We start from the raw sequence: 114,463 nt of genomic DNA, 5'->3' as shown, positions 1-114,463 counted from the left end.
AATCTTGCTAATCAAGTGATAGTAGCAGCTACCAGCGAGGGGTTCTACCATCAATGCAACGCTTGAAGGGATAATCATTACACAACGGCTCAAGTTGACAGGTTGGAAAACAAAGAAGCAAGCTTTTGCCCCCCTCTCGTACATACTAAGATCGAGGCTCGGGTGAGATGTTCCACACTCGCATGGTCGTTGGTGGAGGGTGTACCGGTAGCTCAGTCCGGTTAGACCAATAGGTCAGCTCATATCTGGGCCAGTGGTGAGCCTCGTCCGTATTTGCTGATGGTATCGGCTGGTAGGTATAATATATATCAAGACTTGCCCGGTCATCGCTCATTGGCGCCAATGATTGCTCAAGATCAATTTACCATATAGTAGGTTAGAGAGCTATGCTGAGATAGCGAGCATTGAGTACTATAGTACGACCAGTGAGCCGACTCCAATTCAGCGAGAGAAGTTGGAGCTGTGAACTAGAGTAACAAACTATCTAGTCAGCCAAGAATCTAGCTGTACCTACATAGCAGGCCGAGTCTATACTGCGTAAGATGGATAAGGCAGCTAAGGAAGTTCCAATGGCGAGCTAGAGACACACATTAAGACACACACGTAAGATTTATCCCTGTAGGATAGCATGTTCCTATTGGGATGTTGTCGATGTGATATTCTCTTTTGTCTTATCTTCATTGGAGGATCGTACCCCTGCTGCAGATAATCTGATGGTGGGTAGGACCGTGTTAGTGCAAGTCGACGATATTATGAGCTGTCGATGCTACTCACCAGTCAATAGAGAAGCTAGAATCGGAAGAGATCTAACTGGGCGGGGCAATGGAAAATACGAAGTGGTGAACGCTCAACGATGTATATAATAATCTAACCACAGCCCAAAGTCACTGTCCAAGTCCATACCCAGGTAGTTAATAACATAGCCCAGACTCTGTAGCTAGCCGGGGAAAAGGTGACGTTACAAACGGTATAGTCGCGATTCGTTATTGTCGAACGAATGGCCTCGTTGTCTTGCTCTAGCACTTCCTGTTACTCCCCAAGTACGTAGGTTGTGGGAGGGCAGTATGTTACTCATACGAGAGACACCCACAAGGGTTTTCCGGCGTTCTGGAACTATAGTAACAGTGCAATATGTAATAACCGGGAATGCTTCTCCAAGCTTGGCGAGATCCCGCTTTGCCCGACTAAGAGTTAGTGGAGGTGGTTGATAACTTGACCTCGAGAAGACTGAAGTGGAGAAAAAATTGGGAAGTTTTAGACGGGTTCAATGGTGCCATTCTTTTTTTTCTTTTTTCTTCCCCTCCGTCTCTTTTCTTTTTTGACTCAAACGCCTTGCTACTTCCTTATACATTTAGATATAGATCTATTATATAATTCATCTGTCCAATTAAGCCGCAAATTTGGACTTGACGTAGGACAATCCACCGATGTAAGCTGGAGCTAGCAAGGCCCATATAACCTTGATAAGTTAGCGTTGCTTACGGGTAACTTTGTGCTAAGACACTAAACCTTTTTGCGCGTCTATTTTTATTCCCCGTTGTCCCGCTATCCTGTTGCTCTCCACTCAATTAGCCCCCGCCATTTCCAGCCTTTTTTCGACGCTCTTTTCAACTTTTTGGGATCCTTCGAAGCTTCGACTCAATCCATAGAGCTTCCTTATCATGTAAGCTTACGGGAATCGTTTACAAATTACTCGGAATAATGGCGAAAAGTTATTTCATAAGGAAGAATACCGAGCTATTCGCCGGGAAAACACTAGGTGAACGAGCTCTGTTGGAGCTTCTCAGCCTTACAACGATATTGCCGATGATATCTGGCGTTCAGCTGCCATCTCCCTGTTTCGGTATTTCATCAGAACCCAACTTTACTCATCTCGATTAGGAAAGACTTAAGGTGCCTACCCCGCTTACAATGTACATGTATGTGGGTAGTCTGCTAAAGATTGTGGCGCCTCAACTCCATCAATACCTAGTTTCAATGGCTTCAATTCTTTGGAGTTTCTTATTCGTTTACTCTTCTCAACAACCCTGGAGATATCCCAAGACCAAAATGTCGTTACAAGCTTGTAAAGCTGGTAGTATCGGCACTTTCGTCAGCTAGCAGTTAACTTATCGCTGTTATATTATGGCGCTATCATGGCTCGTATCAACGAGAACAGGTCGGATTCTCGTGCTTGTTTACTCTAAAGCACCTATATGATCATCGCATAGTACCGACAAGAAACGGTGCCGAGGCCGGATAAGAACTTGCATCTGGCTTGCATCTTGAGAAAGGTAGAAACGAAATGTCTCTACTTCCCGGCGACTCAAGCACCAGTCTTCGATGCCGCCGATTTGTGTAACGCGTGGCACGACTATCGAATTTCTTAATCTGTGCGCAAAGGTGATGACATCGCTTCCTCATTGGCTGAATTCGAGCCCGGTTCTGCGAGTGTCCTTCTTCGTAAGCCTCTATTAGGCCTTGACAAGTGGCGATCCTACCTAAGAGGCACGAACGGTGGTACTAGGTTGCATGCAAGCTGTGCCGTTGCGTACTTCTGCAGCGCCCTTACGGCTTCTTCGTTGGGCGGTGCAGTTCAGGGACAGTGTGTTCTGGCTTTGGCCACTCACTTTTGGCCGACCCTGGCCCTACCGTTACGGAAGACCCTCCGAGTACACGTCCTTTCGGACTTGGCTACAGCTTTGATGGGAGGATGTAAGTGCTATTGTATAATGTACGTATGCACGATGGTATACACAACGTACCCCGCTATCGTATACGGGCCCATAACTTGACCAATCTTTCGATTTATTATCCTCTCCCGTCCGAACCCACCAGTTAGATGGGCTATACGGCTGTCTTCGTTGGGTGCCGAAGAGCCTCGTCGCTCATATGTCTTGCCAACCTGCATACCTAGGTACCTATCTGACTGACCGGGACTTTTATTTTACCTAATCCTGGCAGCAGCTTCGCTTATTGCGGTTCTAGTCAAGTGCTTACTTCAAGTTTTATTTGCTCATATGATGATTCATTTTTTTAACCTGGTTGGTATATTGTATCCTATGCGACATTGCAAATTTTCTTTTATTTTTTATCTCTGTTTATTCGCTAATCAACGCTTCGCCCCGTCTGTCGCGTTGGAAGGCTGAGCTCCTTTCATAATAACAGTGGATTCCGGACTTTCTCTTCCCGCCGTGAACGTGGGCGAAGGAGTAGAAGATGGCGGGCCGGAGCCGAAGCTGCGTGGTACAAACGCTCATGTAGTCATCTTCACCATGCATTCTCGCCCGGGATGCGATAGGCGGGCTGACAGATTCCTTCTTTGCAGGGATTATTGGTCGCACATGGCGCCGCGGAGACCTGACTAGAAGCAGAGCTGGATGTATTGTATACTTGATCTGCGATCATGCTTGGTACCTGTCGGCCCTAGGTAGGTCCCAATGGCTCGTGTTGACATTGCTGCGTTTGCCCACTCTTGTTCTCAGCCTTATTGACGGCGCTGTCCCTCTTTCCAAGCTATCTGGTAGCTTTCCTTTTCATGGAACCACGTTTCATTCAGCTCTCGTTCTCTGTAGGTTGGTCGCAGCTAGTCATCCGGACGGAAAATCATAATCCAGCTCAAATTTCTAGCTAGGAAGCTCTTCCTACCTATCTGTTGCCGGGCTGACGACTGCTCATTAAAGTTGCGTTATGAGGAAATCCTTCGACACATAGCTTGCTAGGTTCTCTGTCAGCCGGCTCACGAAGCCATCATCCCGTTGGATACTCGGAGTTTCTAGCTGAAGGAATCTCAGAGCCTCGCTTACCTAGCTAGCTTTCGTTTCGCCTACACATATAAGTCAAGCTAAGAGCTCTAAATTGTTTATATCGTCAGTCGCTTCTCGCATCAACTCATCGTTACACTCTTAGTATAAGAGTCGTTTGATATATACGGACGGTCGGATAGACGGACGCTCGCTACGAAGACATTCATTGGAAATTGGGGTTAATTTGACATCCTAAGTCATCGAAGAAGCTATCCTGAAGCTGTTAGATACACCATAATGGTTCTAATACAACGGTTTGGGGCTTTGTCCCTCGCGCTGGCTTCGATCGCGAGGGCTTCCTATTCCGAAGCCCATTGGTACCCTACCTCTACTCACAGCGAATGTGATACGGAGACGATTACCGAAACGAAGACAAAGACTAAGACCGAGGTCGAGACTTGTTACGAAACGACGACGAAGACTGAGACTGAGACTGAGGTTGAAACTTGCTACGAAACGACAACAGTCTAGTGAGTATGATAATGAACGAACCTGAAGCCATTGAGCTGACAATTGATGCAGCGGCACCACGACCGTCTTCGCTACTGTCAGTTATCCTTACACGATAACAAGCGAGGAGACTACCACTGCCTCGGTTACCTTTACAAAGGAAGAGACGACGACAGCCTCATTTACCTTGACAGAGGAAGAGACGACGACAGCCTCATTCACCTTGACAGAGCAAGAGACAACTACAGCCTCATTTACACTGACTAATGAAGAGACGACAACGCAAACTGCTACTTACACGTCGTTGGTCCCCACAATCACGACGGAGACCCTCACCTTCACAACCCAGATCCCGACTACAGTTATCTCCGACGAGACTCTGACTACAACGCAGTATACCACGTCTGTTTATACAAGTGTGTCGACATACTCGACAAGTATCTTGTCAACGCTTACCAGCGTTCTAACAACAACCGATGTGTCTGTCTCTGCTTCACCGACCACAGATTTTGCCACAATAACTGCAACTGAGGAGACTACTTCGTTTATCACTCTCGTGGAGACGACTACCTTCGTGACAGTTTCCGAGGTTATGCTTACCGATTCGGTAGTGAGCTCTACAACTTTTACTACAACACAGCTTATTACTAACGTGGTTCCAATTACTATCACTGCTCCTCCGGCCACGATAACACAAGCTCCAGAGACCGTAACTGTGTCGTCCGTCATTACTGCTGTAACTACCTGTACCGTCAGCCCTGACCCCGCGAATATCACAGTTCCGGCATATGATGTCACGTCCAATTTAACTTGGGGTTGTCTTCCTGGAACTATCTGCGCTCCTCCATTTACGGAAGAAGGATGCAATATCTGGGCAACTCCGCCGAACAAGTCATACGTCTGCGAGAGTCTGAGTTACTGTATAGAAGCTCCGGAGTATTACCCAGTTCGTTGGCCCATATTCCAGACAGGATACTATAGACCTACGTGGGGCTACTTTAATCTCGCGCCGCCTGCTTTCGGGTTGAGCTACGAGGTGTTCGCTGTCGAAAATGTTGTGACGACTACAACAGAATCGGATCAAACCTATGTCACTACTATCGAAACCGGCAATTGGGGCTCTCAGTCGAGCATTACGGCCTTTTCGACGGCTGTAGAGAAAAGATACGTCCCGTACAATCCTATCACCAAGCGTTCGCCTACAATGCCAGCGTCCTGCTTCGACACTTGCAACAACGCTTACTTAGAGGCTCAAAGAATTGGTAAGAGCAATGCCCTTTGCGAAATAGGCTCTCTATTCCGGACCTACTTTCAGTCCTGCCATAATTGCGCTGTGGAGCAGGTAAATTGGGAGGATGCAACTAAAGACTACGTGCTCCCTACGTTTTCGCAATATCTCGATTACTGCAATGCGACAAATCCTGTTCCTGTCCTAAACCTAACTGGCTCCGCCGCGAGTGACGTTACAACCACCTCCGGTGGTTCTACAGCCAGTGGGGCTGCGGCGTCCACCAACACGGGCATCGTTTCGCCTCTACCCACATCTAGTTCGGTATCAGCAACGTCTACTTCGGCATCAACAACCTCTAGCTCGGTGTCAACAACCTCGTCGGTCTCCCAAGTTTCCTCAACTTCTAGTTCGCTTACTTCTTCATCTACTTCGTCTGTCGTCGTCTCTTCATCCATCATATCTACTACGTCAATTTCGTCTACTTCTTCTGTCTCGTCAACAATTTCGAGCTCCTCGGAAGGTAGTTCGTCGGAGAGTAGCGCTTCGGCGTCTTCTGAGAGTAGCAGCTCTATACAGATCTCGAGCGAAAGTTCGAGCGCTAACAGCGCCAGCGCTAGTAGTAGTAGCGGCAGCACCCCTTCACCGATCAGCATCTCCTCGCCGATTAGCAGCAGCGGTTCACCTACGACGACAACGCCTGCTACAGTTCCGGGCAACACGACTGCCCCGGCTCCAGTCTCCACCGCTGGGGCGCCAGCCACCTTGAGAGTTGATGTCGTATCAAACTCCATCCTTGCCTTAATCTCACTCTTATTCTTCATCTGATACTATCAGATACAATTAATGTTCGAATTTAGCATACCATTAGAAAAAGCAGTATAAATATTCAGTTCACATCTATCCTTCAAGCCAATTGGAAGTTTCGGGGCTCAACGTTGTATTAATGGTGATCACTTGGTGGGCGGCTTGATAAGGCATCGGCTGGAGAGCGCGGACAGGTCACTCATTTTTACAGCCTCCGTGGCGGCACGGTAATGGTACCTTACCTAGGTAGTTGCATCATTGGGGCATAATATGGAATTGAACAAAAGGCATACTCATGATACCCTTGGGGTTGTTACGCTCCTTACACGAGAGACCTGTTATGGCTACACGCAATTAATGACGAAAGATGTTGCTGACAAGGAATTGGGAGTTTTCTTGAGGGATTTAATGGATTGGCTGAAGTACATTTGGCGGGGAGAAAGATGCAGACAAATGGACCTCACAGTCGATTATACATACACTTCGATGCACATAATTACAGGAGATATTGGAAGTGGCGAGTAGTCTACTCGGACGGCATTCCACGAGGAGAGGTTTACGGCAGGGGCTAGTGTATTGTTGTTCTAGCTTCTTCGTCAAATGTTCAGGTGCAATACAAACTTCAGTGAAACAACGTTTACCACGACCTGAATTATGACGTGTTATGAAGATGTTTTCAAAAGGGGCATAAGATCTAGCCTTCACATAGATGATGTAGAGACATGTCAAACATCATTGTAATTATGGTGTTTCGATGGGTTCCTGTTCCGAGGTGCAAGTTTGTTTCGCTATCCTATACCCCTATTATGCTATGTTCCACTAGATCACAACGTTTGACTTGGAATGGATCTTCGTTCTATACGTTAGAAGTGCGATAGAATAATCGCAGAGACAAATGTCAATTCAGCCAATCAACAGAGTACTACCTGTCCTCTTTCAGCAATTTAGGCCTAGCAGCAAATAGCATAGCAATGCATTTGAAGCAGGATGCAAAGGTGCAAATGACTTAAAACTGCGAACAATGCAAAGTTACGACCGATTGAAAGTGTTCATAAATGGCAAGAGGCGCGCAACATTACGTAACAAAGTCGATGAGAAGTTGCAATGATCCTGTTTTGGATATTGCTTTACCTTCGGAGCGCTGCCTAAGGTGAGAATAATGATGGTTTCTGGAGATATTACGCCTGTCAGTGCCTGCCTTTTATTCCCTTTTTCTGGTGATTTCGTCCAGGTATCCTGTCGTGCGGCCGTGAATTCCTCCTAATGAGAGGCCGCGGGGACGCACACTCTCTTTGTTTCATGGTATAAGGATGGTACGTATGTACGTGATTTAGGATACTGGATGTATGTATTACTGGACTGTTACTACTTAGGTAGTATTACACATGGAACTTAGAAGTTGCCAGGTACTTCAATAATGACTAACTCAACACAACTTGGAACGGCGATTCTTTTAAAAACTACTGAAGTACATAGTGTGCATCTTCCGATAGAATCGCGAAGAAGATTTAGAAATGCGCCACAATTATTGCGCCACACCTATGACTGATCCCCACCTGCAAATAAGCCACCGTTTGACCCCACCACAACTGAGACAGAAATGATTTGCTGAGAAATCAGCTGGCCAGAAACGTCAGTCAGGCACACCCCGCGGGCTAACGTTTAGCTGTACGTTGTTTTTAGAAACGTGCAAGAGCTTCCACATCTTAATCTTTTCAACCTCTCGTCAAACCGCAGCTTCTGTAGTCCGTCGAACTATCCCGAAAGAACCTCGTCAATCATCTACTGCCTTATTAGAAAGCTGGTCTTTTCTTCCTTTTATATCAACCAGTCCTCTTCCCTTTTTTGGACCAGCTATCCAACTACGTCATCTCGTATCGTATTTACCTGACTGATCGATCGGCTAGCCTCGTTCTAGGTAATCGGTGGTGGGGTTGTTAATTTGGGTACATCGTTCATCTTTCTTCCTACCGTCAGCGGATTATCACATCCTTACCTTCCCCCCATATTCACATTCCTTCTCTCGTCGCCTGCGTGTTCATATCTTCTAGTAGCAGCATAGAGGGCTCCACTAGAGCAAACATCGCCAAGCTGGGGAAGCGCAAACACGAGAACGGAGAGTTGCCTTTCTCCCCTAAGAGAACCATGACCGTAAGTATACCTGCCTATTGATTTACTCTCAACTATTGGCCCATTTCTATATCCATACACCGATGATAACATTTATCTGTCATATATAGGATACCAAAATGGCTTCGGGAATACCTGAGGTCGATCTGGTCACCCGCGTCCAGGTCGACAACTCCGTTGTAGGCCAGACCGAGATCGACGAATCCCTCTATAGCCGACAGCTTTATGTCCTTGGCCACGAGGCTATGAAGCGCATGGGCGCTTCGAACGTCCTTATAGTTGGTCTGAAGGGTCTTGGTGTTGAGATATCCAAGAATATCGCTCTTGCCGGTGTCAAGAGTTTAACCCTCCACGACCCGACGCCTGTTGCCATCGCCGATCTGTCCTCCCAGTTCTTCTTACGCCCAGACGATGTTGGAAAACCTCGGGATGTAGTTACGGCTCCTCGTGTGGCTGAGCTTAACGCCTATACTCCTGTCGGCATTCACGAATCGCATAGGTAAAGCGAAATATCTATGTTGTTAAGGATATCACATGCTAACATTTGGGTGAACAGCCTTGGCGAGAACTTCTCTCAGTTCGACAAGTATCAGGTCGTAGTCCTAACCAACACCCCCCTTAACCTTCAACTAGCCATCGGCGATTACTGCCACTCGAAGGGCATCTACTTCGTAGTCGCCGATACATTCGGACTTTTTGGCTCCATCTTCTGCGATTTTGGTCCCAAGTTTACATGTCTCGATGCGACCGGCGAAAACCCCATCAATGGGATTGTAGCCGACATCGACGAGGAGGGATTGGTTTCTGCCCTAGATGAGACGCGTCATGGCTTAGAGGATGGTGATTATGTTACTTTCTCCGAAGTCAAGGGAATGGAGGGCTTGAACAATGCCGAGCCGAAGAAGATTACTGTTAAAGGTCCTTACACCTTTTCTATTGGCGATGTGTCTGGATTGGGCCAATACAAGGGCGGCGGCTTGTTCCAGCAGGTCAAGATGCCCAAGTTTATCGAGTTCAAGACAATTTCTGCGGCCTTACGCGAGCCGGAGTTCGTCATCTCTGACTTCGCCAAATTCGACCGACCACACCAACTCCATGTTGGTTTTGAGGCATTGCATGCTTTTACCCAGTCGCAGGGCCGTCTACCCCGACCAATGAACGATGAAGATGCCGCCGTTGTTGTCGCATCCGTCAAGGCTTTTGTCCAGAAGGAGAAGTTAGATCTCGAGGTTGATGAGAAGCTTGTCAAGGAACTCAGCTACCAGGCTCAGGGCGACTTGAATCCCATGGCCGCCTTGTTTGGTGGTCTGACCGCCCAGGAGGTTCTCAAAGCTGTGTCGGGCAAATTCCATCCTATCAAGCAGTGGTTCTACTTCGACTCTCTGGAATCACTTCCCACTAGTGTTGCTCGAACTGAGGAGCTATGCAAACCGATCGGATCTCGATATGACGGTCAAATCGCTGTCTTCGGTAAAGAATACCAGGACAAAATCGCTAACGTCAGACAATTCCTCGTCGGTGCGGGTGCTATTGGATGCGAAATGCTCAAGAACTGGGCAATGATCGGGTTGGGCGTTGGACCCAAAGGCAAAATCACGGTTACTGATATGGACTCGATCGAGAAGAGCAACCTGAACCGCCAATTCTTATTTCGCCCTAAGGACGTTGGCCAAATGAAGAGTGATTGCGCAGCCAAGGCCGTTCAGGCCATGAATCCCGAGCTTGTGGGTCATATCGAGTGCTTGAAAGATCGAGTTAGCCCTGAGACTGAGCACATCTTCAACAAGGACTTTTGGGAGTCTTTGGATGGTGTCACTAATGCGCTTGACAATGTGGAGGCGAGAACATACGTCGACCGACGATGCGTTTTCTTCCGCAAGCCTTTACTCGAGAGCGGTACTCTCGGTACTAAGGGCAACACACAGGTTGTTCTCCCTATGTTGACCGAATCGTACTCGTCCTCGCAGGATCCTCCTGAGGTGTCATTCCCTATGTGCACATTACGAAGTTTCCCCAACAAGATCGAGCATACCATTGCATGGGCCCGCGAACTCTTCGAGACTTCCTTTGTTAAGTCTGCAGAGACCGTCAACCTCTACTTGTCTCAGCCTAACTATCTGGAGACAACACTGAAGCAGGGCGGTAACGAGACACCGACTCTTGAGACTATCCGCGACTATCTCGTAACGGATAAACCTCTAAGTTTCGAAGACTGCATCATCTGGGCAAGGATGCTATTCGAGAGACAGTATAACAACGCTATCCAACAGCTACTTTACAACTTCCCCAAGGACTCGACGTCTTCTAGCGGCACTCCCTTCTGGTCTGGCCCGAAGCGTGCTCCTGACCCATTGAAGTTTGACCCCAAGAATCCTACCCACTTCGGCTTCATCGTCGCAGCCGCTAACCTTCACGCATTCAACTACAATATTAACACTAAGGGAGTAAATGAAGGCCTTTACTTGAAGGTGCTGGACAACATGATCGTCCCAGACTTCTCGCCTGACCCAGGCGTCAAGATCCAGGCGAGCGACAACGATCCCGTAGGTTTACTCCGTTTGGTGAATCTGTGATAGATGATAATTAACCTTGCGTATAGGACCCCAACGCCGCGAACAACAAATCTGCGTTTGATGACAACAATGAGATACAGAAGATCGTCGACAGTCTCCCTGCTCCTAATGAGTTGGCTGGTTTTAAGTTAACGCCCGTGGAGTTTGAGAAGGATGATGACACGAATCACCACATAGATTTCATCACTGCCGCAAGTAATCTACGAGCAGACAATTACAAGATCGAGAAGGCCGACCGACACAAGACCAAGTTCATCGCCGGAAAGATTATTCCGGCTATCGCTACTACAACCGCATTGGTTACCGGTCTTGTCGTCTTAGAGCTGTACAAGATCATCGATGGGAAGAATGACATCGAGCAGTACAAGAACGGCTTTGTTAACCTTGCCTTGCCATTCTTCGGTTTCAGCGAGCCAATTTCTAGCCCAAAGGTTGAGTACAAGGGACCGGACGGCAAGGTGACCTTGGACAAGATTTGGGATCGATTTGAGGTGAACGATATAACATTGAGAGAACTTCTTGACGATTTCGAGAAACGAGGCCTGAACATTAGCATGCTGAGCTCTGGAGTGAGTCTTCTGTACGCCAGCTTCTTCGCGCCCGGAAAGTTGAAGGAGCGATATAACTTGAAGCTTAGCGAGCTGGTCGAGTCGGTGTCGAAGAAGCCGATCCCGGAGCACCAGACGGAGCTCATCTTCGAGATGGTGGCGGAGGACTTGGACGACCAGGATGTGGAGGTACCATACATCAAGGCTATCATCCGGTAGATGTTTGTTATTTCCTATCGATCTCTCAATCATGGAGGCGCCTGGTTCTTGGCAACGAAGGATGCCTAGTACTCCCCACTCGTACGGTTTATTGGGGCTTAGCTTCAGAGATCACGGCGTAGGTGTCCTGTCTTTTATGCTATGGTGTTAGCATGCGCCGTTTGCTCTTTTAGTTTGGCAGCAATGGGGTCTGTCACAAAGTGCTTAAGACAAATAGTAGTAAAATAGAGTTGATTTTGCTCATATTCTTAGCAAGTCTATGTTCGTGATTAGGTACCTATAGGCGCTCTTTTCGATTCTATATAAGGGATCTCCACATGATTTCTAACCCCGCCATGCTAGCTGATTAGTAACGATATACTAGTCCCTACTCGTCCAGGAGATTTACGTCACGATCCGTAATCGTAGTATAATGATGAATAAGGGGAGAACGCCTCGATAGTGACAAATCTTCTACAACTTGGTAGCGCACGCCATATTTGAAGCTCCTGATTCGAAGACTCCCTAAGAAGACAAGTCAGGAGAACTTCGAAAAGTAGGAGTATATAAATCGAGGTAGCACCTGAGTTAGAGAAATTGGGGATCCCCGCATTCATGAACATAGCTCGCTCTCCTGCGCTCTCTCGTGTCGCGTCATCGTTGTTATTATCAAGATCAATTACACCCTCGTCGTTTCCTGTATTGTTCCCGAGGGGAGGTGGCATAACCTGCGATTGGAGAGGCATCTCATCGCTTATAAAAAGCGAAGCACAACTTAGAAGGATTACCGTGAACCCGCCTCCGAAACTTGTGAAGAATAACCAGCAGATACGAATGGTGAGAGCGGAATTAAAGCACGGGTAGATGATTGCTAATAGGCCAAAATAGGCTTCGAAAATTACTGACTGGGTGAAGCCCGGCGATACCAGTGGCGAGTTCAAGCGTCAGGTCAGCTCGTTCCGTGATTGGATTTCTAAAGAGCCTGGCGCAAAATTCCCGCCCGAGAAGGGGAGGTATCATCTTTATGTCAGCTATGCTTGCCCCTGGGTATGTCATCTTCAATTTCAGACGGAGTCGGTTTGGGGTGTGAGATGGTTTTGTTAACGACATCAACCCGCAGGCTAATCGGACTTTGATCGTGAGGAAACTGAAGGGGCTCGAGGATTTTATTTCATTCTCTAGCGTCCATTGGCATATGGGGGATAAAGGTACGTTATGCTTTCCATCGGCTTACTGCGGAATTATGTATGCATAGACCGAAGAGCTAAGAATATCACAGGATGGCGCTTTCCCACTCCGGAAGACACGGACGCCGCAGGTGAGAACGTGATCCCGGACCCGGTTCCGGGTCACGAGAAGTATACCCACCTACGGGACCTCTACTTCGCGGCAGACCCCAACTACGGAGGGCGGTTCACCGTGCCGGTGCTATTCGACAAGAAGGCGAACACGATCGTGAATAACGAGAGCAGCGAGATCCTGCGCATGCTGAACCACGTGTTCGATGACCAGCTGCCGCCGGAGTACGCCAAGCTCGACTTCTACCCGGAGCCGCTCAGGGCGCGGATCGAGGAGGCGCACGGCTGGATCTACGACGGTATCAATAACGGCGTGTATAAGAGCGGCTTCGCGACGACGCAGGAGGCGTACGATCGGAATGTTACGGCGCTGTTCGATGCGCTGGATAGAGCGGAGAAACATCTTGCTGAGACGGGCGGGCCGTATTGGTTTGGGGATACGATTACGGAGGTAGACATTAGGCTGTGAGTGCTCCGCCCATCATCCTTTTTTATATCAAGCTGTCCGAGTCCCCATGGGAAGAATAGTGCCGACTAACTCGGGAAAATAGGTTCCCGACGCTCATCCGGTTCGACCCGGTATACGTCCAGCACTTCAAATGTAATCTGCGCGATATCCGGTCAGGGTACCCGCTTCTGCACAAGTACACCCGGAACCTGTACTGGAAGCACCCGGCCTTCAAGGATACGACGAATTTCTTGCATATTAAGAATCACTACACGCGCAGCCATGTCCAGATCAACCCACATTCTATCACCCCCTTAGGCCCTGTGCCGGATATCTTGCCCCTGGAGGAGGAGGTTACTGCTGTGAAGGCTGCTTTGGCGAAATAGGAAGGGAGTGGGAATTTGTGATGACTCTGGGTGAAGATAATAGGTTTACTAGGTAGGGTTGGCTTTACTGGTTTTTTTTTTTTTTTTTGGTCATCTGGATTAATATAGCTGCTCAGCCATCAGCATTGAACTATTTGATCGCACTTAAAACCCCTTTCTCCTGTTGTCCTTACGGATAAACTGGCTTGAGAAAACGAGTCTATATATTCTCAGCATTGAACTGAGTGATGAAGGTGTCGCATATGCTCGAATAATATACCGAGGTTGGTGGATCTTGGAGAGTAAGTACTTGTCCTCCTTCGTGGAAATAGGCAATTTTAATTCAATAATCATCATGTGCTCAGCAGCCGATGAGAAATCGGATAACTCTACTAGGGAGTCGTATTTGAAGTCCACGAATCGAAGGTTTTATAAAGGAAACATGGTCACATCAAGGCACGGAACGAACGAAGTCCTCAAGTCAGTGTTGATGCGTCTTCTCATTGGGGATGTGCATAGTTGCAGAACCGAAACTCCTTTGCCCATATTATACAGAATAACGATAACCCTCCCTTTGAATCCATGCGTCGGTGCCCAGTACCAGCTGCCAAACCCCGGGTATATCCTCCTCTGTCCCAATCCACAGATTTGCGGAATCAATCAAAACCCTAAATGCCCATATTAATATCCCTGAGAAGACGTTATTAGGTACTCGTGCCTTTACATGAGGCGTGTTCGAGTTGCCGAGTGTGGTAATAGCTCAATGTCGGCCAGGCAACACCGCGGACATAGAACGAACGAGCCCGCCGATCTTCTCTGACGTTTTCTCGGGCTTCTTGTCACGCTCGTCGCCCATGTCCAGCAGCTCGTCATGAGCCGCCTTCCAGTTCGTCGAGATGGGGCGCGGAGGGCGGAAGTCCGCAGTCGTCTTCGATCTGGGCAATCCGGCAGCGGGCTTGTCCTCGGTCTCGACTTTCGTCTCCTTGCCAACGAGGATGCCGCCGAAGCCGCCGCTGACGACGCGCTGCCAGGGGTGGTGGTGGTGGTGGTGGTGCGGGCCGGCGCCGGGCGACTTGCTGCGCTTGAACTTCTGCTTGAGCTTGGCCCAGAGGCCGGAGGCCTTGGCTTTCTTGCTCTTCGTCTCGACCGCGACGTGGTTGCCGAGGAGAAGCGCGGACTCGGATGAGTCCAGGTCTAGGCTGTCGCGGGGCGTGTCGAGATCGATGCCCATGGCGAATAGGCCGACGGGGCCGTCGCCGCTCCACATGTCGTCCGCGGCGATGATGGCCGGGTTCATCGACTGGACTACGGGCGGCACTTGCATGGTGGTGTGGGCGGAGCCGTAGATGTTGCTTCTGGAGATGACTACGCGGATGGAAGGGCGGCGACGGTGGGCGCTTTCGAGACCGAAGTTTTCCACGTTCTCCATGACCTGGAGTAAGGGTATGATTGATAGTAAGTAATGATGAGAGTGAGAGTAGGTAAATGATTTTTTGAAGTTGATGATTTTTTTTTCTTCGAAGACGCAAGAAAGTGAGGATTTTGCGGTTGCGTGAGGAAGAAATGGAAGAGAAGGAAAACGTGTTTTGGGAAATGCCTTTGTGCAAAACACGGAGAAGCGATGGAGATTCGTACCTAGGGCTCGAGGAAATCATTAGGTAGGTAAACAAAAGAGACGAAAATGGGAGTCAGTAGATGGGATATTGTGTGGTGTTGATCGAGTATAACGACGGCCAGTCGGTATCTCGGCGTGGATTCAGGGGGTTAGCCTTTGTCGTGAGATAGTCTGCCCCTGTGGTGTCTCATGAGGGTCAGCAAGGACTTACTTGGTCATGAATTTGGTGACAGGGCTTATAAATGCGTTTCCATGGCTAAGGATGTTATGGCTGCTGCATTAACACGTATCGTTGCGGATCTCGTTAAAGGGGGTTTACAGCTGGTAATAGGGGTAGGGGATAGACTAGCACTCCCTTTGGACGATCTTGATAAGAACGTCACTGCCGGCATATTCACTGGATATATAATAGATCGTTAAAATTGGTCCATAAGGGCCCTTTTCATACTATTGCCATAGGGACTAGTGAATTAAGCTGGATGTAAAGGAGTGAAAATTGTACATGTCAATATGAAGCGCACTCAATAAACTTGAGGGGAGTATTGCTCTTTGATACTGTAAGATAGGTAGGTACGTTAAAATATCACATTACCTGCGACATCACTTGTGTATGTACTTCAGGTGGAGAATGAAAGGCAGAGTAAGGAAAGGATGAATTGATATGAAATCAGGGGCTCTAAGCTTGACACTAATAGAAAAATTGAACATTCAGTTTATGTAAGATCTTTGACATTCATAAAAGTTTCCAAAAAACCTTGCTTGTAAAATCTTTATAATAGTCTGAATGATATCTGGAAAGACAAAAACGTTTATGCCTTATATCCATTCATCCATGAAGACTCTACTCAATCCAAACAACTAGTCTCTTCCCCGACACAGCCCCTGACTTCAACTTGCGGAGTCCTTCTATAATACTCTCAAAGCCGTGGCCCACCACCTCCGTCGGATGTGCTCTTACCTTTCCTTCATCGAGAAGCTTTTGAAAAGACCTAAAAACCTTCACAGCCATCTCATGTTTTGCCGGGCTTGCCGGCCGCCCATACTCTCCATCTAACTTGACCTCCCGTCCGAAAGCCTCATAGGCTAAGGCAAAATCCGGTTTGACAGCCTCCCGTGTCTTCCATTCCTTCGGGCTGGACTCGAGATAGGCGTAGCGGCCGCCGGGTCGGCCTAGGCTGGCGTAACAGCATGTCGTCGACGCCTGGTCGGCGATGCAGTCGAGGGCATGGCGTAGTCGCCCACCCGTGTGCGTCTTGATATTGCGGCCAAGGTCATTAGATGTGTAGTCAAAGACCGCGCTGGCGCCGTACGACTTGACCATGTCGAAATTACGGGATGAGCAGGTGGCGACTGGGTCATATCCTATGCTATTGCGGTTCAGTTAATTACCTATTCAACTAGTAGTCGTCAGGGGTAAAATTGGTGGTCATAGACGAATATTATAAGTGAAAAGATCAGATAATAGGAACTCACGTCTTCAAAAGCTGAATAGCCATCGTCCCACACGTCGTACTCCCGCCATACACCAACACAGGAGCGGGCTTCGCAAGCGGGCTCTCAGGCATCGCCGTAATCGCCAACGAACTCCACAACGCGACACAGCTAGTCAACAACGGCGTCCCCAGCGCCGCCGCCTGCTCCAGGGGAAACCCCTCCGGGACGCGGAGGACCAGGTCCGCCGGCGCCCGGACGTACTCCGCGAGGCTGCCGGTGGTCGGATCGCCGGGGTTGGAGCCGTGCACCACACCGCACACCATATCCCCGACGCGGAAGTCTGGGTCCGGCGTCTCTGCGCCCTCCGCGGGCTTCATGTCGACGATTTGGCCCGCGAAGTCCATGCCGATGACTGCGCCCGGGCACGGGAAGGCGGCGCCCATCTTGTTGTCGCTGGGGTTGAGCGCCACAGCGACCGTCTTGATCAGGAGGGTGCCCGGACGCAGGGTTGGTATGGGTATGTTTTCTGCTATTGTGGGCTGGCCTGCTGAACCTTGGACAATCGCCCGCTGGGTTGTCGGTACGGGGACTGGTGATGACTGCATGGTGCGGTTAGTGCTTATGGGATGGTTATCATACGTGTGTGATAATCGTTCTAGACCAGTTTATAGCTTCGCCCCCAACGGGTATAAGACGTGGGTTGGCAAATCTTGGTACATACTTAGCTTGTAGAAGGATAGGGGAGAAGCCCGGGGTCTTATGTTTTAGCTTAGGGGCTGCTCCCCCTTTTCGGGCGGCAGTGTAACGTGGGGGTCTAAGGATCTCGGAGCGCTAAGATGGGCTGTTCCAGGGAATGAGCCCCTGGAAATTACTGACTGGCCAAGTATTGATTCAGCCCTAAAGTGATCAGCGCTTGATAGGCCCCTATGCCTTTACGTAGTATAAAAATAGGTGTTGCCAGAGACCTCGTAAATGCAGCATATTACTTGCTAAGAAGTCTTTAAATCATGACCTCGGGGCATGTGTCCTTTTTAGTTTAGCGTTATATCCAGGTAGCTAACAGGAAGGTAGGCACAGCTACGCAATCATCGATTTTCTCAGCTTTTAAATCTCATGGTAACTTACATGCGACCTCATAGAATACTACCTAATATCCATAGCATAGCATGCCGGCCAATGCTTCATCCTAACTCCATCGCTAAAAGTTGCTAGACGTCTATCTAGTCTTTAAGTCATTATTATTGATACGTACTACTTCAGGATATGAATACATGTGAAATTGTTTATGTTGAGGATCGGTTACGGTTATTTTCAACGTCATTTCCCACGAGGGTTGTCTTTTCCGTCAACCCATACTCAGTCTCCAACTGTTGCCTCAAGGGAACATCCTTTTCTAACAAGAAGAGCCAAGTAGCTACTCCGCCAAAAGCTACCGCCACCAAGAATACCAACCTCAACGCTTCCCTGTAGACGGCGCGGATCTCAGCCACAACAGGGTCGGGAAACGAAGTGACAAAGGAGGCAGATGCGTGTGAATAGGCACCACCGCCAGCTAGCAATTGACGAGCTTGGGGGTCTGAAATAGTGTAGATTAGTTGATCAACTTTGTTGTTAAAGACTGTAGCGGGAATGGCGACACCCCAGACGCCGCCAACAGTTCGTATGAAAGCCCAAGTGGCAGTGGCAGCGGCCTGATCCTTCTCAGGAACCGGCGCTTGGAAAGCCGGTAGTAGGGTCTCCAGGACAACGCCACCTCCGAGCGCGCCTATACTTTGGTATGTGGCCCATTCGGCTGTAGTGCTTCCCTCCCACTGGAGCGCGAATAGTCCTAAACCTACCGCGAAGACCCCTTCGCCTATCAAGTGTAACATCTTGAACTTCCCCCAGCGCGAGACAAGTATAGCTGCTACGGCGCAACCTGGGATGGAAATAAGTGTCATGGGGAGCAACGACACGCCCGTGCGCTCAGCTGAGAATAGCAGCACGGCCTGGAAGTAGATAGGCAGAAAATACGTGCCCCAATAGACAAGCATCCAGTGGAGGAAGGTGTTGATAGCCGATATGATCGAAGTACGGTGGCGGAACAGCTTAGGAGGCATCACGGGCTCCGCTGACGGCCCATACACCTCCCATAAGGCGAAGAGGACGATGACGAACACGCCTATTAGGAGCGGAACCAGCGTCTGCCATGCCCCCCACGAGTACTTCACACCAGCGTAGGTGAGAGCGTATAACATGACGATCGTACCAGCCATCAGGAGACCGTTGCCGACCCAGTCGATGCGTCTCAGTTTCTGGCTCAATGTCATCTCCTTGTTATAATTGACGTGCAGGAAGAGATACAACAAAGCAAGGGAGACGCCGCCGATTGGAAGATTGATCCAGAAGACCTAGTGTTGGTTAGTAAATGAATTTCCATTGATCGTAGCATATGACTTACCCATCTCCAGGTGGTCGCATCAACGATCGCTCCTCCCACGATCGGGCCACAAGTCATTCCAACGGTATATAGAATCATGATGATTGCTAAGAAGTAGCCACGCTCGCGTAGAGGCACCAAGTCGGCGATGATGATACTGACAATCATCCCGATGCCTCCTGACCCTGCGCCCTGAACGCCACGCCCGGCTATCAGCATGGCGCCAGTTTTCGCACCACCACAGATGCCGCTGCCGAGGGTGAAGAGGACAATGGCAAATAACATAAGCCATCGCCGACCGAAGATATTGCATAATTGGCCAAATAGGGGTTGAACGGCCGCACTGCAGAAGAGTTAACTACCTATCCGTAGATATGATATCTTCCTAGTAAGATGCACGAAGATTTGAGATTTGGAGTTAACATACCAGCATAGAAAGAATGCATTCGTAAACCAGATAAACTCCTCGCCCATCTTCAGGTCATTGACGATGGCGGGTCCAGAGGTCACGATGACACTGTTTTCGAGCGAGGATTGGAAGTTCGCGATACATAATCCCACGATAATAGCCCAGAAGCGGAAATCCCGCTTAGCGGAAGTCGTCTTTTTCTCTCCGGCAGTTCGTTCAGCTGAATCGGTAGGATCATCCATCCCGCCGTTAGTCAACGGCATTTGTGCCGTCGAGTTTTCATTGTTCGTTGCGGCATCTGCGGTGGGGCCCGTAGAATCTAGGTCTCCCTTGCTCGAAGCGCTTGGAGTTCCGTTCATGATGGTTTAACCTCAACGGTTGAGATTATTGACAGAAGACAGAAAAGATTGACGCTGTCGGGCGAGATCTTCGCACCATTGTCAGAGTACCGCTCAAGGACTCTTCGCCAGGCGTCAAATTTCTCTCCTTTCATTGTTCACGTTACTTTAATGTTCGGCCCCCATATTGCTCACGCAGGTGGGCTGGTGCTGTCGGCTATGCTGCTTGTTGGCGCAGATCAATAGAGTGTGGCATGCATGAATCCCTCGTTTATCGGGTTCCGTGTTCCAGTCCTAGGTACCGTTTGTATGTACATATTTATTGTGGCAAATTAGTAATATTATATATCGAACATGTCGCATTGGTCGCACAATCACATATATAAATAGCATTGCCCCTCAAATGAGATGTCACGTTGAAAACGATGATCGTTGATTGAGCGCCTAGGAATAATACCAAGCAATGTTTTAATATACATTTACCTTGATATGGAATAAAAGCATGTTAGCTGATGGGCCTATATCCGATATTAACCTACATATGCAGCTAGTGAATTGTACCCCAAGACTTGACGAGTTGGCTTGCGACATCTGACAGAAGACAATGCCAACCATTTCACCTCGCACAAGGCGAACCGTGCCTCCCGGTCGCATACGAGCTTTGGAACCTAGGTACCTATGTTATGATGGGAAAAGATGTCTACGTTTCTTTGTGAGAGAAGAGGTATTCATAGCTGAACATAATCTCCATCTATTCAAACTTGCCTTAGATTGTGTAGATTTTTTAGGCTTGTAGTGGCATCGCTGAGCCGACCTAGCTTCTACCAGAATGGCATCGAACTTGGTATTCCAGTGTATCGTAGATACCCGCAACCACGACCGGGTCGTACTCATTTTATGTGCAGTGAGTTCAACGAGTCCTAGCATATTTCTTCGAAGTCTTACTGACGTCCTCGACGCCTAGATAATATTATATGCGTCATTCCGCTACATTTACAATGTGTATTTTCATCCTGCAGCCAGGTTTCCTGGCCCGAAGCTTGCGGCCTTCTCGAACTTGTGGTATGCTTACCACTGGTAAGTCATTCACTCCATAATCGAAATTCAAGCAAATATCTGATGAACCTAGGTCTACCGGGAAGTATCCATTTGCAGTCGCGGAAGCATTGAAGAAATATGGTCAGTGTCCGGACGCTCTCATATCAAGCAGAGATGGGTTGTTTTACTGAAATAAATTCAGGGGACGTTGTTCGTGTAGCTCCGAATGAGCTCGCTTTCATCACACCCGAGGCTTTTAATGGTATGGCGCATCTAAACTCTTTAGATTTCATCTAAGACTCAAGTCTGATACAGGAGGATAGATATATACGACTCGCATACAAGCGGTCTAGAACATTTCCCCAAGACGAACTTCATGGATCTTGGGCTGGGAGATAATGGTCTCTCGTGGGAGATGGACCCTGTAAAGCACCATGCAGATGCCAAAAAGGTTGCACCGGCATTCAGCATCAAGTCATTAAAAGCTAAAGAGCCGACCATGCATAAGTATACCGATGCCTTTGTTCAAAGAATGAGAGAGCTCGGAGGTAGAGAGGAAGGCATCGAGCTCAAGACAGTAAGCACTCTAACCAAGACTTGCCTACCCACGAGTATTCTGTCGCAATGCTGATCTGAAAACACTTAGTGGACAGACTGGGTAGCCATGGACGCTTCAGCCGATTTGGCATACAGCCGAGAGTTACATCACTTGCGAGACAGTGAGATAGCCGTGACTGTTTATTACCATAGCTCATTCTTACTGACTTCGGCGTTGCAGTGAAAAGCACGCGATTCCTTGACCAGATGTGGATCGTGAACTTCTTCGTTACCGCGAACCAGATCTTTAAGAAGTTCCCTCTTCTAAGCCCGATTAAGTTCCTTTTCGTTCCACCTTCCATAATTGCAAGTTACCACGAGGTTCAGAGTATGAACCAGAAGGCACTAGAGTCGCGGATTGAGCGCCGTGGAAACACGGAACACTTGGACCATTTCGAACAATTACTCCCAGCTGATGCCCCTGATCCCACTAAAGAGGAAAAGAAGCACATTGAGGTGATTACTGGGCATCTGGTTATCGCTGGTTACGAGCCGATCGCGAGTCAGATCCTTGGCACGATCATGTTCTCGTTGCTACGGCCAGAAAGCCTCAGGTTGCTAGTAGAAGAAATCAGGGGTGCGTTTAAGAGCTATGATGAGATCACCGCCGATGCGGTAGCACCTCTTAAGTTCCTGCATGCCTCCCTAATGGAGACGTTACGTATAACGGTCCTCTCGAGCAACGGCCAGCCACGTTTATGCCCTGGGGCTAAGGTTGATGGTAACTACATCGCTAAAGGGGTAAGTATCCGTGGTAGCTCTAACCCCTTTTCTACGATGCTGAACAAGTCCTCATATTCTAGGTCGAAGTGCAATATGCCGTTCTGGCATTCACTCGCAGCCCACGCTATTTTCACGACCCTAATAGCTATCGGCCGGAACGTTGGTTGCCAGAAGACCATCCTCACTGGGATCCAGCATTTAAGAACGATGCTAGGGAGGGGTACCACCCATTTAGCCTGGGGCCGAGGTCGTGCCCTGGCATGCCCCTTGCCTGGCGCCAAACGAGAATCTTCATCGCCAAGGTGCTCTGGGCTTTTGATGTTGAGATGTTGCCGAACCAAAATATTGTATTCGAGAAGGACTTTAGGATGTTTGGGATGTGGGAGAAGCCTAGCTTCTGGGTGCGATTCCATCCGGTTCAAAGGGATTCGTGAGCGGGAGAATAAGAAATGGGTTGATGGTATACCAGGTAGGCAATAGGGAATGGGAATACTTGCATGATCTATGAGAGGGTCATAAACGATTCTGTATGTCTAACTGCTTGAGTTGAATATTCGTGATGTAGGAGGACCAGACTGTTCACATCTCATCTCCTTCATACATGCCTACCCAACTACCTACCTACACATGTTCTTGCTTGCTTCCAACCAGATTCAAACTCATCAAGCCCTGGTGCATTGGTCATTATGTCAGCTTGCACTAAATAGAGAAACACCTAGGCATCATAGACTAATGTCATAGCTCTAGGATAGGCGTCAGTGTGCATATGTAGGTATGTATCGAGCTAATTTACAGATCTCGGTTAGTACATAAGGAGAAGCAGTACTTATCATACGCGTAACTGAATATCGATCATCATCGCCATAGTCCGCACCTCGTTCGGTTTAATGCGGCAGTCCCCACTGTGGGTTCCGATCTGTTCCTTGTACGATGGAAACACCCTTTATGCTTATCGCTCTTCGAGGCGCGGACCGCACAGGTACTAGGGATCAGAGATCCACCTACTCGAGAAGGTAGTAAGGCTGAATTGGTACCTATTTGGTGTAGGTGCACTATGATGGCACCGTTCCAAGGACCAGTGATCTGTAAATGCGCGCTGACGGCACGGGATAAGTCTATTTGGATTTTGGATAGTGGATATGGGTGGCAGGGTGGTGGCAGGGCGATGACACGGGCTTCCGTATTGCGAAAAGATCACCTATCCTGTTAGGTACCTACTTTCTAGGACGTCCACTGCAACCCCGAACCTGACTTTACCACGCGGCCACGCAAGGGAGCCCGTATATGTCTACAGATCCGTGGGAGGATCTGAACCCTGCAGAAACTTGACGCGGCATATCGTCTTCCCATCCTAAGCCCGTCTTACTCATCACCTCACATCCGAAGCTTCCCAACCCAGAACTGCTATGCCTGCCCTATCAAACTTCTTGGAAGACCCTTGGAAGATAAAGAGGGTGGAGGGGTGTCATGATGTAACCTTCGGCGGAGAAGGATGGGGTGGCTGGAAGCTAGCTGCGACAATTGGGCGACCAATATCATGGCGGTCTTTTTGTGTCAGCCCATAGACCTTATTTCGACATTGATGGGGATTGGCTGCGGGGAACCCCTCCGCTAATTTATATATATGAGATGGAAAAAGTGGTAGAAACACGTGGGATTCAGCTGGTGCAACAGTAACCGTAGCAGTAGCAGTAGAAAGTAACAGCTAAGACAGACTACCGTCTTGCGAGTTATTTTGCGAGGTAGGTAATTACTCGGTGCAATTATTACTCGGCCGAATCATGCGCTGCATTTTTGGCAAACCAATCCCCTCCTCTCCCCCACCATCAGCACAATCCGACTATGGCATGATGTCGCGGGTTTGCTAGGATGTTTTGTGCCTCATTCCTTCCAGCGCGGGGGTGGCTCGATGGGATTCAAATATGGGATTCAAATGGTTAGGTACGCATGAAGCTTGGATACTTTGTCAGCACCTTGATCGGTTCGTTCGCATAGCATGTGGTATCTATTCTACCTAGGTGAATCCTGCTCCAAACCCGGCCTTTCCACCCATCAAGGAGCAACTCCAATTCCAATTCCAGTTCCCAGTTTTGCAATCGCGTGCTAAATTCGCTCAAAACTCTGCTGGATGTGAACCGTCTTCACCGGATATCCCATATTGAGGCTATCCACCTCCATCCGATTCCTGCCTTCTATGTCAATCCAGCCATCGCGAGAGCTCTGCCCGCTCTTGGCCAAGGAAGGCTTCCGTAGTTTGATTTTGCTTCCGTAGCTGTAGATCCTGGATTTGATGTGCTTGAAGTTGCCGATCCGCGCGAGCAGCGGCATATACGTGATCGAGCAGCAGCAGAACACGCTGAAGGCCATTTGGACCGTAGCCCAGAGACCCTCCATCAATTGGTTGTCTGCAGATGAGATTAATTGATGCATATTTTGAGCACAAATGATGCCGAGGTAAGGTATTGAAGGATGACTTACAGATCGTCGAGTCGAAAGCTAGCCCGATTTTGACGAAGCCGATTACCCCTGCCATTCCCGCCAACGCGAAAACGATTGCGAGCTTCCACTTAGTTGACCGAGTTGTTTGAAGTCCGCGCAGCGCCCACACGGCAAAAATCGCCATGGCGAAGTCGATAAGGGAGTTTATTGTCTCCGTCGCTGAGAGCATCGCGCCGATATTAACGCAGTAGCCCTCGGTCACCCTGGGATCCCAGGCCTTCCGTATAGGCCGACATTGGAAGATGTTGCATATGAAGCTGGTAAAAGAGATGAGTATCTGGAGAACTCCTAGAATCTTGATCCAGATCGCGAACTTCCTGTCGACCGCGAAGATGCGGTGGTAGAGGAAGAGAATGCTAAGCTTGGCGCATAGCTGATTAGGCGGGTAGAAGAGACTTGCTACGTAGATATCCTATGAGTTTTTGTTAGTGATGCTTCTTATGTTTTTACTCGGAGTATGGATCAACCTTTAGAACCGCTATCGTATTCTCAATAGGGAGGGTTAGGATATCTTCTGTGCCATTGAGATTCGGCACGATGAGAATAAGACATATTACCCAAGCAAGGTAAAACAGTAATGATCCCAACGCCAGCCAGTCCTCTATACCGACTCTACGCAAGGTTATCCAAGAGGCGACGAAGCGCAGTACAGTGGCCAATATACATAAGGGGGTTAGTATAATGATGAGAATGAAGCCAGCGGCTTGTAAAGGGTCGTCAAGGACATTTAACGCCATTGTACTAATGGCGGACCACGACCCTCTCGATAGTGGTGGCTGAAGTCGAAGCGATTGGCCGCAACAGGAACTCGACAACTATTTTGGAAAGCCAACACGGAAAAGAGAATATCGGGTGTTCCGCATGCTAACCTAAGGTATTCCAGGACTTGATGATTATATTGCGGAGCGCGAGTCCAGAGTAAGCATGAGAGATAGTTGGATGGATAATAGAGTGTTGATACCCAGAGCCGACGTACATAACTGCTAGGAATCGGCTACCACACCATTGAATAACAAATTCCTTCCTTTGACTAAATGACGACGGAGATCGGCAACAGATGTAACCCAAGCTGGAGGTATGTGTCAATATGTCAATAGGCGATGTTCTTTTGGCCCCCTCATTGCGTCGTTGACAAAAGCATCCACGAGGCGCAGTGCCATATGCGGCATGTCACCGCAGCGCTACAGAATACTACTCGCCAAGATTCATGGAGTCCATGGAGGTATCCTAAATCAAGCCGTGATTGGGTGACTGGAACCCGGAAGCAATTCTTTCTAGATCAGCCTGTTTATTCTATTCGAAACTCGTAGGACTTCCGGCGATGCTTCTGTTGTACGGCCGAAGGTCAGCCACGAGATATCAGCGTTGCATCACATATGCGTCGTTTCCCGTCTCACAGCGTCGGGCACGGTGAGATTCGAGCAAGTGCTTACGTAGCAACATAGTGGTAAGACATGGGCTCGATGCTCGATTTCCGTCGCACCGGATCTTAATACGACCATTTATAAATTGTATGCTTCTTAACAAGCTTAATTTAGAGTATATGCTTGCCGCATCCTTGCTTCTGCAACTCATCGTGGCGATGGGTGGCGCCTCATTAGTAATTCAGATGACAGGCATAGTCTCACATTGCTTCGAATGCGACGGTTGCAGAGAGACTCGAAACAGCCTCATTTGCGCGAGCGCTGCGAAATATTATCAGACCGGTCCTCACTACACCATCGCTAGAGCGGCAGGAGGCGCAATATCTCGTAATGTGGGTTTTCGGATATGGACCAAGTTAGTCTAGATCGAGACTGCTGACATCGTCCCGTCGTTTGCGTTCATTCGTCGATCTTCTGGTGGGTAGCTACCATAGCGTGTGTGTACGCTGACACAGCGCCGATAATACGGAGAATATCAAGCGCGACCCATTTTCATCTCGAGATGTGCGAATTACGCTTACAGCTCTTTGTCGGTAGCTGTCGAATCGGAGAACCTACCTCATATTCGCGATACCGCTTACTTCTAGTACTAGCCGCGAAGCCGAGAACACGAAGCTGAGGCTTCTTAAGCGCCGTCGTAAAGGTTGCGTCCATTTCAGGAACCTTAGTCTAGGTCTATACCCGCTAAATTCTCCGAATACAAAACAAGGTTACCAGGAGACAGAGTCGTAGGGCAGGATGATATATACTACCTAGGGGATATTATAGGTCATACATCAAACACAAATAAGTCGAATCTTGGACCAACTTTGACTTGTATCCGGTATCAAGATGCTGCATACATGTACTTCGTACCTATCTGCGTATTATTAATTTAACGAAATTCCAGGCTTGGCAAGCCACTCGGCCGGAACAGTATTAATCCAGCAACCTAGCCCCTGGACCGGTTTACCGGCTCGGCAGCTTAGTAGTCTTATTCACACCCACTAATTTGCTTAGAAGATGTACTACCCATTACGATCCAGCTTTTCAACCTGCATCTAGGACTTCATTTGGTTGCTTTGCGTGCTCGCAAATAACTCCCGTGTTGGTATGTCCGCTTCTGGGCTCGTTGCGTTCGTCAGGACGAGATATTACCCTCACAGTTGGGCCTAAAGTCCAGCTACTCTCAAACAGCGAGGCTCGTTTAAGCCGTAACAGGTCTCCGTGAGCTGGCGGAGTTAGCTAGACCTATCTAGTAGGTGCCAGATAAGCTCATGAAGGGCTATAAGAGTTTGTTTTCGTTCACGATGCTAACCTTTCTAGAAGGACTAAGGCACCAATTTAAGAAGATGAAGAAGAATACGGCTCAAAATTGGAATTGGGGGCGCCGAACTGCAGCGAAACTACTGCACGAATATATTTTTAAAAAGCACCGCTGGCGATAATATCGCCCAATTATGCCCTTAAATGGCGGAAGACTTCAGATGTATCCACCAACGCTGGTCAACTGATTGGTTATGTAATATGTGTAAGCCAGGTACTCGATTAGAGATGCCTGGGGATTGTGCTGGGCTGACTGGGGTATTAACAAACTCTTATTGGTCATTGGATACATTTTTGAGGTCTTCTGCCATTTCAGGATATGACCCTTGGTAGTTACAGATTTACACGTTACTAGCGAGGCCCCATCCTCAGATTCGTTCCCTGTCCGCTATCCCGACAACAGGGGGATTATCACGGTTCGCGTTTGTGTTACCTGATCGTCGGTACTGGTGGGTGCAAATGTCGGCATTGGTTGCTTATCCGGTACTTCGACCCGTTTCCTGTCCTATGGCGTCTCTAAATCTAGCAACTCACTGATGTTACTGCGCCGCAGCAAGGCTCCGTAGATGAGTGCCCAGTTGATGTGTTCAACGTTGCTAATCGTTAAGGTTACCACCTGAGCCGAAATGGATATTGCCTCCGTGACACAAGGTCTTTCAGAGATCTTGGTCGACTTCTTATATCTATCTTAGCGGGGTCATATTAGTTGACTCTAGGTCCTCCATCGGTGACAATGGCAAAAGCGTGATATCACCGCTTGGTCCTGGTGGATCCGCAACTATCAAATTCTTGTCCAATTACAGTGCAAGAACCAACATCGCATCTTAAACGAGAAAGGATCGCCGACGATGGCTACTCAAGAGCCCATCGCCATCATTGGAAGTGGTTGCCGCTTTCCGGGAAACGCAAACACACCATCGGCGTTGTTTGACGTACTCCAGAATCCTCAAGATCTCCTCAGTTCTATCCCCGAAGAGAGGTTTAGCACGCGGGGCTATCATCACGAGAATGGACAGTATCATGGCCACACGAACGTCCGGCAGTCATATCTTCTATCCGAAGCGGGTGCACATCGGTGTTTCGATGCCCAATTCTTCGGGATCAGTCCGGCTGAAGCCAATGTCATCGATCCTCAGATGCGGCTCCTTCTGGAGACCGTCTATGAGGCTCTTGAGGATGCTGGTCAGACTATTAAGGGCCTTCAGGGCTCTAATACGGCCGTCTACGCTGGCTTGATGACTTCTGACTATGAACATATAATGAGTCGGGATGAGGACTCCATGGGCACATACCACGTGACGGGAACCGCCAAATCGCTCTTGTCGAACAGGATATCTTATTTCTTTGACTGGCACGGGCCGTCTATGACTATCGACACAGCTTGCAGTTCCAGTCTCTACGCTGTACATCATGCCGTGCAGCAACTCCGCTCCGGATCTTCACGGGTTGCTGTTGCTGCGGGATCCAACCTCCTTCTAGACCCTGTCGGGTATATCGGGGAAAGCAAGCTGCAGATGCTCAGCCCTGATAGCAGATCGCGGATGTGGGACGCGAATGCAAATGGTTATGCGCGAGGGGAAGGAGTTGCAGCTATTATTCTGAAGACATTAAGCGACGCTGAGAAGGATGGTGACAAAATCGATTGCATTATTCGCGAGACAGCTGTGAACCAGGATGGGCGAACAAAGGGTATAACTGTGTAAGTTCATTTTGAATGTCTCCCCCTTTTCCCCAAATATAAGCTTACGTAATATTGCGGCAGACCGAGCGCCGAGGCACAGGCGAACTTGATCCGCGATTGTTATAATCGCGCTGGCCTGGATATTTCTAGTCCCGCCGACCGGCCACAATTCTTCGAGGCCCATGGGACTGGAACGCCTAGCGGAGATCCAATTGAAGCTGAAGCTATTAGCAGCGTCTTTTTTGACCGCAACATATGCAGTAGCGCGAGTCTTGAACAATTATTGGTTGGATCGGTGTGTTACTCACTGACCCTGGCTATGGATTCCACAGCTAACCTGTCATATCGTAGATAAAAACAGTATTAGGACATACTGAAGCGGTAGCTGGTCTAGCGGGAATCCTCAAGGCTTCATTGGCGCTGCAAAATTCGGTCGTTCCGCCTAATCTGTTGTTCAACCGTCTCAACCCCAAAATTAAGCCCTTTTACGATAGATTACACATTCCCATCACGGCTACACCATGGCCAGATGTATCAGAAAACAGTCCTCGCAGAGCGAGTGTCAATAGCTTTGGATTTGGCGGTGCTAACGCCCACGCCATCTTGGAGAGCTATTCGGTGCCCTCGAGTAAAAATAGTAGCAGTGATGGCCCAGTATTCTGCCCATACATTTTCTCGGCAGCCTCTGAGGCTTCTTTAATCCGCTACCTAGAGACCTTTTCCCATTATCTCAGGACTAAAGGGGGAAACGTTAGTATGCGAGATTTGGCTTACACATTAAATTCTCGACGTTCACGGTTTCCTTTTGTGGCCATCTTCTCGGCTTCTACACCGGAACAGTTAGCATCGAAAATAGATCAATACGTTGGGAACCTGAAGCTGGATGCTGGAGATCTCCTGGGAGCTCAATCATCGGACAGCTCTAAGCCAAGAGCTTTGGCGATTTTTACCGGCCAAGGTGCTCAGTGGGCTCGCATGGGGGCCAGAATAGTCTCGGAGTCTGCTTCTTCTCGACTTGTACTCGATAAACTTCAAGCGAGATTAGCTCGTCTACCAGTCGAGGATCGCCCGCCATGGCTTCTTGTAGAAGAGCTTGAAAAGGAAGCTAGCTCTTCTCGCGTAAATGAAGCAGAGTTAGCACAAACGCTCTCGACTGCAATAGGAATCCTTCTCGTGGATATCCTCCGAGAGGCTCATGTCGGGCTGACGGCTGCTGTGGGTTTCTCATCCGGTGAGATAACCGCGGCCTATGCGGCTGGGATAATATCGGCTGAAGACGCCATATGCATCGCTTACTACCGCGGATTGCACGCTAGGTTAGCACAGGGACCTGAAGGCCAAGTTGGTGCGATGCTGGCTGTGGGAAGCTCGGCCGATGACATGGAGGAGCTCCTGCAAGAGCCTGAATTCGAAGGCCGTGCCTGTGTGGCCGCTGTCAACTCGTCAGCCAGCGTTACGCTTTCTGGAGACGCAGATGCCATCGAAGAACTGAGCATCGTTTTGAAAGACGAGAGAAAGTTCGCTAGACTTTTAAAGGTGGACAAGGCCTACCATTCCCATCACATGATCCCTTGCTCGACAGCGTACCTTCGTTCATTACGAGAACTTAACATTCAGACAAACGCTAATTCTAGCTGTACATGGTTCTCGAGTGTTTACGAAGACGAGGTTTCTAATCTAAGGAGCTCCCTCGAAGGCCCGTACTGGGACAGCAATATGCTAAATCCTGTGCTTTTCAAGCAAGCTGTAGAGCGCGCATGCCTTGAGGCGGGTCCATTTGATGTTGCTATCGAAATTGGACCACATCCAGCATTAAAAGGGCCTGCCATCCAAGTCATCCAGGATGTCACGGGCCGCACTATCCCGTACACCGGTCTCCTCCAGCGTGGTGTTGATGATCTAGAGGCACTTGCTAACGGTCTTGGTTATATCTCGAAACATATAGGAGATGGTTTCGTGGATTTTAACTCGTACGACTCCTTCATGTCCGACTCCGGCAATCCGCAGTTGGTTAAGATGCTTCCGCCATATTGTTGGAACCATAAGGAATACTGGCATGAGTCAAGGTATTCAAGGGCTGTACGCAGGCGATCAGACAATGTCCACCAGCTCCTTGGACATATAACTCCTGATTCTACCGAGCGAGAGATGAGATGGCAGCATCTACTTCGACCGAAGGAAATACCATGGTTAAAGGGCCATCAGCTCCAGAACCAGATGGTTTTCCCAGCTGCGGGCTATGTAGTGTCGGCCTTAGAGGCTTCCAAAGCTATACTTCAGGGAGCCCCCGCCTCAACTATCGAGGTGTCAAAGCTCGAGATTGGCCAGGCCCTCACATTCGACAATGCGGACTCGAGTATAGAAACCTTATTCTCCGTGACAAACATTATCAGAAGCAACAATAAGGAAATCACTGCCAAATTCACCTTTAATGCAGCAACTGGGAGAAAGGGAGATGTACTTGACGTACTTGCTAGTGGTGATATCCGCATATGCCTCGGCGATCCTTCGTCTGCGGCACTTCCTGCCAGGGGTGCGCGGCCCCCAAATCTCATCGCACTCAGAGCGGACGATTTCTACACTGCCTTGGCAAAGCTAGAATACCAATATTCCGACGACTTTGTTGCCTTGTCAGGCCTTGAGCGAAAGCTCGGCACTGCTACCGGGTTCATTCAAGACACTAAGGGGTCAGAGCTTCTCGTGCATCCAGCAATACTGGATGCATCGTTCCAATCTGTGCTACTCACCGCATCGGCCCCTGAGGATGGCGGTCTCTGGTCGATGCACGTCCCGAGGAGAATAGAGAGCATTATTATTAATCCTGATTTATGCGCGTCGGAGATGTCAAAAGGTAAACGGTTGGCTTTCGACGCTTTTCAACCGAACGGTACCTCAACGATCGCGGGCGACGTAGACATCTTTCCAGAAGGATCGCATCATGCTATGATTCAAATTGAAGGACTCGAGTGCGTTCCATTCTCGTCGGCTACTGAAAAAGATGATAAGATTTTGTTCTCCTCCACGATATGGGGTAACATCCTCCCGAATGTTGTGGATGTTGTGGATGATGGCCTCAAGAACCCCCAGCAGCGTGATATCGCCCGCGTACTTGAGCGTATGGCTTGCTTTTACTTGCGCGAACTCAGTGGTACTGTTCCACTTGGGCACAAGTCAAGGCGCGAGGGTCCATACGTATCGTTCTTCAAATTTGCCTCTTACGCGTTGTCTCGTGCGAAACAGCGTGGAAGTCCTTACTGGGAGCCAGAATGGGAGAACGACACTTTTGAAACCATATTGAAGGCATCTACCACCTATAGAGACATCATTGACGTGCGATTATTACACGCTATAGGCCATAAGCTTGTTGATATCGTTATGAACGATGCACCAGCCATCGAAGTCGGCATGAAAGACAACCTTTTAGGGAAGTATTACAAAGAAGCGATTGGGATGCAGGAATATACGCAGTATGTTGCGCGTACAATCAAACAACTTACTTTCCGATCTCCTCGTCTTCAATGCTTGGAGATTGGAGCGGGTACTGGGGGTGCTACTATCGAGATTCTAAAGGAGACGGGACGAACCTTCTCATCATACACATTTACCGACGTCTCATCTGGATTCTTCGACTCCGCGGAAACCGCATTTAGTAGCCTAACAGACTACATGCTTTTCAAAGTACTTGACATCACGAAGGACCCTTGCCTCCAGGGTTTCGAGAAGCATTCGTACGACTTAATCATAGCGTCTATGGTACTGCATGCCACACCGAATCTACGACAAACACTTAAGAACGTCAGACGCCTGCTACGACCTGGTGGTTATCTCGTCGTCCTAGAGGTGCAAAATGGCTCACCAGCCCGCACTGGTACTATATTTGGTGCATTTCCTGGCTGGTGGGTAGGCGCAGACGAGGGACGCGAGTTGTCACCTTGCGTTGACCTCGTGGATTGGGACGACTTGCTTCGCAAGTCTGGATTTTCCGGCTGTGATACCACTACGCCAGATGCGGACCCTTTCGTTCACTCAATGACGGTATTTTTGTCTCAAGCGATTGATGATAGGGTGACCTTCATCCGAGAGCCTCTTTCCAGTTCGTCTGCAACCTTCAACCCGGGTCCCCTCATTAAAGACCTCGTCCTTATCGGTGGATGCAGCCTCAAAACAGCCAAACTAAAGGCACAGCTGGCACCTCTCTTACGCCAATTCTGCGGTAGCATTAAGAGTTTTAGGACTCTAGCAGAAATAAAATCTCTTGAGATCTCCTCGAAGACTGTTGTGTTGAGTCTTGTAGACTTGGACCGACCAATCTTCAGCGACATAGACAGTATAACATGGGACCTGATGACTTCCACTTTTCAGGAGGCGGGTGCCGTGCTTTGGATCACAGAAGGTCGCCGAGCCGCCAATCCATACGCAAATATGATATGCGGGCTACTTCGGTCTGCGATAAATGAGATCCCCGGCCTTGAAGTCCAATTCCTGGACTTCGAAGATCCTAAGAGCTTGGATGCTAGGACTATCGGGGAAGCTCTTCTCCACTTCAAAGCAGTGGCTGACTGGAAACATGGTGATCACCATGCGTTTGAAGAAAATGCATTCGTTACTCTTGAGCGAGAGGTGATTGTTGAAAAAGGCGGTCGACTGCTTATTCCTCGCATGATGCCGAAAAAGGAGATGAATGAACGCTATAATTCGTCTCGACGTCCAATCTCTTGTCTGACTGATATTTCAGACCATGTAGTCAGTCTTGTGGCTACCGCCTCCGGTTACGCCCTCCAACGAGAGCCGGAAATAATATCAGGGTCAAAAATGGACTCCGCAACTGGACAGATTACACATTCACTCCTGGATCCTATTCGGGTAACTGGACATGGTCAACTCTTCCTAGCGCTCGGAATAGTACCGGAATCTCGGGCACAGTTTATCGCTTTTTCGACGAAGAACACGTCAGCACTCTCCCAGGATACCTTCCTCACAGTCCCTATTGAAGTGACACCAGGCTCAGAGGCATCGTTCCTGTACTTGACCAGCTTGCTTGTCTTAGCCTCTCAAATCTTCGAAGACGTTGATGGCAGCGGCAAGATCCTGGTCCATGAACCAACTCCTGACTTGATCGCAATCATTACAAATAAAGCCAAAGCCAGGGACATTGATGTCACATTCACTACCAGCCGCTACAATAGCTCCCCGGATTGTATACTGATTCATCCAAACTCCCCCAAGCGAGTCTTGCAAGTTCTTCACCTTGAATCAACAACTGCGTTCATAGATCTCTCCGATACAGATGAAAGCAGACGCAATGCCAATCGAATTCGCACGCACTTGCCTACATTTTGCAGATGCGAGACGGTATACGCTGAAATCCATGAAGGCGGTCGATTGCCTTCACCAGCTTATGCTAGCAAAGTGCGCGACCAGTTACATAAAATTGTCCTTGACGCTAGCAATGAGCTTCCGATGTTCTCAGGACTCAATCAGCAATGCAGAATGGTCCGACCTGGAGAGATATCTGAATACGACCATTCGCTTGTGTCACAGTCCATCGTTGACTGGAGTATAGAGGACAAGGTATTGACAAAAGTGTTACCTATCGACTCTCAGCCAATTTTCTCAGACTCTAAAACATACTGGCTTGCCGGCCTCAGCGGTAGCCTTGGTCTTTCTCTGTGCGAATGGATGGTCCGTCACGGAGCGCGATATATAGTTATTTCAAGTCGCGCACCTAAGATTGAGGACTCTTGGTTGGCGGAGATGGCAGCCCTTGGTGCGGTTATTAAAATCTGTATATGGTATGTTAGCCTTTCCTCTATCCCGTATTTCATATTGGCTGACCAAGATTAGCGATCTTACCAAAGAAGATGAAGTTGTGGCATTGTACAAGGAGATTTGTTCAACACTTCCTGCAATAGGAGGAGTTGCTCAAGGTGCCAGTAAGTCTCCCTGTAAATTTGAAAGCCTCTGTAGCTATAGTCATAGTCGCTGACAGCATTTAAGTGGTGTTACAAGATACTGCCTTCAGTGAAATGAGTCTCGAGACGTTTGAAAAAGTTATCCGGCCAAAGGTGGATGGAAGTATACACCTAAACAACCTATTCCAACAGGATACCTTGGATTTCTTCGTGTTCTTCTCGTCTATTTCTATAGCCATTGGTACTCCAGGTCAGTCACCGTACGTTGCTGCAAACATGTTCATGACCAGTCTTGCCGAGCAACGGAGACAACGTGGTCTAGCAGCATCTATCATTGATATTGGTCCTATCGTGGGTGCAGGCTACATAGCCCAGCAGCAAATCAGTATTGCGACCGTCAAAAAGCCATACGCGTACATGCAAATGTCGGAGCACGATTTTCATCAACTGTTTGCTGAAGGTGTCGCTGCTAGCCGTTCCAACTCGATTGAGATCGCAACAGGTGTCAGGAGAGTTCGAATAGACGAGGAACTTCAGCCAATCTGGGCTGAAAATCCGTTGATGAGCCATTACCTTCTAAACGGTGAAAGCGCGAACAACACCTCCACTGGTAGGAAGGTAAAGGAGCCCCTCAAGATGCAACTTCTTGGCGCGCAAAGTCATGATGCAGTTCGTCGCCTCATCAAGGAAGCTTTGCTAGAGAAGCTCGGGATACTACTCCAACTTGATGTGGATACGATGGACCAGACTAGGCTTGAAGCTATCCGCCTGGATGAGCTCGGTCTCGATTCGCTAATGGCCACTGAGATCCGCGCCTGGTTGTTGAAGAATCTTCAAGTCAATTATCCGGTCCTTAAAATACTAAGTGGCATTTCGATCTTCGAACTAATAGAAGCGGCAGTTGAAGGGATACCGCAAGCAATGATCCCGAGCGTGGAAACTTCGGCTCAATCTCTTCCCATTATAGTAACCCAGGCGTCTGATATCCAGTCGTCATCAGCCAGCGATTCAGCGCTCTCGGAGACTGCTAGCTCAAGTGACGATACCGCTTCCACGTCATCCTTGTCGGAGCTAGCAGTCGAACCACAAGTGCCATCAAGTCCGAAGCCCGTTGTACTCACTTCGATGAGCTTGTCCTCGGCTCAGAGCATGTTCTGGGTTGTCTCACAGTTATTTGAGGACAGAACTAGTCTCAACTTTGCCGGGGCATGCCGAATTGCTGGTCCTCTTAACCTCCCTGGTCTTGAACAAGCCATCAAGGCCGTTGGACAGCAACACGAGGCTCTTCGGACTCGTTTTACCTCCTCTAACGGACAAGCCCTGCAGGAAATCATGGAATCAAGCATCATACGACTTGAGCGTCGGGAAATTCTACATAATGAGGATATGACTATGGCGATTTCCCAGACATCGGAAGAGGTGCAAGGGCACCACTATGATCTTGAGGGAGGTGAAACTATTCGATTAATCCTTCTTTCTTCTTCGCCTACTCACCATTGCCTAATTATGGGGACTTCTCATCTCTGCATGGATGGCCTATCTATCCAGATCCTTTTGACCGACCTATTCCGACACTACAATAAAGAGTCGGGCAGTATGGGAACCTTCCAATATCGTGATTATGTCCAATCTCAGAGACGCACCTTGGATTCCGGAGGGTTTGAAAAGGAATTCAACTTCTGGAAAGCCCAATATCCCGATTTCCCAGCCCCACTTCCGATCCTACGCGTATCGCGTGCCAGAGCGCGACCAAGCTTGACAGCATTCGACGACGATAAGGTAGAAACGACAATCAGCTTTGACACCAAGTCGCGAATCCAAGCAGTTTGCCGGAAATGCAGAGTGACTCCATTCCACTTTTATCTCGCATGTTACCGCGCTCTTCTATCACGATTTACCGATGCGGGAGACGTCTCAATCGGTATTGGAGACGCCAACAGAACCGAAGACAATATGATGAGTGGAATAGGCGTCTTCAATAATGTGTTACCGCTGCGGTTCCGCAGCAGTGATACCAGCAAGTTCGAAGATGTACTGCAAGAAACCCGCACTATTGCTTATGCCGGCTTGGAGAACTCAAGGGTGCCATTCCAGGCTCTTTTAGAAAGGTAAGAAAGGAACTCTATGTATATTAAACATGTCCCAAGCAATGATCGCTTACCTTGAAATAGATTACAACCTCCAAGGTCGACCACGCATACCCCTATCTTCCAATGCTCTCTCAACTACAGGCAAGGACAACGTAAGAAAGAAGTCTGGGGCGATAACGAGCTTGAGTTGCTGTCAATTAATGTTTCTAAAACTGGCTACGATTTGGCCCTTGACATCAACGACAATCCGAAAGGAGACTGCTTGGTCGCGTTCATCTTCCGAAGCGACCTTTACCAGAAGTCGGAAGCAGAAGTCATTATTAAAAGCTACGAAAGACTTGTCGAGGCGTTCGCCGCGCAGCCAGATCAAATTTTGAGCCAGCCGAGCATGTACGAACATGTTGATACCATGGCAGCAATGGGCTTCAGTCGAGGTCAAGCTCGTGTCACTCAATGGCCCGAAACGGTCATTCACAGAATTGATCATGTATCGCAGACCACCCCAGACGCAGTAGCGATAGAAGACGACACAGGAAGATTTACTTATTTGGAACTATCAAAGCTGTCCTCATCAATCGCAACAGCTTTGACCGCATCCGGAGCGGCGGTCGGTTCAAGGGTAGCTACTCTTCAAGAGCCAACGGCCCGCTGGATCGCATCCGTCCTTGCTATTATGAGAATTGGGGCAATTTATGTACCGCTCGACCTCTCTATACCCTGGGCAAGGCTCGCCGCAATTGTGAAGGATTGCGAGCCTGATATTGTCCTTCTCGATGACAGCACGATACTTCACTTTGAAGAACTGCAAAGAACGGAGATGTTATCGATCAATGTATCGGAATTGGATTCTGGGCAAGAACCATCGCCAATTTCGGCATCTGCAGATGGCCATGCTATTATCCTTTATACAAGCGGCTCTTCAGGAACCCCTAAAGGTGTCCCGCTGAAACACGAAGGCATACGAAACTGGATAGAGCCAGCACAGGACATCTACGGTATTAACGCCGAGATTGTACTGCAGCAGAGCGCATGCACCTTCGACATGTCATTTGAACAGATGTTTTTCGCACTTTGCTTTGGTGGAAGCCTTTACCTCCTACCAAGAAGTCTCCGCGGCGATGCTTATGCCATCACTGACTTAATTGCTCAGAAGAACATCACCTTTACTGTTGCCACCCCGACTGAATATTCCAGCTGGCTCACTTATAGGCATACTAGTCTTCTCCCATCTTGCAAATGGCAGGTAGCTATAAGCGGTGGTGAAGCTGTTAGCAATGGTCTTCTAGCACAATTCCGAGATTTGCGCAAGACCAATCTCCGCTTCTTTAACTCTTATGGTCCTACGGAAACGACGGTGATAGCGACGGCTATGGAAGTGAAGTATGCGGATGAGGACACACACTGCAATGACATTCCAGCAGGATTCGTATTACCGAATTATTCCGTTTATGTAGTTTCTAATGATCTCAAGCCCGTTCCCTCTGAAGTCCAAGGAGAGATATACATCGGCGGACCCGGTGTTGCTTCTGGCTATCTCAATAATTCAACCCTAACCGCGGAAAAATTTGTCCCTGACGTATTTGCAACAGATGCGGCAAGGGCAAAGGGTTGGATCACCATGCATCGTACCGGAGACCTTGGCCGTTGGACGAAAGACGGAACTCTCCTCATCGAAGGCCGCATATCTGGGGACACCCAAATCAAACTACGCGGGATCCGGATGGACCTTCGGGAGATTGAAGATGCTATAATTAAGGCATCTGGTGGATCCCTGTCTGATGTAGTGGTGTCAGTTCGTCGCTCTACACCGGAATCGCCCGAATTCCTCGTTGCACATGTTGTGTTCGACACGCAGCACTCGAAAGAGGAACACGACAACCTTTTGCGATCTCTTCCCGGCTCATTACCTCTGCCAAAATACATGTGTCCCGCAACCATAATTCCCCTCCGCCAAATGCCAAGAACGAGTTCCGGCAAGCTTGGCCGAAAGGCCATCAGCGCATTGCCCCTGCAGGAAATGCCAACGCACACAGAAGAGCACCACGACGGTGAGCTTACCGAGACCGAACGACGACTAAGAGACATCTGGATCACGGTCATCCAGGAGCAATTCAAGAGCTCTCGGCCCATCATGCCAGACACGGATTTCTTCCACGTCGGGGGCACATCATTGCTTCTTCTCAGCCTAAGAGCAGCCATCCGCAAATCATTCAGCGTCAATTTGCCCGTGATCAACTTACTCGAGGCCAGCACACTGAGTACAATGGCACGTCTCATAAATAACGACGCAGTTCCCCCAGAGGTCGTCAACTGGGACGAAGAAACCAGACCGAGCCCAGCCATCTTAGAATTAGCAAAGTCAAATCCCCCAAAACCACCACAGGACTCGCGCGTAATCGTCCTCACAGGTGCAACCGGCTTCTTGGGCCGCGCCATCCTCTCCGCCCTCGTCGCCGACGACGCAGTTCAAGAGGTATACTGCGTCGCGATCCGCGACCTGGGCAACCGCAAAGACATCATCCCGCCACACCCCAAGCTGCGTCTGCACGAGGGCGACTTGACGCTGCCCCGCCTCGGCCTCAGCGAAGACGCCGCGCGCGAAATCTTCGGCGAAGCGGATCGTGTTATCCACGCCGGGGCGCAGATCTCTCACACGCAAGCGTACCGCTCCTTACGCGCGCCGAATGTGCTGGCTACGAAGGAGCTCGCGGAGCTGTGCCTGCCGCGCAGGGTGCCGTTGCACTACGTATCTACGGCGCAGGTCGGCGTGTATTACGCCGCGAGCACGGGCCGGAGCTCGTTCCCCGAGGTTTCGGCGGCGGCTCATCAGCCCCCGCAAACGGGGTTCGAGGGGTACGCGGCGAGTAAGTGGGCCAGCGAAGCCTTCCTAGAGCGGGTACGGGAGCAGGTCGGTGATTGGGAGGTGTTTGTGCATAGGCCGGCGATGATATCGCGTGCGGACGAGGACCCGGAGAGGGACGTCGTGGGGGCGATTCGCCGGTTCGCGGCGCGGATGCGGGCTGTGCCGAAGGTGCCTGGCTATCGCGGCTTTTTGGAGACGGTGGGGTTGCGGGATGTTGTGGATGGGATTGTGGGTGCGGTGAAGGGTGTTGATGAGGTTGATGCGGCTGGGGAGACTGAGGAGACAAGTCCGGGGGTAAGGTTCCACCATTATTGCGGTGGGGAGAGCGTCTCGTTGGATGATCCCGTGAGTGCGGTTTTCCTTGGTGTGGATGCAGATGAGGATAAGACGGACGGTCACGGTCCGGTTGGGGAGCTTCCGCCGCTGGAGTGGGCGAGGAGAGCGGGCGAGCTGGGCTTGCATCCGCATGTTGTGAAGTGGGTTGAGAGCGCCGCGGCGGGGAGGGAACAGGTGTTTCCTAAAGTTGTTAAGGGGGGTTTGGTTCAGTGAGTTCTTTTGTTTGATGGTTTGGGATGGAGGTTAGTGTTCAATGGAGGAGTTGGGATATGGATAACACATCTAGGGTAGGATATTGCTTGCGTTTGAGCCTTTTAGGTAGTCTTTCCTTGGCTCCTTTTATTAGGTATTACGGGATGGGATGCCTCGGTCGCAGTAGTTTCATACGTTTCATAGTAAGATTATCACGAATTTCTTTCAAGGCAACACAACAGGAAGTGGAAAATGCTGGATTTGATGGTGAAATTGCTTACGTCCGAAGGACATCCTCTGTCTACCTACTTTATACACATCATGCCGAGGCCGTCGGTACGTTTCTTTGGCGCATGAGACGCCTAGAGTACCTCCCCGAAGAGAGAGCAGATCCAGGGTTCCGCCTGACACAAGGAAAATGCTAGAGCTGACCGAATCGGAATGGGAATAGACAGTTGAGGCTCGGAAATCAGCAGCTAATTTTCTCAAACAAGGCTCCGAAGCTCGCAATCTACCTTATATAGAGACCTGCGTGGGAGATCCGCCCCCATCCTATCGGAATTGGCGATGCTGGTAGTACACAGATGAAAAAGGGGGCTGAGACGTGCAGGCTAGTATAACACCACCACATCAAAAGCACAATTTTCACGCAATAGAATTCCTTGACTCTGATGATTACTATTTTCGAACTCATTGAATGGAACGGTATACTACATCTCGGTTCTTCTTGCAAATCTACCTACCTATACACGTCTTAGATATAGATGGACTCAAGTGTGCCTCGAGGTGATTCATAGGGAAATATCAATGCCCCTATATTACTCGGAGGAATCCAAGTCTTTGGATTGTTTTATCTTCCAACAGATTCCGGTATGTGAAATATGTCTTCAGTATATATTGGCGACTTTGCTTCTCTATCCCCAGACGAGCAGGCTACAGTTCTTAATGGACCCGCTCTTCATCCACCTGCAGGCGTTACATCCAACTTTGATCATCCGCAACATGGCGCCGTTCCAAGTTATATCGCCCTCGCAATATTCTTAACTTTGATCATAGCTTCACTCTATGGGCGGATATACGTAAGATTCTTCACGAGATAACTATTCATAGAAGACTGTATGATCCATAAAACTTACCTTGACAGTTGTGTGGTACTTAGGCATTTCTAACGGGTGATAGATTTGCTGGTTATGATATACGTATGATATACCCTTCATGGCGCATTTGGCGTGTTTCCTAACTGATCCTTCTGGATATAGGCAGTCAATATGGTCACCTTTGCTTTTTCCTACCGCATGCTTAGCTCTCCGGGCGCATTCGTTCATCAATGGGATGTCCGCATGTCAGCACTCATCTCATTCCTTTGGGTAGGGAACAATGATATATCATACGTACCTATATTCGCAGACTTACGAAGAACAGAATGTCTGGTTCACATCCAACCCACAACTCTTCAGTCTCACGTTCGTCAAAATTGTAATCCTCCTGGAATGGATTCGTATCTTTGTTCCAAGAGGTACCCGCAACTTCGTTTTCTGGGCCAGCTACTCTCTGATATGGATTAACATCATGTTCTGCATAGCGATCTTTGTTGCTTACAACCTGGCCTGCACGCCACACCAGTATACCTGGAATATATTCATCAGCGGAAAATGCAGCCGCGCCAATACTGGTACGGAAAACTTGATGATATCAGTTGTCAGTTTATCAACAGATGTATTTGCCTTTCTCATCCCTCAAAAGGCTATCTGGAAATTGCAAACGTCGACCAACAGGAAGGCCACAATCTCGGCCATATTCGCCGCGGGTATCGTAGCTGTCGCTGCTGCATCTGCTCGCTTAGCCATGGCGCTTATTCTTGGTCACTGCCCTGATTTCACTTACCACAGCACTTCGGTGATACTATGTGGATTAGCAGAGATGACTTGCGCATTTCTAGTCATATGTATACCAGCACTACCCAAGGCTTTCACATACACGAAAACTTCTGAGGCGATATCATCATTATACTCTTGGGTGCGCATGCAAACATTGCGAAAATCGAGCAAAGGAGGCACCAGTCGTAAATGGCCACGCTCGAGACGTAGTCAGTCAGAGACCAATGGGCAAATAACAACAGAAATCGAAGAACACAGGCTCTACCCACGCGCGAGACTACACAGTGATAGCTCGATAAACCTATCGATGCACAAATACGTGGGATCAGGAATCCTTCGTACCACATATTTTGAGGCAAGGGAAGATTATTATCCCAACGTCACACGAGCCGAACATCCTCATGAATATGGGCTTGATGGGATCGTATTATAGGGTCGAGGTCGCTTTGGTGTAGTTTCTTTTTTGTGACGGATAGGATAGAATAATTGATGTCAGCATTATATCATCCAGCCAAACAGAGAGGAGATAATTCAGAACAACTACAGAGATACCACTTGGACTATGTAATTCTCCGTGAGGGTTTCCGTCGTATATTTTCATCATCGGACATCGGCCGACACGTAATTCCTAGTGTAGTTTTGACACGGACTCCGATATAATAGCCGGCCGCCAGTCTCAGGATATTTAATTCCCCTCGTCTGTATGGAACCGATAATGGATGTAGCTCCCACAGAGTCGGGACTATGAATATCCATGGAAATGACGTAACGCTGCGGACGTTCCGAGTTCGCGGTTGATATGGTGAAAGGGGCAAAAGCGAAAATGTATATCGACTCCATTTTACTACGTATATCCACCTGTTATGTTACTCATAGATAAACCAATCTTCCCCAGTATATCATTGATATGACCAAGCAAGGGGCGAGCACGTGTCGCGCGTGTCGCATGTGTCGTCTGAAGTTGAGCCACCGGTAGTGTGCATAGTTCAAGGCAGTGATATCATCCCATAATGGTAGGTAGTTCAATAATATTCAATCTTATGTATTTCGAATTTACTTCCGAGAAAAACTTTTCATCGAGACACGAAGACTCGCGTTTCCACGCAAGCATAGGACGGAGAAGCTGGAAGTGACAACAAGCTGCTAAGAAATATTTTTCATCTGAAGAAAAAAGCACAACCTAGGTGATTTTACTTCGACTGATCATTGCCTCTTTGGATGACTCTGTATTCGTAAGTCAGGTATCCATGATATCCTCCTCTTCGATCCATAGTCTGGGGTAGTCCCACTTATCCGCCCCCCCTTTTTAGAGCCTCCTTAGTCGGAATATCAAATTGCTCAGGATGTTACCTAGATACTACTATTACCAACTCGCAAGCAAATGTAATTGCGATTAAAATAATATACGTAAATGTGGGTTTAATTCGCGAGGTTTCCTTTAGAGATTCATGTCTAAAGCACTCACAGGATCTCATCAATATGCCCCGAGCCTCGGATGGTTGCTCCCTGAACTAGGAAGTATAATCACCCTACGATATATCGAAACAAAAATGTCTACCTACATAAAGAACCACACAATACCATGCATACCAACTACCGGAAGGCGAATGAAGGTATCAGTCCAAGTGGGTCTGATTCGTCAACCAGCACATTTCATTGTCTTGGCTAAGGCACCTACTTACTAGGTAGGAAACCGGGAAAGCTTGGCTCGTCGAATCGGCCGAATACTTTGAAAATGAGATCTTTCTCATTGGCCAACATGAGAATAGGGGATCTCTATTCCCTGTGAAGATCCGTCCTTCGAACAGAGCCCTCAGCCTTTCATATATGCGCAATCTTCCTCTGCGTAAGTGACGCGTAATGAATTCTCTATGGAGGCTAAGGCTAGCCTCGCCAGTCACGAGTCATGGATATCCATATGATATGTCAAGAAGATACCTTGGTTGATAGGGGTCCACGACGTATTACGAATTGGCATCCCCTTTATCGCGATTGGGCGCGCGGCCGGGCGGCCACAATAGCTAGTAGGAGCCTTCTAAGAGCCTCCCATGGTAAGTGATAGAAATCAGTTTAAAGGAAGTTCGTATCGCTGTTTCTCGATATGATCTTCACTTCAAGGCAACTTTTCCTCTCTTCAACGGTTACATCCTAGTCAGTTGCGTAGGCAGTCTTCGTTCATCATGGTCACTTTCACCAACTTCATCCTCGCGGCTCTCGCCGGTTATGTCGCCGCTCACCCTGGTGAGGAGCACGACGCGCACCAGATGAAGCGCGAGCTCGTAGCTCGTGACAATGCCGCCCAACTCGGAGCTCGATCCCTAGCTTCGTGCTCGAACTCTGCTTCAGCCCAAGCCCTGAAGTCACGATCGATCAAGCGCCGTGCCAATGCCGTCAAGAACATTAGACAGAAGCGTGGTATCCAAGCTCCCGCAAGGAAAGACAAACGCACACTCGAAGATCTCCAGGCATGGGAAGCGGTCAACCACAATATGACGGGAACCTACAGCTACGACATGTTCACCTCGCTCGAGGATGTCTTCAGCGGAAATACGAGCTGCATCCTAGCCCCTGAAGTCACCGACGGCCCGTACTACGTGGTCGGCGAGAAGATGAGGTCTAACGTCAAAGAAGCACTATACAGCGACGGTGTCGACCTATTCTTAGAAATCCAGTACATCGACGTCAACACCTGCGAGCCTATCCCCGCCGTCGCGGTCGACATCTGGAACTGTAACGCCACCGGCGTCTACAGCGGTATATCGACTAACGGAAACTACGCCTCGGGAGGCTATAACTCTACTTATCTCCGCGGTATCCAATTAACGGACAGCGACGGCGTGGTTAGCTTCGAGACCATCTTCCCGGGCCACTACGACGGGCGCGCCGTCCACACGCATCTGTTGTCTCACCAAAACGCCCAAGTTATGCCGAACGGCACTATTTCCGTATGGTAAGTTTTTTTTTTTTCACTAAGGCCCCTCTTTTTTTTCCTTGACTCGGGTCGTTCCAAATCCGTTTGACTAGAAGGTAGGTAGGCGCCGACGGCTAATAACCCGGGAATAGGAACTCGCCGGTTAGCCACATCGGCCAGCTCTTCTGGCCCGAGAACCTGCGCGCCGAGGTCGAGGCGACGTACCCGTATAACCAGAACACGGTGGCGCTTACGACCAACGACGAGGACATGTGGTCGATCGTTGCGGCCGACGAGGCGTTCGACCCTATCCCGCAGTACGTCTACCTCGGCGACGATATCTCGGATGGGCTCTTCGCCTGGATCCAGATTGGTGTTAATGCATCGGCTGACTACACCGAGAACGAGTACTATGGAGTTGGTAAGTTTACGTCTCCCCCTTTCTCTAACCTGAGGCTTTGGTTTCGTGTTGCTAATTCGTGGACTGTAGCTGCCTATCTTGATGCTGAGGGCGGCCATTCGACGGGTTATACTGTCGGCGGTGGTAACGGAACCGGAAATGGGACGGCCCCCAGTGGAGTTCCTAGCGGCTCCTTCAGCAGCGCTCTTCCTTCAAGCTCAAGTGTGTAAGAGAATGTAGTGATCAGGATAAAGTTAGATAGGGTTTACTCTCGAGGCTCCTAGGAGATAGGGCATTTATTTGAAGTGCCAGCCAAGTTATGATGAATATACCCTCCAATGGATTGATAGGTTTCAATTACAGAAGCGTAGCGCCCTCGTAGATCCGTGATAATAACACGACCACTTATGAAATTCACCGTATATATTGGTATTGGAAGAGCAGCAGCTTTTGCAGTTCAGGTTCTTGAATTATGAGATACAGGCAGGCTTCAAAAATGCGACCTCCCCACATCAAAGCAGTTCATGTAAGAGAACTCAAGTTGGATATCTCATACCGGAACTGAGCACCTACCTACTAAAGGATGAATAGGTAGCAATCTCATATACAGCTCACGAAGAGTATAAAACCCCTCCTTTCATGCTGTAAAGAGCAATATAATGGTAGTGTCTAGGTAATTCTTGAGCAAGCTAGTGTATTCCTCTTGGGTTAAAGGTTTTATAATTAACTTAATCTTGGCCATTTACCTATGCATTTGTACTTTTCTATGGGTGTATAAGCGCTTTGTCAGCGTAGAGCTATCAGTCTCTATGAGATATGAGAGGTCATTCAGATTATAACGTATTAAGAAGCCACTTACGTAGGTACTCACTAAAGTAACCGAGAAGCTCAAATTTTTCAAGTCGATATAATTGGTATAACCCTTAGTTGTCAGCTAAATGAGTCTTCATTCAGGGACGGCAAGGATTTACTTTCAAATAATTTACAGCATATCGTTGCAATGCTCTTCACTGTAAGGAGTATTTGGGTCTGAAAGCATGATTTGAGTCCATATTTCACCGAGTTGCATATGTGAAACAAAGGACTACAGTTGCTATTAGATACCCATCTAATAAATCAAGAGTGTTGCATTTTGACACATATAGCTAGGTAGGACTAAGGTTACAGGAAGTGTGATTGAATATGGGCTTTACCTCAATCCCTGTCGTTCTCAATAACTTCATTGACACCACCATGGATACCTATGAGCTGAGAATCAAATGCGGAAATAAGACTTGCATATTTCATAGTCTCAGCAATAACAATTCAATTCACTTCCGCTGTTCCATGTAGGAGCATAAGAGGACATGAGCTAGCTAAGGGTAAGTTACGTCGACATGGAAGAAGGCCGATAGTTTCCTTGCCCCTTAACCGGCTAGAACTGGGAAAAGACTACATGCAAACGGCTTTACAGATATATCGGGGGCGTTTTGGAAGGGCCAAGAGCGGAAAAAGAGAAAATATGCGGGCGAATACGAAAGGGCTCAAGAACCATACCCAAGCCCCGGTGTGAACATCAGAGAGGAGGTGTTGCATTCAAGCCTACATACCCCTAATATACTATAACAAACTACGTACTATAGCAAAGTGGGGATCCTTTCTTTGTTGTGATAGGAAGGTAGGCCGACGTACGGCCGCAGTAGAAACTGGCCCTTGCCACATATTAGATATTATATTTCCCAGCCGCTTGGGCTTGTATCATTAATCATGTTCTGATGAAATCATCATTGACGTAGCCATATGCGAACTGATCTTGGGCTGGTTATGCCGTTACGGATCATTATGTAAAACCAACTAAATCGGAGAACTTTTGTGTAGCAAAGTACCCATCCTTAGCCCCTTTATGAGTGTGCAATATAGAACTTGATCATTTTTATAGGTGTTATATGAGTAGTTTCTAAGAGGCCATATCATGTCAAATGGGTTGAAGTTTAATTATGTATTCCATAATTAGTCACTAACCTAACTTGTGTTGATGCCTTTACGACGGGGAGTCAGAAAAGGGGATGTATTATCGGACCACCTCCATGAATCGGGATTCCAATACAAGATGAATAATTGTAATACATTGTGAAGTCCGAAAACATATCATCTCTGGAAAGCCAACCTATGATACCCAACACGGACGGCACGAAATCAGCCAAATGACACAGCAGACGTGGAACGATTTGTCTTGGTCATGACTCCGTCTATTGGATGATTTCGGAAAAGCTTAAAGCTGGACACCCAACGACGGAAGAAGGTTCTATAAAAACGCTTATCTCTCCAGATGGCTAAACTAACACCCGTTTAGGAATTCCCTGATCAGGTTTATCTGGCCAATTCATCCTCACGAGCAGTTTTTGCAGGGTACGGCTTTCGAATAAATACCTAGGTAAGTATTGAAAGCGTAGTGATAGAAGAAATTGGAGTTCTAGCCAGAAAAGATGATCATCCCCTCACTTTCCTCTTGTGTATAATTTATTTTTATGAAAATTGATCCGTGGCTGAATGGACAACGGCACTGTCGTACAGCATCGAAAGTGATTCGTTCATGCACCTGAACAAACTTCCCAGCTCTGGAACTGGGTGTGTTGGCTGAATGCAGAGTTCGCCGCTGCTGTTATGGTCATTTTTAAGTTTGTTGGCGAGGATGCCGCGAGAAAAATAAATGTGAAAGAAAAAATGTCGGGAGTGTAAGTAAGCAGAGCATGAAGTTGTATGATAAATGATACTGAAGACGCTTCGTGGCAATGAGCTGAGGCAGGCCCCCCCTTTTCAATCCCGGGACCCCTAATTCGAGAGACGTTCCTTCTCCCACGTTATTCACAACGTACCTTGGTATCTCGGTATTCTAGTACTTTGTGGGAGTAAGGAGGGAGTGTCACGGGGAGTTGCTTCCCCACAATTTGACGTGCAGTTTGGGGGGTAGCATCCAGGCACTGTCCCACAATCAAGGGCGAGTATAAATATGCAATAGAATGTTCCAAATAATCAATACGATGTCTCGATGTCCGGCAACGAATGCACGCCGCTGGGTTAGGCAATTCCTACGAATTAGCAATTTACATTCCATGTAAGACGCGCCCCATGATCAACGGTAAGGCATCCATTAGCGCCACAAGCAATAATTGTGATTATTAAACCCATTCTAGTAAATCAACCCATCAAGAAATATTACCAAACATAGACTTCTACACGTACGATACCTTTATTGTTCGCGCTCGAAACTAGCTGCGAGAGGCTCTTTACATCTTAAGCATATAGTTGAGGGGTAAAGTGGGGGGTTTCGGTAAAGATCGTCAGGTCATGGTCACATACGAGTGACGTAGCTAACCTGGTAAGCTTGGGGGTCTCGGTCCGGGGGGTGTATTTCTATTATCGGCTTCCTAAAACCGTAACGGGAATTCTTTAGAGTCGGGGTGTTTGGGAGATAATTGGTGCTACCAGACGTCGATTGATAAGAAAGCTCTTACCTAATTCAAGTTTATCTGGTAAAAGATCAAAGTTATTAACCATCTGAATATATCAAAGCATACTGCAACATTTCTCGGGCACAATACCTGACGTATGCTATATCAAACACTCGGTTTCTTATTGGTGAAAGGTCTAGAACAACCTCGGGAATGTCTAGGGCTATTCGCCAGGAACCAGGACATGATCAGACCTGGGTAAGGGGCGAAAAGGGCTTGCAGCGTGGCTTGTCGCACAACAGGTGGGAAAAAAACGATTACAAGCGATGGGATGCATTAAGCGAAACAAGGTTAACAAGGGCAATGCGGCGTAAGCCAATACTCTCTCTACCCGTATTGACTATATGCAGTAAAGCGTGCAGAAAGCGTGGCGGTTACACATGTATCTGAGCACCGAACCACCTTTTTTGCGGGGCCTGGGGGGGCTAAAAGGACCCGGGGAAGCCGTGGCTCATATTCATCGTGGCTCTTCTGACCCTTGATTTGTTCTTCAACTTTGACATCCCACTCTCATAGTCTTAGTCTAGTCCAACTTGCATCAACTTATGACAAAACTTTTCTGATTTCTCAAATCTCCGAGCTCTCTAAAGTCCCGTTAAGCTCCTGGAAACCACATTTGAATCGAACTACCGCAACATGCTCCCGCCCATGCATTAGGTACACCGTACAGGCGCCCCTTCATCCCTTTCACCGCGCCCTCTGCCGCCATCTTTTCCCCGTCTCCCCTGCCTCGGATCCCCATTTCCAGGATGGGCGCCGCGAATGCAGCACGCCCGATCAATTTTAGGGCTGGTGTACCTGGTAGCTTGGTCATTTGCCCTACCGCATCTGGACTGGGCAAGCCCCTTAGCCCGGACTGACATCACCATTATCGTACTGGTGCCTTTGTTCGGCGGATGAGAACGTGGCTTCGCAACTAGGTTTGCAAAAGCTTCTTGATCTCATCGTATACTTTGTACTAGGTCAAAGTAGGTAGGTAGGTACATGCTGAGTACCGTGACCTGCGTGACTCTCCACGACATCAGCTTTCGTGATCATCCCAGTTAAAATTTATATTATATATCAAGTACGATTATCTCACCCCCCTAGTAGGTGGTGAAGACTATTTTCCTAAGCTTAGCAAACACATTTTCCCCGTCCGTTTGTAGTAAGCAATTTAATCTTCAACAGCTATGCCATCTGTTGTCGAATCTCCGTATGAGCCTCAACTCCCCACTTCGCAGTCTAAGTTGGAAAAGGGGGCCGGTAAGACCGCGGAACGACCATCCGATATTGATATTATCGACATTCGGCGGTCTTCGGTCGAAATAAACCTCAAAGAAGAGATCCACAGACTACTTCGTCCCCCAGAAGGTCCTCGGAGACTGCCGACGCTGCTCCTCTATGATAAGACGGGCCTGCAGCTGTTTGAGGAGGTAAGAGAAAATACAACTCCTGCCTGTATGTCATTATGCTGACCTATATCTCAGATCACATATTTAGATGAGTACTATCTGACCAATCATGAGATCCAAGTACTGCGCCGTTCGGCCGCGGGTATTGCTAAGGCAATCCCATCCGGAGCCCTTGTTCTCGAGCTAGGTAGCGGGTGAGTGATAGCACCACCCTTTGCACCTAAGGGGTAGTTTATTGATTTTCCCGTCTCCCGGCTAGCAACTTGAGGAAGGTGTCTCTGGTACTTCGAGCCCTCGAAGATGCCGGCAAGAAGATCGACTACTATGCTCTTGATTTGTCAGAAGATGAGCTGTCAAGGACTCTAGCTCAGCTTCCGACCTTTCGTCACGTCCGATGTCACGGGCTCCTGGGAACGTACGATGATGGCCGCGAATGGCTAAAGAGGCCGCAGATCGCTTCCAAGCGCAAGTGTGTCTTGTCCCTGGGGTCTAGCATCGGTACGAACTCGAATTTGTTCTGATACCAAATCAGACTTTTGGAAATTGACCAGCCTAAATAGGTAACTTCCACCGGGACGAAGCAGCCTCATTCTTGAAGGGGTTCGCCGATGTTCTCCAGCCTGCGGATGGCTTTCTGATTGGATTGGACTCCTGCACCGATCCTTCCAAGGTCTAGTAAGTGATGGAACGCCCCGTTGCGTCCTCCTTTAATGATATCAGGCTGCTGACGCCCAACCGAAGCCACGCATACAACGGTTAGTATTATCGAAATTTATGTTGACTCGAATTCTGCTGAACTCTGTACGCCGCTTCTAAGATCAGTTCGGCGTCACACATAGGTCAGTTGCCAATGACGCCATACATACGTCCATCCGGCCCTTCATCGTTGTGCTGACTGGTCAAGGTTCATCTTGAATGGGCTTGTCCATGCGAATGAAATTCTTGGACACGAGGCATTTGACCTGAATGACTGGCAGGTTATCGGCGAATACGTATATGACAACGAAGGGGGGCGCCACCAAGCATTCTATTCGCCCCTCCGCGATACTGTCGTGCTAGGAGAAACCATCAAAGCTCACGAACGTGTTCAGGTCGAACAGAGCCTGAAGTACTCGAAAGCAGGTTGCAGTAATCTTTGGAGGTCAGCGGGCATGATCGAGGCTGATCGTTGGATGACCAATGATGAAGACTACGGTGAGTGGTCCACGAATATTTGTCCAACCCGAGGATATGGGGTTCGTCCTACATCCGCAACGTCCCGTTCCGCGAATTAGCTAGGGGTCTTCTCCACGTTTTATGAGACCCTGCAGCACGCGGCCCACGTGAGGCCAGTCAGGAGACCCTGACGTCTTTGAGGCGTGCCTGTAATATTCTTACGTCCCTCAGCCGTAGCTTTTAAATGCGGGGCGGCCCTATGCCTTCCCTGGGTTCTTGAGTGGAATGTCAGACCGGGTAACTGACATACTGCAGGACTTCATCTTCTAACCAAGCCGAACATGTCTTTCAGCCCCATTCCTTTGGAATATGCTCGCTCTCACGTCCCATCAATCAGCGACTTCGAAAGTCTATGGGCTGTGTGGGACATTGTGACTAGGCGAATGTTACCTGACGAGGAGCTGTTAGAAAAGCCCATCAAACTTCGAAACGCTTGCGTTTTCTACCTTGGTCATATTCCTACGTTCTTGGATATACAGTTGACGAAAACGACCAAGAATCCCCTCACGGAGCCGGCATTCTACTCCTCCATCTTTGAAAGGGGAATAGACCCAGACGTTGATAACCCCGAGCTCTGTCATCAACATTCAGAAGTTCCGGACGAATGGCCACCCCTGGAGGACATCCTGGAGTATCAGGAGAGAGTAAGGGACAGGTTGAAAAGCCTTTATTCTGTAGGATTGGAGAACATCCCCAGAAATGTCGGGAGGGCCATCTGGGTTGGCTTCGAGCATGAGATCATGCACTTGGAAACCCTGCTATACATGATGCTACAAAGTGACAAAACTCTCCCACCGCCTCTTACAAAACGTCCAAATTTTGAGGCTCTAGCTCAGGAGGCTTATGCTTCAAGAGTAGGCAATGACTGGTTTGACATACCAGAGCAGGATATTACAATAGGACTCGACGACCCAGATGACGTGCTGGATTCGAACAAGCACTTTGGATGGTTAGTTCACACTAAGGTGTCGTGGCTACAAGTTACTAAGGCACATACAGGGACAACGAGAAGCCATCCAGGCGTGTGCACGTTCACAAATTCCAAGCCAAGGGAAGGCCCATTACTAACGAGGAGGTGAGCTTGATCGTTAGCCCAAGATATGACAGCTCTAATCCTTCTTAGTATGCGCTATACATGTACAATACGAAATCCACAAAGATCCCTGCTTCCTGGGCTAACGAGGACCTGGACCATGCCAATGGCACTAACGGACATGTAAATGGGAAAGTGAACGGTCATACGAATGGCCATACCAACGGAGCCAATGGTGAACAAGCTGTCCCCTCCTCATTTATGGAAGGCAAGGCAGTGCGCACTGTCTACGGATTAGTACCACTAAAATATGCGCTCGACTGGCCGGTCTTTGCTTCGTATGACGAGCTCACAGGCTGTGCCACATGGCTAGGAGGCCGGATCCCTACGTTTGAGGAAGCCCAAAGCATATACACTTACGTTGATAGCATGAAGAGGAAGGATGAAGCAGAGCGCAAACTAGGAAAGACTGTGCCAGCGGTCAATGCGTGAGTTTCCCCATAGCAGTTAAGCACAACAGTCAGGCTAACGTTAGGGAATAATCAGCCATCTAGTTAACGATGGCGTGGAGGAAACCCCACCATCTGACGCTTCTCTTGTCGAGGATGGCTTGTCTCAAAATGACGACGAGCTGTTCATCGACCTCACCGACGCCAATGTTGGTTTCCACCATTGGCACCCCGTGGCCGTGACTACTCATGGCAATCGTCTAGCAGGTCGGGCTGAGATGGGAGGCGTATGGGAATGGACTAGCACCACACTCAGGCCGCACGAAGGCTTCAAGCCCCTGGCATTATACCCGGGGTACACCGGTATGACGGCTTCCTTCCCCATCTGATAGGAAAGAACATGCTAAACATCAATACTATAGCCGACTTTTTTGATGAGAAACATAACATTGTTCTCGGCGGCTCCTGGGCCACGCACCCTCGTATTGCGGGGAGAAAGACCTTGTTTGTTCACCCATTTCCTAACTCACAAGCCTCACGAAATTCGAATGATCTTCATAACAAGCATTTACTAACGAACGCATCCGTTAGTGTAAACTGGTACCAACGCAACTATCTATATGCGTGGGTGGGCGCCAGGCTCGTTCGCGATCTATAGGGAATTATCAGATCAACTAATAAGCTATCGCTACACGTACTCGTCATCCACAGGCTTTTCTTATCTAGGCCCCTTCGTTTCAGCGATATTGTAAGCATTACCGGCGATGCCTATATAATCCTAGGACCTGGATCCAGTTCTCAACAACTGGTAAATCAGTCCAATGTATCTACATCGACTCGGCTTCAAATTCCGTGGCAAATTCAACATTTGTTCGGTCATGAGGCTAGCTCGCTGTCTTTTCACAAAAGTCCTCTCGTTTCAGGAATGCGGGAAAAAAGGAACGCATTTTAGAGTATGGGAAAAAGGGATAGGTATCGTGGTGTATTCTCACAAAATTTATCCTGCATTTACCGGTGTATCTAGAATAAGAAAGGCTGCTCACTCGCTTGACGATACGAATATCTTTATCATGGTTATGATCTCAAAGCATTTATGAATATATTCATTCTGCCCATACACGTGGGTACGCCCAAATTTTGTTGTGCGAATTTTCGGTGATGCTGGTATCTAGGTATATGTCATCTAAGATATCTAAACTCCCAACCTAGGTGTTTCTATCACACCTTCTATGATACCGCTTATCGGGTTTTTGGACGCCGTTGGAATACCTATGTCAAGAGGGTATAGTCATGCTCATCCCCAAGAAAGCTTCCATTATCTAGTTCCTACGGCCAACCTGCAAAGGACACTATTTCTCCCAGCGCCTGTCAGGATTCTACTAGGTTCCAGACTGTGTAGGTAATAATTCCCTCTTATTGAACTTCGTAGGGCAGTCAGTATGACTTTTCACCACCAAAGCTATGTAGAGAATCGTGTCTCACCATACATTAAGCATGTATGTATGTCAGAGGGATATGAAGCATGTGTGAGTATGGGTATGGGTATGGGTGTAGGTGTGAGTGTGGTCCGAAGACAGAACCACGAGGCATTTATCTCGTCATCTCAGCGACGCTTCAGTACATCAGATCAATAACCATCTTGGCTACATCCGAAGGCGTAAGGACGCCGTTATCCGAGAGAATGGAAGTGATGAATTCGGGTGGCTGTATCAGGAGTGTTAGCAAGAGAACAACTATATATACCATAATTCAAATATTCATAATCCACCATCTTTCATTAAAAACATACCGTATAATCGACCGGGTCATCGATAGGCCGCGCCGTAGTCTTATCCTCGCTCTCCTCGTCCTGCTCGCGGGCGTGGAAGTCGAAGATCTGCTGGTCGAAGCCGAGGTCGAACTGGTCGATGGGGAAGGTCTTGCCGAACTTGTGCTGCTCGGCGGCGACGAAGAACTCCTTGCGGCGCGCCTTGGCGAGGAGGGCCAGCTGGTACGTGCCCATGCGGGAGATGACGCCGCCGTTGGCGGTGACGGCCTCAGCGCCGACGAGCACGACGCTGACCTTGCTCATGGCGTAGGCGGCGGCGGACTCGGGGATGGTGGCGACCTGGACGCCCTTCTCGCGCAGGGCGGCGACGACGCGCAGGCTCTCGGCGCGGCGGGCCTCGTTGACGACGTGGATGACTTTAAAGCGGCGGCGCGGGTCGCCGACGTTGGGCAAGGGCTCGGCGGCGCGCGCGAGCAGGGTGCGGACGACGCGCGAGCCGCCGTGGGTGAGGATGACGGCGCCGTCGCGGACGTACTCGCGGGCGAGGGCGGCGATCTGCTCGCGGGCCTGCTTGGCGCGGGAGGCGAAGAGGCGGCCGTTGCGCATGAGGTGCTGGCGCACGACCTCGAAGTTCTCGTGACTGCTAGTCTCCTTGCCGTCGGGGCCGGGCTGCTTGAGCGAGCTGACGAGGTACTGCTGGAACAGGTCGGTGCCGTGCGTCAGGGCGACCGGGTTGCGCACCGCGGCGCGCAGCTTGGCCGATTGCGTCTTGATGAGGTCCATAGTCTCAAAGACGGTCTTGGCCGACGATTGGGACAGGCACTCGATCAGCGCCTCGATCGCGGCTACCGGCATCGTGAGGTCCGGGTCGTCGTGCAGGAGCTTCGTGTACGCGCTTACGATGCTGCGGGTGGGTTGGGGTTAGCTGGGTGCTGTTTTTGGAGGGTTTGGAGGGGTATTTGAAAGGGGACTTGGGACTTGGAGAGGATGGGTGGGCGAGGAGAGATCTGGGGACTTACTCGAAGGACTCGAGGTCCGGATTATCGCGAATGGGGAGCTCACGCTCGGTTTGCGTTATGGCCGCCATGGTTTGCGGTTTGCGGTTTGGTGGTTAGGAGGGAAAGAAAAGGAAAGGAAGCTCTGCTGCAGAGAAGCTTGGGATTGCTTTGAACTGGATAGGCTAGAGGTTACCGAAGCTGTCGAAGTCGAATCAGACGATGATTTCGCTTATATTGTATTAAATGAAGTAGTGTGTACTAGTTTAGATAGCTTAAGAGAACGATATTCAAAATAAGATACTCGGCGATCAATAGAGTAGAAAGCTTCGGTCGTAAACTTTATGCGCAAATGTTAAGGTGGGTGAGTCAAATGGCGGGGCACGTAACTTTCCTAGGTACATGTACCTCGTAGACGAAAATCGATCTGCAGGTGCGGCTAATTGCATGGATATTTTCTCCACTTTTAACATCTGAACCCTAGAAGGTACATCCGTATATTCAGGGGTCTTTAAGGACTTCCAGCTTCTGTTCTTTAGCACAACTTTTTTTTTCACATTGATCCAATTAATAAGTATCATATATTATGCTGATTTTCAAGTGAAAGTCGTCGAGCTATCCTCCTGAATTATATCAGTATCTAGGTATACAGCAGACTCAGCTATTCTGCTATGAGTTCATCGTTGACGGGTATCTACATAGGTACCTAGGTAGGTGCTTATCCCATCGTCTACTGGTGCTCTCTTTCCCTGGTGTTGGTCATATCTCCATGGTGAGATAATGACAGAAAGGTCTATGGAAGTTGATCCTAATATATAGGGAAGAGCCTGTCTTTACTCAAGTGGCTCCTCCATATCCAACAACGTCAAAGAAGAGTCAAGTGCGAGAAAGAGGGTACAGCTATTCAATCCCCTTCTGTCCCTTCTACATCTACTCGGATTTCGAGACTTATATCTTCGAGCAAACTTGTCAACATCATCAACTGGTCTCTTATTTCTCGAATCCAATTCACCTTGATACTCGCATACCACCATCACAATGGTTAAAATACAGATTATGTCGGAACTCTAGTTGGGTGAGGACCTTACCTATAATAAAATTGACATCGTCCCAAAAGCTCCGTATCTAGCTCTATTAGGGAACATTGGCTGCTTCAAATGCAAGCATCCTTCGCCATTAATAGGGTTTCTGGAGCGCCAACTTGAGTCCTTCAAGGCAGTTTTCTTCGTTCTCGGCACGGATGAGCAGCTCGTAACGCCTATAGACGAAGCCCGGCGACAACTCAATAGATTGGCCCTAACAACCGACAAGAGAATCCTCAGAAACCCCGATCCGCCTATAGGGAAGTTCATTTTCCTCGATGATACGCGCTACGATATGCCAGACGAGAAGATCACCATACTTGGATATGCCCTCTTCCAACTCGAGCCTGTAATTGGAGAACCAAGTTTCATGGCTCAGCATCCCAAGGGCTACTCTTCCTTATCAGCCGAGGTCAAAGCTATCAAGCAGGAAGACCCCACCCGTGCCGTGATCATACTCACCCACCTGTTCCCAGACCGAGCGTATCGTGCGAACGATCCGACCTTAGGCCCTTTGGAGTCGAGCAACGTGAAGTTGTGGGCGTTCGGCAATAGTCAATGCAATTTTGACTATGAGGAAATGCCTGGCAAGCGTGTCTTCTGCAACCAAAGGAGACGGATTAAACGCCTATTTCCGGATTTTGATATGGGACGAGTCGTTGAAGTTACCCCGCCCATTGAAAAGCGATTGCCTGCTCTGGAAGATCTTAGTCCAAGTAAAAATGCGACAACTGGCGCCCCTAAACGACATAAACTTCCCGATCGCAGACCTCGGACCCCACGGACCCCACGGACCCCAAGGAAGAATATTGGGAATAAAGAATCGCCAGGTTCATGAACCGAGGGGCCCGGTTGCCTTTGCGTTGGTGTCCTTTGCTATTTATAATTAGGTTACGGGTGCGGAATAGGAGAGGACATGAAGTAGAGAAGAATATCTAGGACTAGGACATCCTAAAGGCAATTCTCAAGTTGCAGTTTGGTTGACGGACCTCTAGGGGTTTGATAGGAAACAGCCTTTTCTAGGCACATCGAAGAAGTGTTACGTATTTCGTACATAGACTGTTGTTTCAGCAAGGGAACCTGTATGCATGCGTAGGAAGATCGATGGCCATTCTAATGCTGTGAACGGTACTGGTTGCGAAGGTCAAATAAACTTATTACTTCTCCATAAATCAAAAGCAAGTTGACGATCCACGCAATCTCAAGAGCAACGAATATGACTGGTCAATCTAGTAACGCGCAGGCCATCTGACCTTGTTTTTGGAAAGCCTCATGTACCTGCTATTGGTTTGCAGGGAAGTGCCGTTGACTTCAAGACAAAGTAAAACGATAACGAAATGAGGCTTGCAGGCGGTGAAGGCTTAGATCTCAGCAAACATTTACTCCTACTCAATATTTGCCGATGGGCTATGACGAAGGTGAAGTTCAATATTTATATCATTATCATTATGCTGATTTCGCGGTATCTTTCTTAAGAATACCCTATAAACCTACAACATGACGTCTTTTCGTGTCATGGATTTAACTAAAGCCTGATATTTATATTAGGCATAAGAGAAAGCCGTTCCATGCTCCCTCTATGAGTGATGCGTATGATCGTAATGTGGGTGGTCATGGTGTGTATGCTCGTGGTGTGTATGATGTGTGACCTTCGACTTCAACACAAGGGGAGGCAAGACGGGCTGTTCGTAGAATTCCTCCTTCGTATCGCTGACCGTGTAGGTAGACCCGACCTCGTAGAAAAATGATTCCTTGACTTCGGAAAGTAGTCGGCAGAGAACCATTATATCTCCCGATGGATCGACTAGTCCTATATCTTCGTGGTCGTCGTGGTCTTCATAGATGTGCTCTTCCGCCGGTGCGTCTGCGTCCAGGACCAGGTAGACCTCTTTCACCTTGGGGAAACTGTGCATCAGGGCATATTTGTTGTACGTCTCCCATGGGCGTCTAATGTCAGGGTTGACATAATCGATAGCCAGGTTGACAGTGTCGTCGGTATCCAGGACAAGCTCCGAGAATGATCTTATGGCGTCGTCATAGCCCATATAAGGTGGTCGAGGTAGGTAGAGGGTGTCTATTTCTGGGCAGAAGTAAATCCTGGGTTCGTGGGTTTTGGTGCCAAATGATTTTTTATATATCGTCAATGCTTCGAACCGCGACTCTCGGCATGCATGAAGGGTGGCCGGTGGTACCGTGGTTGACGCACACCGGTCTTCTTGGTCGTCGTACAAGACCTCGACGACCCGAGGGTGGCAGGTATGTCGCCATATCTGAAGCCTCAACTCTGTAGGCAACAGGGAGAAAAGAGTAAAGGAGTCTAAGTCCGACATTGTGGTCATAAAGCTCACGAGACACACGAAGGGGACGGGAGAGAACAATGGAATTGAAGACGACGACGGCTGCGACGACGCCACAAGGAGACGACTACGAGATCGGGACTACCTACAGTACGGGATCCGAGAGAGTGAAGTTACTGAACTTGAATGATGGGCAGGCTGAGTAAGGTATATATGTATACGAATGGCTAAGGCCAAGGACCCTCGTGACAAGGAAGGCGGTCTCTCATCAGGGAGAGAGCCCACTTACACGGGGCCGCGAACTAAAGTAGTAAAGAAAGTGTACGTATAGAGAAGGGATGGTCCCTGTTTGTCTTTGTGTAGCACTTGTAGCACTTGGTATTTTTTTCGCGAAGCGTTTTCGCGGGTACGGTCGTGACACTTGATCTGGATTGGGCCACAGGGGCCATGTAGTCTGCCAAGGACGACGATCGTCCGGGCCCTACACCTTTGGCCGCCAAGCTTGAAGATCGAATGAATTCTCCTATCGGGCTGGAGACTAAGAGGCCACACGCACATACCCCAAGGCTCCAGACTTTGGAGACTCCAAGGACGGGTGGAATAGGATAGGCCAGATTAGGGCGAGGCCAAGTGAGGCAGCTCACTTAAGCTCCATTTCTCCTTGGGGATACTTGGGGACGACATGTATTGTACCTGGGGGACGGGGTTGTATGGAGATATCGGGATGACGCAAAAAAATATAAGCGATTAGTGTATTCTCATCCAAGTATTTGCCGAAATGCGGGTGTGAGTGCGGGCAAGATGCGAATATGAATAGGGATGAATATAGCCGCGGCGAATCCTCGAAGGTCAAGTTGAAGGAAGCGAAACGACACGATACCACACGAAGGTTGTCGTTAGATTGTCGACGCCCAAGTAGTGACCAGATACGCGTCTCCAATGCGCCAATGCTTCAATGGCTGATAGTAGTGTAAGTATGTACTTACACACAACACGTATTGTACGTACCTATATGAATAAAATACGTATTATGAATATACGTACCGATGATGACTGTGGATATTGTATGGAGTTGAAGTTTTTTTTTTCTTCGGTGTTTTGAACTGTCATAAGACGCCGATTCAAGAAGTCGAGAAGAATGAAAAAGGCTAGAACCGTCTTATTTTACGCCGTAGCGTTTCATTATCCCATTCGACAGAGAAAAAGTCGGGTGGGTTGGACCCGAATCCCCTTCTATTAATGTAAGTAATCGTATGATTTTGGTATTTATGGATGAGTCTGGTGGCAGGTCGATGGAGGAGTTTTGCTAAACTCGATTTTTCAGAGCCGCGTCGTTGGATACCTAGTTAATGCCCGAACGTTCCCGAATTCGGAACTGCTTACAGGGCTTGTCAGGCCACTTCCCACTGTTTTTTTCTGTCCTTTTTTTTCCCAGGTTGCACTTACAGTAGGTAATCCCCCCCGCGACTACCTATAAGTGGAGCGCAAGGCTCCTGAAAAGGGCTGAGTGGGCGCTAACGCCATCTTTACTAAGGGTGCCTATTACCGGCATTAGAAATTGAACCTTGGAAGTTTCGTTACTGCCCAATGACCTCCTAAGTTTAAGCTTGTGATAATGGAAGTTAGAGATCCTAGTCTTGTGACACACGAAAACCTGAAAACTCAATTCTTTTCCTTTTTCTTTTCTCCCCAGACGAAGCGCACTTGCTGAAGTGTTGACAATATCAGATCATATTCAGTCATATAATACATCATTTACCAAAGTGTGTCTCACTGTGTCAAATAACAACTTGGTATTAATGAAAATCCGTAAAATATCACAGGCTAGCAAATAGCAAATTACACACGGACCACTCATGTTCATTACCTAGACCAAGTTCTACGGCCTAAAAATAACCAGAGCCTTCTCAGCAGTGGACGTTTAATGCATGAAAAATGAAAAAGAATATTGGAAAAAACTTCACCAACAGCCTCAACATCTTAATTAACTTCCTTATGCAGTCTCATGCGCATCACTCCACTTACTAGGAGCAGGGACCTGTGAACCTTGTCGCATTACTAAACCCCTATGACGTAGAGACTCAGATCGGTACCTAACCCAGTAAATAATTTGTACTACAGACGACTTCATGCTGAGAAAGATGGCTGCAATAGCCTCCCAGTCTTCGCCAGCTCTTACCTTTGAGCTCATTGCGAGGTGCTCTGTGAGTCAATATAAACACATATATTTACAGCAATATGATATACTCTCGAGGATTCTCTAATCATCATATCAGACGACTCGAGCGAGAGCTTCAACCCTGACTCTCCCTCATGGACCAGTCCAACTTCCTATGTTCATGCCCGTGGCGACGCAGGCGTCGTTGAAAGGCCTGACACCAGAACAGTTGGAAGAAACAGGGTGTCGTCTATGTCTAAACAACACATATCACCTAGGCCTAAAGCCAGGGCAAGATGTTCTCGCCGCAATAGGAGGAGCTCACAAACTCCAAGGATGGAACCACAATATCCTCACGGATAGCGGAGGGTACAACTATACCAGGCCGTACTTTGCGATCGAAAGGAGACTGACTAGACTCAAATAGCTTCCAGATGGTCAGCCTCCTCAAGCTAGCCAACATCACCGAAGAGGGGGTCCGGTTTCTGAGCCCCCACGACGGCACCCCCATGCTGCTGACGCCAGAGCACTCGATCTCGCTTCAGAACACGATCGGCAGCGACATCATCATGCAGCTCGACGACGTGCTCGTGACGACGTCGCCCGACGCGGCACGCATGCGCGAGGCCATGGAGCGCAGCGTGCGCTGGCTCGACCGGTGCGTGGCCGCGCACGCGAACCCGGGCACGCAGAACCTGTTCTGCATCATCCAGGGCGGGCTGGACCTGGAAATGCGGCGCGAGTGCTGCCGCGAGATGGTGGCGCGCGACACGCCCGGGATCGCGATCGGTGGGCTCAGCGGCGGCGAGGCCAAGGCCGACTACTGCCGCGTCGTCGGCACCTGCACGCAGCTGCTGCCCGAGCTGAAGCCGCGCTACGTCATGGGCATCGGGTACCCCGAGGATTTGGTCGTGAGCGTGGCGCTGGGCGCCGACATGTTTGACTGCGTGTGGCCGACGCGGACGGCGCGCTTCGGGAACGCGGTCACGAGGCGCGGCGTCTTGAACCTGCGCAACGCGAAGTATTCGAACGACTTCGGGCCCATAGAGGAGGGCTGCGGGTGCGCGTGCTGTCGGAAGGACGGGGGCGGGATGGGGGTCACGAGGGCGTTTGTCCATCACAATACGGCGAAGGAGACGGTGGCCGCGCATCTGCTGACTATGCATAATGTGTGGTACCAGCTGAACTTGATGAGGGAGGTTAGGCAGGCCATTATAGAGGATAGGTTCCCAAAGTTTCTGAGGCGGTTCTTTGGGGATTTGTATCCTGATAGCAGCAAATACCCTACTTGGGCAGTAGATGCGCTTAGAGACGTAGGCGTAGATTTATATGCGGAAGATACAGATTAAGTCTTTCGCTTTTGTTGTGGCTTGTGCATATGTGGAAGTAGTGGAAGTAGATTCAGCTCGCGTTATTAAGTGACATCGGGAGTAACTACGTATCTGATACTAAGATGGCCTATACTCATAACTAACTCATGATACTACCTGTACTAGCTAGAATACCCTCTTAAGGAGATTGGCATTGTGATTCCCCCGAATTGTTCAAGGGAGTTTACAGCTTTCATCCAATCTTAATAAATCCAAATATAATGTTTCTTTGGTATATCACTGATGCCCAAACAGCCAGATGTAAAGAACCAAAGCCAGCGAATTCATCGTAATCTGTTAGGTACCGACCAAGATTATGCTATCACCGGTGAATGAGCTAGGTCTCCCTTTATTGCCTAGCATTTCACATTTGTTTCTAAGACACTTATACTCGAAGATATGTTAGTAAATATAGATCGCCTTTAAATAATCTATTAGATAAATAACCTGCTTCTCCTATACATTACCATAATGACTTTCAGTAGATTCGGTGTAAGGTGTCGCAATACAATAATAGCATTGCTCATTGATATAGAGGTAATTGTCTTAACATCGAAGCCTCAGTGGCTTTGCGTTAGCTTTATCAAAGCTACGGCCGGAGTCCGTTTTCAGACCGTTCTAGAACATTTCTATCTATACCCCGGTGACTAATGTATTTCTACGAAAATATACAAGTCACAACGAAGCCAGACAAGCAGAAACGAGAGACAAAGACACGGAAGATTAGGATGCTATTTCGAGAGTTGTGAACAATGAGTGAGGGTCAGTGCGCCTAGGCTTGTAGACTGTGACTTTGCGGGGAAGTGGAGTGTGCATTGCCCCACTAAGACCTGAATTGTCGAGACTGATCCCTTCACTTTCAAGGTCGGACTTGCATATTTACATACGTCAACCCGGACCTTCCGCTGTACGGCAATCTATAATTGCGACCTTCGATCTTAATTTCATAAGTCTCAATCGTTCTCGCCCATCGGATTCCAGGTATCCGGTTATATAACATTTAAGATCGCCGTATACAACTATCACGCCCCTCTCGCCATCTTTGATCTTACCCTTAGGTTAATACTAGAGCCCACTGATACCTCAACCTTTTACATCTACCTACCGAATCCATATATCTCCTAGATCAAAAAGGAACCGGTAGCATACCAACAATCAACATGGCCACCAAAGCAATGTCAGACCTCTCCCTCAACCCCCCTAAACCCAAGTCCAAGTCCAAGAAAGCAGCAGCCCCCGTCGCCGACTCCTGGGAAGACGAAGACGTCTCCGACCCAGAACCAGAACTAGAGGCAGAAGAGTCCACATTATCCCCGCCCCTAGAAAAAACCAGCAGCAAAGTCAGCGAGTCCGGGTTCGCGGCGCCCCCGCCGACGCCCGCCTCGCCGTCCTACAGCGGGACCGGGGTGCCTCCCTGGCAGTCCACATCTATCTCTAGCCCCAACCCCAACTCCGTCTCCGCCTCCGCCGTATCCCCCCAATCCAGCTTCTCGCCCCCTGCCTCGCCGGCCTCGGGAGCGGGTAGCGGAAGCGACGCGGGGCTGGGGCCGGGGCCGGGAGAGCGGCGGAGGCCGGAGAAGACGGACGCGGTGGCGCGGCGCATGATCGCGAGCGCGCTGGGGGTCAGGGCGCCGCGGCCGACGGAGGAGCAGCGGGCGTATGATCGTGCGGTTAGGGAGAAGGAGAGGAAGAGGCGCGAGGAGGAGCGCGAGGCGGAGAGAAGGAGGAAGGAGGAGGAGGATAGGGCTAAGGCGGCGATTTGGGATGATTGATTTACCTGCCCCTATGTTGGGTAGGTACCACCTAGGGAGACGGGTGGGATTTTGGTCCGTTAGGTTAATGATCGGATCGGGATCGGGATCGGGTATGAGGTCCCAGGAAACGGTATGCAGGGGCTTCTTTCTCCCTGCAGGTATCCGTTGGATAGCATGGTAGGACGGCGAATGCTCGTTTTGGAATCAGCGGGTAGCCATTATCGTGGCTGTTTCGGGGATTCGAGCGGGTAGCGACGTACATAGGTACGTATGAGAAGGTATTGAAATAAATTAAGCGATGGTATAATGGTTGGCTTGTCTTGGTTAAAAACGGTGTTGATCGGAGGCATCATAATCTAAGGGTTTGGAGGATCTCGTGTTCTTGTATATAGTACATATTTATACCAAGAGCAAAAGCTCACGCAGGTCTAGCATAGGAGAGACTGGCTTTAACGGGATGGTAGACTTGAGAAAATAAATACGATCATCTTTTCAAATCGAGTGTAGTGTTTTGATTTCAGAGATTAGAATAACGCCGACTAGATATTGTGCGGTTCAATAGTAATAAACTACCTAATACTGTATTCATCATCGTAGGCGCAAAACAAATAGCTCTAGAAGCCTCCGTGAAGCAGTGGTTTGAACGCCTTCTTTCCCACCTACGAACCCACTTCACCAGTGCCAACCTATCTCTTAACCCTTAGACAGGTTCACAAGGCCTTCCCCTCCAAGTCAAAACCAACGTCTGCCCCTTCCCCTCCTCCTCACCTTCACCTTTAGCCTCACAAAACCGCACCCCAACCCCCAACCCCTCAAGCCCCTCCTCCTCCGCCCGCCCGTTCCAAAGCATCTGCTCCAGCCGTCCGTCTGTCGTGCACGACACGAAGCCCATAGGCCAGCGGCTGCGCCCCAGCGCATCGCGCACGCCCTTCGTCGCCGGCTTCTGCGTGACCAGGAAGCCGAGGATGGGGCTGCCGGGGGTGGAGGTCGGGTAAGGCGAGCCGAGGAAGGAGTGGCGCCAGGCGGGCGGGGCGCCGGCGAAAGCGCCTTCGAGCTCGCGGATCTGGTGCGGTTTGATCTTGGTGCTCTGCGCGGCGGACGCTTTGCACTGTACGAGGACGCGTAGGGGTGGGTGTGGATGCGGGTTTGAGATGGAGGAGGAGAAGGGGGGGATGGGCAGGCGCCAGGTCCCGAGCAAGTCGATGCCGCAGTCGTCGCGGCCGCCGACGCGGCGCAGGTCGAAGCCTAGGGGCGCGAGGGCGGCGGCGACGGCGTACTCGTACCGCGTGCCGACGTAGGTCTTGGATGTCAGGTCTAGGCCAGTGCGCGCGGCGTAGGCGGCGTAGGAGGCGAGGTCGTTGTGCGTGCTGCCGCTTCCTGAGTTTCCGGGGTAGAGGAGAGGGTGGTCTGGAGGTGAGGGTGAGGTGGAGGATGAGCGCGCATGGTGGGTGGTTCTGAGAAGGTGGTTATGGGTATGTGTATAAGGGGTAGGAGTGGGTATGTGGTGCTGGCGCCATGTTGGGCGGTAGCGTATAATAGGCCTCATTCCATTCCCGGTAGAACTAGTTGAAGACTTCTAGAATGCTAGGGAAGATTGAATTCGACTTTTGTGTAGGAGTTAAACTGATGAATCGATGAGAGGCTCATGGAGGCACGTACCTGCCAGTGGTGTAGATAGTATTCTTTATCGATAAGGTCCTGGCACTCTTTCAGGTCAGATCCCTGTACAAGTAGCCCCACCGTCTCCTACCAAGCAGCAAGTCAATTGTACAACTCCATGTATTTCCAAGCTCAGAACTACCTAGTACACCATTTAGACCATCACCTTGCGCCGAATCCACGAGCATGCGTCATGGGAGACAGACTTACTCAGCTACAAGATGCTGTTGATCAGGTTAGCGGATATATCATGATGAGATTCTGACAGTAACTAACTTCTAACCCTATAGCTCGCGCAGCAATTCGTCGCCAGCATCCACTACATCAACCGACATCACAACCTCGAGACTCTTGGCCCGGGCGATCAAATTCGAGATGTAAAACAAGAGCAGGATGAGTGCAAGTCTCTATAAAAATGGTCTATATACCTACGGCACATCTGCTAATACACTATGCAGTGGACCCGCACCCCGAAGACGTCTTCAAGGCATCGCAACTCGAGCTTGCCCAAGACCTAATCACGAAAGAGCAACAGATCGAGCTTCTTATCTCCATACTCCCTGGTCTCGACAACAGCGAACAAGACCAAGAGCGCAACATCAAAGAACTAGAAGAGGAACTCAAGGTTGCCGAGGCACAACGACAGGAGGCGATCAAAGAGAAGGAAGACACCATGGTGAAACTAGACGCCGTTATCCGAAGCATCAGACGCCCGTGATTACTAGACGTCGCATGGTGGGATGTAGATGTGATACCCCGGTCAGGTTAGGCGTTTTGGACATCGTTGCTTTTCTAGCAGGTTATGGGAAACGCAAATGTGGTCTATATTGGACTATAACAATGGTTTATTATACGCAACCGAGCTTCATTGCCTTTCTCTGTCTCATGCCATTTATGCTGGATTTGATGATTTGAAAAATTGCGGGAATACTTCCCGTAGCTCTTCCAGATGCCTTATCTGATATTTAGATGCTTGAGTTGCTGGAACTGGTAGGCCCTCCTCGACTAAGTGAGCCGATGTCCATCCCAGCTGTTGCGCGCCGACTGCGTTTGCGTATGAATCGTCTAGATATAGTCAGCTGTCGTGATTCTGGATATTACGTGGTTAGCGGTTCATATGAAGATGTACTTACCAACAAAATAGCAATCCTCAGCTCGATCTACCCCGGCCTCCTTCATCGCCTTAGCAAACATATCCTTATGTGGCTTGCATATGATAGGGACTTGCGAATAATCGCAATATGTAAGACCCTCAAACAGATCATCGATGCCTAAGAGCTTGACAACTCGTCGGCCGTGTGTGACGTAGGCGTTAGTCAGGAGCCATAATTTCACTTTTGACGTGTCAATATCCTCGAGCAGCTTTCGTAATTGCGGGTTCTGTTTGATAATGCCCTCCAGGGGTAAAGCGTCGTCAACCTTGGCGTTGTAGTCTAGGGGATCGATCTGGTGATGCCGCACCAGTCCTTCGATCGCGAGACCGTAGTTCTTGTAATACTCTTTATGCAATTTCACGGCTTCCTCTTCCGGGAGTCCGAGATGTGTCGCAAAGTATACATCTATGAGGTCGGCCATCAGGTCATGGACTTTAGTGCCTAGGCTAATAATCAGCATCAGTTACTTCCTCCATTCCCTCTCTGCACTTGACTTTTTTATTGTAGCTAAAACATACTTCTAGGATAGAGGCAATTGTCGATATCGCTGTTTGAATTGTTAATGTCGATTCTACGCATCATTATAAGGGGAACTCACAAGAATAGGACAGGTCTCGAAGTTGTTGCCCCATTGGGCTCCGTAGTTTGCGAACCCATGGCTCCGAGTTTTTGTATGTAGGTAGTATGTGATGAGAGCGGAGTTGGTAGTAAAGAGTTATATAGGCAAATTAAAAATAATATAAATATTTTATAGTTGTGTCCCTACGTGAGACTTCAAGTGAGTAAGAGCCAGCGCAGTTAAGTGACAATGAATGGACTCTTAAGACTATCAAGAATTAAGGAAACGACTCAGGCGTCCTGACAGGATGTTAAAGCGGTTGACGCGGATAGAAAGCGAAGTAATTGGGGAATTTAGTAGAATAGTCTAGAGACCAAGCAGTTACTATGATTGCAAATACATATGATATAGTAGGCATTTATATGGATATCATCATTCTTCTAGATATCATGTCTGTTCCCAAGATTTATAGACGCTTCGAACTTGAATTAGCCCTTCGTAGTCAAGTGCGGTTTAAGCTTTGAGTCACCGGCAAACCGAGACATCATGAGTTCGAAATAATCTGAAAGCAGCAATTTTTGCAATAGAGTACTCGGGTCCACAAGCACTAATGAAAACACAACCATGATTGGCTGAATATCCTTCCGCTAATCAAGCGCCCGAGCCGGTCAAACCTCGGTCCTCGTCGAGAGTTGATTGCTGGAAATATTAGCTCAATTATTTAGCGGTTTCGCAACGCAGAGCACAGAACCTCATCGCAGATGCCTCATGAGTTTCTGCTTAGGTTTTGCGAGACTTGGTTGGGTGGTGTAGTATAATGGTCAGTACAACACGTTGTGGACCTAATGCTGCTCCCGTGTAAATCTGGGTTCGATTCCCAGCACCGCCAACATTTTTTTGCCAATTTCCTGCAATCGCATAATCTGCCACTTATTGTTTTCTTTTTTTCTTTCTTCTTCTTTTTTTAATTTTTATTTATTTTTATGATACCCTCTCCAATATTGATCGAGGCTTTATTCGCATGCGAAAGCAACTTGCAGAATTGTATTGCATTGTATGATCACGGCAACGTCGTAGTTACCTCAGCTAAATTCAGACTGTGGAAGTTACGTCGCTGTGTCGGTACCTAGGTACCTAGTGGGTGACCAATGCACCGTGCACGTTGCACCTGAAATCCAACTGAAAAAAATAACATTTGAAATTCCAACCGGAGCTTAACTCGTCATGCGACACGTCTCTTGCTTTTCCATTTCTTTCCTCATCAACTTTCCGTCTTGACACAACCGCCGTGAATATATTGCCATCAAGGCGATATTTTCAATTCAAGTGATCTTCACGCCGTTCAACACAAACAAAAAAAAGCAATCTCGTAATTGTATACACAATCTATCGTTCTTGTTTCTTGCTGCGCGGTGTTAGTCCTCGATCTATGGACGGTTCTTTTGCCCAGCTGATTCCTCGTAATCATGGCTCAAGTTAGCATCCCAAAAGAACCCGTCGCCATAGCTTCAGGCTATCACCCGGGCGGTCAGAATGGAAGTTTAACACCAGCTGATCTAGAAGAGATCCGCGAATATCAGAAGGTTATCAGCTTTCGAGATACCATAGTATCTGGCAAGCATCCTCGTATCAAGGTTGCTGCTAAGTCTTCCACTCCAGCTCAACAAGCTCAAGCTACTTCTACTTCGCTCGCGACAGATCGCGTTGCGCCATCATCGTCGCTCACACAACCCCAAGCTTTGCAAAATCTACATGCACCTAATCTCAATTCCCATCAGGTGGACAATCTTAATTCTTTCAAGGTCAACTCACAACAATCAGCTGTCGCCGCAACTGCGGCTGGTGCTCCTGGCGCCTCTGGTGCTTCTGGTGCTTCCTCTACATTTATCCCAGGTGTCTCGACGCCTTTAGATCATAAGACAGCCATTCAGAACTTTAAAACTAAAACATGGTATCTTGAGAGACAAAGACAAAAGCTCGAACAGGAACTCGCAGAGCAGGTTCAGCTGCGACCAGCCTTGATATCCTCATCTGAGCATATTGACTTAGATCTTGCAGATGTTTTGGCAAAGGCAATAACTGTCGTACAGGCCACGGCTCCGATGTCTATCGATACCCCTAACGCTGCCACCATTTCCGACTCGAACGATTCCTTTGATGATAATACGTTTTATTCCAGTTCGTTAGAGACCCCAGGCTCGCGTGCCTCGCCCGCCTCGCCTCGAGTCCAGAAGGTGACGAGTCAAGATGCACCAGGGCAGGACAACGTTACCCCCCAGCGTAGACAAAACGCAGCGCCGCCGGTCAGACCGCTGCCTAGGTATGTTCCCTATTATCCACTTACAGCCCAACACCATCGTACCAACAAACATATCAGTCAAAGCGAACAGCCGACTCAGGCCGCGAGTAGTTCGCGCCAATTGCCACCGAGCACTGGCATCCCACCCCAGCCTACTCAAGGCCCTGAATCGTCGTTGGTAGCACAGTTCCACCAGTTGCACTCTATAGAGCCGCAGGTTATCAGTTCAGACAGCGGTCCTGCTAGTAGGTCAGACAATGGCAATACAGATTCGGATCAGCCTGGTGACTTTAGAACTCGCCTCGCCGGCTTACTTCCTCCTCCCTTGATGCACCAACAGCATCAGGGCCCGTTAGTCCGAGCTCACGATCTTTCGCCGTATGCCCCCCAACCTGCACATATTTCATCGTTAGCAACAGCTCGGGTACCACCTACGTCCGATCCAGAAATTAGCATCTTGCCAGGTGCACCGGCACAGGTAACTGCACTGAGACAAGAGCGTGGAGCTGTCACTAGTCCTGAGAGCTCCCCCCAAGGAGAGAAAAGAAGCAAGAAGAAGAATAACAAGAAGAACAAGAGAAAGGCCGAGCCGAGAGTATCAGACGTCCCGGGATCTCCTTACATCAAGCCCGAACCTCGATCGCCTTCACCTTTGTCGGCTCCGCAATTTGCCCGACCTCCTCAGAAGCGACTACGATCCGGCTCCCATCATCAGCCAGAGCTAGTGTATGATGAGCCACGAATCCAGCGACCAGTGTCTGTACTGCGTCGCGAACAGTTTAGTACGGTACATGCGCCAATTGATCGGTCTCCTTATGGGTTTGAAAGAGTGGACGATCCGTACGCAAGACAATTGCACCATTCTGTAGCTCCGGCAAGCCAGAGATTGGAGCGCGCCGTGTACGAAGAGCGACGAGCTGACGGAGCGGCCGTGCAATATGTCCAACGGGTTCAATCTCCCTATGATTATGCGACTCCCTACAGCGTTGTCGAGTCGCGCCCTTTACGCTCGGCTAGTTACTCCTTAAACCCCCAGTATCGAGAGTTTTCTACTTACCCGCGGGATGGCCGAATGAGTGCGCGGCCTTATGCTGATCGTGCTAGATCACGATCGCCTATTATTATCGAGAGACGTTCCCCTGCCATGGCACCTCCCGCGCCCCCGCCTCGTATCATAGTTGACCAATATGGTCGCGAGTATATCGAACCTCCCCGTGCTAGCACCGTTTCTCGTCATTCGGTCGTACCAGCTCCGCGGCCAGCCGAACGCGAGATTATATACGAACGAGTTCCGGCGCGCGTTCCGTCTCGTATGTCCAGGGAGACATTTGAAGAAGACGCGATTCTCTACCGACGCTCGTCGCCTGCCTATGCTCCTCGGCGTGTATTCACACAGCCAGAATACGGCGTTGATTACAGAAGCTACCGTGAACGTGATTATCCGACGCAACCTATTGGAGCACCCGGTCAAGAATTTGCACCGATCCGAGGAGCAATTGGCGGACGGGCGCCGGAGGATATGTCTAGAGACTATCTCCCTAGAGCCACAACCGTACGTCCAGCGGAGGCTGTGCCATATTATCATAGACCTGGTACCATACGACCGGATATACCTCCCAGACAGTATGCTGCTAGCGTTAACCCTGAGGTAAGAAGAGATGTGGTGCCTCCGGTGGCTAGGGAGTTTAGCGTCAGACCGGTAGAACGTGATGCACACAGACGCGAATATAGCGTTCGTCCAGTAGATCGTCTGTATAACAGACCACTACATGCAGATGAAGACGTCACCTTCATCGAAAACCCCCAAGCAGCTCAACCGGAGATTATTTACACAGAAAATAGTCGACGTCAGCCATATTAGTGAGCATGTGCTACCTACGGGTGGTATACAGGGGGTTGAACATCATGGCTAAACCTGAGAAGGACTAATTGGAGATAATGTGCCTCGTTGGTTTTCCTACTGCATAAGTAGCCGACGTTGGCATTATTCGGACGTGGTAAAGAGTTTAAGCCCTGCCATAGTCTTGGTGTTGTACTGTACTGCCATACTGGCTTAGCCGAGTGTGAATCTGCTGAGCATTGGCATTGAGGTGGGGGTTCGTGAACTAAGGCATTGGTTTAAGTGCCTAGTGTACTCTGGAATTTGGGTGGCATGCAGGCTTCCCTATTTGACGAAGCTTGATACAGTCGGGTGCTCGTGTACGCACTTGCACCGACTGTACATAATTCTTAGGCTGCCTCAATCAACTACACATAGGACCCCAAATCGTTCCGCATTCCTTTAATGAGTGACACGGTGCATGTTAATGATTTTATTAAACTTATATTGTAGCAACTTTGTCTGCATAGGCGAGGCAAATGTGTAAAATAGGCAAGGGATAGACGTGAGAAGGCGTTCCTCTTGCATGTATTGCAACCATATCTACTGTCATTTTCGATTGTGGTTGTAGGATGTTAGCCGAAGCGGTGGTCGGCATTACACGAATGCACATCGTCCCCAATTCCGGCTATCTAGAGGTATATTGTCGAGGTGGAAGACAACTTTGCCTAATAAGAGTACAGGTATTGGGTGCTACTAGGTCTTATAACTATTTGTCCATGATCTACGTGGTTAATTATTCTCTTCGACTGACGATTACCATTTAAGAAATCATCTTCGCTTTTGTCTCCGTTGATTTACGGATACCTAACAAGTAAACATAAAACATAAAAGATGCCCCAATACAGTATCGTCTAGTTCGGCTCGGGATGGGGGCTACCAGCCCTACACGCATAAGCCGTCCCACCACCGGACCTTCGGCAGCCATCACACACACGCACGACGCGCGGCCCCGGATGCCCCTTAAAGGTAGGGGAATAGGGGGACATCGGAAGTATGTTAAGATCTTGAATCAAGGCCAGTATTTCAATAAAGGGAGCCCCGTGGCATACTCGTAGTCGAAGATTGTTTACCTACTAGACATGTACGACATCAATGCTTAGTATTTGCTGGTATTGGTATGTGGCACTCTTCCAGGGGTTCGGGCTTGACTTGGTCGTATAATTTGTTATTATTCTTCTGATTTCCTTGGAAGCTTAAGTGAGGTAGGTAGCCAAGAGATCAGGAAAAGAAAGCAATCTTGATGGAAATCGACAAGGGGAAATGCTCAGCTGAAGCTTCACGAGGCAAAGACGAGGGGGGGACCCTAACTTACTTAGTTAATAGCTACATTATCCTACATATATGTGGTTGCTTTGTCTTGCTACGTGTTGTCTCCTGCTTTAATAATTTCCGGGCGATTTAATAAAGAAAGGGATGAGAGGAAGCGCGGGAGTTCCGCCAACTCAGATCGATACATTAGATGTGTTAACTACTGACATACCTACATACTTTAGGCCCGTAGTTTGCAGTAGTTGGATATGTGATATGTACACAATAAGAAGGAATATCTGAGCTAGGCGCCGTAATCCATCTGATTGTCTGATTCTTTGACTCTCTGTCGGCTCGAGCTTCCAGTTTACCGGGCTTGCAATGTATGAGAATGTAGGAGAAAGAGGTACATGCTGCGAATGTACGGATCCGTAGTGTAGAAGTTGTACCGTACTTGGTCAACAGTGGTCCCGTGTACCGTGGCTATGTCTGTTTGGCATGCACCTCAAATAGGGTAGACTGGGTAGAACAAGCCTTAGATATGAAATTTGATAGTTGACATCCCTGTATACCTTATACATAATCCTGGAGTTCGTGTTGCCCCCATTTGACAAAGATTGACTTACCTAGATGTTGCCTCGATGTTTCTTGCACGGACCAAAACCTATCGAGGACGAGACCTGTCACGACTACTAATCACAATATCTTGTCTTCGACAACCTTGGAAGTGCTGAGATGTGAGACGTCTAGCTGCGTGTAGTAGCAGCGGTAGCAAGAGGTCTCGAACGATTGAACCCAGCATCGAACTCGAGTAAGTAAGAAACCTAGCGTTAATCATGTCAACTGGTCCACGGGGTACATGTAGTTAGCTGAATAATCATAGTCAAGGTCCACTTATACCTCGATATAGTGCATCACAGTGCAACATCGATGTACATCTTTTCCTTGTACTATATGGATGTATACATTAAACTTCCAGGTTGAGGGAAAAGAGATCTTAGCATGAAGCTCGGCCAAGGGCCAAGGCAAGATTCAATTCCTAGATATTCCAGGACTACACATATACAGTATATTTATACTTGCAGTCCATTTAAGTTAGGACCGTCGGGTATAGGTTATCTTTTCGCACCTCTACCTTATCTTCCCGAGAGCGTTGGATTGCCAGTGCTCTTGCTTTTACCTGGCGGGAAATAGGTAAGGAGGTGGATTCGATGTTGTTAGTAAATCCCACTGCTAATGATGACGAGAGAAAAGAAATCACCCGTATGTACTTTTCCAATGCTATGTACCCGCACTCTACATGACTGCCCATCTTATTCATGTAGACTCTAGGGTTCGATTGTTAGGTCCAACTCAAAATTCTAGCAAATTCTTAGCAAATCCTTGTGCGTTTGCTCCTGCAAGTACTAAGCCGACGATAGTCACGAGGTACATACTGTAACAGGCGTTACAATACCAAGGTATACCAAGGTATCAAGGCATGTAGGTAGTGTATAATAGAATTCGTGCTAGTGACTGCTACAGTTTTATTCGCAGCAGGTGCAAGCCCGCAAACCTGCAACAAGGGCTCTAAGTGGAGCTGGATCCAGTCTCCGGCGCCCCCACTACGACTGGACGAACTGGAAGGAGACTGGAATGAGGGAATGAACGATGAGCAGAATGAGTTTGGACCATCGACCAACCGCGCTAAGCCCACACAAAGCATTGCTTAGCATCGCATTACCTCTGAAGATACCCGTGGACTTGCTACCAGCCTACCAGGTACATCCATACCTTGTAACTTTGCATGTGGTAACTCGCGCACTGTTCAGGGCTTTTCAAGGCTCTCAAGGGCTTTCCCACCTGCACCATGTGCCATCCCAGGGCTTTTTCTTACCCAAGTTCCCCTAGAATCTAACGGTCCCATTCGTCGAAAACCAAACCAGCTTATGCTGACTGCAGAAGCAACCAGCAAGCACAGCTTTCGACACACCCGACACTTCGGGCTTTTGGCTCGTTCCATCGATTCTTCCAGTCCACCACATCTCACGTTCCCAGTCCTGTTCCCAGTCCCAAAAACCATCCGTACATCCATCCCGTCAATTCCACTTCTCCTCACCATTCATTCTCTCTAACCTCCCCACTAACAGCAGTAGAGGTTTCGCAGTCTCTTTTTTTAACGAGAGAAGAGAGGAGAGAGAGAGAGAGATAGAAAAGGCAGAGAGAAGACCACCAAACGATAACTTCGGTTTTCTCCTCTTCCTTGTTCTCTTTTTCCTTTTTTTCTTAATTTAGTTATTTCTCTTATTTCTTCCTTCTTTTAACTTACTGCCTCGAGATACCCCATTTCCTCCCTCTCGTCATCATACTACTTACTCCTCCTCTATCCCCCAGGACCCCTTCCTCCCCCCGGTTTCACCATGCAAAAGCTCGCCAACATGCGTCACTGGCCCGAGAGGATGAGCCCAAACTTCGGCATGTCGTCGAGACCGAACATGAACATGACCGCCATAAATCCCCATCAGAAAGCCGGAGCTCCGGGAGCTTCGTTAAGTCCCTCGCCTGCCGCCGATACCACCATCCACTTCGCCTTCAATGTCCCGTTCGCGTCCGATCTGGCCGGTCCCAATACGGAGGAGATTTTGCATGCGACTGGCGAGGCTGTCTTCAGATGGACGCATCCAGGAGACGCTCCCGATGACATACCCGTCTACGAGCTGCCGGTTCATGCTCAGAACTTGGCCAATTTGCAAAACCTGTGCAGGGAGCTTACAAAAGGCCCTTTGCCAATCGAGGCCCACGTTGTCTCGAGTGTGCCAAAGAACTGCAAGTCGCAAGTCACCACCGTGTGTCTTTCCGGTTCGCCGGAACTCGTCCACAAGAGTCGTGAAACTATATTGAGCGATACTCCTTTAGCGCTGGTATGCATATTATGGCTCCCTTCTAACAAAGTAACAAAGAAAGGGATGGCTAAACTAGATGTTCGTAGAGGTGCACGACCGTCGACGTAAACTACGGGTTAATTGTCGACGCCCAAGCCGGCGCATTACAGAAGAATGTCACCAATACTCTAGACGCTTTTGCCGAATTTTGCGGGGTAGACATTTTCATCCTAGGTCCCAAGCTCACACCCACTGTCGACGGCCTCAATGGTGACGTAGAAGTCATTAGAGATCAGAGATGGAGGGTTGCCATTTACGGAGACAGCGAATCTACTGAGCATGCTAAGACTCAGGTTCTCATTTTCATTGATAAATTGGTATATATCCTGAGCGTCGGGTCTTAATTAAGCGCAAGTGATTACGATGCTAATTTCAATTGTAGCTTAAACGCGAGTTCGACATGATGCGTTTTGAGACCACGTTGCACCCGATCGTGTGTGGTCGTTCACGAAAGAACATCAAGTTAATCGAGTCGATAACGAACACGGCCATCTACTTTCCTCCGTTTGCTCAATTGCACCGATATTGCCCGCCGAATGCCAACCGCCGAAACCCGGAAGAGATATTTATCACTGGCGAGAATCCTCAAGGCATAGAATTAGCTAAGCGCAAGATTCATGAGTTGGTGAACAGGACAAAGCTCTTCATCAAGGATTCCGTAGTTTCAGCCCCGAAGATAGATAGTATCTTGCTTGGGCGAATGGACAAGGTCCGCAAGATCATGGAGACCAATGGTACTTACATCATGTTCCCGCCATTGGCCTCTCAACGTAACATGATCAGGGTCCAAGGTGTTGAAGGACTCCACATTGAACGGACCATGAAGGAAATCATGTCACTCGTATGTCTCCAGGTATAATTTCAGTTTGGTATATGCTAACTGACAGTTCAGGCTGGCCAATTCTACTTTGCGTCATGGTGGATCCAGCAAACCGGTGTATCTCAGCTGCCCGGTCCTCAGGAAATTCGCAGCATGCTCTGTGATATTTGTGCCAATTCCGATGCGGATATCTCCTTCGACAAGATGACATTTACAATCAATGGCTCTGATGACGCCGTGAAGCAGGCTTTAGGTGTGCTTTCGCAGATCAAGTTCGTGAACCAGACTCAGCATCAGATTCGAGTCAAGATCGAACTCGCCAACGAACACAAGGAGTTTGTGTCGGGCAAGAAGAATGGCAAGATCAACAAGATTATGACGCAGAGTAGGCCAATCCAGAATGAACTTTGTAAGTTTGTTGTGCTAACGTGTTACAGGCAACGTTCAGATCATTTTCGACAGCTTCAGAGAGTACAATTTTGATATTGATGTTATTGCGCCTTCTTATGACTCTATGAAGCAGGGGATGACACTGGTAGAGCAGGAAATGCCTGCCTCCATCTCTTTCCATGTTCCTGACCAATATCACAAACGAATTATTGGCATTGGTGGTCAGCACATCCAGCGTATCATGAAGAAGCACTCTGTCTTTGTTAAATTCTCGAACGCTATGGATCGTGGTAAGAATCCTGCCACTAGGAATACCGGGGCTCGAGGCTTATTAACAGGTGCGTTAGGCGGCATGGGTCGTGAAGATGACGATGTCAAGGTTGATAACGTCATCTGTCGAACTCCAGCTCGAAATGCCCAGAACCTTGAGTTGGTCAAGACTGAGATTCTGGACATGGTGGATAGGGCCGTAAGTTACACTTATATCTCACTTGCAAGGACGAGGAGGCTGACAATATTGATAGCACTCTGAATTTACTTCACAAATCGTACATGTTGATCGCCTCTACCACAGACAGCTCATATCCCGTCTACAGGAGCTTGAGGAGCTTGAGAAGAAGTGGAACTGCAAGATTGTTTTTCCCAGTACTGAGCAGGCCAGCGATGAAGTGACCGTTACTGGCCCAGAGTGGCAGGTGCCCCTATGCGCTGACGAGTTCTTGGTAAGTCTAACAGGCCATTACAACATAAGATAGCTATCATTAACATTCATTCGAAGGGCATGGTTCCTGAAACCCACGAATTGGTCCTTACTCGCACACCATCTCTGGTCAAATTCCTCGAGTCCCCCGACTTCGTCAACGAGCTCGTCTCGAAGCTGAAGAACCAACATGAAGTAACCCTCGAAGTGCACGAAAACGCCGAAGAGAAAACCGATGACGGGGAACGAACCGTGACTCTATTGTGGAGGCTGACTCGTAACAATACTGGCGGCCTCCGCGACGCCATCGACTTTCTCATGGAGCAGTTTGCGGCCGCGAGCGTTGATGCCACCATTGTTAAGGGGGCGATCCCCCGTCCCAAGTCGGACTCATTCGAGGATTCGCTGCAGTACTTCGATTCAAAACTTCTCCAACATGCTCCTACTCCTGTTGGAACGGATTCGCCCACTAAGCCAGTCTTTGGCGAGGACATGACCCAGCAGCGAACCACCACCATTTTTGACAAGCTTCGAAAGCCGTCTCAGCTGTTGTCTTCTCTTGACCGCAGAAAGAACAGCTCCCACTCGATGAACACATTTTTCAAGGGTTCGAACAATGTGTCCAAGTCGTCTCTTATCTCGATAGATTCGACCCGCAGCTTTAACGCTGACCGAAACCCCTGGAACGATAGCGGCGTCAATCTTCCAGATGATGACAACCATCCCTGGTCGACCCGTCATTTTAGCAACGGGTTCGACAACAAACTAACGCCGAACACGATCCCCCACGGCGGCGAAATCACACCACGCCATGGCGCGCGTGCGTCTGGTGATAGTGGCCGGCCGTCAACTTCTCATTCTACGAATTCAGGATACCCCGGTCCAATTGGACCATACCGTTAGATTCCGTCTTTTAGATGCTCTACGTGCAAGCAATACCCCCCGGCTGGATATACCCTGGCGTAAAAATACCCCGATCCTATGATCATGCATCGGTCGGCTCTGCGTTTCATAATTCTTTTTTTACCTCTTTGCCTTGCTTTATAGTTTCGTCTCTCATCTCTCTATTCCTTCTTATGGTTTCAAAGTCTATTGTTTGTCTGCTTTCTCTTTATTTTCTATTTTATTCCGCCTTGCGACGCAGCCAGGCGATGGCTGCAGATGATTCTATTTGATGCTTTATATCCACGAGTACATCTGGACATGATACCACGAGCTGCGCAAGACGGAATACGGCGTTGCAGATTGGAGCGGGAGGACGCCGTCGGATGATACCACAGAAAAGCACACAGAAAATTTGATACACACTTTCGGGCAGAAAAATACCAGAGTTGTTGCGCTTTTATTTTTCGCTCGATCGAGAGGCGTTGGTTTTATAGGACTTGATTTTGATTTGGAGGCACTCCATCGTATACCCTACATATCCTTACCATCCTTTCGGAAGCGAACGACACACGGGGCGAATTCTCTGTTGAGGTGGCTGCAACCAAATTTGAGCAATAGGATGTTGGTTGAAAGAAGAGGGCTCGGGAGGTAGACTGCAATATGGGTTTGGGAGGATAGGCAGGCGGGATACCACGAACGAACGATTGACGGTGTAGCTAGTAGGCTACGTTTGTACGATATCACAGAGATGATAGGCAATGATACCCTCTGGTTCTGAACGACTTGGCGTTTGCCGCATCCACGTATGGCCGATGTTCCTTTATACCTACTTACCTGCTTACCTACGAATGATGCATTCAAGGGGTTTGTGGTATTATTGTTGTCGCAGAATTGCAGTCTTCATATAGTAGGCGGAGGTGACATGTTGGTGGCAATAGAGCCCCTGCCGATTACTGAGACGGGTATTGATATGAAGGTGAGAAGGCGAGGGAGACAAACGGGAAGCGTTGCCGTTTACGAATTGATTAGGTATTACGCCAATCTCTTGCCATACTAGTTTTAGGGGAAGGTCACGCGAGCAAAAGAAACGTATTAAAAAGAAAAAGAAAGAGCTTCTATTCGTTTCTTGTAATCTCATTCACTAGCCATATACCTACAGTGTGTTTTAAGGTAAGAGCATCCGTGTAATTACCCTCTGATGTGTACATTGGCTGCAAGCACGGTAAACACATGAAGATAGCTGCGCTTTCCCTTCTCTGATTAAAGTTATTTTATTCCCTCACTTTCCTCATTCATTTCCCATTTCCCATTTCCCATACATTTCAATGCTTGTAACCACTTATCAAGCTTGCGGGAAACCCTCCTAGTAGGTCAGTTTGCCTTCAAACTTTTCTTATTTCTGCTTCGCAATTGCCTTAAGTACAAAAATTGGTGTAATAGTTGACACCATTCACCTCTTATCACTGTATTCAATTTTCCTCTGATAACATTTACACCTTTCACTTATTCACACCACACATCCCCGCATCACATTTCATATCTCACATGCCACATCTTACATACAATCCACGCATTAAACCACATTCTGTTACCTCAATTGTCAACCCGGCTCCTTAGTCTCATTTTTATTTCACAAATCTCGGATTAAAAGTTAAGCGAGTGCGGTCCGGTTCTATCAAGTCCGATCTAGGTATCTATCTGCACCCCGCCTCAAGCCCAACGCATCCGATATCACTTCAATACCTTTGTTATTCGACCACTACTACCTTACCAAAGTACCTAATTAGGCATTTAGTAAACAGGATATTGTGCAACCTTCCCATTTTAGACAGGTTTCGCCAATCAGAGCGGTTCTGCCTAAGTACAGAGGTTCTCAAGGGCCCAAAAAGAAGCGTAAATAAGATAAAAGGAAGGAAGGAAATAGTCATGTCGGACACTCCTCCGGATTCCCCCGTTCGGCAGGGCAAGCAGCCCGTTAAGCCCGTTAACGACGGTCGGGAAGATGCGGATTCGGACCCGTTCAAAAACGCAAGACCCACGCTCGGGCTCGGAAAGCTGATGTCGACGTTCTCAGCGGGTAATTTGCACAACTTCCACGGTGACAAAGTCGAGGAACGGGAAAACGCAGTGGATGACTCTGAGGACATGCCAGATCATGATGCGAAAGAGGCAAAGGGAACCGGCAACTACGGACGGCGGTCGCAGCTGCATAGTAGGGGTAATGAACTTGAACCTATGATGCGACGCATAAAAGAGAAATTTCCGCTCCCCTTTCATCCTAACATCCGCCCATTGACCGTGTCGGACCTCGAGAGCTGCGTTGCCTTAGAGGATGCGGCGTTTGAGAATCCGGCACATCGGTGCTCAAGAGAGAAGTTCGAATATCGCCTCTCCGTGTGTCCGGAGTTGTGCCTCGGACTCTTCTGCACTATCGTCCCCGACAAGGCCCGCGAAGCGGGCTACGAGATCAGCACCCTTCCCGTAGCGCATCCGGTTGAGACGGGACGAAGTGATGGGGCAAAGAGTGTCCTGGTAGCGCATATCATTGCGACGAGATCCCATGCAAAGACCGTAACAGATGAGGCTATGGACTACCCCCGCGACTTCCGAACGAATAAACGGAATGTGCTTCCCATAGGCCATCAGGAGGATGGTCAGACTATCTGCATTCATTCGCTCGCCATTCATCCCAAACTTCATGGATGCCACTTGGGAAAGCTGATCATGCTAGCCTACCTGCAGCGGATCAAGAGCGCAGACATGGCCAAGTACTGCGCGCTTATTTGTGAGGATGTAAGTTCTATTGACTTCTTGTTTTTCTTCTTCTTTTGTAGAAGAGGAGGGTGAATTGTTGTACGATAAACTAACGTCATCCAATCTTAGTTTCTGGTCCCGTTTTACAAGAGATTCGAATTCCGCCACCTAGGGCCAAGCGAAGCCCAGTTCGGCGGCGGGGGTTGGAATGATATGACGGTTGCCATTAATGAGCTGCCTATTTACGGAGGTAAAGGGTGGCAGAGACCAAAATAGACAGAGAAGCTAAATCTTTTCTGATGGATTAATGAGAACGACTAGACTTGACGGAGGTTTCGATGTGAGCGAGGGCATGACGTGGCGACCTTTAACGGCCATATCCAACGGTAGAGTTTGGAGTTCATGCGGACGACAAGATGGGATTAGCATTGCGCGTTTACTTCTCTGCGTAAGCAATAATTTGCGAGTGAAGATACCCAATCATAAGAGGGCGACCGGGAAAAGGAGGCCGGCATTTCGGTTCATCATCATTAGACGGAGATGGACTAAGGGGACGTGCTTGCGATGATTATATGACTTCTGATTTCTTCATATGGCAAAAATACGGGAATAGAACCGGCGGAAAGGGGACGGGGGACTGGGGATATGAAAACACGGATTGCATGGCATCATCTTCTTCCCTCTGATAGACCTTGCTAGATACTGCGAGACACGAAATAGCTAGCGCATAATTCATTTTCCTAACCATATTATTTCGTTTATGTGTGTATATGCGCGTGTGCTAGAGTGCTAGATATATCATTCCATCCGAATCTACTCCAATAGCCCCTTTCCTTTTAGAATCTGCTCCGATACAAAGCCGGCTTACTTGCATATCTGGGCACGATGTCGCTATTCCCAGGTAAGGTATTCCGGTTCTTAGCCATACGAAGAATGTAAGATATCTTGCTTATGCTTCATAACCAGCACCGAACGAGCGCAGAGACGGGAATAAGGGGGCTCCCCAGAGGGGTATTCCGGGGGCGATGGGAAGTAGGTAGCATAGGTATGTGAAGTACAATGTTCGATTTACTTACTGTATGTATTTACACGGGAAATAATACGAAACAAGAAGGAACCAGAGGTCATGTCAAGTTCTACGTACCTATGATACCCTTTTCATCGAAGCTGACCTGCTGTGCTCTAGCATTTATACTAGCCCGAAAGCCCGAAGGGGGGGTGAGACGATGTGAGTACGGTATATGTGTAAGTACCTACCTAATATACATGTGGTGAGAAAGCAGTCAGCAACGCTACCTAGACACACACCGTACCTATGAAGCCAGCTTGCTAGGTGTGTAGTAAGTGGCGTGTACCTAGGTACTGTATCTAGATGCTTACATACCTATTCATCCACATGTGGAATGGAAGCGGGGAGGTTGATATGTAGGTAAGTATTGTCTATATTGCAGGTCTAGACTTCTGTCCCTTACATAGCGACACATACATACATTTATTATATTGATAGTTCGGTGGTATGTATGTATAACTAACGACCCCTTGAAGAGCTTCAGTTCTACACCCTTTCTAAGTAGCGTAGTTCGTGTGGCAGGGCCACATGTATAGAGACATGCCCAGGTATGTGTATAAAACACATCGACCTATTTATGTAGGTATATTCGTAGAGGGGATACCTCCTTGCCTACTCCCTATAATATATGTGCTCATGTACGGTGCTCTACACATGAATATGATACACGAGATAGCCTAACACACAAACCCGCATTGATAGCTTTAGCCTAGATGTTTATACATCTAGACAGCCTATTCGACGTAGTGGATCCTCTAATAGATGGGATACGAGGAGAATTCGTCGTATGATAGTATACCTACTTATCAAAGTAATCGCGTACTTAAATTGCCAAGTCACACGAAATATCAAGCCAGACTTGTTCTTATTGATCAATTCATTTCGTCTCTGTACCAGAACTATTTGCCCGCCCATAAGCTCTTCTCTAGCATCTAGCGATGGACTAATTCTCGTACCTCCCGCCCAGAACGCCAGAAAACCGAAAACCGGATATCCCCATTCATCGTCGGATGCGTCATATACAGCAACAGCAAGAAACGTAAATATAAGGTACCCTGTCTAACGACTCTGGGTCTTGCCCATTGTCCGTTTTCCGGAGAACTATACCGGTATTAGCACGGAACCGCACGCAAATGTGGTGAAAGTAAGATAGGAGATAACGTACCAAATGTTTCGGCTTCGAAGCGGCGATGTGTCGATCCGCCTCACCCTGCCTAGCCATGCGGTTCATCTTCCTCTGGCCCAACTTAGCCTGTTTCTCCGCCTTTGTTCTCGACAGCTCGCTTGTTACACCGTCCTCACGTCTGTTCGTCGCGGGCTGGCTTCGGGCTCGGCTCTTAGAGCGTAGTCTCTCTCTCGGTGTTTCATCGATGTCCATGGCATTCGAGTCCTCGGTGCCGAGACGGCTTCTGGTCGTCGAGCGGCCACGGGTGACTGTCTGTTGTCTTCCTCTGAGTTGTAGGCTCTCGGTATCAACACCCATCTTGTCAATCGCATCCTCGAGCTGAGACAGCGGTCTCTTGAGAGCCCTTCGGGGTAAGACCGCGCGGTTCTTGACCCTCTTCATTCTCGACTCGTTGCGAATCATTGCTTGCTTCTCGCGAATGATTTCTGCCTTTACTCTGATATCGGCTTCTTCCGCGTCGTCGATCTCTTCATCCGAGTCGTAATATCCCTCGGCATCAAGGCGCTCTTCCTCTTCTTCGAGCGCTTGAAGCCTAGCCTCGATATCAGGGTCAATGTAGTCGTAGACATTCTTGCCATCGAATATCTCCGGTATCTTATCGTGCTTCCACTCGGGGTTCTCAAGGATGTAGTCGGCTCTTAGATCAACGTTGAATACACCAGCACCGCCGTTCTCAGCCTCGATGTCGCGGGCCAATTTGCGGCGTTCGGGATCATCCTTATCGTACTTCCTCAGGTTCTTTACAGCGTCAGGAACGAATACCTCTTGTGTAGCCCCACCCATGGGTTGAGCGACGTGGATCCTGGTCATAACGTCTGCCAATCTGCCGCCGATATTGCCACTGCTTGACGTGCCCGCCTTTAATTTCTGGGCAACCCTGTCGGCAAGAAGTCGCTCACAAGCGGCGTTTTTCACTTCCTGGACGCCTTCCTGTGTGTTACAAGATAACTGAAGGAGTTCTACTTCGCCAGAAGAGACTAACGCTTGAAGTTCACCACCCGTCTTCTCGTCCAGCTCCTCGGGCCTTAGGATGTCGATCTTGTTAATGACGATAAAGACTAGCTTGTTCGAGAACAAGGGCTTAATGCTCTTGAATAGCTGCATCTGTGCTGCGACTGAGTAACCGCACTGTTCTGAAAGATCCATGAAGTAGAGGATGGCGGATCTTAAGTGAGCAATGGCGGTAATAGACTGCATTTCGATCGTGTTCATCTCTTCTAAAGGATGGTCCAAGATACCAGGGCTATCTTGCGTTAGCACTGGTAGCCACGAATCACGGGTAACGTGCAAACTTACGTATCAATGGCCTGAAAACGAAGGTACTTGTAGTCAAAGTGACCAACGAATAGACTCTTGGTGGTGAAGGCATACGGCTGGACGTCGACGTCGGCTCGGGTGATGCTCCGCAAGAAACTTGACTTTCCAACATTGGGATATCCACATATCAACAATGTCCGTGTGGTAGGGTCAATGGACGGAAGACGACCAAGATGTTGACGGACTTGATCGAGATAGACCAGAGGGTCCTTTAATCTCTTGGTGATGGTGGCCATGCGACCGAGCGCGGCCCTCTTAAGTTGCTTGCATTGGAACAAACTCTGGGCATATTTGAGAAGACGCACGTAATCTCTCGATATAGTTTCGATAAGATGTTTTGCTGTGGCAAGATGACCAAGGGCTATTCGAAAATGGTCGGCGTCGTAGAGGGTGTTAAGGAGATCCTTGTGGAACGGATGAATATCTTGTAGTCGAGGGAAGCTCTCGAGGATTTGGGCGAACTTCTCGGAGAAGGTCTCTTGTGTGAACTTGACCTTTCGAGTGTAGAATCCTATGGCAGCTAGTAAGTATCTGAAGCGCAATAAAGCGACGCGCGCACAGCTTATGAAGACGAACCTCGAATACGGCTGATCTTGAATCCAGCTCTGATCTGAGTCGGGAGTCGTCGCTGAGTTCTCGATAGGACGATGTCGAGAAACTCCTGCGACGTAGGAACCGGCGGTATATCTTTCCAAGTGGTCTTCATCTTGGGCGACGGGCGAAGCGACAATACAGCTGAAAGGTTGATTGAAGTTCGTCGGATTCGGCTGTATTTTGCCTTGAACTTTTTTTTATCAAATTGATAAAAAATGGCGGAGTGGAGGAACGGTGGAGTGGGTACTTTGCGAAATCTTGGCACGAAAATTTCTTATCGATTGCCTTATCTTATCGACGATAACTTTAAGTTCATGAAGTTCATGAAGCAAGATGCAAGTGAATAATTACTCGCGACGGCGCTTATGAATATAGCGATTGATCAAGCTGGACAACCAAATTCAAAGTCTCAATTCAATACATTTGAGTAAAGCTTACATACAAAACTGCTGCACTGAGATTGCAATACAAGGGTGGTCGAATTGGCTTGAAACTGTGAGTAAATCTTGACTCTCGTTTCACTTGTTGATTTTCACCTTGGATTACCCCGCCATGAGGTTTAATATCAGCTTCAAGAGTGAACTCAATTCAAGAGATCGTAACTTCCATGAATGAATTTAGGTTTTCGCTTGAACTTAAATTATTTTACCGTTACACACACCCTGGTGTCCTTTTTACATTCATTTCAAACGGTCCCCATGGCTGATAAACTCAACTTAGCTTCCAAGTTCTTTGGTCAATCGCAGCCAAGAACGATTATAGGGGCTGTTGTATAGTCAACGTTACAGTATACTCACAGCAATAATGGGTCTCCCCCAATATAAGAAAGACTTCCTCAAGGCCGCCGTCGAGGGTGGCGCCCTACGATTCGGAGCCTTTGAGCTGAAGTCGAAGCGGATATCTCCCTACTTCTTCAACGCTGGCGACTTCTATACGGGAGAATTGCACGTGCCCATCATGGACGCGTATGCCCAGACCATCGCTACCAGCGAGCTGGCCGATGGCTTTGATGTGATTTTCGGCCCTGCCTATAAGGGTATCCCGCTAGCCGCCACGGTCTTCTACGCCCTGGCCAAGACAGACCCCGCCAAATACCGCAAGGTCGCCTACAGCTTCGACCGCAAAGAGGCCAAGGATCACGGCGAAGGCGGCAGCATCGTCGGGTCGCCTCTCAAGGGCAAGAGAGTCCTCATCATTGACGATGTGGTGTCGGCCGGCACGGCCAAGCGTCAAGCCATAGACATGATCCGAGCGAATGGCGGCACCGTCGTGGGCATTGTCGTCGCCCTAGACCGTCAAGAGACCCTCCCGGATGGCGACGGCAAGACCAGCGCCATAGGTCAGCTACGAAAGGAGTACCAAATCCCTATTATCTCTATTGTGAAGCTAGACGATATTATCAACGGCATGCAAGGCGTCATCTCGGAAGACGACATCAAGAATATCGAGGCATACCGTGCTAAGTTCGGAGCAAGCGATTAGATGAAACAAACATAAGGAAGTAATAAGCCGTTGGGATGATTATTATGTAGACGTACGCGGGTTTTGATAGGGAATTCAAAAAAACAAGATAGACATACGGCGATAGAGGATTGGTTAAACGAGGTAAATAGAAGAAAAAAAAGAAATTCGGATTTCGAGATGAATATACTTCATAAATCAAGCATAAATAAAAATGCCTTCATCCATAGCGTTCACCGAGGCTGATGATGTTGAGTACCTATACGATGACGAGTAAATAGTGCGGTTAAGTGCAAATGCACTACTCATTATTCAGGTAGGCGGTATAAATCTCCAAGGAGGCTTACGAGAGCGATTGGCGTTCTCCTTTTCTTCGTTTAGCCACCCAACCATTCATCCAACCATCCATTCAAGGATACACCTCATACACCTCAAATCCCGAAACTGTCGAAAATATTCAATCAGTCGCATGACCGCAAATTGACCGCGTTTCGGACAGTTTACCCGCAGTGGAAACTTCGTGAGATTCCAAGAATAGCCTAATCTCCGTTTTACGGTGTACAACACAGTACAGTTGGGAATAGCCAGGGGGTAGAAAAGGCGAGGAAAAATTAAGGGGAAAATTTATTAAAAAAATAATAATAATCCAAGCCTTCACCGCCTTGCTTCTGCCAAACCGCAACACAAGCGCCTCCCCAAGCTTACGTTATCGAAACACGCCTCGATAACTCGCCTCTTTCCTATAGTTGTCGGTGAGGAATTCGGAAAGGAGGACGGTAACAGACATGTCGTTGCTACAGTAAGTTGCATCTAGTTGCATCTCTTCGACATTGCATCACATGTATCATACGCATCATACGCATCATTACAACACACACCTACATAACCTATCACCTACCTTACCTAACCTCCGAATATGACCACTCACGTCTCACCGTCTCACCTCTCGGGCGTCACCGACATCTCGACGCCTCCAACGCTAACCCCTAATGCTTGCTGCCGCTACCGCATGCTCGTTACGCACAACACCACACACACCTTCGTTACCCCGTTCACAATGCCCATTTACCCATACACGCATATCCCCCCGTACACGCTGAATTTCACACACAAAAAAACATAAATAAATAAAATAAATGAAATAAAAATAAAAATAAACAGTGATAACAATGATAGATCCTTCCGCAACCTGTCCCCCCGCACCCGCATAGGCGTCGGCCTGGGCCTGCTGGCCTGGGGCGCCGTCGGGCTGCATCTGTCCGACCGCGCCGAGCAGCGCTACGGCTTCACTCCCACCGAGGAGGACGAGGCCGAGCTGGCCAAGGTTTTCCCTCGCATCACCGCCGTCGACAAGCACGACGTCAACGACGCCAGCCCCATTTCCAAGTCTAGTTCCGCTTCTGAGAACAATGGCAATTGGCGGTGAAAAAAGAAGGGGAAGGGAAGGGAAGGAGAAAAAAAGGAATCACCTACAGCACACTTACACCTAACCTGCCCTACCTTAGGTCCCCCCCTCTTAGTGTATGTACGTAAACTTGTTCTTGTTACCGCCGCCGCTGCTGCTAAGTTTAGGAACTAGGTAGGGGGGGCCCTTCGGTGGGCTGGCTACGTAGGGGGCTGGGGGAAGGAAGGAGGAAGGAGGAATAGGACAGCTACACTATGTTAGTAGGAGAGGAAAACTAGGAAACGCACTGGGTAACTAGTAGGTAACCCGCTGGGCTAGCTGGCAGGTTAGATAGGTAGTGTAGACGAGCCTATCGGATGGCTACCTAGCCACAGGACTGGACCAACTTATATGTATCTACTGTTCCATACGTTATGTATATGTGTATGTATGTACTTGCTGTACTCGCTGTACTCGACTATACCCTGCGTATACGTACACTATACACTATACACTACACACGACATACATACAACATACATATACATACGTGCCTTCGAATTTGGCCCGTGTGGAGGGCAAAAAAATGAGAATTTGCCACCTAGGTTAGGGTAGGGTTTGGTCGGGTAAGTAGTGTAGTGTATGTATGTGTGGTAGGGGGCGTCTCTTTTGCTTGGAAAAGGGACGAACGGGCTGGCCGTGTTAGGCAAATAGGGTTAGGTGCTTGTGTTGTCGTTCGAGCAGTTCGCGTGCCTAATCCATCACCTCGAGTGCTCATCACCACCGCTACAGTGTGCCATTGGAAGTTCCGGCACGTACGTACGTAGTCTAGGTCACACAGCCAGTCTATCACCTCATCCCATATTCCTATCCCGAGCTGAGGAGGAAGGCAATCAAAGCCTAGATAGGGAGATCTTCCTCGTACGTAGAGATACCTAATTGCAAAAGGGATCACGCGGTTCCTGAACCCAGTAACGATCTTATCATTATTATTATTATTTTCGCCTCGGCTACTAATCGACCGTTCGCCACGTAGGACGTATAGACACTACGGCAATTACACATAACACCATACCAGACCAGACCAGACTATACCACGCCTAGCGAAGGGCCAAAAGCAGGCCAAACCGCGAGCCGGATCGGCGTCTCTCTCTCGCTCGTTCGTGCTAGCTGTTCTAGCCCACGGACCATCGACCTAAACGACGATGCCAGCGAAACGATCTCCCTCTTCGATCCCCGGGCCCCTTATGCCGAAAAGCCGCGAGAGTGACAACACGTTCACATTTCCCTTTTCTCCCTCTTCGATCCTCGCTGCTAAGGCGGCGAGAGAAGAGCGTTCGATCTAGGTAAAGGTACCTCGGTAAGTACCTACTTCGTATAGCGCGTAAATAAACATGCGTAAGTATGCGTCAGTAAGAGGTAAAGTGTAGATATGTATGACATGTATATGCGAAGTAAGAAAAAACAACAACAGAACAAAAGAATGCGAACGTGTAATCCCGATAACAAAAACGTGGCGGCCCTCGAACAGATCCATCCCATCTGCCTTGCCGCCGCAAACCAGCCAGGCTGGGCCCCCCTTCCCGTTTCAGATCTGCCTTTTGCCCTAGCTGGGAAAAGACAGCAGAACCACGTCACAAAAAACAACTGCTGCTCTGCTTCGGGATATCCTTCTTCGAACAACAATGACACGCGCAAAAGAAAAAAAACAGCAAAGAGAAATCGAACAACAACGTGGTTAACACGCCCCCTCGAACCGTACCTTCTCGAGGCTTGGTTCGGACGCCCCCCTACCCTACCCTACCCTACCCAGGACCCAGCCCATGTAAGCCAGCCAGCCAGCCAATGCCCAAGCCCTAGGACCAGGTACGAGGCGCGTCTAAGGCAGCCTTTTCCCGACCTCGACCTTCGAACCCCGGCAAAAAGAATAAGTGTGTAAATCCCTACCTACCTCCTGCTCCCAAAATAATCGATAGCGTGAGACGACGACAGAGCCGCTACGTGGCGTCCCTCGCGGGCAGAACAAGACAGTTTCTCGTCTGCGCTAGGCCCCCCCAAGATCGTGGTTCGCCTCGTCTCGCCTGGCATTGCCGCGGCGGCTGCTGCTGCTGCTGCTGCTTTACCCCCCTCCTTTCGTTCTCCCCCTCCAACAACAACAACAACCCCTGGTCCACGATCGCGTCGTTAGATCGTGTAAGCCCAAAGGGGGCCAGCGAGCCCAAGAGCCAAACTCTCGAGGGAAAAACATCATGGAAGTACCACTACTTCACGACCCTAACGAGGGGGGGATCAAGATATGATATTCATATATCCAATGTATCCCCACCGGGAACCTTGCTCGAAGGTACCTTGGGTCCAAAAAAGGGCTTTTCCGTAGTGTAATCTTGTCTTGTCTTGTTGTCCCCGTTCGTTCGTTCATGCTCAAGTGCTGTCAAATGCCGTCAAACGTTGTCTTTTGTTTTTAGGTATCATTATTTTTCCTCCTCCATAAAAAAGAAAAAAGAAAGGGTAGGTAGGGTTGGGTCTTAGTCCGCACCTACCTACGGCTAAGCAAGATTCACGCAGATGCGGCGTATGTCATGTCGTGTGCCATGTTCGTAGTAACCAAATCTCCCCCTCCCCGCGCGAGCGCCCGCGCGACTATAGTAGACCGGACCTTGCGTATACGTGATCGGGAGCGGCGCGGTCCCACTTCCCATGTGACTTGTCATTTTCTGTATACCTGGCCCAGAAAAATCTTGGTTCGCCGCGGTACCTTATTGTTATACTCAGTCCACTTTGGAATTTGACTTTGAGGCTAGTTAACTAGCTATAATCATGACATACTGTGTTTTGAGTATGTCTTGAATATCTCAGTCGAATGATAATTTATTGATTAGGAAGTTTTGAGGGGAGAAAAATTGAGGCTTGAAATTTATGTAATCATCTTATTGTACAGATTAGTTTGTGACACCTAAATAAATGATAATGTTTGGCGTAATTCTCTCATGACCAGAAACTTCAATATATCATTACATAATATGACCTTTAGCTTCAGAAATAAGACACGAAATTTTCTTGTCTAAGATACACTTCATATCTATAGTAAACATGGACATTTTACAACTTACGCAACTAGCCTCAACATTAGATCGATAGCCGAGAATTACGAGAATTACAATTCGGTTAAGCTCTGATTCTACAGGAACTCAACACTCCATTCATGTATAAAAAAACGACAAAAGCATGTACTAATTTGTTCTGATCTGTGAATCTATCTCTCATACGTGACATAACGCGATGTAAAAGCATGCATAAACGACACCTGCCTCCCATTCCCTCGCACTCTGCTCGATGCTCCTCCTTTATGAAATAATGCGTACCACAAGAAACGAGACCACCTCCAGAATTTGTTGACCGGGTAAAATGTGTGTGTATGCGTAGACGTGAACATCATGACCACCTCCTATGAGGGGTTTGTAGGCCGGAATCTAATCATCGAATCTAAATGCAGACGCCACAACCAGTCTAGTAGTTTGTTGCGAGCCAACCCGGAAATGCAGAGAAATTGCCGCCGTCAACCCGATCCGATGCAGAGGAGAATCGAAACTTTTTTGAGAGGCCAGAGGGAAAAGTTGAGTAAAAAAAAGATGAAGGAAAATAGAAACGAAACGCCCCACGTATGCTTTTTGTAATGTGTAAATAATCTTTAGTCGATTGAGAATTGCCTTGATTAACCTTAGACTTCCGTTTTGACCGCAGGCATGCCGGGAGATCCTCCCATCGATGGCAGAGGTTTGAAAAGTTGTGCCATATCGACAGTTAGATTTGAGACCCCGTAATCGTTATCGATGTCAGATACCGATCCCAGCTCCTCGCCCCTAGAAGCCCCATCCGACATTACCCATGCCTTGACGGATTTGAGTAATTGCATCACCTGCCGGAATCGATTATCCGGGGCCATTTGCAAATCCGCCACCGAGGTGTTCTTGAGCATCCATTTCGCAAGCCAGAAGAAATGTATCCCGTCACGACAAAATCCATATCGCCGAGGGTTAGAAATAGAAGGAGGAAACTGGAGCGCCATATCCATGTCCCAGTACGATTTGAACTTATCGAGCGCGGTACATAACGTCTTGTACGTCTGAGCTGACAAACCAGCCACTGGGGTACCGGCCGCACTATTATTGGTGCTCCCGTTGCCACTACCCGGCTCCGACCCATTCGGAATGATCCAATCATTTTGTGAGAGAGGCGTCGCAAAACCATCCAATGCAGGGATACGTCCTTCGATCTGAGCACGCCTGACCTGAGCAAGAATCGCGTGGATCAAGATAAACTTTCCGTAAAGATTCGTACTTCCGGGATGGATTTGATATGACGGATGAAATAACGCGGTGAGAGTCAAGTTCAACTCAGGCTGCTTGCTGCGCTGCGACCCATCTGGATTTTTCTCTTTTGCCGACTCGGGACCGTATAAACTTAGCGCCTGCGCACAATCTAGTGCAGACTGTGCTTCCCAAGCCGCGTCGTCCGCAGGCAAGGGAATACGAATTTCGAAACTGTCAAATTGAGGGTCACAGTTGAAGTAGAGACCACGTGCAACGTCGAGGAGATACACCATATGCATCAACCGAATACGCGATTCCTGCTCAACCCACGCGCCCCAATCAAATCGTCCAGGATTATACGCATCCAGAGGGATTTTTGGCTGATGAAAAATACTGCAGAGAGATGAATCGTTTTTGACCTGTAGCAACTCAAATCTTCTCGAAATGTCCGCCACCAGAGGAAAGAGTCTCCTAGCACTTTCGCGCTGGATGGGCGTACCATGCCAAGTAAGAAGCGCCGACATTAGAATAAGTGCTTGTAACCGCTCAATATCCTTTTTGTCTTTGCCATTACTAAATTTGAACGAGGCCAGAGGGCCATTGCTGGTAAATAAGTCGCAATCCCGTTCAAGTGCTATCTTCAGGAAATTCATTATGTCCCGGACGTTGGGGGCCGAAACACGGTTAGAGTAGCAGGCGCCGATACAACATGTCGCGGCGATGAGACCAGTGTACGCCTCCATTATGCGAAATGTGGGAATGTGTAAGAAGGGGAAATGGGCATGAAAATGGATATAGGAATCAAGAAAATCTCTAATATTGTTAGGGGAAAAGAAGTCGTTAAGGCCGGCGGTTTGGCTGGAGGCGACGGTACCGGGCGGGTGAAAGAAAAGATGGATCTGAGAAGAGAGCTGGATATACGGATCGATGGTCGACGGCTGCACGGCCATGTTCGAAAAGAATAGCGATCGGTCGTTCACATCGCTCGGGGCCAGGCCCGGTATGCCGTTGGGTCTCTCGGAAGTGAGGTTAGGCTCGGCTTTGATTGCGGTCTGATTCTGTCCAATATTAGGAGGGAACTGATTGACGTAGGCATGGTGCGCACCAGACTGTTGAAACATCTGGGACCAGTCAAGGCCAGATTGTTGGTTTGAGCCCGAAGCTCCATACATGGCAGGCATGCCGTTCTGGCCCGGAGGCATGTTAAAGTTGGCCAACTGAGGGTTGATATTCGAAGACATCGGGTTAGAAACGTCGCCGTTGTAGCCGCCGGTCATGCTTCGGCGATCTCGGTTGCCGTTATCGTCCATCCGGCTCATGCTGCTTGATCTAGATAGCTGATTCTGGTCGTTGGCCATGTTTCCTACACCATCTTGGATCTGGACCATACCGAATGGGTGGACAACATTATCACCTGGCATGTTAGCCATTCCATTCATGTGGCCCATGTCGCCATCGTTAGCCTTTTGCGCATTCTGTTGCTGCTTCTTAACGTGTGCTTGAGGATGTGACAGATGGCTCACACCGGTCGGGTTTCCTCGTCGAATCGAACATTTTTGGAAGTGACGCTTGAGAATGTCACTTCGCGAAAACGTATCACGGCATAACACGCACATGTAAGGACGGTCACCCGTGTCTAAAGAGATGATAACAGTTAGCATAGTGGGGATGGGAATACCCGCAGTGGGCCGTTGGGACTTACGTCGGAGTAGGTGGCGCTTGAGGTGCTTCGCGTGTAAGTAGGTCTTAGTACAGTGGGGGCAAGGGAATTTGCCGTCTGCGTCCTTCTGTGGAATTACCGTATTCTTGGAAGCACCGCTACCAGTTTGGGCGGCGGGCCTACCGGGAGCGCTAGGCAATATACCGCGACGTCCCTGAGATCCCACCACGTGGGTAGGCTGTTCGCTGTCCTGGAGTAGAGATTGCTGGTGAGGCATCATGGGGCTTCCGCTATACGGGGAAGGCAACCCAGTCTGCTGCATGACTCCGCCCGCGGGCATGGGGCGGAGAACAGGAGGTCGTGCGGCTGCGGGAGCCGGCGCGATAAGCTGGGGATGAGAGGCTGCGACCGAAGTCTGAGGCATCATCGAAGACGAGGTAGGATAACCCTGCTGTGGCTGCTGATACTGATTAGGCATCATACCGTAAGATCCGCGTGAGGGCCCTGAATTTGGTGGAGGGTACTGGCTCATAGTCGGAGGCTGGGGGGTATTCGGAGTGCCTGGCGTCCTTGGGGTGTGAGGGTGAGAACCGTAAATGGATTGCATAGTCTGGGCGGTGTGCTGCAAAGGCGGCAGAGTGTGTTGGAGAGAAGTACCGTGTTGTAGTTGATTGGGAGAGATTGCGGCGGCTGATGGATACGACGACCCTGATGTGCCTAGATTGTTAGACGAGTATGCGTTTGAGGGGCCACTGTCCATATCCTACGAGAATATTGTTTGTGTGGTAATTGCAGATGAGGCCACGATTGCTCTAAATTGAACAATTCTAGGTCTCTTGATGCTGCAATTGAATTAATTGCCCCCCTTCGTCTTCACTGTTGTCCGATTCTCAATTCGGAGTCGACGCGAAAAAGAATAGAAAAACTTTTTTTTTTGCAGATGCAATGAAGTTTGACGATGCGCGCGATGTGGGTTGTGTGAGGGGCAAGGCGACCGAACGCGTTGGCTATGTTAAATTTTTTTGTTGCTTGTCAATTGGCGGAAATCAGTCGTTCGATAAGAGGTGACCCAATGATCCTGATAAATTCCTCCACGCCTTTTACCCGACCTGAAGTTGTCGATGTTGACGCCAGTGCGGATAGTGGATTTATCGCGCAATGGCAGACTCGACGATGTGATGCCTCAAAGGCGGGAACGGGAAGAGGAGAGTAAAAAAATTAAACGGTGATGAGGGGAACGTTGTTTTTGGGGTAGAATTGGGGATTGAATGGAGCAGGTGGACGGAAAGTCGTTCGTGAGGCTCCAAACCTAGCAGCAAGAAGATGGGACTGATGGGGTCCAAAATGGTGTTTGTAAAGTGGAGAAGTTGGGTCCACGTTCCTCGAGGTGAGAGGTGTGGTGGTCGCGACTTCTTATTTCAACCGAATCAAATTACTATTAACCCTCCTTCTTCCTTAAGCGGGAAAAGAACCGTGGGAATAATAATTAAATTTTTTTTGTTTCGGTCGGTTTTATTATTTTGGTTCGCCTGAAGTTACTAGTCCCTTGTCAGAAATCAACTTGCGTGTCTCGTCTAGGTTATGTACTGTAGTCCAGAGACGATGTAGCGAAGTTCAGGTACAAATTACAATCCCAAGCCTGAAAAGGAAAAAGTGGGCTTGGAATGCCGAAAAGAACCGTTTAGTCGTTGGTGGGTGGATGTAATGAACTCGGGCGGACAGGTGGATGCGATTGATGAGGGATGGATGACGGTGACTCGTCGAGATTTTGATGCATGCAAAATGCAAGTCAAATTTCAAAGTGGGTGGGTGTGTCAAGTTTGGGTTTGGGGGCTTTTGCTTTGGTGGGAAACTCGCAGAGTGGGAAGGTTGTAAAAGGGAAAAATAAAAATAAAAGAGGAAACGCGGTGGATGTGGATTGCTAAAGGCGGGTAGATATGAGATTTGTGAGGTACCTTGCGCGGACACTGTATTTGTATGGCAATGGCAGGTTCAGGTGGAAACTTTAATCGTTAAAAAATTCAAATCCGTGGCAACAGAACAGATTTTTTTTTATTAGGGTACTTTCTTCCCTGTACTGTAAGGAGGTGGTGCGTGCTTTGGTGCTTGTGCTTGCCTCGCCGTCAAACGCGTCGAACGATGATAAGAAATTTTGAGGAAGGCGGGAAAAAAATAAAAACAAGAAAAAAATATGAAGGGAAAGAGACACTTACATCAAATCCGAGGTCCACCAAGCAAGGTACCGGAATTTCAGAATTTATTTATCTCGCCCCTCTTCAAGGTTTTGCTGCACGTGGACACGAATCGTTTTATTATTATTTTTTTCTCCTTCCTACAGAGCGGTCAGGAACTAAAACGGGCGAAATGTCGTAGATATTCGCGTCGATGGGTAAGGAATCCACTATTGTCGAATATTGATGGGGACCCTCTTCGTCGATAAGAAGCGGGAAAACGCGCGGGTTAAATTGATGGGAGTAAAAGGGAGAGAAGAGAGAAGAGGAAGAAATGTGAAAATGTGTCGAGTTACTCAAGAGCGAGGTTGGTAAAGTAAATACCAAGTTTAGAAAGCGGGAGAGGAAAGTAATTCAACGATCAAATCATTTCATCAATTCCTAGGGAGTAAGTATCAGTTGAGTCGTCTCGCGAGTCGGGAACCTTGGACGGACACGCAGGAGTCAGGGTAGGCAAGTGAAGGAAGTACAGGTACAAGGCAGACGGGTGAGAGGCTATGCTCCAAATGAGGTAAACGCATGGAAATATGCAGGAATATGCTTATAAGCCGAATTGATTTGGCAGGGGTACTGTGGGTACTAGGGACTTACTACTGCAAAGGGTTAGAGAGACCCGATGGGTTTAGTACGTTTAGCTAAGTCTGGTCTAGGTAGGCCGTGCTGTTGGCTACATATTACATACCACATAATACACGAATACATAGTACTGCGTACACCTAGTACTAATTCGCACTAGAGGGAAGCTAGCTAGCAGCAGCGATGCAGGGCGCACGGGCCTTGCAGGGAATGCGCGAACGAATTTTGTGGCAGGCACACAGACAGAGGAGTACCTAGCTGCGCCTGCAGCAGAGGCAGGCACAGGCAAGAAACAATTTGAAGATTGAATGGATGGGACTGATTGAACGGAATACTCAGTTACCAAGTCACAAAGTCACAGCAAAGTACCCACACTAGCTACGTAGTTGTATCTTAGGTATTGACCTTGGCTGCACGTCTACCTTACGTAGCTATTTTTTACTCTAAGGTTATGTTTCCTTCCTCATTGAAGTCCCAAGGTTGACTTGGATCTACGACGTGTACGGGTCTTTGTGTGTATACCCTAACACACACATACCACGCATAGTACATACAGTCGACATGACTACTAGTAGGTGCGGGCCGGAATCATGACTACTGTGTCGTATGTAAGTTACAAGGCCTACATACGCTTTACATTTGGCATCCTACATTTACATCTTATATATCCTACCTACATAATACATACATCCGTAGGTTTTACATACATTCATGGATGGATGAATTGTTAACGCTACGTACGCGCCTACATATATGTTATATGTGTGTTTTTTCAGATGCATTGACGTAAGGCAAGGCGATGCGTACGTCTGTTCTATGTACGTTCTATGTATGTATGTTCTATGCGACGTCTTGTGTGTGGTATGTGTGGTGTATGTGTGGTTTATGTACTCAGCGTAGGTAGATGTAGGTAAAATCAGCGCAAGGTATGCACTCAATCGGATTCGCCTTTCTCACCACACTCGCAGACATCGTCAACTAACGCTGTACAGTCTTGGTTCGGAGAAGCCTGGCCAATTGGTTCCCTTTCAGCCAGAGAGATGCTCGTTCTAATAGGACAAGCAATTTGCCGCCGCCTTAAGCCACATCACACCTGACATCGCTCTATTATCACTTTGAATCATCGATCGCCTCCTCTGACCTACTTTGGATAATCAGATGCGAAAAGGATATCTTTCTCTCGTGTTGAGAAGATATGTATGTGTGTGTGCACAGTCGCACGACACGACCGTCGTGTGTTTGCTACCGTACGTAGTAAGGGGTCTTTATACTATTTAAATAGACAGGCGAGTATGGAGAGCGGAGAATGGAGAATGGACCTTGATTGCATATAGCAATTACCTAAGTCAAAAAACATACTATGGTTGTTAGTTACAATGGTTTGGGTTGATTCATAGGCTGTTACCGCCATGTAGCATGTCGTACAATGAAGTCGACTTCGACATGATACTTTTCCAGCAGCGCGGATCTTGCTCTATGATTTGATATTCTCACATACTCGTTGTGGTACATATACCGTGATCAGGCCAAACACACGATTCATCCGGCAGTCTTTTTCCTACGAGACCAAGCCGGGGGCTAACCACATCTAAGAATCCCCCCCACTGGCTCTTCATTAGCATTGATCCATGAACCTCGAACCATGGAAGCGTGAACACCACTACCTAGACATTACTACCGTAGCAGTACCATATTATCTCTATGATAGACCTTTTCTGTGCATATATGTGCTAGTATACTACGGAATATGTATACTATGCTCAAGAAGAGAGGACCCGAAACAGGTATGTAATTGCAATCACACCTGATGCGCAAACCATGCACGTTCTTGGAACACAAGACGGTTAGTTCCGATAGTAGTTTCGTCCCTCTTCATGGTCACTTGACACTTCTCCCATAACGACTTATTACAGCGTAGTTACCGTCCTTCATAATCATACGATGAAATATCATAGTTCGAAGGAAAATGCGTGTACAGATACGTTTCTATTATTTAATAGTCCAATTGGACACGAGCCTCAATATCAGCCGTCAATGCGTTTACTGATTTGTTGGCATACATGCACCTAGTCTAGACGTACCCTTTCCCTATTATCCATTGGATGATCGTCTGCGGTGGACGAGAAAAATAGCCAATCGAATGAAACGGGCTCTTTTTCCGGCTGGGATACGTGAGCTTCCCCGATGATCCATTCTACCGTACTCGTAACCGATACACATTCAAAATAGTAAAGGAAACAAAGCCTACATGGCTCGTGATGGATGCATTGGATGCTGCCTATCTCTTCGAGGTCAAATTTTGTGTTGGTTGTCACCAAAATCCCTTGTCTTAACGAGAAACACCATTAATTCCACAGGGGTCTCAGAAGCGGGAAAGATAATATCTGTCTCCCGCATCAAGTTTATCTCTAACACAAATGCATATCTTGCCGTACTATACCCGTGGTGCGCGACCCAAGCGGACCGTGTATGAATACGTATGAATCAGGCGAAGCTGCCCAGGAAGTTGGGCTTCAAAACTGCAATGCATGATTGCGTCGAACACAGGTTGATGCATGAGTACGTGCAGTCCAAGGTTACCGCGTTCTTCCCTATAGGGTATCCATAGTAAACGTCTCTATATCAATTCACAGGACTTTATAGACTGACAAACGAACCAAAGTATACAGATTTACGGTGCTTGACGCATTGTCAAATTTCTCGAACAACCTCTCCAGATTCTAGCTTGTTTTGTGCTGCTAAAATTTTAGCTTGTGACAATCGTTTTCCCTGGTTGAAGGGCCTATGCTGTCAACTCCTATCAGGTAGGTTGAGTAATATCATAGAGTAACGAGCGTAGCAGATTCGTCATCTTGCTCAGGTGCGACAGCGGCTTAAGAAATACTCAACGCCTCGTAATTCTTCTTAGAAGTATTAATAAGTACCTAATTTGAAGGGGCAATGAAAACTTCCACTAGCCCGTATTCCATTGCCGAACGCTAGCCAGAATGACGAGGCGGTGGAGTCTTCCTCGGCCTCGCTCACGCGCGACTAGGATCTAAGATGTAACAGCCAGTGTAGATCCCCGGCTGTTACAGACTTATGAATGTTTATATAATCAGTATGCATTTCAATGTAGGTTAGGACTAGAACAATTATGGTCTTTAGGAGGATCGTCGTTGTAGGAAATACCGAGAAATCTCACGAGCCTGTAAAGGAAACATATGTGGGCAGCTAGGGCATGGAAAGAAGCAGTGCTTGTTGAGCGCAGTATAGACAGACACTCATCTCAGCTAGTTCAAGGAATGAGACTTTCGAACTAAATATGCGAAAGTAGAGCCAAAGATCAACGAGTCAAGCGCGATCTAGAATTGCTAGATAGCTTCTTTTAGTTTACCCTCTTATTTCCGCCAAGGTTGCCGGTAATAGTGACTTGGATCTAGGAAGACAGTGGAGAATCATGCCGAGATCACTGCTGTAGAATTGAAGTCGCTCCTTAGTCGTAAGGGGTACTATACTGCCTAAGCCGAAGAGAATGGCAGATCTGTTTAGCAAAGTAGACTGGGCCTTAGCAGGATATCTAAGTAGGGACCCAAGTAAGCACCGATATTGTTTGTGCTTCATCAAGTTGGACTCGGAGACAATCTTATTCGCTACAATTTTCTAGATAATTTTTGAACACAGTATGTCGTTTCTCGAGCGCAGCTCGAATATGTAGTACGCAGGTTAGGAGTGTCACAAACAAGGCAAGGCGCGCCGTCGGTCTACCATCTGGGAATGCCTGCTTGCCGAAGCTCCTTGTCCCTGTTTAGATTCTGTCCCTCTAGGAGTAGTTAGTAAAAGTACTAGTCGTCAATAATATTTAATATTACGTTGCAATTTCCAAAAGACTTTTTTGAGAAAACTTGTTATACGAAATGATGTGTATTAGGAGTATGTATTATATTTCTACCATAGCTACCTAATTACTTACACCGTCTCGTCGGTAAAGTCCTTCCTCATTCGCGTCGCCGCGTCTCGAGTACAAAAGTTCGGAACATAAGCGATCGGCTAATACTGGTCCTGAGTGGATAACACAGGCATAACCAGGCTAACTCTGTGCTCCCATCTGTACCGAACCAGAGAGGTTGAGGTGAGTGGAGTTCGTGGGAGTCTGATGTCGTAGTTGGGACCTCGGAGACGATCCTAGGAAATCTCCAGCTAGGAGTAGCCCCATATAATCATCCACCATTCTTCTTCGACCGTAGCTGCGGGTTTTGTGCTACACAAGTGGACACCTCAGCTTTCAGCCTCCAAAGGTGGGCGGTGGGCGGATCTGAGAAGAAAAATATGCGCGACATGGCCCCCCGAATCATGTCGTCGAATTAATCAAGACGGCATGTCGTTCGGGGACCCAGCTTGTGTAACCATAAAGCTCCATATTAAAAGGGCCAAATATGTCTCCAATTCTTCTATGAATATTCTATAACTAGGATGTCGTGAACATATTTTTCGGATCTGGTGGAAAAGGAGTGATGTATGGGATTCCCCTAACCACCAAAATTGTCAAAACCAGTCAGCAAGGTTAAGGGCGTGAATAGACTTTATCTTTCATCGAGCTGCCGTAAGTTTACCCTAAGCGGCGGGAGTCCCACCTTCCACATGGCATTTTGTCATCTGGCATCATCCATTATCTAGTATCCATAAGCATGTGCTTCGTTGACACTAACCAGTAAATATGGATGTCAGCCAGCCACGATATTTGGCAGTTGAATGAAAACATTACAATGCAATACGGGTAATTACGTGTGGCTTTGACTCTTGCTGCAATTGGTATTCATCTGGTTTTGACACTTCAAACTTCCAAGTTTCGAAATGTTCATCGATGTCGAGTTGAGCGCTTTTATCTTCTTGGCGACCGAGTTTGGAAACCCGCCGCGCAGTAGTGCAGGATCGAGGTGTAGTTTGATGATTGTGTGACAGGGATGGACAATACAGAGAGTTCTCGTTGATAATGAACAGATGAGTCGCATCTTGTAGGACGCAGGTAAGTAGTTAGGTATCGTGGATTACCTAGCTTAGTGCTACGAATTTCCTCTTACTACATACTTCATAGGCATTCCAGTCGATTCCATACAACCTGCCTCGAGCTGTGTACGACTTTTGTACATACACATGAGGTACACATACATAATAAGCACGCCGACATATGCAAACCTACCATAGCACAGCAATTGCTCGTGAAGATGACCGAATTTCGAAAGCAGGCTATGAGTAGCAAACCATTTCAAGTTGTCACCGTCACCGTCACTGTCACCTCTTACCCTCCCGCACTTACGATACTTGATTTGCGTCTGCCACGAGCCATATTCGGCGAGTGAGAACGATGATAGTCACGATAATAAGCATTGTTGGGAAGCAACTGTCTCAGAGACGTAACGTTCGAAAGTGCAGATGATCTTGATCCTATTCGGCCATTCGTGGACTTCCGTGCCTTCAATGCCATCTACTATGCGGCAGTATCAGACTCTACGGTCGAGGATCCTTTGCAATTTGAGTATCAAGTATCAGTACTGACTAGAAGTACATACCATGCGCGTGCTATACTCGCTCATCAAGGGTGTCGGAGTTTGTACGTACATGAGAAGTATGTACGTACCTATCTTTTCTGTCTTTTGCTGCACATTGCTGTCTTCCAATCACCATTGGTGGCTTCTGGCGTAACCCTGTTACAAGGAGGACCCTGCACAGACCCGGATACCCGCCGGACCAGTGAAGCCTCAAATGTTGACGAGGAATCCTCTGCCGCGAAGAGAAAAAACCAGAGACGGGCCGTGAGAGCTTCAAAGAACGCCTCTTCCGGTCAGCAGGAAGCAAAAGCCGAGTTCGGCAAGAAAAAAAAAAAAAAAAAAAAGGGATATGTAGTGCTGTAACCATGTCTTATGTATACGAAGGAACTTATCTACTTCATCGTATTCTATGATTGTTCATCCGGGTGCCCTGCTGATCTTACACGATACAAGGTAGGTGAATTAAAGTAGGTAATTCTTATTCAGATTCTCATCATCATTTATTGCCATTCATCGTCTGCCTTATCGACCACTCATACTTCGTATATACGTAAGGTGGAAAAAGGTACAGAGATGACAAGTAACTGGATACATTGGAGATCGTCTTTGCAATTATCCAGCTTAACTGTCATGCATCAATGCGACCGTGCCAAGGAAATACCGTGGCTGGCGTCAGGGTAGTATTGCCCCTTTTGGTTTAACGCGAGACGTTTGTCGCTCCCGAGGTCCCTGCTCTTCTCCTGTTTTAGCGGTCAGTGCCTGTCAAGTTTATTAGCATGATTCTTGCATCATCGCCAGGCCGCCCTGGCCGAGCTTGCACCGAAGCTTTTATCCTATCATAACGAAATTCAGGGTCCCCTCCCCCCATCTTTGCATACGACTTTTTCATCGCCGTGTGACTATGCACCGTTGCTCAATAAATGCGGTAATCGTGTCAACACGATACTTCAAATGCCGATACCGCCGCCGTATTACGGATACAAATTTGAAGCTTTCGTGAAAAGGTTAGGTGATAATAGGGGATAAGGAAAGATATGGAGGATAAGGGGGATAAGGGGCAAGGGGGGAGAAGAAACGAACTCCTAAGCCTTTTTCAGTGACTAATAAAAGTGACGAAGGACGTGGCACGGTAGCAGAAACATTTCAAGGAATATACGGGCATTATTTTAGGAGAATTTTGTCTCATTATGTTTATGGTTCGTCGTTCGGTTATTACACACGCAATCCGTACGTACAAAACATACAAAACATACAAAATCCCGAGTGACGCGGTTGGGAAAAAAATATTGCTTAGCCACCACGACACTACCACTACCACACCAAAGGAAACAGTTCCCCGGCAGAACAGGCTGCTGGCTGGCAAGGAGCCATGACGGATACGTGTACATTCGCCCGTGCCGCCGGCAGTGATCCCCCCACTCGCCCGAAGCCAACGATTATTATATAAAGACTCTGGATGGCGCGCTTGCGGCCGAGGCGCGCACTGACTGCTTCCGGAATACTGTAGATGGCGCTGATTATTCATAGAACAGGATTCGAATGCCAGTTCGCCTCTTCTATCCTATCAACCGAACACACTTTTTAGTGCTTCGTGCTCTAGTACTTCTTACAATAATCCCCCTTCTTCCTCCTGCATCGGTAATCTCTTTCAGAACAAAAGTGCCCATTACCTAATCTGACACGAGAAGGGCCAAAAACAGGAAGTTTGAAGCATTGATGATTGTACTTCGTACGCATGGTTCAGCCACTGACCCTCGACATGGACGGTTACACCAGTTGCGACAGCAGGGCAAGCATCAGCTGGTTTCGCCCTAGGGTCTCATGGGATTGTCCGGGGATGGCCTGTCTGAGCCCTGAAGAAAAATACCCGGGCTTCCGATATTGGCAATCCGTAGGAAACGACAGGCGAAGATCTTATGAGCTGCGGTTTTGATAGGCCTTCTATCAGCCGAACATCTTACCGGCCAGGGTTGTATGTTTTAATACATCCCGTGCATTAGAAATTTATGCATCCCGGTATAGAAACGATCGAGGCCTAGATACCTAGCCGTCATATCGCATCGGCTCGTCTTCTACGAAGAGTCTTACACGATGCTGTGCCAACGTAGTGCGGCTTCATTTTTTTTTTTCTATTCCTTTGCAATTTTCTACAATTTGATGATTTCGATGGTATTGACGTTAACATCGTCGAACTAGTTTTTCTATCGCTCGAGACTAGCGGACTAGGTCATACATTAGTTAAGTCGCTTATTCCAGCATTTTGATGCTTACTGGTATGTACAGTACCACCATACTGTTATGACCTAAACGGCTTGCCGTGCCTTGGGAACACTCCCAACAGCATCTATGCCTCCTCATGTTTGTTTCTTTCGAAAGAGTCTAGTGCTTAGAATCTTGCTTCCCCGCAACTCATTTTCCGGCAGGATACTCAAGTTATCGACTCCTATTGGTACACGATGCAATCAGAAATTACTTGGGAGTGAATAAGAGAGGTTCGGTAGTGAGAATGAATTCCGAATTTCTCGGGATCTGCTCGAGTCATGCTACTTGTGACTACTACAGATTAGAGGACCGGTAGTGCGAAAAGGGACAAAATTCTGCAAAATTCTGCTGCATCTAGACTTGCCTAGATCCTAGAACGGTTACGATGGCTATACCTAAATGCTTAGTCTCCGATACCGATGGGTGAAGTCATCGCGCATTTCGTATTTGAGGTTAACCTCGATCTTGTGTGGTGATCACGGGTTATCCGGGTATCAGTTCCAAGCGGTGGCAAACTCTTTCACGCATAGTAGTCGAACGACGGGAAACAAATCCGTTCAACGGTGTTCCGGGACACATCAGGTTCCACAAAACCTCAAGAACGGTATCGGATGCCATCCGATGTGAGGTCTTTCGGTAAGCTTGGCAGATGGATTCCGCTGGGCTCCGCTGGGAGGAATTTGGTGGATAACTCTTACCATAGACTGCCATTTGTATAAACTCAAGATCACCAGCTACGCGAGATACATGAATGCTTATAAGAATAGTCTAATAAACGCCAACTATGTTGAGGCTTACATCCAGCTTTATTCATCTACCTATATAGCATGTAAGTAGATATATATACCTATATATAAAAAAATTACATATCACAATTTTCAAGAGTCTCTTTTGGAGACGCCTTTACAATATCGCCGGATTAAACCTATTACGATATGTGCATAAGGCATTACTCATCGGCACGTCACAAAGTAACCCGATGTTAGCCAACGATAACATATAACATATTCACGTATACGGAAGGGTACTGCAATAAGAGGCCATCGTATTGAATTTGTTGTCATGTGAAGAGTAAATTAACAACCGCGTAACAACCGGAACGAGCTCCTAGTGCTCGTTGTAGATCGAAATAGCACTATTCCGTCATGACAATAGCACATATCCCAAAATGTTGTTCTGCCAGTTCTGCCTAAGGCGTTGCCAATATCTCACCTTGCATAAAATACTCACGATCTACTGTAGGTATGCTACCAAGGCAGACCGGTAGTGCTTCTAGGGAAGGATTTTCGATCATGTCGACCGAAAAGTAAGAGAGATTTGCGATGCCCAAATCCTTGTTTTTGTGTGTGTGTGTTTTGTAGCTATACTATGTAACCGCGTCGCTTGTCCCGACCCCAAATCTGGGCATCATCCACTATGACCTGCAGTCTGCGCTACTACCTAGCATAGTAGCACTATTGGAAACTGAGGCGCCGTGACCAAGCTAATGGCTAACCGAAATCGTTAGGCTATCTCCGTCTTATATCTAGGTATCTATCGAAGGAATCTGTCTAGTTCGGCCTAGTCCTAGCGCTCTAGGCGTCGCCCAGGTTAAGATACTTAATTTTCGGCATCGCTGCCTCGGCTTACGTACTGGGAAGTTTGATCGAGTTTGATGATTGGACGGGACGGACTTGTAACGCGCGATAGCTTCGTTCTTGTTAGGCAATGTTAGGCGTCGATTACGGCTGGATTTATTTGTCATTTCACCGAGCCTATAGCAGGAATGCTTCGTGAAATTCGGTGTAGCTTGGGATGTTGAAATTCAGACGATGGTGGGTCTCCGTCTCAGTACGAGACTACTGTTGGGAGTGCGCATGGAATATCCTCGTCATAGTACATCGGTGGTTATTCACGGGACTTCGAATTGATTGTAGAGACACATATGACTATAGGTATTACGTGTACAATATTGTATATGGATGGTAACATAGGTTATTGGGTGTAAAAGGTTAATCGATATCGGCTCCTTTTCATACTCAATGTAGTAATTACGAAGGGTAAATTTTGTATGTATGTATGTATTTACCAAGAAGAAGCGCTATCTAAATATAGGAAGGCGTCATGGCAAGAGCACGTCCTTGCGGTAATTGCAAGTTCAGGGGTTTTATTCCCTCTTAAACGATTATACGAAGAAACTTCATTGTTAGGGGATAATAGAAACTCCCAGATAAAGCATGAAAATCGGTTAAAGTATTCGAGTAAGCATTGTTGTTGTTGTGATAGTCCTCGTCGTCGACCCCTATCTCTATCTGGACAAGTTTTAGCATTAACTAGAAACTCCCCACATGGAGCCTCGAAAATGGAGTCGTTTTTGTTCCCCAGAGGCTGAATATAGCCATAGCAGTAGCATCTCCATAACTCCATGCTCCATTACCCACCATGGGCTTGAGATCCGGAGCAAGCGGGATCTAAAGGCAGAGCCTCAAAGTCTCGCCGGGTCTGTATCCACTGGAGTCAGCGTCTTATAATTACCGACAGCAGGGTTCTCGTTATCTCCATCAACTTCTCCCATTCCAAGTCCTCGAAACTTACGAAAATCAAGAATATCATCGATGTCTCTACTTCGATAGCCATATCCTTCATTTTAAACAGTATACACAAGTCTCTACCACTCGCTAAGACCCTTAACAACGACAACGACGATGTAAAAGAATAATTTGCCTTCCAATCCTCCCTATACCAGCGATACGCGTTTCTCGAAATAACAATCCACAACAGACATAACCCTCGTGTCAAGCAAAGTGTAAAGACACTTGAATACAGTAGGAATAACATCATTTCTCCGAATCGATGAGCAGGCATTAGCAAACAAAAATAGCAGTACAATACGAAATCTATCAAAGACTATAAACGGCGAAAACTCTCCAAACCGAATCCAATTACCCAATGTCAACTAGAAGCGGAAGATCTATGTCCATAACCATTTCAATAACCTACAAAGCTCTACAATTTCATTGCTCGATTAGTTGGTGTCTAAGTTTTTATACTGTTAATAAGAAATTAACAATAGACACAGACAAGACAAATGATTCCGAGTACCTCTAACGAAAGCCAAAACAATCCTATTACAAAGATAATCCTCAACGATATTCATAAGTCCTGTTCGATATGTCTAAGATGATACGGTTTCGAATTCTGCTACCATAGAAGAACTACTATAGAAAGAGAACAATAGAAGAGACACAATAACCACAAGGTTCAACCAGACTCGGTCCTGTTCACCGAAAATAGACATCAGAAGACGATCTCGAACATACGAGGAAAATTCCAAGCAAACCATAATGCTATACCATTCTACCCACTTTACATTACTTGAGAAGAACATTCGATGGACATGTTATTCCATGGCTATACTATGGGCCCCTGACTAGATGGGAAGGTTTGCTTGCAACTCGGCATCAAACCACCATCTGAGTTTGTCACTTGCCGAATATTTGCTTGTTACAGGTTCTCTATGAGCAAACATTGGTCTTCCCATAGTTGTCTCCCAGAATTGCACCGCGTCTCCTCGCTAATGGTGTCACGTCTGGTTATCTGCCTTTGTTAGAGCTTTGGTCGGATCGAAGTTCGGCTGATAGGAGAGCTGTTGGTACAGTAACTGGCTGGTCCTGGGATAGCCTATGTACAATATCGAGTGCCTGTAGGCCATGATCTCAGGAAAGAGGGACTTTGGACTCTTCTCGCCGCAATGTCGTTTTCCGTGTCGTAACAGTCTTCATATGATATATCTGCTGTCTTCTAAGGTTCCTTTGTCAGTGGTGCGCGAACTCTGCCCTTAGACCACGCTAGCCGGTTTGTACCACTTATATGGTACTCGCGTACCTTACATACCTAGATAATCTATATTTTCGTTCGGATGTTGACGATGCCATCATCGTCGTCATCGGCATGGTGGATTAGTTGGATGATTGCATATATGCAATAACACATGTATATGATCATATAGAGAAGCATAGTCAGCTGAGCTGAGATTACGTAAAATATTATTAAGATGTGGCTGGATATGTGGCTGGTATAATTACATAAGGCATTATCTTATCGGATTAATTTAGAAGGTGTCTCGGATTAACCCAAAAATTCCTTTGCGCCCACGATCATATTGATATCTATCACATACTCACTGGCGCAACCAACGCTGAGGTTCCTGCACGGCGTTTCTGAGGCAGTACGTCGATGGCGATGGCTTCCTCGATTCGGCCTTCAATTGGCCGAATATTAAACCCTGCCGCGAGCCAGCACGCCGTAAACCCATCCTCCTTCCTCGCCTTATTCTCGAAAGGCACAACTCAAACCTGCCCCTTCTCTACCACCCCGGAGCTGAACGAGCGGCGGCCTCGTCGCGACAACAATCGACTGCGCGGGCTGAGCAGTCTGTACCGTTCCGGACCGCGAGCTCGGACGAACATCGAGCCGAGCCAGCTACCCAAGCCCGCGAACTACAAGAAGACGATCGAGGTAGATCCGAATCACGGGCTGTGGGGCTTCTTCTTCAGCAAGGACAAGCTCGTGCCCACGCCCCAAGAGGCAGAGGAGTACGGACGTGCGTGGACTGCCGAGGAGCTGCGGTTCAAGAGCTGGGAGGACCTACATTCGCTCTGGTGGGTGTGCGTCAAGGAGCAGAATCGTATCATCACGGCTCTTCGGATGTACAAGACATTCAGGTTCCTGGAGAATGATTATCTTACGCCTAGGCTGGCTGAGGTATGAGATATATATGTCTTGTATTACTTATTACTCGACTACGGCCACGCTAACCCTTGTGTGTGATGTGTAGACCAGGAAAACTATGAAGAGGATTAGGCACGTGCTGACGGAACGATACTACCTATGGGAGGATGCGAGGGCGCTGGCGATGTCGGATCCGGAGATTGATTTAGCTAATACTAGGCACCCTTACGCACCGAGCACATATCTCGAGGAAGAAGATAGTGCCGAGCCGGTAGAAGGTGAAGGCTCGGAAAAGCCAGCTGAACCGTCGGCGGCGGAAGAACAACAACAACAGGAGGGAGCAGAGAAGTCGGCCGTTGAGAAAGTCGAGCCGTCCACGATCTCGACCAATGCTCCGGAAGCTCAACAACCCCCGACGAGGATATGAGCCGATTATACGTACGTATTGATACAAAATAGAAGCTCTGAGAAGTAAGCCTGTAAATATGTACATTAAGCCAATGACACGCACGATACCTTCAGATCCAGGTCACAATTATCGTTTGCTAGGTACATATCTAGTACTCGTCGCCGGCTGATGATTAGCTTGTTGGCTATTTGCCATAAAGCTTCCTTTCGATATTCCATATGTGTTTCTTTGGTCTTCATCTAAAGAAATCCAATCATGTGACAATCAAATGCCCCTCTTTTACAGGGAAAGGCTACAGCAGCTGGAAATAATTTAACTCTACCTAGGTAGGTATGTATTTGTATTTTGGGGTATTTGTTGAGATGAGATTAAGGCAAGATTAAATTTATTTAATGAGCAATAGTGCATCCGTAGTGTAATGGTAGACGGAAGAGTCGTGCTAGGTTAGTTGATGATATCAGAAAGGGGAAAGGAGGGAAAAAGGGGGGTACGTAGCCAAGCGCGGGGTCTTGAATGATTGGAGTTAGCTCTCTTTGGGCAGTGGTACCGTTGAATTTCGAGCTTCAGAACCATAAACAGAAGCCAAAAACCAAGTTGCTTTGTATCCACCTCAAACCACAAATCAACCCAAATCAACCTCTCTCACCGATACTTTATACTTTTTATTTTTTTTTCCGTTTACCGTTCTATGTTTCTTCTAAACATCACTTCCTTGACGTTTGACCTGGTGTCGACAAACAAATAAACAATCCTCCTCCTAATCTGCTCTGGTCATTTGAATGACTGCTTGGACTTGGACTAATTGCTTTTTTAATTACCTTGACACTTATCTCTGCCCCTCACTAAATCGAATACCAAAAGCCCGTAGTCCGTCGCCCGCCATGGATGAGATTGCTAAAGAGTACGATGTCATCGTTTTGGGCACCGGTGAGTCTCAACTTTGAGCCCCGCATTCCCAACTTCGTGTCTCTTCACTTTTTGGTGGGGTCGTCAGCCTTTTGCGATATAGCTTCTAACGTGTTCATATTTATATAGGTTTGACCGAGTGTATTCTTTCTGGGTATGTATTACATCATGCGCACATGTGAACACGCGGTATGGATTCAGGCTGACAAAGTAAAAGTGTCTTGAGTGTCAAGGGCAGGAAAGTGCTGCACATCGACCGCAACGACCACTACGGAGGGTAAGTAATATATCCCTAACACAACAATATCTAACTATCATTTACTAACATCTAATATTATAGAGAGGCCGCATCAGTAAACCTCGAAACGGTACCTTATCCCTCCTCGCTATAGTCCCTATTAACCCGACGAAACTAACCCATGTACCCCCACACGATAGCTATTCAAGAAGTATGGCAACTACGCAAAAGGCGAGGAGCCATGGAAGAAGTACGGCCGAGCCAACGATTGGAACATCGACCTCGTCCCTAAGCTTCTCATGTCCTCGGGCGAGCTGACCAACATCCTCGTCTCCACCGACGTCACCCGCTACCTCGAGTTCAAGCAGGTCGCCGGCAGCTTCGTCCAGCAAGGCTCTGGTGCCAAGGCTGCTATCGCCAAGGTTCCATCTGATGCTGCCGAAGCTCTGCGATCTCCTTTGATGGGCATCTTCGAGAAGCGACGGATGAAGAGCTTCATAGAATGGGTCGGTACCTTCGACGTCAAGGACTCCGAGACACACAAGGGTAAGTGATAGAGACATAGAAATCACTGCCGCCAAGGTGATAGCAGTCTGCTAACGGCAAGTATAATCAGGTCTTGACTTAAGCAAATGCACGATGAAGGACGTCTACGACAAGTTCGGCCTTGAGGTTGGCACTCGGGACTTCGTCGGTCACGCCATGGCTCTTTACCTAAACGATAACTACCTCGATGAGGCTGGCAAGGCCCCCGAAACTATCGAGCGTATTAGGATGTACGGTAACTCGGTAGCAAGGTACGGCAAGTCGCCTTACATCTACCCTCTATACGGTCTCGGCGAGCTGCCCCAAGGTTTCGCACGTCTGTCCGCCATCTACGGCGGTACGTACATGCTGAACACTTCCGTCGACGAGGTCCTGTACGAGGGCGGCAAGGCGACCGGCATCAAGGCTACCATGACCGGTATCGAGCCCGAGATGAAGTTCGAGACCAAGGCCAAGTTAATCCTCGGTGACCCTTCGTACTTCCCCCAGAAGGTTAAGGTTGTCGGTCACGTCCTAAAGGCAATCTGCGTCCTGAAGCATCCCTTGGCCGGCACCAACGAGTGCGACTCCTGCCAGTTGATCATCCCTCAATCCCAGGTCGGTCGCAAGAACGGTAAGTCATAACTCGGAAAGTACCAACAGAAACAATTTATGTGACTAAACATAATCAGATATCTACGTTGCCTGTGTCTCATCGGCGCACAACGTCTGCCCCAAGGGCTACTACATCGCCATCGTATCCACGATCGCCGAGACATCTGCCAACCACCACCTAGAGCTACAACCTGGTCTAGAACGTCTCGGCCAAATCGAGGAGCAATTTATGGTAAGTCATTTATCCTGTCCCACTTTTCTCCTGTGTTACCATACCCCTTACTACACCGATATTTACTCTCCACCCAGGGCCCACCCATCCCGCTCTACGAGCCTCTCGAGGACGGAAAGAAGGACAACATCTTCATCTCCAAGAGCTACGACGCGACGTCGCACTTCGAGACGACCACCGACGACGTTAAGGACATTTACGCGCGCGCTACCGGTGAGGAGTTGAAGGTCGAGGGTCTCCGGGAGGGCCTCCAGGTTGCCGAGGAGTAAATGCGGTTCACCTCCAGAGCTAGGTCAGGCGACGTGGGTTAGGGGATAGGTAGTACAGTCAGTGTATCCAGAGTCAGAGTCAGAGTCAGAGTCAAAGTTTCAAGTAGCAGTGATCCCAAACCGAGCAGAACAGAACAAGAACAGACTAAGTTAGTTGTCGTCGGAGATTCTTACATAGGCATTACCATCGCAGAGGGCCGCCTAAGTCTCGTTATCGGACGAGATGTTGAAAAGTGATTATATTTACTTGTAGCTTGCTTTTTTAATCCCTTGTTTCTCTTTTTCCGAGTACTAGGAGAGAAAGAGGGGAGAATGGGTCGGGTGGAGAAAAGGGGGAAGTAGGGGATGTTAATGGTGAGGTTTGGGAGGATACCTAGATGGTGATTTGAGTCTGCGAGTCTGCTTTTGTTATGTTCACATACCTGATTATCTAGATATACCTCTGTTCTGTTTTTCTACCTTGGGTGTGTGAGAGAGAGTGTGTATTTTGTATGCCTACCTGGTCCCTATATCGATGTGTTGTAGGTTGGACGAAGGGGAGGTGAGTTTTTTGGTGTATAGGTGCCCTTATCCAGGGTTGGGTTTGGGGGTTAGCTGATAGTGAATGGTGTATGTTGTTTTTGGTCGTGGAAGTCGGTAGTAGCGGGCTCAGTGAGTGGGACTGTCATGAAGACCAATAGAGTAAGACTGTTGGCGTATCTCATATACGTGTAGCCGTCTTGTTGCTGTTGCTCTTATCATACTACTCGCCAAATATAATCACTTGGGTAAGTAGATATTCCAGATATTCCAATGCTCAAGGAGTGATGTG

At 48.3% G+C, this 114,463-nt stretch overlaps 31 protein-coding genes and 1 non-coding gene across 32 annotated transcripts; 20 read left to right on the top strand and 12 right to left on the bottom strand.

The window, feature by feature from the left end:
• The first annotated feature begins 3,764 nt into the window (after positions 1 to 3,764).
• On the top strand, positions 3,765 to 6,416 carry F4807DRAFT_272769 (uncharacterized protein). Its single transcript, XM_047994590.1, has 3 exons — positions 3,765 to 4,255; positions 4,308 to 5,897; positions 6,087 to 6,416. The coding sequence occupies exons 1-3, from the start codon at positions 4,023 to 4,025 to the stop codon at positions 6,289 to 6,291; spliced, it is 2,028 nt and encodes a 675-aa protein (XP_047850229.1). The 5' UTR covers positions 3,765 to 4,022; the 3' UTR covers positions 6,292 to 6,416.
• A 1,507-nt stretch (positions 6,417 to 7,923) lies between these two features.
• Positions 7,924 to 11,984, top strand: F4807DRAFT_442003 (uncharacterized protein). The gene is made up of 5 exons (XM_047999430.1): positions 7,924 to 8,216; positions 8,322 to 8,421; positions 8,511 to 8,899; positions 8,957 to 10,943; positions 11,000 to 11,984. The coding sequence occupies exons 2-5, from the start codon at positions 8,416 to 8,418 to the stop codon at positions 11,738 to 11,740; spliced, it is 3,123 nt and encodes a 1,040-aa protein (XP_047850228.1). The 5' UTR covers positions 7,924 to 8,216; positions 8,322 to 8,415; the 3' UTR covers positions 11,741 to 11,984.
• A 350-nt stretch (positions 11,985 to 12,334) lies between these two features.
• Positions 12,335 to 13,851, top strand: F4807DRAFT_464387 (glutathione S-transferase; the record flags this gene model as incomplete). Its single annotated transcript, XM_048002117.1, has 5 exons — positions 12,335 to 12,556; positions 12,608 to 12,766; positions 12,840 to 12,927; positions 12,999 to 13,482; positions 13,569 to 13,851. 5 exons carry the CDS (start codon positions 12,335 to 12,337, stop codon positions 13,849 to 13,851), a joined length of 1,236 nt encoding a protein of 411 aa, XP_047850227.1.
• A 739-nt stretch (positions 13,852 to 14,590) lies between these two features.
• Positions 14,591 to 15,583, bottom strand: F4807DRAFT_470904 (uncharacterized protein). The gene has a single exon (XM_048002861.1). It carries the CDS (start codon positions 15,483 to 15,485, stop codon positions 14,700 to 14,702), a length of 786 nt encoding a protein of 261 aa, XP_047850226.1. The 5' UTR covers positions 15,486 to 15,583; the 3' UTR covers positions 14,591 to 14,699.
• A 392-nt stretch (positions 15,584 to 15,975) lies between these two features.
• Positions 15,976 to 17,593, bottom strand: F4807DRAFT_441993 (zinc-binding dehydrogenase). The gene is made up of 2 exons (XM_047999429.1): positions 16,919 to 17,593; positions 15,976 to 16,812 (listed from the first exon to the last, which is right to left on the bottom strand). The coding sequence occupies exons 1-2, from the start codon at positions 17,482 to 17,484 to the stop codon at positions 16,287 to 16,289; spliced, it is 1,092 nt and encodes a 363-aa protein (XP_047850225.1). The 5' UTR covers positions 17,485 to 17,593; the 3' UTR covers positions 15,976 to 16,286.
• Positions 17,594 to 18,162: 569 nt separating this feature from the next.
• Positions 18,163 to 19,970, bottom strand: F4807DRAFT_453826 (MFS general substrate transporter; the record flags this gene model as incomplete). Its single annotated transcript, XM_048000509.1, has 3 exons — positions 18,163 to 19,269; positions 19,320 to 19,641; positions 19,726 to 19,970. 3 exons carry the CDS (start codon positions 19,968 to 19,970, stop codon positions 18,163 to 18,165), a joined length of 1,674 nt encoding a protein of 557 aa, XP_047850224.1.
• Positions 19,971 to 20,874: 904 nt separating this feature from the next.
• F4807DRAFT_464383 (isotrichodermin C-15 hydroxylase) lies at positions 20,875 to 22,837 on the top strand (the record flags this gene model as incomplete). Its single annotated transcript, XM_048002116.1, has 8 exons — positions 20,875 to 20,949; positions 21,010 to 21,122; positions 21,175 to 21,224; positions 21,286 to 21,345; positions 21,407 to 21,660; positions 21,730 to 21,802; positions 21,862 to 22,421; positions 22,484 to 22,837. 8 exons carry the CDS (start codon positions 20,875 to 20,877, stop codon positions 22,835 to 22,837), a joined length of 1,539 nt encoding a protein of 512 aa, XP_047850223.1.
• A 1,485-nt stretch (positions 22,838 to 24,322) lies between these two features.
• F4807DRAFT_272352 (uncharacterized protein) lies at positions 24,323 to 25,820 on the bottom strand. Its single transcript, XM_047994587.1, has 3 exons — positions 25,370 to 25,820; positions 24,882 to 25,314; positions 24,323 to 24,808 (listed from the first exon to the last, which is right to left on the bottom strand). Exons 1-3 carry the CDS (start codon positions 25,637 to 25,639, stop codon positions 24,507 to 24,509), a joined length of 1,005 nt encoding a protein of 334 aa, XP_047850222.1. The 5' UTR covers positions 25,640 to 25,820; the 3' UTR covers positions 24,323 to 24,506.
• A 2,437-nt stretch (positions 25,821 to 28,257) lies between these two features.
• F4807DRAFT_272345 (uncharacterized protein) lies at positions 28,258 to 40,984 on the top strand. Its single transcript, XM_047994586.1, has 6 exons — positions 28,258 to 29,330; positions 29,394 to 29,607; positions 29,664 to 35,104; positions 35,157 to 35,245; positions 35,310 to 37,332; positions 37,396 to 40,984. The coding sequence occupies exons 1-6, from the start codon at positions 28,480 to 28,482 to the stop codon at positions 40,724 to 40,726; spliced, it is 11,949 nt and encodes a 3,982-aa protein (XP_047850221.1). The 5' UTR covers positions 28,258 to 28,479; the 3' UTR covers positions 40,727 to 40,984.
• A 765-nt stretch (positions 40,985 to 41,749) lies between these two features.
• F4807DRAFT_441975 (uncharacterized protein) lies at positions 41,750 to 42,910 on the top strand. Its single transcript, XM_047999428.1, has 3 exons — positions 41,750 to 42,256; positions 42,305 to 42,780; positions 42,852 to 42,910. The coding sequence occupies exons 1-3, from the start codon at positions 42,083 to 42,085 to the stop codon at positions 42,868 to 42,870; spliced, it is 669 nt and encodes a 222-aa protein (XP_047850220.1). The 5' UTR covers positions 41,750 to 42,082; the 3' UTR covers positions 42,871 to 42,910.
• A 1,852-nt stretch (positions 42,911 to 44,762) lies between these two features.
• On the top strand, positions 44,763 to 46,123 carry F4807DRAFT_464379 (aromatic compound dioxygenase; the record flags this gene model as incomplete). The annotated part of the gene is made up of 3 exons (XM_048002115.1): positions 44,763 to 45,532; positions 45,646 to 45,914; positions 45,984 to 46,123. 3 exons carry the CDS (start codon positions 44,763 to 44,765, stop codon positions 46,121 to 46,123), a joined length of 1,179 nt encoding a protein of 392 aa, XP_047850219.1.
• A 3,741-nt stretch (positions 46,124 to 49,864) lies between these two features.
• Positions 49,865 to 54,592, top strand: F4807DRAFT_441963 (C-type lectin protein). The gene is made up of 13 exons (XM_047999427.1): positions 49,865 to 50,799; positions 50,854 to 50,972; positions 51,038 to 51,276; positions 51,339 to 51,453; positions 51,520 to 51,533; positions 51,596 to 51,617; positions 51,683 to 51,972; positions 52,249 to 52,942; positions 52,993 to 53,068; positions 53,117 to 53,514; positions 53,573 to 53,838; positions 53,898 to 53,979; positions 54,067 to 54,592. The coding sequence occupies exons 1-13, from the start codon at positions 50,557 to 50,559 to the stop codon at positions 54,131 to 54,133; spliced, it is 2,625 nt and encodes an 874-aa protein (XP_047850218.1). The 5' UTR covers positions 49,865 to 50,556; the 3' UTR covers positions 54,134 to 54,592.
• Positions 54,593 to 54,830: 238 nt separating this feature from the next.
• On the bottom strand, positions 54,831 to 56,414 carry F4807DRAFT_272127 (nagb/rpia/CoA transferase-like protein). The gene is made up of 3 exons (XM_047994585.1): positions 56,263 to 56,414; positions 55,265 to 56,147; positions 54,831 to 55,179 (listed from the first exon to the last, which is right to left on the bottom strand). Exons 1-3 carry the CDS (start codon positions 56,328 to 56,330, stop codon positions 55,090 to 55,092), a joined length of 1,041 nt encoding a protein of 346 aa, XP_047850217.1. The 5' UTR covers positions 56,331 to 56,414; the 3' UTR covers positions 54,831 to 55,089.
• A 369-nt stretch (positions 56,415 to 56,783) lies between these two features.
• On the bottom strand, positions 56,784 to 57,711 carry F4807DRAFT_441956 (uncharacterized protein). Its single transcript, XM_047999426.1, has 2 exons — positions 57,058 to 57,711; positions 56,784 to 56,948 (listed from the first exon to the last, which is right to left on the bottom strand). Exon 1 carries the CDS (start codon positions 57,588 to 57,590, stop codon positions 57,327 to 57,329), a length of 264 nt encoding a protein of 87 aa, XP_047850216.1. The 5' UTR covers positions 57,591 to 57,711; the 3' UTR covers positions 56,784 to 56,948; positions 57,058 to 57,326.
• On the top strand, positions 57,445 to 58,566 carry F4807DRAFT_271942 (uncharacterized protein). Its single transcript, XM_047994583.1, has one exon. The coding sequence runs from the start codon at positions 57,616 to 57,618 to the stop codon at positions 58,156 to 58,158; it is 543 nt and encodes a 180-aa protein (XP_047850215.1). The 5' UTR covers positions 57,445 to 57,615; the 3' UTR covers positions 58,159 to 58,566.
• F4807DRAFT_271968 (uncharacterized protein) lies at positions 58,565 to 60,043 on the bottom strand. The gene has a single exon (XM_047994584.1). The coding sequence runs from the start codon at positions 59,657 to 59,659 to the stop codon at positions 58,898 to 58,900; it is 762 nt and encodes a 253-aa protein (XP_047850214.1). The 5' UTR covers positions 59,660 to 60,043; the 3' UTR covers positions 58,565 to 58,897.
• Positions 60,044 to 61,758: 1,715 nt separating this feature from the next.
• F4807DRAFT_464374 (Queuine tRNA-ribosyltransferase) lies at positions 61,759 to 63,124 on the top strand (the record flags this gene model as incomplete). Its single annotated transcript, XM_048002114.1, has 3 exons — positions 61,759 to 61,821; positions 61,894 to 62,144; positions 62,203 to 63,124. The coding sequence occupies 3 exons, from the start codon at positions 61,759 to 61,761 to the stop codon at positions 63,122 to 63,124; spliced, it is 1,236 nt and encodes a 411-aa protein (XP_047850213.1).
• Positions 63,125 to 64,223: 1,099 nt separating this feature from the next.
• Positions 64,224 to 64,949, top strand: F4807DRAFT_271902 (uncharacterized protein). The gene has a single exon (XM_047994582.1). It carries the CDS (start codon positions 64,306 to 64,308, stop codon positions 64,915 to 64,917), a length of 612 nt encoding a protein of 203 aa, XP_047850212.1. The 5' UTR covers positions 64,224 to 64,305; the 3' UTR covers positions 64,918 to 64,949.
• A 434-nt stretch (positions 64,950 to 65,383) lies between these two features.
• On the bottom strand, positions 65,384 to 66,557 carry F4807DRAFT_441935 (uncharacterized protein). Its single transcript, XM_047999425.1, has one exon. The coding sequence runs from the start codon at positions 66,443 to 66,445 to the stop codon at positions 65,600 to 65,602; it is 846 nt and encodes a 281-aa protein (XP_047850211.1). The 5' UTR covers positions 66,446 to 66,557; the 3' UTR covers positions 65,384 to 65,599.
• Positions 66,558 to 66,658: 101 nt separating this feature from the next.
• On the top strand, positions 66,659 to 67,372 carry F4807DRAFT_441934 (CSE2-domain-containing protein). The gene is made up of 3 exons (XM_047999424.1): positions 66,659 to 66,793; positions 66,849 to 66,957; positions 67,017 to 67,372. Exons 1-3 carry the CDS (start codon positions 66,677 to 66,679, stop codon positions 67,274 to 67,276), a joined length of 486 nt encoding a protein of 161 aa, XP_047850210.1. The 5' UTR covers positions 66,659 to 66,676; the 3' UTR covers positions 67,277 to 67,372.
• F4807DRAFT_441931 (pyrimidine 5-nucleotidase) lies at positions 67,373 to 68,819 on the bottom strand. Its single transcript, XM_047999423.1, has 4 exons — positions 68,311 to 68,819; positions 68,231 to 68,259; positions 67,692 to 68,153; positions 67,373 to 67,623 (listed from the first exon to the last, which is right to left on the bottom strand). Exons 1-4 carry the CDS (start codon positions 68,367 to 68,369, stop codon positions 67,451 to 67,453), a joined length of 723 nt encoding a protein of 240 aa, XP_047850209.1. The 5' UTR covers positions 68,370 to 68,819; the 3' UTR covers positions 67,373 to 67,450.
• Positions 68,820 to 69,074: 255 nt separating this feature from the next.
• On the top strand, positions 69,075 to 69,160 carry F4807DRAFT_t132. The gene has a single exon. It is a non-coding gene; the product is annotated as a tRNA-His (tRNA).
• A 324-nt stretch (positions 69,161 to 69,484) lies between these two features.
• F4807DRAFT_441927 (uncharacterized protein) lies at positions 69,485 to 72,836 on the top strand. Its single transcript, XM_047999422.1, has 2 exons — positions 69,485 to 70,591; positions 70,649 to 72,836. Exons 1-2 carry the CDS (start codon positions 69,738 to 69,740, stop codon positions 72,429 to 72,431), a joined length of 2,637 nt encoding a protein of 878 aa, XP_047850208.1. The 5' UTR covers positions 69,485 to 69,737; the 3' UTR covers positions 72,432 to 72,836.
• A 3,263-nt stretch (positions 72,837 to 76,099) lies between these two features.
• F4807DRAFT_470877 (uncharacterized protein) lies at positions 76,100 to 79,998 on the top strand (the record flags this gene model as incomplete). Its single annotated transcript, XM_048002860.1, has 7 exons — positions 76,100 to 76,600; positions 76,669 to 76,938; positions 77,004 to 77,462; positions 77,514 to 77,826; positions 77,879 to 78,300; positions 78,356 to 78,553; positions 78,610 to 79,998. The coding sequence occupies 7 exons, from the start codon at positions 76,100 to 76,102 to the stop codon at positions 79,432 to 79,434; spliced, it is 2,988 nt and encodes a 995-aa protein (XP_047850207.1). The 3' UTR covers positions 79,435 to 79,998.
• Positions 79,999 to 80,948: 950 nt separating this feature from the next.
• Positions 80,949 to 82,919, top strand: F4807DRAFT_271750 (acyl-CoA N-acyltransferase). The gene is made up of 2 exons (XM_047994580.1): positions 80,949 to 82,209; positions 82,300 to 82,919. The coding sequence occupies exons 1-2, from the start codon at positions 81,343 to 81,345 to the stop codon at positions 82,444 to 82,446; spliced, it is 1,014 nt and encodes a 337-aa protein (XP_047850206.1). The 5' UTR covers positions 80,949 to 81,342; the 3' UTR covers positions 82,447 to 82,919.
• Positions 82,920 to 84,019: 1,100 nt separating this feature from the next.
• Positions 84,020 to 86,587, bottom strand: F4807DRAFT_441915 (nucleolar GTP-binding protein). Its single transcript, XM_047999421.1, has 4 exons — positions 86,319 to 86,587; positions 85,722 to 86,253; positions 84,405 to 85,668; positions 84,020 to 84,340 (listed from the first exon to the last, which is right to left on the bottom strand). The coding sequence occupies exons 1-4, from the start codon at positions 86,446 to 86,448 to the stop codon at positions 84,299 to 84,301; spliced, it is 1,968 nt and encodes a 655-aa protein (XP_047850205.1). The 5' UTR covers positions 86,449 to 86,587; the 3' UTR covers positions 84,020 to 84,298.
• A 79-nt stretch (positions 86,588 to 86,666) lies between these two features.
• Positions 86,667 to 88,297, top strand: F4807DRAFT_271628 (orotate phosphoribosyltransferase). Its single transcript, XM_047994579.1, has one exon. The coding sequence runs from the start codon at positions 87,141 to 87,143 to the stop codon at positions 87,816 to 87,818; it is 678 nt and encodes a 225-aa protein (XP_047850204.1). The 5' UTR covers positions 86,667 to 87,140; the 3' UTR covers positions 87,819 to 88,297.
• Positions 88,298 to 88,713: 416 nt separating this feature from the next.
• On the top strand, positions 88,714 to 89,223 carry F4807DRAFT_464364 (uncharacterized protein; the record flags this gene model as incomplete). Its single annotated transcript, XM_048002113.1, has 2 exons — positions 88,714 to 88,886; positions 88,959 to 89,223. The coding sequence occupies 2 exons, from the start codon at positions 88,714 to 88,716 to the stop codon at positions 89,221 to 89,223; spliced, it is 438 nt and encodes a 145-aa protein (XP_047850203.1).
• Positions 89,224 to 92,899: 3,676 nt separating this feature from the next.
• Positions 92,900 to 95,683, bottom strand: F4807DRAFT_453813 (uncharacterized protein; the record flags this gene model as incomplete). The annotated part of the gene is made up of 2 exons (XM_048000508.1): positions 92,900 to 95,127; positions 95,194 to 95,683. The coding sequence occupies 2 exons, from the start codon at positions 95,681 to 95,683 to the stop codon at positions 92,900 to 92,902; spliced, it is 2,718 nt and encodes a 905-aa protein (XP_047850202.1).
• Positions 95,684 to 108,181: 12,498 nt separating this feature from the next.
• F4807DRAFT_271357 (uncharacterized protein) lies at positions 108,182 to 108,747 on the bottom strand. Its single transcript, XM_047994578.1, has one exon. It carries the CDS (start codon positions 108,590 to 108,592, stop codon positions 108,245 to 108,247), a length of 348 nt encoding a protein of 115 aa, XP_047850201.1. The 5' UTR covers positions 108,593 to 108,747; the 3' UTR covers positions 108,182 to 108,244.
• Positions 108,748 to 109,881: 1,134 nt separating this feature from the next.
• Positions 109,882 to 111,449, top strand: F4807DRAFT_441875 (MRP-L47-domain-containing protein). The gene is made up of 2 exons (XM_047999420.1): positions 109,882 to 110,491; positions 110,565 to 111,449. The coding sequence occupies exons 1-2, from the start codon at positions 109,964 to 109,966 to the stop codon at positions 110,883 to 110,885; spliced, it is 849 nt and encodes a 282-aa protein (XP_047850200.1). The 5' UTR covers positions 109,882 to 109,963; the 3' UTR covers positions 110,886 to 111,449.
• A 299-nt stretch (positions 111,450 to 111,748) lies between these two features.
• Positions 111,749 to 113,652, top strand: F4807DRAFT_464360 (rab GDP-dissociation inhibitor; the record flags this gene model as incomplete). Its single annotated transcript, XM_048002112.1, has 8 exons — positions 111,749 to 111,794; positions 111,903 to 111,927; positions 111,991 to 112,050; positions 112,114 to 112,141; positions 112,212 to 112,557; positions 112,628 to 113,170; positions 113,229 to 113,383; positions 113,461 to 113,652. The coding sequence occupies 8 exons, from the start codon at positions 111,749 to 111,751 to the stop codon at positions 113,650 to 113,652; spliced, it is 1,395 nt and encodes a 464-aa protein (XP_047850199.1).
• Between the last annotated feature and the right edge of the window lie 811 nt (positions 113,653 to 114,463).

This window comes from Annulohypoxylon truncatum (genome assembly GCF_022578515.1).
Source record: "Annulohypoxylon truncatum strain CBS 140777 unplaced genomic scaffold F4807scaffold_40, whole genome shotgun sequence".
NCBI classification, from domain to species: Eukaryota; Fungi; Ascomycota; class Sordariomycetes; order Xylariales; family Hypoxylaceae; genus Annulohypoxylon; species Annulohypoxylon truncatum.
The sequence above is the reverse complement of the archived record's forward strand: the minus strand, read 5'-3'. Positions and strand labels throughout refer to the sequence as shown.

Bases quoted from the DNA above. Each gene is read 5' to 3' on its own strand.
- F4807DRAFT_272769 (XM_047994590.1), top strand. From the start codon at position 4,023: ATGGTTCTAATACAACGGTTTGGGGCTTTGTCCCTCGCGCTGGCTTCG. The intron at 4,256-4,307 runs GTGAGTATGATA...CAATTGATGCAG, and splicing joins TACGAAACGACAACAGTCTA to CGGCACCACGACCGTCTTCG. The intron at 5,898-6,086 runs GTCTGTCGTCGT...CAGCGCTAGTAG, and splicing joins CTTACTTCTTCATCTACTTC to TAGTAGCGGCAGCACCCCTT.
- F4807DRAFT_442003 (XM_047999430.1), top strand. The intron at 8,900-8,956 runs GTAAAGCGAAAT...TTGGGTGAACAG, and splicing joins GGCATTCACGAATCGCATAG to CCTTGGCGAGAACTTCTCTC. The intron at 10,944-10,999 runs GTAGGTTTACTC...CCTTGCGTATAG, and splicing joins AGGCGAGCGACAACGATCCC to GACCCCAACGCCGCGAACAA.
- F4807DRAFT_470904 (XM_048002861.1), bottom strand. From the start codon at position 15,485: ATGATTTCCTCGAGCCCTAGGTACGAATCTCCATCGCTTCTCCGTGTT.
- F4807DRAFT_441993 (XM_047999429.1), bottom strand. From the start codon at position 17,484: ATGCAGTCATCACCAGTCCCCGTACCGACAACCCAGCGGGCGATTGTC. The intron at 16,813-16,918 runs GTGAGTTCCTAT...GAACCGCAATAG, and splicing joins GCTATTCAGCTTTTGAAGAC to CATAGGATATGACCCAGTCG.
- F4807DRAFT_272352 (XM_047994587.1), bottom strand. From the start codon at position 25,639: ATGGCGTTAAATGTCCTTGACGACCCTTTACAAGCCGCTGGCTTCATT. The intron at 25,315-25,369 runs GTTGATCCATAC...AAAAACTCATAG, and splicing joins ATACGATAGCGGTTCTAAAG to GATATCTACGTAGCAAGTCT. The intron at 24,809-24,881 runs GTAAGTCATCCT...TCTCATCTGCAG, and splicing joins AGCTTTCGACTCGACGATCT to ACAACCAATTGATGGAGGGT.
- F4807DRAFT_272345 (XM_047994586.1), top strand. From the start codon at position 28,480: ATGGCTACTCAAGAGCCCATCGCCATCATTGGAAGTGGTTGCCGCTTT. The intron at 29,608-29,663 runs GTGTGTTACTCA...GTCATATCGTAG, and splicing joins AACAATTATTGGTTGGATCG to ATAAAAACAGTATTAGGACA. The intron at 37,333-37,395 runs GTAAGAAAGGAA...ACCTTGAAATAG, and splicing joins TTCCAGGCTCTTTTAGAAAG to ATTACAACCTCCAAGGTCGA.
- F4807DRAFT_441975 (XM_047999428.1), top strand. From the start codon at position 42,083: ATGATATATCATACGTACCTATATTCGCAGACTTACGAAGAACAGAAT. The intron at 42,257-42,304 runs CTGATATGGATT...TTTGTTGCTTAC, and splicing joins TTTTCTGGGCCAGCTACTCT to AACCTGGCCTGCACGCCACA.
- F4807DRAFT_441963 (XM_047999427.1), top strand. From the start codon at position 50,557: ATGCCATCTGTTGTCGAATCTCCGTATGAGCCTCAACTCCCCACTTCG. The intron at 50,973-51,037 runs GTGAGTGATAGC...TCTCCCGGCTAG, and splicing joins GTTCTCGAGCTAGGTAGCGG to CAACTTGAGGAAGGTGTCTC. The intron at 51,277-51,338 runs GTACGAACTCGA...CAGCCTAAATAG, and splicing joins GTCCCTGGGGTCTAGCATCG to GTAACTTCCACCGGGACGAA.
- F4807DRAFT_272127 (XM_047994585.1), bottom strand. From the start codon at position 56,330: ATGGCGGCCATAACGCAAACCGAGCGTGAGCTCCCCATTCGCGATAAT. The intron at 56,148-56,262 runs GTAAGTCCCCAG...ACCCACCCGCAG, and splicing joins CCGGACCTCGAGTCCTTCGA to CATCGTAAGCGCGTACACGA. The intron at 55,180-55,264 runs GTATGTTTTTAA...CTCCTGATACAG, and splicing joins ATGACCCGGTCGATTATACG to CCACCCGAATTCATCACTTC.
- F4807DRAFT_441956 (XM_047999426.1), bottom strand. From the start codon at position 57,590: ATGAACTTCCCTATAGGCGGATCGGGGTTTCTGAGGATTCTCTTGTCG.
- F4807DRAFT_271942 (XM_047994583.1), top strand. From the start codon at position 57,616: ATGCCAGACGAGAAGATCACCATACTTGGATATGCCCTCTTCCAACTC.
- F4807DRAFT_271968 (XM_047994584.1), bottom strand. From the start codon at position 59,659: ATGACCACAATGTCGGACTTAGACTCCTTTACTCTTTTCTCCCTGTTG.
- F4807DRAFT_271902 (XM_047994582.1), top strand. From the start codon at position 64,306: ATGGCCACCAAAGCAATGTCAGACCTCTCCCTCAACCCCCCTAAACCC.
- F4807DRAFT_441935 (XM_047999425.1), bottom strand. From the start codon at position 66,445: ATGAGGCCTATTATACGCTACCGCCCAACATGGCGCCAGCACCACATA.
- F4807DRAFT_441934 (XM_047999424.1), top strand. From the start codon at position 66,677: ATGTATTTCCAAGCTCAGAACTACCTAGTACACCATTTAGACCATCAC. The intron at 66,794-66,848 runs GTTAGCGGATAT...CTAACCCTATAG, and splicing joins TACAAGATGCTGTTGATCAG to CTCGCGCAGCAATTCGTCGC. The intron at 66,958-67,016 runs GCAAGTCTCTAT...TACACTATGCAG, and splicing joins AAAACAAGAGCAGGATGAGT to TGGACCCGCACCCCGAAGAC.
- F4807DRAFT_441931 (XM_047999423.1), bottom strand. From the start codon at position 68,369: ATGGGTTCGCAAACTACGGAGCCCAATGGGGCAACAACTTCGAGACCT. The intron at 68,260-68,310 runs GTGAGTTCCCCT...CAATTCAAACAG, and splicing joins TCGAGACCTGTCCTATTCTT to CGATATCGACAATTGCCTCT. The intron at 67,624-67,691 runs GTAAGTACATCT...GACTATATCTAG, and splicing joins TGAGGATTGCTATTTTGTTG to ACGATTCATACGCAAACGCA.
- F4807DRAFT_441927 (XM_047999422.1), top strand. From the start codon at position 69,738: ATGGCTCAAGTTAGCATCCCAAAAGAACCCGTCGCCATAGCTTCAGGC. The intron at 70,592-70,648 runs GTATGTTCCCTA...CAAACATATCAG, and splicing joins CCGGTCAGACCGCTGCCTAG to TCAAAGCGAACAGCCGACTC.
- F4807DRAFT_271750 (XM_047994580.1), top strand. From the start codon at position 81,343: ATGTCGGACACTCCTCCGGATTCCCCCGTTCGGCAGGGCAAGCAGCCC. The intron at 82,210-82,299 runs GTAAGTTCTATT...ATCCAATCTTAG, and splicing joins GCGCGCTTATTTGTGAGGAT to TTTCTGGTCCCGTTTTACAA.
- F4807DRAFT_441915 (XM_047999421.1), bottom strand. From the start codon at position 86,448: ATGAAGACCACTTGGAAAGATATACCGCCGGTTCCTACGTCGCAGGAG. The intron at 85,669-85,721 runs GTAAGTTTGCAC...AACGCAAGATAG, and splicing joins CGTTTTCAGGCCATTGATAC to CCCTGGTATCTTGGACCATC. The intron at 84,341-84,404 runs GTACGTTATCTC...ATACCGGTATAG, and splicing joins CTTCGAAGCCGAAACATTTG to TTCTCCGGAAAACGGACAAT.
- F4807DRAFT_271628 (XM_047994579.1), top strand. From the start codon at position 87,141: ATGGGTCTCCCCCAATATAAGAAAGACTTCCTCAAGGCCGCCGTCGAG.
- F4807DRAFT_271357 (XM_047994578.1), bottom strand. From the start codon at position 108,592: ATGCCTGCTCATCGATTCGGAGAAATGATGTTATTCCTACTGTATTCA.
- F4807DRAFT_441875 (XM_047999420.1), top strand. From the start codon at position 109,964: ATGGCGATGGCTTCCTCGATTCGGCCTTCAATTGGCCGAATATTAAAC. The intron at 110,492-110,564 runs GTATGAGATATA...TGTGATGTGTAG, and splicing joins TTACGCCTAGGCTGGCTGAG to ACCAGGAAAACTATGAAGAG.